At 41.3% G+C, this 104,594-nt stretch overlaps 2 protein-coding genes across 4 annotated transcripts; one reads left to right on the plus strand and one right to left on the minus strand.

The window, feature by feature from the left end:
• Window positions 1–837: 837 nt before the first annotated feature.
• On the plus strand, window positions 838–29,484 carry SLC5A9 (solute carrier family 5 member 9). Of its 2 annotated transcripts, XM_069863061.1 has the most exons (16): window positions 838–966; window positions 1,798–2,182; window positions 4,824–5,015; window positions 6,398–6,469; window positions 8,999–9,103; window positions 10,971–11,135; window positions 14,094–14,199; window positions 14,718–14,798; window positions 15,556–15,761; window positions 16,566–16,701; window positions 17,640–17,747; window positions 17,933–18,083; window positions 19,235–19,403; window positions 19,947–20,162; window positions 26,415–26,562; window positions 29,017–29,484. In XM_069863061.1, exons 3-16 carry the CDS (start codon window positions 4,893–4,895, stop codon window positions 29,223–29,225), a joined length of 1,995 nt encoding a protein of 664 aa, XP_069719162.1. In that variant the 5' UTR covers window positions 838–966; window positions 1,798–2,182; window positions 4,824–4,892; the 3' UTR covers window positions 29,226–29,484. The 2 variants fall into 2 exon arrangements, with proteins under 2 accessions (XP_069719162.1, XP_069719163.1); XM_069863062.1 differs by lacking the exons at window positions 838–966; window positions 1,798–2,182 and adding an exon at window positions 2,540–2,641.
• Window positions 29,485–39,636: 10,152 nt separating this feature from the next.
• On the minus strand, window positions 39,637–79,726 carry SPATA6 (spermatogenesis associated 6). Of its 2 annotated transcripts, XM_069863067.1 has the most exons (13): window positions 79,624–79,726; window positions 73,979–74,116; window positions 72,384–72,432; window positions 71,609–71,650; window positions 70,133–70,257; window positions 65,537–65,617; window positions 64,043–64,321; window positions 62,325–62,412; window positions 60,580–60,620; window positions 58,653–58,828; window positions 50,299–50,398; window positions 46,715–46,803; window positions 39,637–43,076 (listed from the first exon to the last, which is right to left on the minus strand). In XM_069863067.1, exons 1-13 carry the CDS (start codon window positions 79,669–79,671, stop codon window positions 42,911–42,913), a joined length of 1,422 nt encoding a protein of 473 aa, XP_069719168.1. In that variant the 5' UTR covers window positions 79,672–79,726; the 3' UTR covers window positions 39,637–42,910. The 2 variants fall into 2 exon arrangements, with proteins under 2 accessions (XP_069719168.1, XP_069719169.1); XM_069863068.1 differs by lacking the exon at window positions 71,609–71,650 and having other exon boundaries at window positions 79,624–79,725.
• Window positions 79,727–104,594: the final 24,868 nt, after the last annotated feature.

Raw genomic sequence — 104,594 nt, forward strand, 5'->3', positions numbered from 1 at the left:
GGTGTGATGAGAGCACAAAGGAGCCTGCTGAGGAACTGAGGTTCTCACAGAAAGCAGCACCTTCCCACGCTCGCCTACACAGTGTTTATACTACTGCCTCAGCACGGATATTCCTGACTCACCCTAGGGTAAAACAAAACAAACAAGCAAAAAAGGCAAGGAAGCTTGAAGTGATGAACTTGCTCCAGGTTTTTGGGACAGTCCAGGAGTGAAACTCAGAGTGTGGCCTGCAGAGGGAAGAAAAGAGCTGTGGTAGCACTGCTGCAGCTTCCCAGGGGTCTGCTCCTCTTCAGATCCCGAGCCTGCTTCCCAATGCGCTGTGCCTCTGGAGCAGGCTGAGCTGAATAGGTTGCCTTTAGACATTAAATACATTTAAAGCCCATTCATATCAAACCAAAATTAAACTGCTGGATTTCAGTCAAGAGACATTCCCCCTGAGAAAGGGCTGAGAAGAAAATGATGATTAGCTGAATGCCTCACCCAGCCAGCATGCAGAAAAAAAAAATCCCCCCCTAAGAGGTAAGGTGAGAAGTGAGGCTTGGCTATCGCCTTGTCTCATTGCATTGTTATCTGCATATAAGCTGATTTCTCAATCAATTTAGAAATTCAGTAATTATCATTGGAGTTATTTGCCGACAATTGTGAAGTAGCTTTGTAATGAAGAGAAAGTCCATTTATGGGTTAACAGTTGAGAAAATAATTGCCTGTCGCTTAACTGAACGTCCTTTGCCCCAGACACACTTCTCTTCAGCACGTTTCTTTTTTTTTTTTTGAGCTGCACGCTTTGAAATGCCACTTATAATTTTCAGTCCCTGAAGGGCTCATTCTCAGCTGCTGTGACATGCGTGAGTGAGGGAGCACACTCCACAAGAGGACACTAAATGTTCTGTCACTTTTGCTGCAAGGAGAGGAGAATGTATTAACGGTGCTGCAGGAGACCTCTGGCAGGCAGGTTGCAGCTCCAAGGTATGACTTAAATTGTGTGGGTTTATGGGGTTGCTGCTCCTCTGCAGCCTGCTCTGCACCTCTGCTGGTCTTCCCAATGGTGTTGGGAGAGGTCGTGGCTGCAGGGCCCCATGCTAATGGGCGCATCTCTAGCCAAGGATATGAGGTGCATGAGGTAGACCCAGCCCCGCTATCTGAGCTCCAGAGGCTGTTTTCTGCCCCTCGCTTGTTTGCCCTACTCTCAGCCCTCACAAAGACAACAAAAAGACTGTATAAAGCCAGGCATGCACCAGGGTGTAAGTCCTGGAGAGAGGAGGAAAAGCATTTTGGGAGGTGGAGGAGTGATGTCTCATGAGGGAAAAGAGGAGGGACATAAATCTGTATTTCTCGGGTTAGTTCAGCCCATTGTGCCCATTACACCATGCGATGAGTGACACTCCACAACAGCTTTATTCCCCGTGCTTACCAGTTCACCCCTCCCTAGCATGGCCAGCACTTGCTCTGACACCGCACTGCTCCCACCAACACAGATAACATAAACTAACCTGCCCCTTGGCTTTGGGGAGGAAAAAATTCAGCTTTGACCAAGAGGCTTTGAGGTGCTCTGCTTACTGAGGAAGATGGGTTTGCTGTAGCAGTTAACCAGAGTATCCATGGTGCCTTAATTGGTCCCCTGGAATAAGTGGGAGCAAATGAAAGTGCCTCCTTGAGAATCTATAGAGATCTGCCCTCTTGCAAGTCCTGGGCTTATGCTGTGTAATATCTTTTACTCCAATGACTGCTCATTTGTTTGCCAGCTGTGTTGAATTTTTATTGTTTCCTGGGCATGTGAATTCCTCCATCCGTTCCCAGGGCAAGGAGCGCCACATCTCCTACAGGTGGAGAGCTGCCAATGTTGACTTAAGAGCGTGTGGAGCAGGAGATAAGCACTGCCCTGCTGTTGGGGCTCAGTGGAGCCATGCACCTCACACCGTGCACCGTGTTTCTCACCTGAGGCTCCTGCCGCAGGGCTGGGAGCCAGGGCAAGCGTCACGCAACACTGGCATGCGTCATCCATCCCCTTGGCTGTGGGCAGGGGTGGCGGCCACGTCCCTGGGGGATGGCAGGAGGAGCAAACTTCTGCAGCCAGCCCTGAGGTGTGGGGAGCAGCTCAACTCCTGCCTAAACAGGATTGAGGGCAGGAGAGCCACAAGACCATGAAGCAGTGAAGAGGGAGACCGCTGCAGACACACTCGAGGTATTGTCCACGTTTCAGGTGCAGCTGCTACAATCCTACCCAATTGCGCCAGCAATGAGGTTGGCCACTGCCATTTGGGATGGTCAAGTTGGTGTAATAACACTTGACGGAGTCCTTCCACCATAGGCCAACATAGTTCTAGAGGGTCCAATGGTCTCGTGATAGCTCACGGCTGCAGTTAATGGCTTATTAGATGTATTTACTTTTCAGGGGTGCAAGCTTTCAAGTGTTTGCAAGTGCTAATTGCTACTGGTACAGTGCCTTGGGAAAATGGGGTGACGGGCTGGGTTGGGCAAGTACTTCGGGCTGGGCTCCCCCAGGGGAGCAGGATTCCTGGTTTGGGAAGACTAGAGATACAGGCTGTGCTTGCTTCCTGGGATGGAATCTGATGCATTTCAAGATTAGGCAGCTGTCTTTTTGCTTTTGGGTGCTGCAGTGTTGAAAGCAAGAAGTGTGTGGGTGAGTTTAAATCAGCTCTGCACAGGGAGAACTGCCTGTTTACATCAGAGTATTGGGGCTTACATATATTTAATTTCTGGTAACTGTACTTCAGCTTGTGGAAACATTTCAGTCTTGAAAGCCCTCTTGAGAGTAATGAGACTACGTGGAGGTGCTGCTCCCAGAGAGCCTCAGGCTGGGGAGCAGGGGTGGGCAGTGTCCTTGCTTTGGCAGTGCAATTAATGAGCAAGCAGGTAGCCAGAATTTGCAAGGAAACACTGAGGGAGAAGAGGATAAAACAAAATGAGAGAGGGATTTTATTGCCTCTCTTGAAACCAAGAACAAGCTAAGCTCACGTAAGTTTAAAATGTCCCACCTTTTAGGTCATGGGACAAGGGACTAAAGGTGGCTGAGGGAGGAGCTGGTTCTGCTTTGTGGACTGGGGGACTGCTTGGAGAGGGCTTGTGTCCTACAGCCGGCTCTGTAATGGCTCTGCACAATCTGTCCTAACAAAGGAGCAGAGGAGCAGTGTGACCTACACACCGTGCCCTCATTCAGAGGGCAGGTGGTGTCAAGGAGAGCTGGGATGGTGCTGGACAGTCCCTGCTTTGTCTCCGGACCAGTCTGGTGCCCTCAGCTGAGGTGTCCTGTCCCCATCAGCAGGAATGGGATAACTGCAGACAGAGGTAATGGGAGGACCTGCAGATACATTGGAGCTTGAATCTTGGTGGCTGGACTGCTCTATGTGTGTCCCAAGTGTTGTCCTTTTCTTTTAGCATCCAGATAGAGCTCTTCATAATTTCTTTTCTAATGAGCCCTGCTGAGCCTGCCCCAAACCAAACCTCTCCCAAGAACATTAGTCATAGCCCCTGCCTTCGCCTGCCAGCCTAGCCCACTACCCTGTCCTCCTACAGCAGCATCCCCATCTCCAGCTTGCTTGTGATTCCCTTGATGCTGCTGTGGGTGGGGAAAGTGAAGCAGGGAACTGACGCTGTCTTGGGAGGGCATGCACAGCACTGTGGGCATTCAGTGGAAAAGACAGAAGTAGCTCTTACATAACCAGTGAAGAGAGAGGAGAGATATCTCCAGAGGTACCAGGGTCAACCATAGTCTGGAGAATTTCATATTTATAAACTAAGGAGGAAATTAATGCCACAAGCCCCGTGGCTTTGAAGGTGGTGTCAGAAGCCCAAATCTGCAGGAGGTGAATGTCTTTTAGCATAATTAGGAACCATGCTACCTGTCTACCTGTCTCGGGTTCTTGGGTTTTGATCATCAACTAAAGCACCCACAGGGACCATCCTGCACTCCTCCTGGGACTTCTGAGCAGAGACCTGGTGCAGAGGTAGGTGGAGGAACAGGTCCTGCCCAGAAACAGTGTTAAGAGGTGGAGAAGAGTCAGACTTTCCATGCAGCTGGGAAATAACTTTGCTGCACCAGGCAGCTCCCAGGATGGGGAGGAGAATCTGCAGTTTGACGTTTGCTGCTGTGGTAGTGAACAAGCCCACTCCTACCTGCTCGTGCCCCAAGACAGATGCTGCTCCTGCTGAAACAGCAGCTTTCCTGACTCACACAGGTGACCTGGAGTTTGTTTTGCTTGTCACCCACGAAGTTAAACTCCTTCACTGCTGGTTGTGTGAATGCTAGAGAGCCTGGTGAGAAAACTCAACTGTCTTCTCCCTACACTTCCCCTATTGCTATCTGCTGAGCTGCAGCACTGGACTCAGATGGAGGAAGCACATAATGACTGGTTTAGAAAAGGAGCACCAGTGCCCTTGTCTGTGGCTGGTCCTGCTCCTTGGTCACGGGTGCAGGCACACACCCATCCTGCATGGATTGTTATCCTCACCACCTGCACCAGGAAGAAGGACAAGCTACCCTCTATGGCAACTACTCTTAGGAGGAACTTTCCCCTCCAGGATGCTGTGGAGAAAGTGATGTGAAAGAGGGAGGGAACAAGACAATTTGGTGCTTATCCATTTGCCATCCCAGTGGCTGTCACCAAGGTGTTAACAAGCAGGAGATGGAACTGCTGGTAAAAGGACAAAGGAGCAGTCAGGAGGAATGCTTACACCACAGAGCTATGGGGAGGTCCTCACTGATGAACCATGGAGCCACAGCTCCTGCTGGGAAATGTTAGCTATAGTCCTGACTGGCTCCTGCTTTCTACTCACACCTTCTCCAACCTGTTAATTATTACAAGGAAAGCGATGAAGGACAACGTGCACCAAAGTCCAGTGTGAAAGAGAAAATCAGCAGCTAGCTTGCAACCATGAGCCAGCCGACCTCAGCTGCCACGGAGCTGCCCATGCTGCAGGGGAACACCGCCTTTGGGGTGGCAGACATCATCGTTGTGGTTGCTTACTTCATCTTTGTCCTCGCCATTGGCATATGGGTGAGTCCCCAGGGTGGCTGGGTTTGCATTTGCCTGAGGCAGACAGCCTTTGGTCCCCCTTGGACCCCTCCTGAGTATGAAGGTGTTTCCCTCAAAGGACATCCATCCTCTGCACACGCTGGTTATCCCATGGCCTGTTCAGCAGGTTTGGGGAGTGACAGTGATCTTCCTGTGAGCCCTCCCCTCTACCCCCATGTGAGGACAACCAGGGGTCAGTCCCTGAAGGTTGTTCTGGGGCTGATATCTACCTCTCATACTGCGATGTAGTTTCACACTGGGATAAGGGCAGACAGGGAGTAAGGGCAAGCAAAAAATGGGGTTGAGGAGGAGAAGACTGAAACAGGACTTTAAAAAGCTTTGGACAGACTCTTACTAATTATTTGTTCATGTTGTTTGTGAAGGTCTCTTTCAGAGGACTACAGTCTTCTGGTTGGTTGATGTGGTTTTGTCTCAACCCCAATAGGTAAATTCAAGGAGAAGTCATTAAATGGATATAAACAGCTTCTTTCCAAACCAGAAACATGCACAAAGAGAGGCAGAAACAATGGCATACTTAACCGATACCTAAAGCATTTTTTAGAGCTAATGCTTAGACCAGGCATTCAGGCTTCTCCTGGCTTCGTGGCAGTGCTGCTCCCCAGTCTGGCTGCTGCCACGTGCACAGGCATCTTGCAGCAAACCATTTTATTATGGTTCCTGACTGCAAATTCCTTGTTACTGCAAACAGCAGGCACAGTCAGCCTCAGGGACATCAGAGGGATTGCTGTCCTACGAACAGCCTATTGCTCTTGAAATCATGCAGTTCCTAGGTAGAGCTTTGTGATGTGTCCGTACAAGTGTGGGGCTGCTGGAAATCCTGAATCCACAGCAGTGGGAAGAAGCTAGACAGCAAGTGCTGCAGCAGAGCATTGCTAGTCATCCTGGAACGCATATGCATGTCATGCTTAAATGTAGTCCTTAGTGGCATCCCATGGGATACAAGATTGTCCTCTGACTCTCACTCCTTATTTTGCTTTGAAGATATTTGCTAGGGATGCTGGACAATGAGGATGGAAATGCTCCCTCTTAATGCATATCACTGTCAAGAAGTAAGAGGTCTTTCTTGGGAGCTACAAACATGTACCTTCACATGGCTGAGAGCAGCTAGACTCCTAGATTTCTCAAAACTACATGCCTTTCTCGTGGTCTCTGCTTCAGCCTGTGTCAGAACCATATGCTACCTGTCTGTGCTGCCCTCAGTAGGGCAAGCCAGTTAGCTGTAGGGACGCCCAAGGGAGTAAGACTAGAGTGGTGTAAGAGGCTGCTAATAGGATGTTTCAAGGCTTGAGGACTTGAGGGTGGGTAAATGGAGGAAAATGTTTTTCTTTTTCCTGTGCTTCCAGTCCTCGATACGAGCAAGCCGGGGAACCATTGGAGGCTATTTCCTAGCTGGACGATCCATGACCTGGTGGCCTGTGAGTGAAATGCATCTCTCTATTTCTCATGAATCGAAAGCAATTCCAGGTGTAAGGAGGGCAGTACTAGTGAGGTGACACAGTCCAAACGTGTTTTGACTGTAGAGCTGAGATGAAGACGATCCACCAGGAATCATCCCATGCAGCTTTGCTAATGGTCTAAATCATGGAGCTGCCAAGATAAAAAGGATAGTTCAGCATCTTCAATTTTTTTTTCAACCCTCATTTCCTGTGTTTAAGTCAGCAATAATAACGTTCACATTGGTGTAAGTGAGGGAGTGCTGCCTGCTTAGTTGGGTTCAAAACTCTTTGGCCCCAGCTCACCAAAGATACTGTCGTCCCCAAGCCAAGGGAACATTATATAGTCTAGGAATGTGTTATCCAGTAAAAAAAGCATTTAGAGACTGAAGAAAAGATAACTGCAAAGCCCAGGACTTTCTAAGTCCTTGCTATTTAGAGTAAAGTTGAGATTATTGACTAACGATGTAAAGGATATAAACTTCAAACCACCGAAGTATAAATCTTCACTATGAAGAAAAAAATCCATTGAAAGTGCCTTTTCTTGGGAGTGAAAGGTACATATAAAGATAATTTAAAGTTTTAAGGGAATAAAACCACCACAGGAATAAAGGTCTTTCTCAGCCAATGCCAGACTCTAGCACCATATATCTCTCCAGTGAGTCGTGGATAACAGAATGCACTTCTCAACCAAAACATGGCATTGTTTTCTTTTTTTCCTTTGAATGTACATTGCCCGTAATTCACCAAGTTAGACTTTCAACCTCTGCCATCAGAGACACATACACTCCTCTAAAATCTGTTTTTTCTTAAATGTTCTTTATACTTCTGTCTTGGCTAAGTGACTTATAATGGAAAAGCTTAGCTCGCTGGCTTTCATTAATTAAGAGGGGGAAAATTAAAAGATACTAAAATGGATACTCAATATTCCCCCAGCATCATTCTTTTTGGCTTTGGGATTTTTTTTCTTTTTTTTCTTTTGTTTTTTTTTTTTTTTTAAGCAAATAAATGAAGCATTCTCATTGGTTTTGGCTTCAACCACAGGTGGCCACAGTCCTTTGTGTACGCGTTGGCTCATGGCTCTTCTCACTTGACTTTCTGGGTTCAAAGCAACCTCTAATGCTGTTCACTTTTTAGTTTTGTTTGCCAGAGAGCTGATTCCACCTCTGCAGCACTCCTTCAAGCTCATCTCTTTGTGGCCTTCACCTTGAGTACCTAACTGGCTTACATGTGTTTTATTTTTTTTTTTCTCAGAGGTGACAGATTTCTGCTGTGTGTTAGGCAGTCTCAGCTAAACCCTGATATTACATCATTGATCCTGTGCAATATATCATTTGTATTTCTGGCTGATATAGATATCAGGAAAACTGTTTCTATCTCTTGAGAGCACTAGTCCCCATCTCAGTTTCAAATTCATGTTGCTGCAGCCACCTAATCAGGACTTTTCGTTGACAGGCAGGAAGGCTGTTGGCAAGAATCATTGTGGGTGTTGATGCCATATTAATGTTTTACCTTGCTCAACAGTGAGAAGCAGATCAAATTCCATGATTCCTTATTTCATGTTTAGCACTACTAAGGAGAGAAAAGCTCTTTGTGAGTGGTGTGGCTGAAAGCAAACTTTCTCTGGAGACAAAACGGCTAGCCATGTCCTTTGAGTAACTTCTTATTTGACCTTGAGTGAGATTTAGTGTTGGCATACAGAAAGGAGGTGAGGCTTTATGCCAGCCAAAAGTAGTAATTAAGTCAGACAGTCTTTGCCCTATTTAAAGCACCTTGGAGATTGTATTCTTCCAATTAGAGTGTCAATGAGCCATGGTAGGGACAGCCTACCATGCCTACAGTTAAAGTGAACCTGAGACTTCAGCATTTTCCAGCCTGCTGTAGAGCTGAATATCTTTGAACGTGTGTGTAGACATTAAATTCAAAAGGCCTGCATGTTTCTAACATCATCCCTGCTATGGTTCAGGAATCTCCTCCTTTAGAAGGGGCTCCAAGAGATCAGTCCTGTCACCCTGGCTGCATAAACCACTACATACAAGCTCAGTGTAAGACTTAGAATAGGCTGGGCTGTCAGCAAGACATAGAGAGTTAGAGCAAGGATCAATACGTTGGAAAAAACATAGTGCTGGCTGAGTAAAAAGGGAATGAGGAAATCCAACATGTTTTATGGACACTGAGGTATCTGTGGCTGCCACTAGACTTCCCTCACCCCTCTCTAGTCCCTATAACAGGTGTGTATCTCAGGAGAACCATTAACAAAATGAACCCTTATTCTGAGATTAAGCTTTGCATTGGAGTCAGGGTGGTGGAAAGGAGTGCATACACCCACTTTAAGATATAATGATGTAGTTTTATTTAAAAGCAAACCCCTACTCCTCATTAGCACCCAGCTAACTACCTGCAAGGAAATGAGATCCCAGGGAAAGGAAATGCTGGGGGGAAGTGCTTGAGCTGATACAGAAGTTCATCAAGGTGATTTTCTGGGTTTTGTGCCTGTGCCATGTGTTTCAGATTGGAGCATCCCTGATGTCAAGCAATGTGGGAAGTGGCTTATTCATCGGCCTGGCAGGCACTGGAGCAGCTGGGGGCCTTGCTGTTGGGGGCTTCGAGTGGAACGTAAGAGCTAGTTGTATTGTCAACTAAGATGTTGCTGCTTACAAAGGGGCTTCGGGGTTTGTTTCCAAAATCAGATGCGAACAGTACTGGCAGGTCCAAGTTCTCAGGCCTCAGGAGAGAAGCCTCCAGACATTGCTACAGCCTTAAAAAACATGATAGCTTTATTTTAGTTTAAGTGGAATCTGCTAAAATTATTATCACTTTGACCTTCCCTGGAGCACATGGCCATATTTTTAAGCTTTAGTCTGCACTCATCATGATTAAAATAAAGACAATGAATGCTGAAAAGGTTTTGGATAATCACAGGACTCTGGGTACAGGGAGTTTGAAAACAAAAAAAGCAGCATGTGCTCCTAAATTCAGTGTAAAGCCATAAGAATTTGCAACACGGTATTCACCTGTCAGCTGCCGAACTGTGTTGTCTCTGGGGTGAACATCTGGGTGCAAAGACAGGCCTCATCCTGCCCCGTTGAACTGGCCTGGAAAATTGCCACTGACAAAACACAGAGTATGCACACCAGACCCTTTGTGTGTGATGCTAAAGAAATTTCTCAGCTGCAGTGATGAGGAATGAGATTAATGCCAGACTCACAATAAACATCACTCACCTAACCCTAAATCTCTTGTCTATATCAGCAGAGATCGCTAATAGTGTCAGATACTTGCCAAGTACAGGCAAAGCCCACCAAAAGCTCTTTCCTGGGATACTGCATTGTTGTTTTTTTGGTTTTTTTTTCCTAAACCGCTAAGATCTCCTCTAAGTCCTTTGAGAAGAAAGCAGCGCCTATGTTCAGCCTGGTGCATGTAGGACATACCAATATCGCTATAATTTAGGTAAATCTATTCAAGTAATTTTAGAAGCCCATGGAGATAAGATTGTATGTCAAGGCAAATCTTACTTCATGAGTTCAGATTAATTTCTTTCAGAGTGGAAAGGGACCTTAGATATGCCATTATTTTCTTCCTTTGGCATGGGTCATCACTCAGCTGCAGGGACCATATAAGCATCTTTCACTGAGCCAATCTTTGCCACTGCAGGAGCCGTGGCCATTCTCCTCGATCATTCACAATCTCTGCTCCCAGGGCTCAGTTTCATTTCTGATAACTTAAATAACCAATCAGAGTAAAATCTGGACTAATGTAAGGTACTTGGATGAAAGGTAATGGCCTGAGGCAGCCAGGAAGAGGCTTGATAATCCAGTGGCTTTTATTTATGTTCAGGATCTCCTGTTTGGGCTTTTGTTGAGTTTCAGAGGAGAAATACGTAATGGGAGGTGCCTTTCCACCTTCTAAAAGACCCTTCAACTGTGGCAAAGTAACTGAACTGCCCCTTTATCTACCAGCAACAGAAGCACATATGCGTCAGCCTGCAAGAAGAACATCCCAGCAGAGTCTTGCTGTTGCTTATTTTTATGCTCTGCAGGGATAGACTGCTGCCTCAGCCTCATCACTTGCTAATCGAGCAACAAACAGATGCTGCCATCCTTCTCTGAATCACTTAACTCTTCCCTGCCACAGCATCACTGATTTTAAAGGCCATCAAATACAACACCATCTTTCAGATACCCAGAGCAACAGAATATACCAGCTTGCCCCAAAGACCATGAGATGGAAAAGAATGTGCCACACATGACAGAAAGACACAGAACTTCAGAGGAAAATTTCAGAAGCTTTTAATCATATAGTAATAATTCTTCTATTTGTCACCTCACCTTCTAAGCAGGAAGAAAAGCTTAGACTGCTTCCCAAACATATTGCATGACACTGTACCCTTCTACTTCCTAGGATGCCCACTAGAAGAGAAGCAGGAGAAGGATATTCCCATGTGTTGAGTAATGTGCCTTTATTTTCTCTGTCTCCTTAACAGGCTACCTGGGCACTTCTGGCTCTCGGCTGGATCTTTGTGCCTGTCTACATCGCAGCAGGAGTAGTCACCATGCCTGAGTACCTGCAGAAGAGATTTGGAGGGCAGAGGATACAAATCTACATGTCCGTACTGTCCCTCATTCTATATATATTCACCAAGATATCCGTATGTATCCAATTGAACGCAACTCTTGTGTCTAGAGCAGTGGCAGGTTGTCCTGGTAGACTGCAGGGCTTCTCAGAGATAACTTGGATGTCCTTGAAAGGACCAGCTCAGCTACCAGAAACAGTAGCAGCTTGTTAGTGTGCTGTGCTGATTTGCTCAGGTAAATACCTGCCTCTCTATTCGTCATGGAGACCTACCCTAAGAGAAAGAGCCTCCGTTAAATAGCAATGAACAGTGAGAACATTATAGGAATATGGCAGCTAATTACTAAACAGTAAAAGTGCCATAAGCTGTCTGCCTGTTTTTCCTCTTCTACTGTATCAAACTTTAGGCAATATGGACAGTGGAACTGCAGCATTACCCCATCTAAGGATCTGGATGACTGCATCTTCTGGATGGGAAATTCTCTCAAATTATCATACATCTGTATTGTCCTAGTGATTATTTTGTTGATGGTCTTGTAGCTTAATTTTTAGCATTAGGTATGTTATGTTTTTTTTCTCTTTCTGTCTCTTGTCTTATTTAACAAGGATATGGTGAAAGGGAGGTGGGTTCTGGCTTAAGACAAAACTCAACTTCATTCTTGGATTGCTTGTAACATTGTACTCTGCAGGTAGCCAAAATAACAGTACATGTTTTTGGGCATTTCCCTTAATTTAAATGCCATTAATAGAGGCAGAACTTGTGCTCAGAGATTTGCTAAGATCTACCTGTGCCCTTGGAGAGAGGGAGCTTGTATTTGAGAGTCCATTACAGGAACTGAAAATGTCAGTCCTTTGTCTCCAGCTTATTGCCTCCTGGCCAGTGCAAGACAATATTTTCTAGACTCTATTGAACTATTCAGATGTCAAATTGCCTTGGAAGGCATCGACAGGAGATGAAGTACCCATGAGCCTTTTGCAGCTGGTTTCAGGGTCTTTTTCCCAGCCTTATTATGACTCAGGTCCTGGAAGATGCAGTTCTAGGCTTGGGAGGGTGGGATAGATTTCCTCCTCTAAGGTCCAGCTCTTGCTCATATCACCTGCTGCTGTCACCACTGTCTCCAGGAGCTGTGCTCTGTAGGATTGCCCAGGGTGAGGACCTGCAAAGAGGTGTTTGGAGCAGAATTGGGCACATGATATGCAATTGAAACATCTCTCCTGCAACATCACTGCAATATGCACAGCTACACAGCCAGTTTCCTCATTGCTCTCTACAACTACCTGAAAGGAGGTTGTAGAGAGGAGGGTGCTGGCCTCTTCTTCCAAGTGACAGGGGACAGGACAAGAGGGAATGGCCTCAAGCTCCGCCGGGGAGGTTTAGGCTAGATGTTAGGAAAAAATTCTTTACAGAAAGGGTCATTGGGCACCGGAACAGGCTGCCCAGGGAGGTGGTTGAGTCACCTTCCCTGGAGGAGTTTAAGGCACGGGTGGATGAGGTGCTGAGGGATATGGTTTAGTGTTTGATAGGAACGGTTGGACTCGATGATCCGGTGGGTCTCTTCCAACCTGGTTATTCTGTGATTCTGTGATTCAGTGTATGTGGTGAAAACAGACCAGACTTTCAAAACAACCTTCAGCAGAGCAGTATTTGCTAATGCCTTTCAGAGCAGGACCCTGGCCTTAGTCATTGCTGTTTCACCTCAGTGGTTTCTCCTCTGTGCAGCTAATTCACCTGTGCTTGATGGATGTGGCTGGTGGAGTTTATGGGCATGACAGGTGCTTTCTATTAAGCAGTGCTATTGTTTGTAGAGAGCTCATTTAGCGGCTGGCTGGACAGCAGGCAGTTGGTTACAAGAAGGATTTTTCTCCCTGTGCTTTTTGCCCAAAACACAGGTTGGCAACTAGGGCATTGCAGAGTCTTCCCTGCTCACAAAGAAAAGCAGAGATCTCAATAAACAGTGTTGTCAAAGAACTAATCCTGCATGGCTAGGATTAGGTGTTTTTATTTCCTTCTGGGAAGTAGATAACCAAAAGGCACAATGGTTCCTGTGATGTGATGACTGCTGTTGTCCTGTCTCAGAGTTGCAGAGGTCAGGAGCTGCACTGGGTTCTTGCTTTTAAGGTGCTTATTTCAGGCACAGCAAACAAATCTTGCCCCACACATTCTGTCTCCCTTGGCAAATGTCTTCATCTGTATCTCACCCCATAGTACATTTGTAGGTATCCTTCAAATTGATTTCCCAGCATATACATCTCCTGCATCACTTTCTGTATTTGGATGATGTTATCTTTATAATTCTAGGTTTCATCCAGTTTCTGGTTTCATTCCCTCTGCCAGTAGGTCCAAACGAATGAAGCCAAGGGGGGTTTCTATTTTTCTAGTGAGGTCCTCAGCAGGTAAAACCTGTTTTTCTGGAGTCCTTCTAGTATGCTGACGTGCATGAATTGGAAAGCAAGCTATTGACCTTTTCAGACAAATAAATCATGGCTCAAGACAATAGTAATTCTTAAGAGGTCTTCTTAGCAGGAGTGTCTCCTGGCGACTAGGCCACCAAGATGTAGTCTTGCAAAGAACATGGTCTCTGCCCTCTGCCACCCTTTCCTTCCTGTGTCTGCCTGTGGATACATTGGCTCTTGCTCCCTATGAATGTCTTCACAGGCAGCAAAAGGAGTGACAGTTTCCACCAATACCAATCTGTGCCAGTGAGGATTACATGCCACAGACACTGCATGTAAGAAAGTCTTTGTTTTAATGACTTTTTATTCTCTTATTGTAGTACCTTGATTTTCACCCTCCTGCTGCCCCAGCTCCCAGATGCTGACAGCTCTGACCGGGAGGGAAGATTTTTCCTTACGTAGAGAACAAGAAGATTCACAGCCAACAGCCCTGTGCTCTGTCCTCCTCTTCCATTTCACCTTCATGGTGTCCTCCTTCATCAATACTTTCAGCTGCAGAGGGCTGCAGGCTGTTTTATTAGATATCCCTCGCACGAAGCGCTACTAACGCCAGACTGCCCTTGTGTTTTTTTTGTTCCAGACAGACATTTTTTCCGGAGCATTGTTCATTCAAATCTCTTTGGGCTGGAACCTCTACTTGTCCACTACAGTCTTGCTAGCAGTGACTGCTGTCTACACCATAGCTGGTAAATAGCTCATTTTAAAAGAGATGTTATAAACTGGAGCATAGGATATAAGTTTCCTCTTTCCTGCATAGGGGAAAAGTATTCGGGTCCTGGTCTGAGGGGGAGATTCCTTCAGCAGCTGGTTGTTCCTGCCCTGTTACTCCCTGCTTTTGAAGACCTTTGGCTACTCCCTTCTCGCCTCTGGGCCTAAGGGAATCCAATATAGGGGGAACATCACTGTTTCTAGAGAATATTCCAATACTAAAAAAAGACTTTGTTTTGTAACATTAGCCTCTAGATATTAAGATGTTGAGCTGCCTCCAAGTCCTCTCATAAGCATGGACAAGCCCTCTAGGCCAACCCTCATGGGAGGGCTTGTGACAGCAATAGGGTCCTGGGGACCAGCTCACTGCCAACTTCTCCCAGAGGGTCAATCTATCCTGAAATCACAGGACTGGGTCCAAGGGAACCTTTTTTCCTGGTGAGGTACCCATCTGATGGTGATGCAATCTGCCTGTTATCTCTGGCTCTCCTGACAGGTGGATTAACAGCTGTGATATACACAGACGCACTACAGACCCTGATTATGGTGCTGGGAGCTTTGGTCCTCATGTTCATAGGTAAGGGGAACCTGCGGTGACATCCTACACGAGTTTAATGGTCCTGAGGGCATTAAACCTTAATGTGCTACTTCACCCTTTCATGTACAGAGCAGAAATAAGTTCTAACCGCTCACAGAAGTGATACCAGCACAACTCTCTTTCACTAAGTCATGAGACTTGCTTCCTTCTTTGCATTACCTGTACGGAGGTGAAGTTCTGGATAACTTCACCTCACCAGTTTGGATTTACTAGGAGTTGCCAAAGAGCTTGCAACACTGCACCTGCAGAGTCAAATTCACTGTGCTTATGTAATTTCTGCTGGCTGTCCCTGTTGACTTTGGGAATCACTGTAGATTCACCAGGGTGTAACTGAGGGTTATTAAAAAACAAAAAAACTACAAGGGACTGACCATCATCAGTCATTGCTTTAAGCCTTCTTGGCAAACAGAAATTTAGACGTATCTTGGTTCTTGCCATGCTTCCTGCTGCAGCTCTTGCAGAGTGTATGAGCAAAGACTGGATGCTGAAAACATTGTGGGGGTTGAGATCATGGAGATTTTCCTGCACTGATCCTCTTACAGTATGCACTGGTAAAATCACAAAGGCTCTGGGCAAAATCCAACTGAATCCTGTGGAAACTGTGACTGCCAAAAGAGAGGGTGGTATGAAAAGAAAGGAGATGAAGAAGATAGAGAAAAAAAAAAAAAGTAATTGTGAGACTCGGATAACTTTGCAGGATGCACCAGACCTTGAATCACTGGCATTTTCATTTCAGGATTTCAAAAAGTTGGGTGGTATGAAGGACTTCAGGAGAAATACAGCACAGCAATACCGAAGATCATAGTCCCAAACACGACCTGTCACCTCCCACGTGCGGATGCCTTTCATTTGTTCAGGGATCCAGTCACAGGAGACATTCCTTGGCCTGGCCTTGTATTTGGCCTCTCTGTGTTGGCTCTTTGGTGCTGGTGCACTGATCAGGTAAATGAAGCCTTTCGTTCTCCAGGCAAACCACCACACTGTGATCTTCAGCCCACTCCTCAGTTTGTGGACCTGTGTGCTGAAATGTGACTATGCTTTACTGTACAGGATTTATTACCATTTTACTGGTTTAGACCGGAATATCCCACTCCTTCCACCTTCTCAGTAAGCTGCTAATTTTGTGTACTTCTCAGTTCAGAAAGAGCAGGTTGTTTTCTTTCGTCTTTGTTTTACTGTGGGCTGGTGAGTGTCAGGGTCTTCATGCAATTAGTATGACAAGGATATGAAAATGTGGATCTGGAGCTTGCTCTGCAGTGAAATTGTGTATGTCTCCAGACAAGCCATTGATATTCCTGAGAAGTCTCATGTTTCTTATTCCTTTCCAAGCTAGAAAAAAGGAAAACTATTTGTTTCTCAAGACATACTGCTTTTGTGCATTAATTATGAAAACCCACCACTGATCTTTTACCAAAACACCTATGGAGTGCTTCATCCCTTGTCTCCCGCTGCTTTACAGTTGCTGTCTCCTGTCCCCAAGGTGGCTGCATCTCAGTCAAGGGCGAAATTACTCTTGTAAAGGAAATTTCCATGCTGCCCTCTGCTGTAGCCTGTGCACTGAGCTTTGAGCAGTGGTAGCAGGCTGCAGTCAACCAAGATGGGAAAGCTGCCATTGGCATGCAAAACACCCTGGGATCCTGCCAGATCAAAGTCATCCGTGAGAACAAGAGACAGAAAGAGCACGGATTGTGCTCTCTCCATAGTGCTTCTGTTTTACTCTCTGCTCTCTTTCTGCACTGATTGTAGGTAATAGTCCAGAGGTCTCTCTCTGCCAAGAATCTCTCCCATGCCAAAGGCGGATCTGTGCTGGGAGGATATCTGAAAATCTTCCCTATGTTTTTTATTGTCATGCCAGGAATGATCAGCAGAGCTCTTTACCCAGGTAAGCCTTCCCATCTTCTTTGCCGTAAGGCTTTATACCTGTCATAACCACTAATCCCACACAGGTCTGACAGCACTTTTACACTTCAGAAATGGCTGTCCTGCAGGCACACTCATATAGATTCCTGTTGTACAATGGTGTTCCCATGACCTTTCTCCACTGCTAGTGCTCCCACAGTGGCAGAAGTTGCTGAGAGTATCAGTCTGGGACATATTTTACTCTTGGGGCCATACAGCTCCATACAGTGGACATTGCATATATCTGTCTGTCTGGAGTAAATCAAGGAAATTAAATACATGAAACACTGATGTTGCCCTTCAGGACCTATGGATTATTTTAATTAGGTATTTTTATTATTTTCATTAAGTATTTTTATTTATTTTTATTAGGATTTTTAGCAATCATCTACCATACAGATTCATGCAATTCCTGGTAGATTATGAAAAACAGCTCTCCTTTGTGAAAGAGCAAGTGTTCTGCTCTTGTTGTCTCCCAAGGAGTTCTCATTGCTGTTTTCTCCAAAGCATGCCAGTTCCCAGGAAGAATACCCCAGTTAGGAGGACTATTCCCGGAGGAAAATTTTGTCTCAAGTGCCTCTCTCCCAGATTTCCTCAAACAGGAGCCAGCTAACATCTCTGGTAACCCAGCTGACAGGGCCATGGCAACAGTCTAGTTCCCACAAATGACAAGTCATCAAGGATTACAATTATGTAAGGGAGAATTTTATCTGTACCCTGAACAGAATTACAAAATGTCATCTCGAAGCTTCACCTTTATTTTATGATGTAATATGCTTTTCAGCTTCATTCTAGCTGTATTCCAGCTGCGTCTCTAACTTATATAAAGCCACACAGGGCATTGAGATTTGCTCCCTTGAGTTAAACAACCTGTGGCTCAATGGGTTTTACACTGACTTGTCATTTTCCTGTTTTCTACAGATGAAGTGGGCTGCGTGGACCCAGATATCTGTAAAAGGGTCTGTGGAGCTGCAGTGGGTTGTTCCAACATTGCCTACCCCAAACTCGTGATAGAACTCATGCCTGATGGTGAGGAACCTTTACATTTGTGGAGCTGGGCTTGATCCATGCTCTGCATGGTGGGATCAGACTGCCCTTATCCACCCTAAAGGATGAGGAAATCTTACTGCAGTTACCAGACATCAGGTTGAAAAAACAGCACTGAGAGGCCAAACATCTAGTCCTGATTTTCCGTCCTCTTTTTACTCCCCCAGGGCTCCGGGGTTTGATGATTGCTGTGATGATGGCAGCCTTGATGAGTTCCCTCACCTCCATTTTCAACAGCAGCAGCACTCTCTTTGTTATAGACATCTGGCAGCGGATCCGCAGAAAGGCTTCGGAGCAGGAGCTGATGATTGTGGGCAGGTCCGTACGTTTCTTTATGTCTTGTTGCTCTCATCATCTGGTTTGAGTGGAGCATTTACATTCTTCAACCTGGACTCACCAAGAAAAATCTGGTGTCTAAAATACAGAACAGGAATGCAGCCTGAAAAAGAGCGTTATGTTTGCCAGCTTCATCTCAGACAGACCTGGTCAAAGAGAACCACTGTGTAGTACTAAACTAGGTAGATCATTGCCTCTCTAATCTCTAAACTTAAGAGAAATACAGCCTTAAATATAGCTTTTAGAAAAGATAAAGGTGCTTTGGAGTCATTGTCACCAGAGGTCTTTAAGAACATGTTATTTTTGCATCAGACAGAAGCAATACATTGCAATTACTCCTTCTTTCAGGAAAAATGTGCAGAGAGCCGGGCCTTTTAGCTCTCTGTCTCTCTGATAAGGCATAGTGCCCTTTGTGAGCAAGCTTTGGTACTGCATTATATCAGAAGCATATAAAGTTATCCTCCTGATAGCAGAATTTAAGCTGCATTCCACCTGTTTATGATGCTTTTCCTCTCTTGTCATGAGTATTGAGTCTCTAAACTTTGTTGTAGGTTGGGTGAAGGCTGCAGGTAATCTCATACTCCACCACTGTAAAGAAATGAGAGCAAAAGAGGAAGAAGGGTTATGATATGCACCCGAGACCCCAGAATAAGTTTTAATAAGCAGCAAATTAATTGGAATTTGGCAAAGGCACGAGGCTGAACATGTTATCTGCTTGGAAAGGTGGCAGAAAGATTGTTTCCACAAGCTTCCAGCTCCCTCTCTTTGTCACATCCAAAAGCTAGTCCTTCAAAGAACAAAGGACAAATTAGGTTGAAGGGCTTGTGCTGATCTAGCTCACGGTCAGAGCCACCATGCCCTTGTGGATCTCTCATGCGTGTTGACTGACAAGTTCTAGCTCACCACACTCTCAATTCTGCGAAGTTAACTCTGCAAATTGGTTGGATTGACTTTCTAGAAGAGAAAAATTTTATCTTCTGTGTAGGGAAAGATTCTTCTTGAGAGTGATCAATGGTTTTTTTTTTTTCTTAAGAAATGCTGAGAGGAACTGGAAGTGTATTTTCCTGAAAAACTTCCTTTTCAGGTGGACTCCACCACCTGCAGAGGTAATATGTCTTTATCTCATCTTTCAGAGTCTTCATCCTCATCCTTGTAGTCATCAGTATTCTCTGGATCCCGATCATTCAATCGGCAAACAGCGGCAAGCTCTTTGACTACATTCAGTCCATAACCAGCTATCTTGCCCCACCAATCACAGCTCTCTTCATCTTGGCAATCTTCTGCAAGAGGATTAATGAGCCTGTAAGTAGAGTGTCAACAACCAATTGATATACATATTTAATTTGATAAAGTAAATAAGTTTCCCTTCACTACCTAGCCTTTGAGACTCTATAAACTCAAAGCAAGTCCAGCTACAGTGTGAAAATGAGACAGCCTTTCCCTGGAATATATTAGAGGATCTTAATCCAGTCTCTAGTGTATGTGTATTTGCTTCCAAGAAGCCAATGCAAGTGGTACTTCTTCGCAGTTTCATTTGAAAGCACAAAAGGCAAAATGATTCTGCACTTTAGGGATGAAGTGTCAAAGTCTTGTTGGAGGCACGTTGCTAGGAAGAAAGTCTTGCATTGTCTGTGTTTTAGCTGTTCCATGTTCAAGGACAGAAAGATGAAATAAGGATTTTTAACTGAAAACATCCTCCTTTGATGCACGTCAGTGTGGGTTTTCATCAAGCATAAAAGGTCTTGGTATAAGAAAGAGAAAGAAATGAAGAAGGGGAAGGAAAGGGAGGGGAGGGAGAAAGGTAGCATGCAGTGACCCTTTTTTTTTATGCTTGCTTTTTCTCAGGGTGCTTTCTGGGGCCTCATGGTTGGGCTAGCTGTTGGTCTCGTTCGGATGATCATTGAGTTTATTTATAGCACACCGTCTTGTGGCGAGGAGGACAGAAGACCAGCTGTGCTAAAGGACTTACACTATCTCTACTTTGCCCTCATCCTCTGTGTCCTCACTGCAATTGTCATTGTCATTATTAGTGTCTCCACCCCACCAATCCCTGAAGAAAAGGTAGGTGACTCGCAGTGGCATCCTTTTCCCGAAGATCCTGTTTGGTTTCAAAAAAATCTCTGAAAACTGTCCTTTTCCCTCCCGTGGTTAAAAAAAGTTGTGTAAGGCATATGCTGCAAAGGAGCCGTTGCTCCTCAGCTTTCTATTCCCCAGGTCATATAGTGTTAATGCTTCTTGAGGCACCGAGTGCTTCAAATTGAGTGTGAGTTCCCATGCTGTGCCTAGAGCTGAGCAGACACCACAAGCCATCATAACTGGAATAGAAAGAAGAGGGTGAAGAAGATGAAATCGTATTACAGACCACTGCCGAGGAGAAATTAAATGTATCTAATTGTAGTTTCTTCCCTGTTTCAGCAGAGCCAGCATCAATCTTGCAGGTAAAGAAGATTAATGTCTTTTGCAACATGGGCATTTAGGAGAATAACATTTTGTCCCAATGTGATTTCAATTACATTAAATAACTTCGAGTCAGGTAGAGGTTTCTTTTACTTAACACATTAAAATGGTGCAGAATTGGGAGGTGTTATATAATAAAACCTTAAAGCAACTCTTCCCAGTCCCAAGTTTTAAAGCAGCTGTCAATATAAAAAACTTGCCATCTACCTCCAAACAAAGGTTACTGGATAGATTTAAAAGACTTCTTTTTTTTTCCTGTCTAACTGCATGAGGAAACGAGGGTGATGCTATCATAGCATTTTTTATCTCTTACTTCCTCATAACTTGTAAAGCATTAACTAGTTCCATCAATGTTTGATTGAATGTCAATGGTGTCAAAGATACCCAGCTCCTAAAGATTACATGAAAGCAGGTGCTCGGATGGAGGTGACGTGGGGAGCTAGAGACTGTCTTTGTGTCTGCTTTGAGATAAAGTCTCAGCTTTTATTAGCTATCAGAGGATCCACATGGGAGAGAGAAATACTGGCAAGGAGGCACCATTAGTTCTGCTGCTTACGTTGTTCACTACTGCTCAGGGGTGGCCAGATGGTTGCCAGCAATTAATTACTGTAGTTTAATGAGTTCCCACTCATCATCTGACCTGTGATAACATGTGCAGTGGTCCCTGCCCACAGCAATAGCAAGATAAGATGCGCTATGCAAATAATGAACATCATACCTGTAGTTCAGGAAATGAATAAACTGGCCACAGCACCTATAGGCTTTTTAATCTGACCTCAGAGGGACAAAACATTTAAAACACATTTTAAGAGAGGGTTTCAGGATGAAGGCCTACTATAATAGCATCAGGGAAAGTGAGGTTGTGGTTATAAGAAATTCCTTAGAGTAGATTTTCAGTAGAAAGACTTAAGTGATCTTATTTGACACATTCTTCAAAGGGCCAATACTCAGAAAAGGTTGATTCAGACTGGACAGGGTCCAGGGAAGAAAGCCAGTGAGATGGTCAGAGAAGATCAGATTTCATCTGCAACAACTTTGTGCATTTATCCCAGAGGAAATGATGAAGGGTGGTGGCTGACCCCCCAGGTACATCTGGTGAGCCAGGGAGAGAGCAGAGCTTTCTTAAGGGCAGGGATGGCCATGAACAAGCATAGGCTGGGCTTTTTCAGGGAAGTTTTCTAAAGAAGGATGTTCAGGATAACCTTTTGGGAGGCCAAGGACCCCACATAGTACTGAGCTCAGTGCTTGACCTTTGTATAAGAGATTCTGTTGAAGAAAATTGATAAGAATTAATGATATTGCTGGCAGTGAAATATAATAATAATAATGGCAGTGAGAGGCTGAACACAGAGACTCAGATCGATCATCTGATGATGGTGATGACCATCCATGTCCCATGTGCCCCATGTCCCATGTACACTCCTGCCCTCAGTATCATCCCACCAGAAGTAAAATGAGATGGGCTGCCAGGTCATTTGTGCCAGTAAGTAGTAGCTACTTCTCTCTTCTCATAGCTTATTAAGACTGGGAGAGCCAGCCTCTCTTTAATTTTATTATGATTTCCATTTGATTTCTACTCTTTATCCCCAATTTCAACAGGGAACGTGTGTTCCTCAGAGAGCAGCCAAAGTGAAGGCACGATTTTTAAGCTGAGGTGGGTGCTAGTATTGCTTGGTCGCTGCCTATCTAGCATGAATCTGAATGAACTACATTAAAACCAAAGTTTTTCATCTCCCGTTAGTCAGACTCACCCCAACTTTTGCCCTGGACATGAATGCAGGCATAGGTTTGGACCATCCCTTCTGGTGTCATGGTTTCTCAAGGTGTCCTGCAAGCAAGGCTTGTCTCCTCAGCCCAAATTAATCTGTGGCTGTGCTGAGATGGCTCAAGGACAAAAGGGTTTTGGAAAGGAACGGCAGGAGATAGAAATCAAGATAGACATATCAGGCTCTAACCCTCTGGGTAGAAACTAGCACCTGAACTTTGGTTTGGCCATTAGTGACCTTGGGTTGCTGGGTTGTGGCATACAACTGAGCAAACCTGTGGTGAAGAGGGCTGTATGTCCCCATGATAGTGGCTGAGAGGGGGAGGCTGGTAGTAGGTGTCCTAGCTGAGATTATCTGAAGCTCTGGCGCTTCCCAGTCCCATGAGTTGGTCGGTTCAATTTATGAGCCACAGATACTTTCCCCATAAAAATCGGATGGGGCTAATTCTGCTAGCCCTTATCTGTGCAGCTCTTTGAGATATAATGATGAAAGATGCCATATAAGAGCTAAGAATTACACCATTTATTTTGTCAAGCCAAAGGAAAAGAAAAACAAGCCACTGAAGAAAAAAACAAGGAAATACAGTGATAGATCATACTTCAACAGATGTAAATCAGCATAGCTCCATTGCCTTCAAAGACCAGGAGCAGCTGTTGAGCTTAGTCATCCCACTTTATACCAGCTGAGGATTTACACTGGACAACTTTAAATATTGAATTTCTGTGCTTTTCAGATAGTAAATAGGCAAAAGGAGAAAAGAGATTTGTATCTGATGTTAGAGTGGTACAGCTAATGTGCCTGACTTTAAATGAATTACAATCCAAGAACTGCAAGCTGTAGCATTTTCTCCTGCTGTTTTGGACACACTCCCATCCCTGTGGTGATTGATGCTGTGCTGGAAAACAAGTATGCAAGGAATTTGCTTGGTATGCTCCAGAGTTCATATGTCTTCATTGTAGGTAGTCCATATTGTGTCACGCTGTCCTTGAAAACCCTGCAAAAGAGCTTACAATTAAATTTGAGACTGTGAAGCTGAAACACAACTGTCAGGTGCCAGATGGCATTTTGGAACAGAAGGATTTATTCTAGTTTACAAACAACAAAAGAAAAACTTTGCTGAGTTCTTGATAACTCCCTTCATCAAGGAGAACGTGAGGGTGAAAAGGAAGAGGTGCAGCCCGTAAAGCACAAGTGCTACAGGAGGTTACTCCCCCAGGGGTCAGGGCTCATCCAGACAGACTGATGGCAGTTCCACCTGATCTATTCTGGTGTCAGGAATGTTTTCCCTGAGTCTTGAGGTCTGGCTTCACTGGCTCCTTCAGGAGCATAGCCTTGGAGGAGCACCAAGCCCACTCTGGCTGGTGTGAATTCACACTGTGCCCTCTGAGAAGCTCCAGCTGAAGCTCCCATAGCATCATTTAGTGCCACTGAGAGCAAATCATGCTCAGCTCCTGTGGGAAACAGGCACTCCTAGAGCAGGAAACTAAGGGGGACACAGGGCTCTCCAACTAGTGCCCATGCATGGCTCTGCAGTGAGGGGGAAGTGGTTACCTCCTGCTCCCTTGGCCTTGACCGTGGCAGCCTCAGGCAGCATTTCCAAGGTCCAAGCTAATTATGCTACTGCAGCTTCCCTATCAGCAGTTCTCCTTGCTTATGTATTTGCCTGCTTCCTCCAGGAATGCAAAAAACCCAAACCATCCTCTGCCTCCCTCATTCCTTTATGAGTCTGTGCCAGGGAAGCAGAGCCAACCCTGTGGTGGCCTCCACGGCCTCACGATGCTGCTGGTCTGCTGCACCGCTTGTCCTTCTGGTGATGGCAAAGATAAAATAGGGAAACCTCAAGGAATTCATCCAGCCAAAACCCACCACAGGGGAACTTGCTGCTGGAACACGGGTGTGACGCTTCACCAAGAAGCCCTTTATTGTGTTGGTTTGATTTATTTGGCCATGGTCAAAGCGCCATCTCCTGGGTGGGTTGATGGGATGATACGTGATCAGGTTGCCTTTGTGTCTATGCTGCTTTCAACTGGGAATCAATTCCATCTGGCAGAGCCTGATCCCCAGGTAAACTCCAGCCCTCGCAGATTTTTCTGCAATATGAAGAGACAGTCATTCAGTGACACAATGAAAGAGGAGAGAAAAGAAAAAAAAAAAGTTTTTGGAAATCCTTTAGTACCCTAAAACTTCGCAATGTTCCAGTGACATTTCCTAAGTGATTAAAAAAAAAAAAAAAAGAATCCTTGAGAAAGATGAGGATCATCAAATCAAAGCAATTTAGCACATCGTGACAAGAAAGATTAGCCCTGCCCAATGCTCATCTTGGTTGAAAATAATTTAAATAAAGCTATAAATCTTCTGGAAATTATGCAACATTTTGTGTCAGCTGGAAAATCCTGCCTAGATCTGTGTGTGTAAAATTCAAAAATTAAACTCACGTTACTTTGTAAGTGACCCATTTGAGACGTTCATTTCCATATGGGCAGAGCAGGGAGGCGTCCACTTGTCAGCCAAGCTTGTGACTTTGCTTGACCTGTTGTCACCACTGCAGCATCACTCTCCTGGTCCCCTCCTGTGGCTCCTCTGCAGGGCAGCTGACAGGCTGGAGCAGGAGGGCAGCCCATGGACCTGGACCGTTGCATCTCAGTTGAATCCGTGGTCCTTGCTGCCTGGCTCAGCCAAAGCACAAAGAAGTTAGGAAGCACAAAGAAGTTAGGAAGCACAAAGAAGTTAGGAAGTGCTGATTCTACCAAGCTGCGTGGCGTGCCGTGGTCAGCCAAAGCAGCAGCAGAGTGGTTTAAATTCAAAGACCTGAGCCCCTGGGATGGTTAACCCCAATCCACAGATGCAAAAGGACCCACTCTGAGGTTTGCAAGATTAATGCCTCCTGTGCACCCCTTGTGTCCCAGGGAGGAGAAGGCTTTCACACTTGCCCTAGGGTAAGAGTTTCAGACCTCCTGCTTTTGTAAAGCAGAGCAGATTGCAGCCATAGCAGCCTGTCCAGGATTGATTCGTTCATGGCTTTCAATGGTTCTTTCACTGAAAGACTGCAGAGAGAGGTAACGTCTTGTATTGGCACAGCTGGGAAAACTGGAATTGAAAAACAAAGTAAAAACAAAGGCAAACACTAAAAGAGAAAGGAGTTTGTACAGGCAAGTCTTACAGTGTGTGCTCAGGGCTCTTTTTTTTTTTTTTACTTGTAACTGGTAGACCACCTGTTGGTCTAACGTCTGGTGTAATCCTCCCTGTGAATTGTGATTTCATATTCACCGTCATGGCTCTATCTGCCCACATAATTGCACTTCTTGTGCAGTCACAGAGCAAAGAGAGAATACTGCTGCTTCTTCCACTCAGAGCCCTGAGATGAGCTCCTTTTGGAGTGTAGGTTGCTGTTTTGATGTGAGCTTGTCCCAGATGTTGGGTTCAGTGTTCACATTGTGTTTTGTTTTACTATAAAACAACAACTGAGATGAGACAGAAGATCCTCCAGTCCCTTCCTATGTCCCAAAGAAGGAGCTGCTCAAATACCAGTCTTCCCATGGCCATATATCTGTATGCCTCTACCCAATTGATCTTTCTCATCTGAGGGTATGATTGGTGTTTGTGATTGGCTTTATCCAGAGTGGGTTATCTTGTATTCTTTTTGTTGTTGTTCTCAATTGACTTTATTAACCTTCCTTGTTGGAGGGCTGCCATTCTGGATTACTTCATGTCATTACGTCATCATTACTTCATGTCAATCAATTGAGCCTTACAAATAGAAAGCTGCTTCTTCAATGTCCACTAAAAGGTTACTTGTGGTAGAGACAGGGGTGGAACAGGTTAATTAAAAAAAATAAATAGAAGGAAAGAAACTAGATTAATTAATACTTTTTCTCAGCTTTTCAGCTCCAAATGGATGGTTCCAGCCTTCTTCTCCAGGTTGTGGGCACCTGTCTAGGAAAGGGAGATGAGAGAAAGTGGAGGAACAACTGTTGTCCCCAAACAGGTCTCTCAGCACCATCTTGGATCTGTCTTCTTCAAAGAGGGAGATGACTGGCATGTCAGTTTGGGACTGACAGGCAACATGTTTGTTCTGTGTATCACTTTGCAGCTTGCTTGCCTGACGTGGTGGACAAGACACAGAAAAGCACCTACTATTGACCTGAAAAATAACCAAAGTGAAGTAGCACAGATCAATCCAGCCAACGGAGAGAGTGACTTGGTGGAAAGTGCAGATTCAGGTGGTAAGGAGGAAGCAGGTAGGTGGCTGTCTGTGAACAAGCATTCTCACGTGCATGTGAGTGCACACCCAAGATCTCATGCAAGTCCTTCAAAAGCTCATGAGAGGCCATCTGTTGCATTCACTGTAGCTGGCGCTTGTATTTATGGGTATACCAGTTATAAGGATGTGGCAAATGAAAGTGTTGTAGATTTTGGTCCTCCCTACATATCTTCTATCATTTACTTTCATGTCACAATCCTCGGAATGGTTCAGAAATGCTTCCATTCCTGAAAAACACAGAAACCCCACAACTCAGTAAAATGTTTTCTATCCTTCTCCCTAGAACAAGTTATCTACCCTGTTGAGCTACCACAATTCAGCTCTTCCCAAGCCGTGATGTTATTTTAGCACTTTTGGTCTCGACTCGTAATGGTGTGTGGGGCTCCTTAGATGGAAGTCAAACATCCCTTGGAAGGGTAGAGATCTGTGCTGCTGGGACACTGCTCCTCACCCCATTGACACTGGGACTTTGTGTCATGACATGGCATCTATGTGTCTGTTTCACCAAGATGCTTGAGAAGCTCCATAGCACAACCAAAGCAGCAGCTACCACTAATGCTGTAAATGTCACTGCAGGCTCTGAATTTTCAACTTTCAGCATATAAAACTGGCATCCCTTCCCATCCTCATCATTGCTAGGAGGTAAAACCCTTGCATATGTGTTAGAGAGGACTCCTCCTTACTCCTGCATGGGTTTTGCTGGCCAAACTCACTCAGTGATGCTGTAACTAACTTACTATACACATCACATTCCAAAGACATTGGGATAAGACACGGGGAGCAGATGTGTGCACTTTGTGGATGTCGTAGGATAAATCTACAAACCTCAGTTTTCTCATTTACATTATGCCAACAGTATCTTTCACTTTCCCATAAGATATAAGCCATGGTTAAAACTCAGACCCAAGTTGCTTAAATAGTTCTGTATCCTACCAAGGATATGGAACTGTTGGAATGGGTCCAGAGGAGGTCTACAAAGATGATATAAGGGCTGGAGCACCTTCCCTAGGTGAACAGGCTGAAAGAGTTGGGCTTGTTCAGCCTGGAGAAGAGAAGGCTTCAAGGAGATCTTATAGTGACCTCCCAGTACCTGAAAGGAGCCTAAAAGTAAGCTGGAGAGGGACAGTTCATAAAGGCTTGTGGTGACAGGACAAGGAGGAATGGGTATAAACTGGAGAGGGGCAGATATAGACTAGACATTAGGAAGAATTTCTTCACCATGAGAGTGGTGAGACAGTGGAACAGGTTGCCAAGCAAAGTTGTGGCTGCCCCATCCCTGGAGGTTTTTAAGGCTGGGTTGGATGGGGCCTTGGGCAGCCTGGTCTGGTAGGAGGTGTCCCTGCCTATGGCAGGGGGGTTGGAACTGGATGATCTTTAAGGTCCCTTCCAACCCTAACTATTCTATGATTTAATAAAAAGGAAGGTGAAGAGTTAAATGGACTTAAAAAGCTACCAGGAGACAGAACAGTAGTGGGAGATGCTGCATAGGCAAGTTCTTTTCAGAGTGGACAGAGGTAAATCCATTAAAAAAACAAGCTTTCCAATTTTGATCTTAACCTCCCAAGGTTACAAAGCAGAAAAAATTAGAGGAAAGGCTCATACACAAGATTCCTTCACTTCTTCCTTTTGCCAGTCGCTGGTACCAATTCCAGCCAAGCTAAACAGAAGTGAACAACTAAAGAAATCTGGTTTGGTTTTTTTAATAGAGTAAGTTTCATTTTAAGTTGAATGTAGCCATGGAGCATTATTTGTTATTTATTATCAATTCCTAGTTCACTTGACTGGCTCAGATTTTTATAAACAAATGTCTTGCTATTTCAGTAATTAGTAATGATGGGAAAGGAAATGTGAAACATAGCAGTTGACAGTTTAATGAGGTTTTTTCTGGGTAACACCTCTTCAAGCCTTTATGACATTCTGTATTTAAAAATATGCATATATATTTAGAAAGAACATCCAGTGAAATACACATGGCACAGGGCTGCCAATTAAAACGCATGCTAGATCCAGCATGTCACGTGTAATAAATAAGCCAGGAGATCTCTGAATGGACCATCGTGCTGTCAGAAATGTGTGAAATTGGATGGAAGCTGGGTTGAGGAGGACGGGGAAAAGGTCTGTTAATTAACTAATGAACGATTGGTGTTGCAATCAGCCCACTTTAATCAGGCTGTGCTGTACATGGCCAAGGCAAAGCCATTCCTTCCCTTTCCCCTTCCCATCCCTTCTCCCTTCTCCCCTCCCTTTTGTCCTTCCCCCCCCTTCCTTTTCCCCTCTGGCCCCCTACCCTTCCCTGTCATCATCTTGCATCTTCCATGCATGGTGCATCTGAAACCCAGTCCAGGTTTGTCAATGCACCTCCAAGGTAGTGGAAGGAGAGAGGGAAGATTCTCAGCTAGACACTCATTGTTTTTTGGTTTGTCTCTTGCAGCAGCCAAGATTCCCTGCTGGAAAATGCTGTACCTGTGGTTCTGCGGTCTGTCCACCGGCCCCACACCCACCCTGTCCCAGGAGGAGAGAGCTGCCCTGGAGCTGAGACTCACCAGCATTGAGGAAAAGCCGCTGTGGAAGATTGTTTGCAATGTTAATGCTATTCTCCTGCTGACCCTTAATGTCTTTCTCTGGGCGTATTTTGGCTGAGGTGGGATCAGGCAACATTTGGTTTTGGTTTCTCTCAGGGATCCTCATCTTCATGTCTAAGTCAGAGACGTTGGGTGACAGAGACCCTGGTGATGGTCTCCAGAGGTGCCATCATGCCTTGGCACGGCCCTTCCCTGAAGGCACCGCTTGCTGGAAATGACTGCAGGGTTCAGTTTCTCCATAACATAAGGTGTGACCAAGACTCAAAACTGGTCACATTCAGGATGCAGGGGAAGTGGGGGACAGAATGTGGGTGAAGTCAGGAGAACTGGGGTCAGTTTTAAAGGGGCAGAGCTAAGCCCAGCAAGTAGCAAAGGCTTTGAGAAGTCCAGTTGTGCCATGGCTGGGTCCTCATTCCCCTCATGCACTGGTTCAGGGCTGACTTTGCGCCGCTGCTTCTGGTTTACACGGATGTGGGGGAGGAGAGTTAACACTACCTACAGTTTTTATATACAGCCAAAGTTCAGATGGGGTTAGGGTAGGACCACGAGGTTAGCTCAGCAGTGTCAACCTTGAGATCAGCAGCGGGGACAGGGGCTCCCCAACCCTGACCACCCTGCCCTGTGCCAGTGGGTCTTTCAACAGCCTGAGCCTGTTTTTCCATTGGGCCAATCCTGCCCCTTAACAGCATTACCAGCAATAAAGGTGCCTTAGTAAGAAAGCCAATTCTGACTTTGGATTATTGTGGTTGTATATCCTGCATTGACGCACACTGTCTCCCTGGGACCACAGTGATCTGGCTGCGGTAGGGAAAAAGAAATATCTCTCCTTAGGCCAGGTCAAAAGCTGGACCTTGCCCTCCTTGGACAACTCCAAGCCCCTCTCAGCCACCTTGTATCATCATGATATGTGGTGTGGCCATAACCTTTTAAACCGCCTCCAGAGGAAGAGGTGGTGGTACCCACTGTTAAAATCTTTGCCTGGTGGTTAGGATGCTCACCTGGAGAAACCCACAGAGATGTGATCCCTCCACTCCACCATCCAAGGAGCACATCCAAGCCACCAGGCATCTGCTGTGTAGGAAGGTGAGGGCATGTGGCGAAGCACAGCACCATAAAGATGAAGAAAATTATTCATGATCCAGCAAGGAGAGGAGAAACAAGGTTCAGCACCCAATTGGAACAGCCAGCTCAGGTCGTGGTGCCACTCAGTTTGGCATGGAGGAGACTGAATCAGCTGTGCAGGATGGGGTCTGTGCTGTGCTCATGCAGGTCAATACAAGCATTTGCTTTTTCTAAGAGGAAAAAGCACGTTTCCTTTGAATAAGGGAGATAGCCACATCACTTGCCCACCCATCCCCATGGGAACAGGCACAGGACGCAGTGCTTCCCTTGCCTTTCCAGTATTCAATTTTGAGCTTGTGGTGCTCAAATCAGAGGGTTCCTCAAAACACTTATAGGAAATCAAGTTACCAGCTGTGATTAACAGCTAGTAGATGTCTAATAATACCAGACATGTATTTAATGTGTTTAGAAATACCCGTGCTCTTGCCTACAGCAGTGAGGTGCTGAGTGTTCCTGAGCCACAGAGCCCCCCAGATGCACAAAGCTCAGTGGTGTTATCGGCCTTTTTGGATCACAAATCCACTGAAGTAAGTAATGCAGAACAGAATGAGGAATAATGGGGCAGTTTTTTAAACATTTGATATTATTCTTTTCCCCTAAGAAAATTTCATTTTTGCAGCGACTAGAAGTGAAATTAAGTAAGCCTGGTTTTATTTTTAAATGGCAAAAATAGTTTTGATTTTCGGATTTGCAATGCTGACCCTTCTACATCTCACCACATGGACTCGGGAAGATGATGTTTCCTTTACAATGATGTCTGTGTCCGTTAAACAAAGTAATGTGCTTCGAGAGACGTGACTGTATCTCTGAGCTTGGCCCACAGAAGGGATGGTGACATTCACACTGCCAGATGCAGGCAGCTGTGCTCTCCACAGGAGAAACACATTTCAATGGTAAATTTATTTGACTTACCACTCAACTTTGAGCCACTGAGGCAAAACAAAAGAAAAAAAAAGAATCACTAGGAAGAGGGAGCCTGAAATGTTTTGCTGAAATAAAACAAAGTTGTCTCAAAATATCTTGAACTTCCCTTGTGTTCTCTAGGGAAACAGCATATTTAGCTGAAAAAAATTAAAACCAAACCAAAAAGAGATTATATTTTCCTCTGGCTGAAGATTGGGAGTGGAGGGAGTTTCATTTTGACGTCTTTCTGCTCCTTTCTTCTTGCCTCTTACACTCATGCCCTCTGCCTGCATCCCAGCAGCAGCCCATAAGCCTCAGCCCTGCGTGCCAAGAAGCCACAGGGATAGGGATAAGTGCAAGGATATGGATAGGTGCAAGGGTGGAGAGAGGATGGGATGAATGGGTGGGGTGTTCTCAGCTCTTGGCTGCTCTGGGTGTGATGCTGCGGCAGAGCTCTGCTGTGATGGTGCAGCTTTTTGCATTCTCAGGTGAACTCTGGGGATTTTTAAGAGGAGAAACCCCAGCAGAGGTTCTGCAGGTGGAGTGCTTGCAAGCCCAAAATAAACAGCTCTTTTACTAACAGGGATGATCAAGGGCAAAAGAAATAAGGCCTGTGAGAGCCTCATGTTACACCTGCGAAGACACATTGTGCACCCTTTGAAGTAGAGGTACTTTCTACAGCTGTGTCAGTAGAAGACATACAAGTGCTTAAATGCCTGTGGCAGGCTCTGAGGAAACCTTTACAGAGACACGTGAGGTGGGACGAACGCAGACCCTGAGTGAAAGAGTATGTCAAACAGCAGGTGCTGCAGCCCAAGCTGCTCTGTGCCAGGAGCTGCTTCTCCATCAACGCTGCTCAACCCACACCATGAAGGCTGAGCTCCTGAGGGAACAAGGATTATCTGCAAATCCAGCCAGCCACATGCCCAGAAGCAAGGAATGAGTAAATTCATTGTGTCTGGAAGAGTTTTTAACAGTGACATGGGGAAATACACATGGGAAGTCAGAGCCCAGTAGGAGCAAGGCTGTGGTGACGACAGGCTCAGCTGACGGCGGATGCGTCAGGCTGCAGTGCGGCTTCGGCATTTGGCTCCTTGGGAGCCTTTCCTGGGGAGAAGCTTGTCATCACCCCAGGAGCGCTATACAGCCTCGCTCCACACAACGCATGATGAATTGCAGTATCCTAACAAGAACACATCGCTTTCAGAGCTGCAACCAATATACAAGTCCATTGGCAGCAGATGTTATTAATGATGCCAATACATATTTTCTTATTAATCTTCCATACTAGGCTTGTGTCTATCTGCAAATGATTATCATTCATTTTCCTGACAAATCTATCAAGATCATTTATTACTGTTCGGCAAAGGATCTTCTTTTAAACAAAGATTAATAACATTGCATTTTATCCGGCTGGCTGAGCCAAAGGAAATGAAATTAACAATGAACCCTACAAACATGTCATCACTTTAATTTACCAGAAAATATTTTAAAATGTTACTTAAAAGAATATACGCTGTGGTGGGCACAGTTTATTACAAAGGGTAGAAATGCAACTGCATGCATGCAGGGTGGTAAGTTAGCAAACGTTTTCCCTGGTTCCTTGCACTTGTTTTCTGAGACAAGGAAGGAGCAGCACCCGCAGCCTTCTTGGTGTGCACACATAGGCACCTGCAGGTGAATCGTACCTGGAAGTCACTGTTTCTAGGTTAAAATGGATCCTACCCAGGATCGCAAGCTCTCATCCCCGCAGGAAACATTGCCCTCCCTGTATTGCTATAGAAGGAATCTCCACCTGGGTAAAGTTCATGGAGACTCGAAGGACAAGAGGGCACGCGTGGGCTGACAGAGTCCCAGCAACCTTCTGCCCTTAGTTTCTTTTCTTCTGCACTGCCTTCTTACTTTCTCTTCCCTTCATTTCAGGAAAATAAAAATAAATGATAAATATACAGCAAAGAACATATCAAAACTTGCCTCCTCCTTTTACTGTGAATAGTAACGCAAGAACTTAATATCAGCTTTGGTTTTGTATCGCTTTGTTCCCATGAACTTACATTTTGAGCCCCATTTTTGTGTGGGTACCTACCGCTGTGACTCTGCAAGACTTTCCCCATGTTCCTGGCTCTGCATTGTGACATCTCTGGCAATGGGAATCCCACCACTTCCCCTCCACAGCCTTGTTGTGCTTGGGAGGTGCTTCTCCTGACTCCCCAGTACTGCAGCTCATTTATTTGTTTCTCAGTGCCCGCTGTCTCCAACACCAGCAAATTACTCCTCTTCCTTGCTGGGGGTGAGAGGAGAAGGTTGCTTAAAACAGTTACGAATTATGTAGTCAAGAAGTGTATCTCCTGCAGATAAGAAAGTCAACTTCTTACCTTCAGTGGATTCATCTTATCTTACTCAGGTACCAGGTTGTGAGCAATGTTTTAAACCCCAGACAAAAGAAAATAACCCCGCCAACCTCAAGCTGTAGCAGTTTCGAAATGCTGACATATCAGCAAGAGGCTTTCTGAGCAGGCATTTGTGTATCTCTGTGGAGCAGCAAAAGCACACTCTCTAAACTGGCTGGTATTTAACCATATATTTTATTGCTACATAACAAAGTCTTCTGGATTTTTTTTTTTTTAATTAAAAAGAAAAGTCATCAATGCAGCACAGGTCTTTAAAAATTTATAATGAATAAGAAAAGCCTGATTATACCCCAAAGCAGGGTTTGGCTTGTTTGCAGATTAAAATGTAATGAGTTAATAAGAGAAACAATCTGGCCGTCTGAAACTGTATCTCCAGTTACTTTGGGGACACTGTAGATTTAAACGGCAAGAGCTCAGACTGCACATATCCCTGCCATACATACTGCAGTAGGACCACACTCCAAGCTTCTAAAAGATCTCATCTTCTCCTTTGTGCTAGCATTTACTGGTAGAATTTGTGATCTTTGGCTGAGCAACAACGACAATGCATATGCAGAACATCCCTGCCTATTTCCATCTTATCTATGTTTCTTTCAGCATAATTGTCAATCCTAGCTTAAAGACTGCATGCTAAGAAGAAACCAGTTTCTGGCTAAGGTGCTTTAAAAGCTAAATACTCATTATATTAAGAAAAGATAAAGGAGCTGTGCCTTATTTCTAGTGTGACTGCATCAAGCTTCAGCTTTCAACTGCTGGAGTTCACCAAGCCTCTTCTATTATATTAAGCAGTTGTCTGTTATGAACTTACACCACATAAATAAAAATAATAGACAGTGCATGCAGAGAAACAAGGCTTTATAATCATGGAAAGGCAAAAAGGAGGATAAAGCCAAAAGGAAGCAGCAAAGGACAAAATGCAGCAGATGCAAAAACCAAATTCAAGCCTTTCATCTCACAGTCCTATATAGACATTTAATGGGCTATGTTTGTTTTCCTCAGTTTGGACTAATATCAGTGTAATGTGGAAGATATTAAACCTTGGTGATTACCCAAAGCCAGGTATGAGCAGTTTTTAGTGTTTTCCCAACTTTCTGTGACCCAGTGAGTCTCGAAACTCCTATAGGAGAGACAGAGAATGTTGCTGCCCCAGAATAGCCCCTCATCACAAGTACTGGGCATTCTTCAGAGTCTGTTACAGGTTTAAAGTCCTTCAAGAGAGCAGGGAACTCTGTGGATGCCCAATGGCTCTTTAATTCCTGACCTAAGATTCTGTATAATACGTGAAGCCATCTTCATACCTTCCCTCCTCATCTCAAATACAATTTCCAAAACTTCTGTGTATCCATGGCCATCACAGCACACGAGGCCATGTCATTTTAGCATGTGCCATCTGTTCAAAGGCTGGCGTCAAGGTATTGGTGTTCCATTCAAGCACAGCCCAAGATTTAATAAGCAGAAACTGAAATATCATGCAGTGCAATACTACGGATAAGCTGTCCAAGCAAGACCAGATGGCACCACCATGCCAAGGACAACAAACAGATATTAAGTTGTCAGAGTGTGAACCAAAGTGAGCTGGAGCTGCTGAGCTCATGCTGTTTCTGTGAACGATTCCCAGGAACGAGAAACAAGTCCCAAAAGACACCGCAGAAAAGCTCCTGGACAAGGCACTTCAACAGCACTCTGTGAGCCACAGGGTGTCTCCTGAAGAGTCCCAGTGCCAGACAAGAGAGAGTGTGCCTAAGAGTGCATAACGTTACACACGTGCATGCAAAACATAAGAGCCTCTGCACTTGCAACACTCAGTTAGTGCTCCGTGGTGTGGTTTCTCACCTAGACTACTATGGGGTTGGGCTGAGAGCCCTCCAGATTCAGTACTGGGATGGAGATGACCGAGGACAATTCCTCTGCCCACTTTCTGGTTTAGGCTAACAGAGTGGGTTGTATTTCTGAGAGTGTCTGTTGTGGAGGCGGAATCTGGGGTGGGGGAAGGACCAGGGTAAACATTTTAAGAAATCCATGATTTTTGCTGCATTTGTTTAAAACAGGAATGTTGTTCAAAACATTCAGCTGTGACTCACTCCTGTAGCTTCCTCAGAAGAAGCATCCAATTTAATATGTGAGGCTCATAACCAACTCATGCAGTGCAAGAGTTCACATCAGTTTGGAGAAAAAAATTCTGCTGGAAGCGCAGGCAAGTAGCAGTGTCAATTTTTCATTAACCTACAGCCACTGTCTCTGTAGACTTACAGCTATAAGTAAGATTACTGTTATAATTTCTTCTGGTCCCTAAGGGGAGGGAAACAAACTTCTCAAAACTTTTAAGGTCATTAAAAAAAGTCCTACCTTTAAATTGCAGGTAGTTTCAGTTTACTTTCATATTTCAAAATCAAATCTTAACTTCAGCCTCCCATCAAAGCAGAAATGTCAGTTGCTTTGTTTCTACATCTTCCATGGAAGAAGTTCCAGCTTATACATGAGCTGACTGCCAAGTAAATAGATTTTCCTGGGGAACAAAAGCAGGGTTTTTTTTTTGTTTGTTTTAAACATATGTAAATAGAGTCCCAGGAGATGAGCTGCCTGTCACTTCAAGCAGGTTACCCTCATGTCACTCCAGCTGGTTATTTCTGACTGACCTTAGGTCACAACTGCAGAAGTTTCTCTCCCCACTCTTCTATGTGCTCCTATCAAGCAGCCACTCAAGCCCCTTCCCTCCAGCCTCATCCCTCAGCAGAGGCAGCACAGTTTGAAGTGCATTCTGGTTTTGCTCATTTCTTATTTTCCTTTTTTTTGTTTGTTTTGTTTTTATGGTTCTCTGTCACAATCACGCTGACAAGCTTTCAGCAGATCAGATCACTATCTGCCAGCCTACGATGTCTATCAATAAACAGCCAGGGCTGTGTCCCTACATACCAGCAACATGCAAAGACTGATGGTACCTAGTAGTTCATGGTCAAGATTATGGAGGGCAGGGAAGAACCAGGAATAGGTATGTAGGAAAAAATTACCTTTTTTTTCCAAACAGGAGGGCACTTTCAGTCTATTCTCTTTGCAGTGCCAGGCATTTGAACAGCAGTTATTTTCCACAAAGCCAGAAGACAACAAAAAGAAGTACAACCCCTTCACATGCCCATCTTCTATCACTTTTTTTTTTTTTTAAATTTAAAAGAGCAGATTTGATGAAAAATTAAAAGCACTTTATGCTTGTCATTTCCAAATGGCTTGGGTTATATCTCAATCTTCAGCGCTTGCTTTGGGTCTAATACCAGGTAGCAGCCTGGGATGCATCACTTCATCGGCTACACATAAGCCGCAATTAAGGAAAATCCTCAAGTACTCGAGAAACCTCAATTTTTATTGGCCAAGTTACCATAACGTATTGATAATTCAAATCACTCAAGCATTATTCAGTGTTTTCTTCTCTCTGCTTTTTTCATCTCTTGACAAGTTTACAAAGAAAAGAATGGAGCAGAGCTTAGCTGCATTACATCCAATATGCTGCCTACACAAACGCCAGAGAAGCTAAATGAACCCCAGAACATATGGCACTCTGCTGACAGAGCTCAGAAACCGGTTCTGCATGAGCAACAAGGAACATCTTGAAACGCACAAGACATATGTGTTTTAGGAAGAAGATTGAAGTGTTTCATAATAAAACAGGACAAAGTGAAATACAAGCGCTGTATAAAATTTTAATTAAAAACTGGTTTTACCCCTCAACGTGAATATACAATATGTTTCCCAGATGGATTTCATATTTAAGCATTATCCAAACCAAAAACGTAAATGAGACAAATAAAGCCTTCAAAAATGGCACAGAGGCTAAAATGTATGTAAACACTAGATGACTGTGGTGAAAACAAGGCAGGCAGGGAAAGCAACCTCTTAGCAAACGTTTTTACTACTGGAGTGCTGAATGAAACAGTTCATACAACTACAGTCTCAGTAACAATTAGCTAAACATTCAAAAATTCCATTCAGTCTAACAATACAAATATAAGCATTAGACTTCACCACCATTCAGCAACATAAGTGATGCTTTTAATACTTACAATTTTCACACCACTCTCAAAGTCTATCCCTGCTTTCAGCCTCCAACCCCACTTCATGTGAAGCTCTCTTCATTCAATGACATCAGCTCTACAGGGTTACATAAATGTCTGATCATAGAACAAAATTTTTGTGCTGTAACCTCAGGATCAGTAAATTCTTATGAACCAAGAGGGATGATGTTTTGCAACAGCAAACTCCTTTCCCTGAGGAGGTGAAAAGGAGGCTCAGATCACTGCTTCTCAGTCTGCAGAGAGTTCTCTGCTAGGTCAGAAGTGATCACCCAGAACTGAATGGAAATACACATGAAGAAAAAGCACAGTCTCCACACTGATCAAGCAAAGAGAAAGATTACAATTGCTTCATATTGCCATCCAAACAAATTAACACTGCACTTCAGAGAATTTCTCACTGAAGACAAACAGGGAACAAACTGCAAGCCAACATTGTTAACAGAAGGATCTACAGCCTCATATTTTAAGGGGTTTGGTTGATGATGCTTTTAAATCCATGGACAAAGCAGTAGAAACCAATGCAGTTAATGTGGTTTGAGCTTAATAGATCACTATGTAATAAAAATGGGAATATTAGGTGTTCTCAAGCACTTCTCACAACACTGGTTTACATCTTAAAACTCAAAGGAACTGGGCAAAGACCAGTCCTTCACTGCTACCAGAGACCATCCGCTAAACCAGAGATCACTTCTGTCAGTGAGGTAGCTCATTAAGACCATCCACAGAAGTGCTGTTCTCTCTTAGCTTCAGTTATTGTCACTGGAATCAAGAAACTAAGCTTCGTTGATTTGAGTTTTCCCAAATCCCTTGACTACAAAATGAATCTTTTGAGATCCTCACAGCACCCTAATCACAGTGATCACTCCATGACCACTCAAGCAATTAACATTTGGGTAGGCTTCCCTATGACCTAGAGATTTCACGTTACAAGATTTAAACAGTTAAGTGACCACTGCTAAAAGGCTAAGAATTTTGTTGCATACTTCAGTGTTTCAGAAAACACTTTCATTCTTAAAAATGAAGAAGAGCAGAATTATCTAAAAAGCTATTCCCTGTACACGGACTGAAAAGGCTGAGATTCCTTCCAGCTTACTCTCTCTGACAAACCCATGGCACTCCACAAAAACTTTTCCACTGTCAAGTTGCACACAGCATTGTACCTGGAGAGAGGATGAGAACAAGTGAAGTGATAGATGTTAACAGTGTTGATTAGTACACAGAACAGACAGCACTAAGACATCAGAAAGAGAAAGAAAATACTTTGTATTAAAAAAAACCCAAACCAACAACCCCAATACCATAAGATCAATTAGTATGAGTGTGATGAACCCAGATCATGCAGGAGACAGAAGCTGAGTAGGATACCAACTGTAAAAATTACCTACTAAAAGCATGCGTAGTAAAGCAGTTCATTATCTTTTTCAGCTGTCTATTAGATTTAATAGGTTCCTACCTTGATAAGATTAAGACCTGCTTAATAATTTTCTGATTAAAACATAATAAACCTAGGAAAATTAAAATAAAGCCTTTTTAGTAACCTGATGATACGATGGAACATTTCATCCAGGCTTCTACAAAACAATTTCTATAACATTCCCCTCAGGATCCCAAAGCACTTCACAGTCGTTTAATTAAGCTTCAACAGAGCACAAACTCCCCATTTCACAACTGAGGTAACAATGAGAGGGAGTTTGGATCAGATTATTTAATACTAAGTAGAGATAAGTATTCTGTTATTTTACCCCTAAAATAGATTCCCAACACCTATAGGTAGATTTCTATCTCCTTTCGCTGTTTTGGCAGAATTTGAAGTAACAGTAAAATTCAAGCATGTGATGCATAATCTAATGAACAGCTCTCATCATCTTCCAGGCTGCTCGGATTTGGTGATTAAGCACTGTTGACCATCTATCTTACAAAGCTGCTCCTACCTGTTTCCATTACTCTAGCCATCCTTATGTCTCCCGTCCCCAGCAGGCCAATTTAATCTTTCCTTCTTTCAGTTGAAAACTTAGATAAGGGAAATCATTAAAGAGTTTGACATTTTTGCCTTTAATCCACAACAGGTCAATGACTGAGTGATTTCCAAAGCAACTACTGCTCAGTGAAAGATCTGCATTTCTACTGAACAAAGGCAGGTAGTTTGCCTAAAGCCACCCCAAGACTCTAAACTACACCAAGCTGTTTGTAGGAAAGAGGGAAGGGAGAAAGTAGGAAGCAGACTGTGACTTACTAAAATGAAAGTGTTTAAAATATTGCACTGATTGCATACTGCAAGCAACACCGGCTGCTGAATAGCATTTGGTGAGAATACTTACGGGTTATAATAACTTGAAGAGGCAAGAGAAAGAGACCGACTCTACAGAAAAACACTAATTCGCTCTTAATCTAGCCCATTATTTCTAGATTTGAGTAGGCAGCTTTCCTTTAGGAGGTAAAATGATGGGGGTGGAATTACGCCATCCCACTGCCACTAACAGGCCACTTTGTGGATGGCAAAAGATAAGGAATGAGCATAGAAAAACGCTATTTAAAGCTCCACTCAGGAACCTAGAAATTTGCATTTGATAGAAGGGATTTAAACTGTATTAGAAGACAAGGTGCACTAAACAATTACAGTTTATTACTATGTTGGTTCACTGCCTGAACCTGTACTTATCACACACTGCAGCAGCAAAGGAGCAGCAGTGCTCAGTGCACATAAGTTGTATGCATATTAAAAGGAGGGTTAGCTGAGAAAACAGGGAAGGGGCCAAATCCTCCTGAACACAAAGTGGCTTGCAGATTCTACAGACAGATTGGAGTAATTTCAGTCTTAAGTCACCTTTCATAGAAAAATTTTCTATTAACCAAACTGGTTTCCAGCACAGTGCTTGGAAGAGAACACTCCTTGCTGTATCACAGCATACAAGCTGTGGAATGACTCTGACCCAAGACAGAAACACATATCCTGCAGCAGTCAATTCAGAAAAAACATTATACACACCATCTCCCCTCACAGCTGGAGCAGGACCAAAGACACACATAGTCTATCTCCTTCATTTGTTGTTATGCTGCATATAGAGGCTATGGTAGGAATACTTATACTGGTCAAAATTTAACACGTGACACTTTTTTCCCCCTTCCCATGCAGTTTTCATCTTTGATAATTTTTTTTCATCTTTGATGAAAAGCTGAAGGTTACCATACTACCACATGCTGCCTTCCTTCAGCTATGGGAATTGAACAGATATATACCCCAGCTTTTTCTCCAGATCCCTCAAATACATTACCCTATTTTTACACAGTGACTCTAACTTGAACTCATATGGCTTGTGTCTTGAACTCACGGCAACTTGTTTCCTTGCTCATCCATACGAAAAACCCAAAGCCTCAATATTCAGGCCTTCTTACACACTGAACAAACAAGGACTAAAATCTGCAATGCCAGATTGCTGGGGAGGAAAAAATCAAACCATACTTCTATGTCACAGAACCAAATTAGGCAAAAGGGGAGCAGTCAACCTTCAGAAGACTGTAGCTTTTACTAAGATGTGACAGCGTGGAGAGAAAACACAGAGAATATTGAATGAATACTGTGGGATACCAAGAGAAGAACACTAAATCTTTTGGTTCAAACGCATACAGGAACCTGCAGCAACCTTCAGATTAATTTTAACCCAAAAGCTTCGGAAAGCATCTCTCAGAATGTGCCCTATTTAGGTGCCATTTGCATATACCTCCTTTCTTGAGCAGCAACGAGAAAGAAACTATGCCTTTACAGACCAATACAGAGTCAGAGGGACAGTTTAATGACAGAATACCAGATGCCAGTAGCACAAGCACTCCATGCAACCGCTTATGTTTCAGGAAAGGGGACTTGAACTGGTTTAACACTTAAGAACTTCCCTTTCCTGAAACAGAAGCACACAACAGCCTTACTATGTGCTTTCCCACTAGCATAATGGCTCACCAAGTGCTTTCTCAAATCAATTATGTTGTCTCAGCATTAAAGGATGGAAGGCAGAGTAGACCAACTTTTTGTTTATCTAGGCTTGCTGGCAGGTTACAGTCACATGTTCTGCCATCTGTACTGTTAGCTTTATCCTTTACCCAATCACAACAGGTAAAATGGCACTGGTGTAACTGTATCTGTTCGCTCAGTCAGGGGAGTGAGAACAGGCATTTGTGTTTTCCCCCATTCTGAAAGGAAGCAGGAGATGGACACTCTTGCCCTTTTAAAACATTCTGCTTTTCAATAGATGGGCAATTTGCCCTGGTCTGCTAATGTGGGATCTGTTCAATGCAAGGCTGAAAAGGTTCCATCCCTGGGGAAAGCATCGAACTGCTGATGAACATTTGGTGGCCTTTAGCAAAAACGATGCAATTTCTGCCAACAGGATCCCAGCAGACTGGGAAGGACCAGCTCCAAATTAGGTGGGATTGTGATGCAGGAACTTCAGAAGGCCTGTACGGGGTGTATGAAGAGCTTGTGGACACGCTCCAATCTTTCCCTCTCCACACTCCCTTCTATTTTGTATTTTTTAAAATACAGCAAATGTCATGGCTGCATTTAAGAGAACCTGGAAACATCCAGATGCAGAGGGTGTGCGAAGATAACCTTTCTTCTGATACAAAGGCTGCTGGGCTGGGTGGGTTTCTTTTAAAATTTGACAGTATGAGAAAATCTGTGACTGAAGGTACTTGAAGCCACTTTGAAAGCAAGCCTATAGGTCAGTATCAGTTTCTGCATGTTTGAAAACCAAACAATCCAAAAGCAATTTTCAAGGAAGCAATTTGCTTTAGTCCTAGGTGGGATGCTTTTAAATCAGCACTCACATTCACCTTCCTTTTTAGAGACCCTCTCTAAACACTAAGACATATTGCTTCTTAACCAATTCTGTTTATGTTCCTAAATAGCTCTAATTATTTAGTAAGAATTAACTGCAGCTGAAACCTGAGGTGATGTCAGACTGGAATTTCCAGCAGACATATTAGTCTTCAGATGACGATCTTTTCATATTCTCAAAGGAGCAACACCATCTTGATAACTATGGAGAGACTTATTTGCTGCTGGGATTGGGCAAGAGGGCAGAGGGATGTTAATAGTTTCCTTTTGACAACCCAGGCCAAAACACTGCCCAAGCATAATTACATATTAAAACCACAGTACAAATATTTTTTATATAAAAATAGGTTTCATTACAAATATGAACACTGTATACTGTGCGTTTCCAGGTGAATTGCTATTAGGAGTGTGTTTTTTAGTCTGAAACAGTTCCAGAAGCTTTTAGGTACATATTTCTGTATATTTTTTCAAGACTGCCTTCAAAGATTGCTCTGTGAGGCTTCCCTTTGTATACTGCTGCACGAGTAGACCAATAGTCACCATTATCCAAGTGAACCATAGTGTTCTTCCACTCTGGTGAACTGTCAATGGAAAGAACATAAGAAATAACAATCAAATTGAGACGAGGAAGAGGAATCATAAGCCCCAAAACAGCAGAAATCCAAATGCAGAATTTACTAATCACAGATTACTGTTCATAAATTGATTAAAAAAAACCCCGCATTGCAGCTATTTTTAAGAAATGGGAGCCCCACGTTATTCATTCACACAAATTCTCCCCCATTTATCTGAATGCACTTGATAATATCTCCCAAATAGAAAGAGAATTAATTTTCAAAGAGCATGCAGTAATTTTGCTGTATTTTGATAGGCAGTGTGGCTAGGCAATAAGCCTATGCAAGAGCAGCACAGGAGGGTTTTTGTGTCCTTTGAAGGTCAAAATGTAACCACAAGCAGCTATTTCAATATGAAGACAATCTATCAGAGGTATATTAAATTACTGTGGTTGCAGCTGTAAAGTGCTCTATCGGAAGCATCTTGGATTAAGTATTCTACCAAATACATTATGATATAGTGGCAATCAAGTGTTCCTTTCCCCACCCCATCTTCTGTGTCACTGTTTTAATATTAAACACAAATACAGTCTCATATTTCAGTTTCTTTGAGAAATTATCTCTTAGATCTATGAAGTGAAATTTATTCTCTGAAAATCATTACAAAACACTGACAGCTCTGAAGTATGTATATCTAAACTTCCCAACTATTTACCCTTACTTGAAACTTTCAAAACAAAAGCTTGTGTCATACAATGAAATCAGCCATTTTCCTGCAATAAAACACGAAACAAGTGGTTCAAAAATAATAAGTAAAAAATTACCACTGAGGTGACATTTTTCACCTCTGCTCAGAGATTTAGGCACTTGAGACACTTAAAAATTAGGACTGAGTTATCTGCAGCCTTTCATGAATGTTTACACTGGAAATAAAGCTTACTGTGTCCATCTTCACATAGGAAATTGATTACACTACACAGGGAAACTTTAAATATTCTTAGATATATCTATCATTTACTAATCTACTATGGTCAAGGCAGTACTTAAAATCTTGTTCTCAGGTTATTATCTGTAAAAACCTGTGACAAAATTGAAGAAACTATGTCAAAGAACTCACGAATATGTTTATAGCTAGCTGCATTAAAACACAAACTTTTCATTTTAAGAAAGGAAAATGTTGAGGAGAGAAGAGGAAGATGTGGGATCTGTTTTCTAAATTCACATTTCTAAGCTTCCATTGTCACACTGAAAAGAAGGAATAGTTTTTTTTTTTTTTAATTTCTTATGTTCCAATATTATGGTGCTGCAAATCTACACCACATAAAACAACAACAACAACAAGATCTTTAATGTGGCTTCAGTATTAAAAGGAAGGAAGACCACTCTCACACCTTTTCAAAAAAGTTTCAACATTTAAAATTAGTCAACAGCGTGAAGAAAATGTAAACCTGTTTATCATCCTGCAGTGTGAGAACTATGCTTGACAGTTTGGACACAAAGAGACCAACCTACCAAACAGTAAAATCAATAGAAAAGTTACACAGGCCTTTGTTAAATGTAGACAAGTCAATGCCCTGGGGACCCTTCAACAACTGAAGTTTTACCTCCTCCTTTCTGCAGTTCGTGTTACCGTACTTCTGATGGAGAGGTTTCAGGCCAACAAATAAACACAGCACTAGGAGCAGCACTTGTAACTAAAACTAACAGCTCTGATGCTCTTTTCCTCAGAATCCACTTTCTGCAGTCAGCCTTGCCTTTCCTTCTACTAAAAGCTAAATTTACATAAAGACACTCAAAATCCAACCACTAACTTCATTAAAGGAAAGACTCAAAAAACAACAGCAACTTTAGCAATTTCCTTATTCTGCTACTGACAAAGACTTTTTTAAAAATGGCACAAACTTGGTTTTCCCTTTTGATTCTTTTTTTTCTGGGGTGGGGGGGGGGTAAGGAGGCAGGGGGGACAAGGGTAGGCTGGAATGTGTGTGTTTACATATTTCCAGTAGCCAGTCTTTGCACATGAGATACTTAGCACTGGTGAGGACAATGATGCAGCTATGCTAGGGCAGAGTTCCTCCCCAGTCTCAGCTGGAAACCAGCTGGCAACCTGAGCTAAGCAATCTGGGAATTACACTCACAAATCATATTAACAGCAGGATTTCAGCACGCAACTCCCTGCTCTGAAATACCTGTCATATGCTTTTGTTCCCTCATACATCTCCTTTAAGAGTCCCAGAAGTTCTTTTCTGAGTGAATCATATACTAAATATTTCACAAAACATGGACCTTTTCCTCACTCCCAGTGGTTTTCAATCATCTATTTTACTGCCAATATTTGGTGGACAGTACCAAGTCCTTCTATGAACTCTGTCTCTGTCCTCGTATTCTGTTTATGAGCACTGTGGCAAACACACAGCAATCAGACTGTCCTTCAGTCCGTTTATGTTTCGCCCTTCAGTGAATGGGACTAGTGATGCTGGCCTCTAAATCCAAGGAGCAGTCCTTTCCCAACTTGAGTGCCACATTTCATAACCCATCACTTTTTGATTCTGTAGTATTAGCATTTGTTTCTTCTTTTTTCATAGTCTGCAGTTTCAGCATCAACCTCAAAGTCCCAAAGCTGCCTCAAAACAGAAACTTGCACTTTCTCTTTCACAAACACATCCTACACAATTTAATTGCAGCAGCTGTCAGGACAAAGGATAACGGAGCAAAAAGGCTGCATGCAGAATACAGGAGAGAGTGCAGGTACTGAAATACTAACAACCTGAGTAGCAACCTCACATATATGTGAAAATCTAAGACTAACTAGATCACTTGAGTTGACTACAAATTATGGGCATTTTTCAAAAAAAGCAGATGTCAAGAACTCTCAAATTTAGCACCATAGTTCTGGACTTCTCTGTTTATATAAAGAAAAACAGAAAAGCCATAGAACCCCCAAAGTATTTTACATTACTTCATGTCCTTCCTCCAAAAAGTACCCCAAATGTTCTACAAAATACTGTCTTCATAGTTAAAGAAGATCAATATTGATGACTTCTACTAAAGAAGTTATCAAAATCAATTCAATTGATGTCTATTATGTAAAATATTTGAATGAAACCCTAATTACATACATGAGGAGCACAGAGAATGATTTCAAGATCTCAGGTTTTCAAGATGTTTTCTGAAACATGGCATCCTGAATCACTAAACCATACTATAAATAATTTGCTGTGTTTCTTAAGATGCTTCTGTTTTTTTTCCAAATATATGTTTTGAAAAAAGAAAAACAAACAACAAAATAGCCCCAAACCATATTGTTGAACAACCTTCAATTTATTTTTGCACTCATAGTTTTAAAAATAACCAGTTGTTATTTTTTCTTAAAGTGAAATTTGCTCTCTGGTTGATGAAATCTAAAAGCTACTGCCCAACGAGCATTTTTTATGACTACATCCAGTTCCAAAATCAGTGCTCTGTGAAAACTATAGTGTCAAACTGCTTGAAAGGCATAATGTTAGTCAACTATATTTTGCTTTTAGGAGAAAAACCTTGGTAGGACTAAATCCCACAGAAGCCTTTTTCCAGTGCTCAAAATAGGAAGATAAATTTTTAGCTAAATTTAAAGGGCAATGTTATGAGTATGACTATTCTGTCTTGGTCAGAGAAAAACTCCCTACCTGCTCTGCAGTTCACTCCTGGATGAAGGCGGTTTATGTGAAGACTCTCTTGTCTTAGTCAAGTCTCCTTTAAATGTGTTACTGTCATCCTAAAAAAAAATCAAAACAGAAATAAAATTCTCATTATGTTGGTTTCTGATTACAACGATCTAATTTCAAAAATACTTTCTTTTCATTTAGTAGAAGACTATTAAAGTGCTTACTTTTCTTGGGGAAGAAAGGGACAAAGTGCAATGAGCCAAATGTCATTTATGGACACATTTAATTATGTTCAGTACAACTCAGCCAATAATTTTCAGGTAATAAACTGGAGAGAATTTCTAGGCAATGTAGATCTAAAGAACTATGCAGACGGTACAAACTTCAATAATCTCCAACACACACGTTGGTCAAATGCTACAAAACCTACTGCTTACTGCCTTACCTTTGTTTCTTGCAGGAGAAGAGAGAAAGAACCTGAACCCTATTATTTATTAGCTTTTACAATGAGTTATCATTATCCACTTGATGCGTTTTACCAGACACAAGCATTCTACACGTCTGAATGCTTTGATTCCACATACAGGGCTGAAAACATGTTTACTCATCTTCTAAAAATATCTGATACACCTAATGACCTTCAGTGGTATTCTTAGGAGTTGCTAGAAAGCAGTCTTACCTTCCAAATGCTACCTAGATGTTAATTAAACTGTATTTGCTGTCTTAGATAACTAAGAAACAAAACACCTCATGTGAAGGCAGCCAGTTGCTCTCCTGAGACAATATGGTAGAAATTCCACCACGCACAACCACGTTCACTCTACTCTGAAGAGCAAAGACATTATTTAAGAGGTGATATTGAGTGACGCTTTTAGCAGAAGCCAATTGCTGTAAGGATTGGTAAACAAAATCATCTTTCATGCTATAGAAGTAACTGGGAAAAAAGACTGTGCAGTAAAAATCATGCTTGCTGGTAACACAAAACTGGTAGAAATGACAATAAATTTAGTGGTAGAAGGCAATAAGGTGCAGAGCAAGCTGAATGGCAGGCATATGGATGAGGAAAAACATAACACAATTTATTGTGGTGAAATACAAGGTAATAAGAGTGTTTGTAAACAGGAAAACTCTTCCTTCAGCAGTCACAGACTACTAAGCACTGAAGAGGAAATGGGGTACAGTGGTAAATAAAACTCTGCAGCATTTGCCAAAGGCAAATTATGTTCTGGAAAGCAAAAAAAGATGGAAACATGATACTGTCAGATTGTCACAGCAGAAAGCTACAACGGACACCCTGAGGAATCTGCAGCAGAGCTCCAGTCACACTATTTTTATAGAACGCTGTTATAGACCATTGTATAAACAAAACTTTGGAAAACAGAGTTGAATACTTCTGGGAATGGTTGTTAGCATTAGGCTCTTCAGAATGAAACAGAGAAAGAGACACTTTTTAAGCTTCCAAAGTTTGGAAGAAGATCTAGATTGGAGCCAAAATCTGCTCTCCACATGACAAGTGCACTTGTTTTGCTATTCTCTCACTTTCAAGATGACCTGTTCGCCTCATCCATCCACTGCAAAACAATGCAGTCTAGATTTTGGGTCATCTGGGGAAGCACAACCAACCCTGGTGTAACTTTACAGCACTCACTGCAAGTAGACATGAATTTTCTTTTTAAGCAGGTCAGCTTAAATAGCTGCTTTTAGCACAGCTTTCACAAGTTACCTGTACACAATTATCAAACACTGCAAGGCTTCTCTGTAACATGTGAAGATTGAACAGAAATGAGAATATAATCAGATTAAGAGAACATACAGGCAACACAAGGAGCTGCCCAGGTTGGCTAAATTTGAGGAAACAAACGGATCGAGCAGCAGTGGATTGAGGCAACCACCTTCACTTCACTTAATCTTACCTACTCTCAACCTTACATTGTTTTACCTTACCATTCCTCTTGTCTGTGGAAGAAAATGGAGTGAGAAAACTGGACCTTTTCCAGCATTGCTCTGACCAGGTTGGTAATTAATGACTCAAAAAGATCTTACCCAAAATCCTGATACCTGGATTTTTTAGAGCAGAAGAGGTAACTGGAAAGCACATCTCTGATTACTAATCCCTGTGAGTATTCAGCAAGCGTTTGATACTGGAAGTGACAAGGTATAGTAACAGAAAGCCAACAGAAAGCACAATGCTTCAAGAATCTAACACTATGCTTGCAAATTCGTGTGCATTTGTGCAAAACTGAAGTAACAAGCGAATTCTAGCACATATGCAAGTTATTCTAGAGTAGAATGTTTTAAATTATAAAAGTAAAGTAAGTAAATAGGAAGAAAATGATCAAATTCTCCTTTACACGTTATTATATTTAATAGTCTTTATGACTACATGGAGAGACCACGTAACCAGCCATCCAGCTCTCCTAACAAATCAGTAATTCTTTTATAATAAAGTCATGGTCTACTGTTCAAGAAAAGCAGAAAAGGACCACTAGAGACAGTTCAGACTGTGTAAACTTTCATTACTTGTAGGTGCTGGACCATCATGAAATCCAATTTGTTATCTTAAGTTCATTGAAACATAAGAGAAGCATTTGACACGAATTGTATCTATTCTGGAGGGGCTAAAACACATAAAAATTGGACATCTTCTATTTGAGAGGCAGCAGCTTGCAAGACCTTAATATTCGTATATAAACTCAGGGAGGTAAAGAATGAACACTCTTAGAATCATTGAGAAAAGGTTTTTCTGAGTTTAAAACAAAAAGCACAATAACTAAGCTAAAAGTGAAGATTGAACAGAAATGAGAATATAATCAGATTAAGAGAACATACAGGCAACACAAGGAGCTGCCCAGGTTGGCTAAATTTGAGGAAACAAATGGATCGAGCAGCAGTGGATTGAGGCAACAACCTTCACTTCACTTATCTCAATCTTACCTACTCTCAAACTTACATTGTTTTACCTTACCTTCCTTTCACCTCACCGCATACTTAAGACCCTAAATTCTTTGCAGATGGACAAGCTTGTTGTTCAGTTTGCACAACGCTTTGGCCAGTGAGATCCTGTGCCACAACCAAGTTTCTCAAAATTGCTGAAGCAAAAATTATTTTCTGACTAAAACCACAATTCAAAATTCCATCATACTCAATGATAAAATATTCTGATTCCAGGCATAATTCTGTTCACAGAAGGCAAGATAATGAAGGGAAAAAGGCATATATCTGAAGAAAAATATTAGCTCTACAAATGGCTGGACATAAGAAGCTGCTGATGTGCAGCTGCACAACATGTTAAGCCTTGATGTTCTACACATCTGTAACACATTCTTTGCTTAAATTGAAAGCAGGAAACCAGATATAAAGAAAAAAAATGTATTTGTCCTCAATACCTTGAGAGAGGACTACCTATACCAGCTGTCCATAAAGGCTACACATAAGGAGGCTACTAAAATATGTGTGACACAGTTCAGCTTGTTTACTGAATCCATGTTTTGACAATCAAGGCTGCTTCAAAGGACAACATTATAATAAATCCATGATCGTAGGCACAGTTCACTTATTCACCCATCTTGGAGAAAAGAAAGGATTTAATTTGCAGTCATACTTACAAATACGAGGCGCTGTCTAGCACTGTGTGTCCTCAAAATATTTTTCACTCTTTTATGGATCTCATCTCCATTTGCTGGTGAAGGCCACCCAGAGCTAAATCTGCAAGACAAAGAAGAAAAACAAACAGAGGAAATATTTCCTTGTTGAAAAGCTCAAACATGCTTTTGACACAGATTTGTTTGGTTGTTTTTTTTCTAATTATGAAACATGCATTATTTCTTCTATTTGGAACACACATAATGTTTACATTTGATTCTTTTTCTCCTCTAGGGTACAAGTGAAGAAAAATTTCAAAGCAGAGCAGAAATGGTATGCATCCACAACACCAACAGAAGATGCAAAACACAGAAAATGTCGATGATTTTGTAATTTGAGTAATATTTCCAGAATGCTTCTATTTTCCCTACAGAATAGAAAAGCTATAGAGTTATTCTATTCCCAGTGATCAGGTTTCATTTTTTGCTTTTTAAAGGAAACTCTTTTCACTGGAATAAGTCAACAGGAAGATAACCCCAGTCCCTGCAAATTGGAAAGCCCATGGAGTCAAAACCCCTGCAAATTCACAATCTCCATTTCACAAGCTGGAACTGTATTTTAAGTTGCTTTATCTACATTAAAAACAAAGTAGCTTGCTTGATATGGGTGGCTTTAAAACCAACAGCTACTTCTGGCTTTTACCCTTTTATGTTTCGCAGCACAGCTTTTTTTTCCAGTTTACCAAAATAAAAAAAAATCCCTCATCCTTCTCAGCAAGGCCAGAAGCTGCTAGAAATTTGATATCAATAGTTATTCTCAGACTGTTAATGGAGGCAACTAAGATTTTAAGAATTTAAACACCAACCTCCATGCGTTACTACACTCAAAGATGTATTATTTATATAAAAAAAAAAAGGGAGATCAACATAAGGAAAGAATTATTGGGGAAAGGTATGAAATGTTTACTTACAAAATCTCATCACAATGGATAGAAACAAGGCACCAAATCAAGACTGGACATCTTCATTTCACTGTTTCCTAACCTCTAAGAACTTGACTTTACAACAAGGAAATAAATCCGATGATGTGGTAATCATGGTAATATGAATATGGGTCACCAGACAAGCTGTGAACTGGTGACCCATCCTGCTGCAGTTTGAGCTACAGCCAACAGCAGTACTGGGCTGCCGTTTTCTGGGAGGACTAGGAGCACAAGACACGCTTTGATAGTTGCCTTCACAGATTTGATGCAGCATAACTCTGAACCCTGAGATTCTAAGCTAGAATCTGGATGGATCTGTGGGACTGGAACTGGAAGCCTTTCTACCCTCTTCAATTTATCACATTCTCTGTCTTATCCAGCCTCTTTCTCCGAAAACCCAAATCTCATCATGCCTGGCTTAGTTTACCTTCATCAAACTTGGAAGAAATTTCAATACAGCTAAACAATGGTACAGCTCCTTCCAAAAGGACAAACTAAGTTCATGTAGAAAGCTTCAGTCCAAAACAAGTAACTTGGTGATGTTATAATTAATGGAAGCAGGATTCTGAAAATGGGAAGTACCAGGCTGCCCTGAAGGATACAGGCAGGGCAGGGCACTTCTTGCAATCATTCCTTCTGTTACCAGAGAGAGACAAAAATATAAACAGAAAGTGATCAGTTCTCTGCTATTGAGTAACTTTCTTCTATTTTCTTCTATCTAATCAACTTGTTTTGACTCACTTATTATTGCTTAACTTACAGAAATCTCTCTCCGTTCTAAACAGCCCCAATCTTTTCAGCCTTTTTATGAGAATCTTTAAATCAAATTGTCTATTTCTGAATGCTTCTGGTTTTCTTCAAGAAGGAGTGCCAAGAAATAACACAATATTGGAAGAATGAATCATATGATCTATATGGGGATACATTTTCCAAATTTCTAATGACATTTAGCATTGTTTATGTTTGGATCACTACAGGCAAGGATTTTCACAAAGCTGGCTATAACATTTGCATTAGCTTCCAGAACATTTACAATTAATTTCAAACCAAACAGCATGTATGGCAAACCCATATTGTGTGATTCCTTTGCATACTGGAATCTAATGATCCATTGCACTAAAACATCTCACATATCTTTTTCTAAAAGAAAGCCAAATGGTTTGTGAACTTTGTTAGGGGAGGAAAGCATTGCCTTTAAAGAAATATGAGTCTAAGTCCCTTAAGCAGGCATGAACTACTCATATCCCTAACGTGTTCAAGCCCAGTTTGATGCACTGCATTACAATGCATGCGCTCTATCACTAGCAGTGTTTTGAGAAAACCCATTTGTTTATTTAAGAAGAGAAGCAAAAGAAAGGGGCTGGAGTGGTACTATCATCTTCCATGATGCTGATCTTCCAGCTTCCCATTAGCACTTACAAATTCCTACTAATATTAAAGAACCTCTTAAGTGCATGTTTAAAAATCTGCATCCTTGACGCAGTGTGAGCGAGTGATCTCCCATCTGACAAATAAAAGATAGATCCATGAAATCATGGCATTTTCTCTTACTTATACAGCAGCTGCTGTTCTTCCAACATCCAGGTTGCTGGCCCTAAGAAGAGAGGTTGGAATACATTGCCTTTGGGAAATATATTTTATGATATCCCTATGTAAGATTTCAGATCACTGTTATTAATTTTAAATTCACAAATATCCTTGGAGGTAAATGTATCTACTTTTGGAAAAAAAGAAAACCCAGCTCGATGTTGTATTCATTTAGAAACTACATGGCTACGTCTGCAAGAAGAGGAAGAAGATTTAAGTACTTAATTCAAGAATTACTAGATTCCTTTCTTCAGGTGATTTTATTGATCAGTCCACTAGTGTGCGCTGTGGTATAAGAAATGTTAGCCACTCACACACACCCCAACTTAATTCTCAGCAATAAAAAAAGAACAAAAAAGAAAAAAAAAAATCAAAACCTTAAGTGTGATTAAAACCAATATCAGCTTCTCTTTAATTATTTTTCTAGTACTGCTATTGCCTAATTTTAGGAACAACTATAGAGTCTAATCCACATTTTAAATCATAACGTTAATATCACATCAACGAAAACTCAACTAAAATAAAATCATGTCTGAAATGTAACAACCATAATCTGAAGTGAAACCTTTTTTATGATATCCTAACTCTCTTGTTGGAAATATTTTATAAATCTGGCTTTAGAGCACAGCTTCTTAAAGTATAAATAAAGGGATTCTATTTGCCCAAAATCACCAATAATGAGTTTTTAAAATGACTAGCCACTTATTTATGTGATTAAGGTGTCACTATCATATTGCAATGTTGAAAGGAAAGTAATTTCATTTCAATGACTGTTTGTCCTGATAAATGAAATAAACTTCTACAGCTGTATTCTTTGTCATACTTTCAATTTTCCCTGGGACTTGCAAACATTCTGCAGTTACATCAGTTTAAATTGTTTATTGATTCCAATAGATTGTATAAACACTTTGAAAATATAGCTCAGTGACCTAGAAAAAGCCAGATCAATCAGAGAACTTCTCAAGATTAATTTCAAAGATGTTGTGTCGAGTACGATCAAGGAAACAGAACCATTTTCCCTTGTAATGTGACTAAAGGCATTTATTTTCTTTTATGAGATAAGGATTTTTTTTTAAGGTCATACAGACAACATCTACCTTGATGAAAAAATAAAGAGGCTAAGCAGACAGTCTTGATCTTGTGCTAAAGATTAAAGTTATTTTCATGTATAATTTTATCCGTTAGGATGAAATACACCATTAGGAATACAAACAGAATACATCCACCCATGTACTCTAGTCAAATAGCAGCTTGCAAACTTGAGAGCTGCAATAAATACAAAGTTTCAAATGTCAGACAATCTAATCATTCACTTGCACACAGCAAAAACTGTTAATATCACATTTCAGCAGGAGATACTAATACATTTCATATAAGTAGTATTAATGTGAAAGCCTAGTGCAGAATATTTGCAATGCCTATTCTGACCCCTTCCCCCAACCACCACACCTCCTGGCCCTGGGAACAACTTCGTGCATGTGGCCCCCATGCAGAATTCATCAGCTTCAAAGACACAGACTTCATGCTGAGCAAAACCACAAACAAAGACAAACTATCAGAGGACAGAAATCAATAAAGTACTGTAGTTCCATATTCACAATTGGAAAGAATGCTTCTGTAACTAAGGAGGAGAGAGGAAAGAACTCTTAAAGCTATGTATAACCCGAAAAAACTCAGTCTGCAAGAACTTATACATGGAACAAGAAATATTCTCAATAAAACCAAATATATTTAATTCTGAAATCGAACAAAACCTCAAAGATTTTGTATCCAAGTAGGCATTTATGCAGCATTCACCGTAACTGAAGTTGGTTTTTTCTCATTTAAGAGGACATAAATTGGTAATTCAGGACGATGAACCTGATTCTCAGTGTATATTGGTCTGTACAATAGAAAGGCTGGGCTACACTCCAGAGTTTTACTGGTCTACTTAGTAAAGGACGCAATTTTGTTTTGCTTTTTCTCAAAATGACTGACAGGTACGAGCCTTAGTGTAGACGCAGCTATACCCCTGCAAAAGTGTTTTAGATACTATGTTGGCACATACCACTTCCTGAATTGTAATAAAAACACACCAACCTACAAACACTGTAAGAATTGAAGGACTTTAAGTGTAAGAAATACACTGCTTTCACAATGCCAGGATACTGCCATGAAACAGAAACAATTATACACAGACAAAGCCTTAAATCAAAACACTGCACCCTCTATATTTGGAAGCAGAAGCTGACAGCTTACCTGTGTACCCATTTGTTCTCCCTCTTCAGTAAGATTCTTTTTAAAAAGTAAAGATTTCTCATCCTTTGTAAACAGTTTCTCTTACTTCCAAATGCCCTGCTTACAGTTAGGCCTTAAAGTACTAGAGCTACATTCAGTGCTGAGTTTTTAAATTAGTAGATGCTTTCTTTTCCCTACCAAGCTTCATACCCAGTCTTTAAAACTGGGGCAAGATACATACTCATGAAAACAGTGAAGCCCAAGGGACAGGCGGCTGCCGAAATTTCAAGGAAGGTCCAATAACTTAACTATAACTGAGCAGCTGCCCCAGAAAGCTTCAAGTCATTCTGGTACTAAAGCATTAGTATATCATAAATGGGCTGCTCCTCGTTATCCCCTTTGGAAGCTTTTCCATTACCTTCTATCTTCTCTGAATTTATTCATTTATATGCAAAACAGCTTTGACAGCAATCAATTTCAAATTTACCTACCACTGCTGCAAAATCAACCAATGAAGATGACAAATGGTACAGATGTTGGTCAAAAATATAAAACAAGGCTTAGGTACTGCTCAGCTTTGCAGAATATAGTATGAAATAACTAATCTTTAAGTGCTGATTTTCAGAGGTTAACTTAAAGAATGCAAAATAAGGACATTTCCCCAAGAGATAAGATTGATAAACCCAAAAGATTCAAGAAAAATCTTACTACCAAACTAAATTCAAAATAATCTGAAAGAATAACTTTTAAATCACTAAAAACAGACAGGAAACCTAGTTGCAGCCTCTAGTACCGAAGTATCTGGGTTGACATTTCAACATCACTGAAGCCAAAGGTTCTGATAACTGGAATTTGCAAGGACTTCATGTACGATCTAAGTCTTTCACTAGTATCTAACTATTATTATAATTACAGCTATCATTAGTAAGAGCTAACTTCATGCTGGCATTTCCCTAGTACTTGGAAAAAGATAACATAAAAAGATGGTAGTAAAACAATAGAGGAATATTACAGAAGAGCATCTGATCCATACACCAATAAATGCTTTCCTTAGGTGACCTAAATAATGAAAAATGTAAAAATAAAGTATGAAAAATAAATACACAGAAGATTGCTGTTTCGTTCAGCAGTAAGTCTATTTACAGTTCTGCTTCTGCCTCAGACCCAGTGGAAAAAGGGAGAGGATTGATTTGTGGTCTCTCTAGTAGGCTCACAAAAAGGGACTGGAAATTGCTAGAATGGATACAAAAGGGCTCAGAGGACCTTATGCAAGACCCCAATTTCTGTAACACTGAAAAGTATTGCAGTGGCGTAACAACTATTCAACAGTGCTCTGGGAAGCACTCCCAGGAAGGCAGACATTCACTTCACATAACTTTTTACTTTTTTTAAAAAAAAAAAAAAAAGGAACTAAAGGTCAAGGTGGGGAGTCAAGTTCCATATTGACTGTGAGTTGACTAGCATTAAAAAAAAAACCACAGCCTGGATAAGCTAAGCTCTTCGTCTTTGTAATTCAAAATAAAATTGAAGAAATAAACACCAAATACTGTGAGATAAGACTCTATTCTTGCAAATACACTAGCACTGGTATACTTTCAGTAGTACTGATTTTCTCTCCATTTCTGTGATCTGAACAACAGTGTTGCATGCATTTCCAAACACTGACCTCTGATCCATGTCTGTCATTCCAGCTCTCAGTACACAGTTAGCTAAAGCCACTGGTATCCCAGCAGCACGAAATAGAGATCTCATTTTTTAGAATATGTCCTTTACCCTCCCTTTTAATTTTTTCTGATGACAGAAATAAATGCCTACATCTGTAACAGAAAGAGATGTTACATCTCTACAAAGCAGAGAACATTTGTTCTAATAGAAAGAAAAAAACTAATTTCACAAGATCATAAACCTCATAAAGAGAAAACACAAGAACGTTTAGACATTTTCAAGATTAACTGGCAGATGACTAAGTTACTATGCACGTAACAGCAGCTCAAAACACACAAGACTTTCCTGCTATCAATTTAAAGGGCTCTGTCAGCTTTTAAAATAATGCATTTTAAAATTTACAGCCTCACCCCCAAAGAGGTCCACATGAAAAAAAAGGATAAAAAAAGTCACCATATCTTTTCTCCAGACATGGGTAACTAATGTCACACTATTGTAACACAAATGATGTCAGGAGAGAGCAGGGAGGCAGACAAGATGACAAAGAAACCTACAAACCCCAGATACATCCTAATCTGTGGGTAACAGTTCTGAAGAAGTACTATTACACAGAACAACAAACAAGCAGGTTTTCAAGCAGAGAAAGCTGTTAAAACACCAACGTGATCTTTGTAAGTATTAAAAATTCAATCCCTACCTGTCATCTGTCATTTTCCTTTCAAAGATAAAAAAAAACTGGGACAACTTCTCCATCTTGAAAAAAAGCATTGGGCTGTGTATAGGCTATGAAAGGCACCTGCAAACACTAACAGAGGTACCAATGATAACAACGATGAAAACCTGAAATGAGTGTGAACTAGCCACCTAAGTACAACTCCTGGCAGGGTCTCAGTAAACACCTCAGCATTCAGGACAGGCCATCAGTTGAATCCTCAGCTTCTCACAAGTATTTCATGAATTAGCTTATTCCAGTCCAGCTTTGTATATAGGTTTTCTGCTCCTAGAAAGCCATCTAGTAACTTACTAAACTCAATGTATAGTAGAAGCATCGCACACCACATGCATGTTCTACTTAGCATGAGGTAAGGAATTGAATGACTGGAGGACTTCAACATGTAAAAAAGTCTATTGCTTTTTGACATTTCTTTCATCTCGCCCTCATGAGACACTGAAGCTGTGAGGCTTGCCCAAAATATTAACCCAAGGACTAAAATCTGTTGACCTAAGGAATATTATAAACTGTCTCCACTCCAAGCCCACTGGAGTCAGGGGAGACTTCTAAGAAAACTAATTTAAACTTAGCAATTAATATACACACAATTGCTGCAGAGGCCCACACTTCAACTCAAACAGAAAAAGAATCTGAAGATGTCTATAAAGCAGAAAGATTAGAAAATACACGGACTAAATCAGAGCTAGCCCAAGCAAGTTATGTACACTAGTCACACATCTGACTACAGCATAGCCACAAGTATGTGCTTACAAACACTAGACTGAAAAAGTCAGAAGGAAAAAAAGGTTTTCAAGTACCTCCCATAGATACTACTTAACGTGTATCTATATTTACATTCCAAGGATTCCAATCTACCCTGAAACAGTGACATTTTATTTATTTCAGTATACTTCTTTGTAGAGGGACATGACAGCATGAAATCTGGGGCTTCGTTGTTTCAGAGAAGGTTGGCAACAGCTATTTCAAAGATTCTTTCCACTGTCACATTATTAGGATTGTATTTATTAAGCAGAGAGGTGATGGCAAACACAGCATCTGAGGGAAAGCCAAACAACAACATAGTTTCTGGGGAGCACTTTTCAATCTCCTCAGCTTGCACACCTCCAAACATGCAAACTATAGTCGTGCAACTACTGTTATCTCTTGCTGATGTTAATGATTCCAGAATTTCACAAACAAAATCAAGTCATTACCTTTCCCTGAGAGAAGATCGATTAAGCACAGAACTTGGAGAACGCTTTGGAAATGCTGGAGGTGTTAAATGCTCTAATGGATCATCAGAATGCGACTGTCTGTTGGGTGGGTCTGAGATCATATCTTCATGGCAAACATCAGAACTATCAAAGTCTTTTCCTGGAGTAGATTTTGCCTGTAAAAGAATTGACCAAATCTTCCTAAAACATATTATAAATATGAATAATATAAAATAATATAAAAAATATAAATATAAAACACAGTTTTCAGGTTTTAATTTTTCAAACCAGAAGGTTAAAGCTTGCACAATATATGCAGGAATATGCCTACTTGGAAAAAAACAAGGACCCTCATTTCATAGAAAGTGCCCTGATTTAAATTTTAAATCAATGAGGGTCAGAGGACTCCATTGGTATCCAACACTCCATCTCATGGCAAAACCTAGCATAACCCACCTTTTATCAGATTTTCTGACTGCACACTTTAAAGACCTATCCCTCCCAGGAATCTCACAGATTGAGAATGATGCTTGAGAGTCTAAACATCACAACCCTCGGATCTCTCCTCAGTCTAGGACCCCTTGTTCTTTGACCTTATATTTTTCATGACTTGCTGTTCCTCAGGAGAAAACTCAGGCCCATCTATGCATCTTCTACTTGCTTCTGACTATACTAGTCACTCCTGCATAGCTCCTCTTAAGCTGAAACATACCACTGAAATGTCTCCATGGGTCAATGCTGTTTTACCTGGAATAGGGATTTTTATGGCAGCTGTTTCCTACAGCTGAACTAAAAAAAAACCCACAACAAACCCAGGCCAACAATAATCAGATTATTCATTAGCTCTTTCCAAGATGCAGGGTTTTTTCCTCAGCTTTGGAAAACAGTTCCTCTTAAACAAAGCTATTTTGTATTTCTGGCAAGAAAAAGATACATTCTCTTCAGCTCTGACTGTGTAAGAATCACAAGTAATTAGAGGCACCAAGAAAATGATGAATTGACCTGTAGCTCAGCTATCTGCATTCTCCAAACAACTGCTTCTAAAATCTACTTTCTCACTGGGGAGGATCACATGACCTTAAAATAGCCATCATTAAAAAAAAAAACCAAAACCAAACCAACCCCAGTGACATATTTAGTAGAAATTCTCTATTTTCTTTCAAGTTTCTCATTTACAGCCATGGAACAATCCAGAAGTGGCACAATATATTAGACTCACATGGTATACAAAACTGCAATTCTTGGTAATAAAAGTTGAGAATCAGTCAAAAGTGCGCTTAATGTGTATCAAGATTTACCCTTTTAATTCCTCTCTCTTCCTCCTCCCTGTCATCATGAGTTTTCCTTGCCATTAGGAAACCTAAGATGGCATATATAATTAAATACCTAAACCCACAATTTCTACAGTACTTCAGCAGCACAGGCAACAACAACTAAATTGGGGCAGAAAGAATAAAAAAACCACCAAAACCCAAAGGAATCCTGACATTAATCCTCAGATCCACTTAGTATACAAAGCAGCTAAAATCTGAAAAGGCAAGGATGTGAAGTAACAGACCAGTGGCTTGCTAGATGTACCAGTGCCACCCCTGCACACAATTCCAGAATGAAGTGTGCCCTCAGAATGACCATGAGGGCAAATGCAGGCTGCCTTTAAAGGCTCTTCTACAGCCTCATCACAAGCCTTAATGCCAAGGAGAAGCAAGTTCTGTACCTACAGGCATGAATATCTTATAGAATGCTAAGTTTCACATTTGTATTTGTAAATAATCTGTCATCAGGCCTAAACCATTAGACAAGATTTAAATTGTTCCTTTTCTTGCTTTTCATACTACAGGAGATAGTCTCAGAAATACTGAAACAGGACAATCCTCATTCAGAGCTTCCTAAAAAACCATCTGTAATGATAGCACTTCAAAGTACTCACTTTGGCTTTCTTGGGTCTGTAGCTGCCAAGAAGAGAAGGATCTGGAGAAAGAAAAAAGGTGTATCCCTGAAGAAATTCAAAGGAAAATTGGAATATCCTAAATTTTATGAAATCTTTAACAAAACAGCTTATCTCTCATCCCAAGCAGTACTAAAGCATTATATATTATTAAATTCTAAGCAGTCTCCTCAGAATATTTCAGAAAATCACCTTCTTTAGCTGAAAACTTTTAATGGAATACTATGTTTATAATAATGAATCAGTGTATGCATCTCTTCTGCATAGATAGAAATCGCATATTTGTTAAGCTATTCCTTTTCTAAATCGATATAAAATCAAGCTCTACCGTTTCCCAAAATTCTCATGTACATTACACTACCTGACTAGTCCTCTCCAAACAAGCTTCCCAATGACCACCCCTTCCTTCTTCTCTCACTTCTTCATTGCTTCCCCCACCACTGACCCACAAACATGAGTATGTAGCCTATGGAAACATATGTGGGGAAACTATATTAGGTCCATACTGGTAGGATGTTTCACCGATGTCAATACACACCTCATCTCTGAGGGACCGACATTAAATTATATCTGGCTTCCTGATCGGTTGTATCAGTCTGTACTGAACGACCCTCACACAGTGACCCAGGCCCAAGGAGGTGCCTCTATGCTGTACAGCAACATAAAGACACCCCTCTATCGGCTAACTTCATGAAAGCAAAAAAAAAAAAAAAAGGACTAAACTGTACTGTCAGCATTAAGATTTCTAATCCAAGGAACCAATTTTTTTCAGAAGTTACTGTTAAGGTTCAAGACACTGGCAGGTAACCAGTATATCCTCTGGATATTAACAGCGAGGTAGATTTAAATCTCCTAACCACTGGCCAGAAACCATCATATTTCCTAAGTATGCCATGGTATCAGATGATAATAGGTCTGTTACATTATCCTGCTGCTACAGATTGGTATGACCTCAAAGGAAATGTGAAACCTTTAAAATCCTGCACCCAGTGCCACTACAAAGAACAAATGTAAAATAACAGATTCATAATGATTTGCTATGTAACAATTTATAATTAGTGAGGAGGCGCAATGAGGCAGAGTACACAAAACAAACAAATACTGATGAGACTCATTAAAATCCTCATGTTGCCAGACACATGCAAGTAAAGCAAGTTTTAGGGTATTTCCTTAAATTTCTGGTCCCACAACTGTTAACAATCCTCACTGATACTGATGAATGCCAAAGTAGATATTGGAGCACATCCTGGATGCTCATTAATAACGGTAAGTCACTGATCCACTACTCACAAATACTGCTAAAATAAACATTACTCATTTTTGAAGCAACAGAGCCCTTGAACTTCAAAATGATCAATACTCCAAGCCTCATCAACACACCCACAGAATGTGGTGCAGATTTGATCCACTATCCAACTCATCAGAACAAGTGGACTGAAACAGAGCACCTGCCTGGGCTTCAGTATTTTTCACTCCTACCTTCATATCATGTAGAACTCTGTTCCAAGTTTCACAAGGTAAAGAACTAATCAAAACTGCCTTTTACTGTAGCAGCTTATATGGTATTCTTCCTATTCCCAGGAAGAAAGAACAGATTTTTTCCCCATTATAGGCTGACTTTTTTAAAAAATAAAAACCCAAACCAAACCCCACAAAACAAAATAACCTCACTAACTACTGCAGAAAAGAAAAGCACTGATGAAATATAAGTAGTAGAAAATACTGACCACTGTCTACCTTGGTCCAGGCTTCTGCTGTACTTTCCTGCGTGGGACACCAGGTTTGGAGTTTGATAATAGGACTTGGTTGTTCAACCTGAAGCAAAAATACTGTTAAATTTCTCAATGCCAGATGTACCAATTTATATTTCTTTCAGACATCTAGTAATTTCTGAAATAGCTTTTTCTTATTTTGATAATATTTAAAGCTATTTTCACAACACTGTGTTCATATTATATGCATTATTAGCATAACTGTGCACAAATAAAAATAGTGCTGGAAGGCTCTAGAAAACTCTGAAAAACATACTTTTCAAAGAAAAAAATGCAGATAGTTTCTCCTTCATCTATAACGTCTGCAGTATTTTTAAATGGTATCTCATATTTATTCCAAACAGTTCAGATCTCACCAAGAGAGATCTGAATCTCTTCCTAATTAAAAAAATTACATTTAACATAATCTAATTTTAATCTTCATGCAAGACAAAATCTCCAGGCCAAAAGAGTCCTCAGAAGTAAAGGTGCTCTGAAAGAAGCATTCTCAATCTAGAAAGGCCACAACAGTCAGGATATGGTACATTAAGAGATAAGCTTTTTTCTTTTTTGTACAAACATAACCAAGCAATCAAAATCAATAACCAGTGTTTAAAGATGCTATAATTAAACTGTGAACTTCACCTATAGACCAAAACACAGAATAATTGATTAAAAGGAGTTAAAAGAAAAATATCTGAGAGAGAGAGAGGAATAAACAGTAGGTTGATGAATGATTAATGGCTTATTAAGGCTAATCTGAATTTCTAAAAGGTACCTATACATAGAATAAAAGTTGGAAAAGAACTCTAAAATTTGACAGGATATTATTAATTACTTTGTACATAAACTAGAAAAAAATACATAAAGCAAGAAGCAAATTAATTAAACAGTAAATTATCTTGATAGCTGTGAAAAGTGTTCAGAACTGTAGACAAATCATAATGTCACAGCACAGAATCAGAACAATCCCAGTTCTGCCCATACATATCCAAAGCGATATTCTAAAAATAAAGAATTGTTGCAATCATAACAAAAATTAAGAGGTGGGAGGAGAGGGCAAAGAATATAATCCTGCAAGAGGCTGGGAAAATCTGGTCCCTTTGTATTAAAGCGCTTAAATAAAAGTTTCTTTGAACAAGTACCTAATTTTAGAACAATTTTTCACATACAGTTAGCAAAAAGTCCTTACGCAGGTGCTAAACTCAGGCTGGTTATGAACTGTAAGTCAAAGTGTTAGAGATGTAGTTCTGTGCAAAGGAAATATTTCAAAGATCATAGAATGTCAACATAAAAAAAAAGTTGAAAGAGAGTAAGCATAAGTGTTCATAATGTGACTAGACACTCTTTCTTTAAAGTCTTATTCGGGAATTTTTAACACTAATATCAATTACTTCCAAGCTGAATTTATCCACCTATTATCCTGTCTAGTGCGCTGGAAGAAAAGAAATGGGGCCTCAGAGAGTTTAACCAAGATATTCATGAAAGAATTTGATCTTTGTCTGTTACTACTGCAGATAAAAGAAATTTTATTTTAGGTAATTTTACATTTAAATCATTATGTGACAGATAGTTAAGGAGAGAGAAATTATTCATCTAAACTAAGATCTGAATGAAATTTTGGAGCAGTATTTAGTGAAAGAACAATATTTGATCTCAGCTTAAACTGGAAGCACTTGTGAGAGAATACAAACCCGTCTAACTACAAATGGAGGTTTATCAGTTTCTCTTCTGAATTCATAAGGACCAAGGTTTAAATGGGCCAGTCGTTGCCTGGCTTCTTCTGATAGCTCACACATTCGTCTTTTTGTGTATGGAGACGGAGAACGTGATTTAGAAGCTATTGTAGGCTGCTCATAGTTCTTTGTTGCTAAGCTGTGTCTGCTTTTCTCAGGTGAGTGAGTATTTTGCTTTGGTAACTTTGTTTGCAATTTTCCATTAGGGTTTGAGTGATGTACCCAATTCAAATCACCCTAGAGTGAAAAAGAGAAATTATCTCGTTTGACAGCATGCAGAACAAAGATCAATGAAAATAACGCAAACAGGGAACTAATAATTGTAAGAGAAGTGCCATGTCAGCTGAAGTTCCCTCACAAAACTATAATGAAACAGCAATATAAAAAATAACACCACATTGACCATTTTCTCTGAAACCAAGAGGAGGTTAAAACACACGTTACTACGTCTTACGTGTTAATTGTCTCATACTTACCCAAACAGCTTTTTCACAGTTAATGTAGAGACTGTTAAAAATTAAACTGAATTTTGTCACAACTTAATGTAACACAAAGTTTACCTGGATTGGACATACACAGATTTGAAGTATTTATTCATCTGTGTAAACTTTTTTTAATAATTTAAAATTCTTATCTTTTTAAAAAAAACCCGTAAATTAAAATGGAAGCCTGTTTAATAGTTTAAATCACATTCATTTAGAAGCTGCCCAAAGCCTCACAAGAAGTGCAAATATTTTATCTGATATTTATATTTTCTTGCATCACGGTGAATTTACTGTTTCTTTAAAGAGTTATAATCAAGAAGCTATATTTAATTAAAAAAAAAAAAGTCACTCCTTCCCCTCCAAAAAAATGCTCCAAATACTTTAAAGATCATCTTCCAAAGATGCTCTCAAATCACATGAATAGTTCTGCAAAAGAGGAGGCAAAGCAGCTCTTTATTTATAAAATTGGCACTTGACATCTGAAATACAGATTTGGTAGCTAAAATTCATAAAAGGCTGCCCAGGGAAGTAGAATCATCACCCCCAGAGATATTTAGAAGTGTAGATGTGGCACTTAAGGACATGGTTTAGCAGTGGGCTGGGCGTACTAGGTTTCAGTTGGACTCAATGATCTTAAGGCCATTTTCCAACCAAAACAATTCCATGATTGTGTGATTCCCACCTACAAATATATCAGGGTATGACACTTCAGTTGATCATAGAATGTAGCAGCTTATAGTTGTCTCAGATTCAAGGAACTCTCAGCATTTACTGTCATGCAGTAAACCCTCTCTTTACTCATACTTTATTAAATTTTTAATCAAGTTGTAAAGCACCCATGACAACTGCTTTAACCACAACAAAAGAATGAGAAAAGTTTGAAGCGAGCAGCTTATAGAAAAATTGGAAGCAAGGCTATCGATATTAAATCTAGAAATTAAATTGCAAACAATTAAATTATGCTAACCTGTATGTGACTCCTTCCTGAGCTTAACAGGCTTTCTGCAATAAGGGAGCTTGTAGAAAATCTCAATTTTGGTGCAATTCCCTAGAAGAGAGACAATAATTGAACATCAAGCTCCAACTCAAGATAAAGGGTATCAAAGAAGTAAATGTCACCTAATGTAACAAACCATTCCTAATTTTCAGCCATTTCCTTTGTTAATTTCAGCCTTTAATAAAGATAATTAGAAAAGACAGAACAGCAATGGTAAATGTCAAGATGCTAACATTTGCATTTCTGACAATTCAATTACAGATGATTATATTGCTTTTGTACAACAATTAAGGTCTGACTTTTATTTCAATACATATTTTTGTCAAAAGCACTTTTAAAGATTTTTCATGCCACGCTATGTAGCATCAATAAAAATTCCATTCATGCTCAAGAAGTTTCATTAGTGCTAACTTTAGAAACTCAGTTATAAAGTCTCAATTGTGCAACCTTTTTTTTGTAAAAATATTTTGAAAATTGGTCAATTACAGTGCCAGTAACTATTCATTTGTAACAGAATGATTTAGAATCCCCTTTATTCTGTAAGCACTAGAGCCACGTCTGATTTCTGTGGATTGCCTCCCATGTTCTACAACCATGTTCTGATTCCTCTCAATCCCCTCTTACACACGTGGTTGGCAAGAGGCAGCCCTAGTCTGAGCAGTTCGGAGTCAGTGGTGTTCTCCTGGTCAACCAGCACACGTGCACTAATGGCCAGCAGGTCCTTCAATTTTTACATGGCTATCAGTTCCCGTTCAACTCATATTCCTTCACTTCAGCCATGTCTAGAAACATACTGCTTTCAAGACCCCTACTTCCTATACTTCAGATAGAAATAGCCAACATATACAAAATTTACGGTGTAAATGGCACAGACCATGACGCACAAGCTTTATTTCCCAAAACAGCAACATCAAAAAAGGCATGAGAGCTAAAGCCTGCATATTCTATAACAGGAATCATCTATGTGCATCTTGCACAGCTTTGTAGAAGCACAGAGAGAATCAAGTGTCCTTTTAACTTTCCAGTTAAATCAAGTGTCCTTTTAACTTCCTTCACATGAAGTTTGCTGCACATCCAGAGGCATCTGTGTGCATGGGCTTTAGTGCACATGAACACACTAAATCACTGAGAAATGAAAAGAAGCTGGTCTGTTTGTGCCTCTGCCCCATATTCTTAAGAATTAGCAGGAACTTCATGAGTGAAGTCTACTGCTGAACCAAACTATTCTCTATCAGCTGCCTAAACAAACTGATTTCCCATAAGGGAATATGATCTGTCCCCAGGCAAGATTATGGAAATGAAATGACAAAAATGCCAAGGAAGCTCAGTCATAGCAATTAACAGAGTCCAGGATTCAATTTATGGCATATAAAAGAGATTTTAAAGCTGACCATCCTTCATCAATTCATTTTTATTACTAATGGATTGTCAAGTGCTATCAACAATTTAAAAAAAGATGCATCAGGATTAGTAAGCCTTCTATGAAAAGCAACAGCAGTTCACCTACTGCTTTTACAGCGACTGAGAATGATTACAGAACTGTTAAATGCTTATAGCTAAAAAATAAATCACATAAATCCATATTTTTTTTAGATAAATGGTTTGTAGAGAGGGAATATGGGATGGCACTCACATCCATAGGCATGGATATGTCAAAATTAACTTACAGAATAAAAGCAATTGGAGGAGTTTTTCTACTGTCTGCAGTTCCCAAACTAGGGGTTGCTGAAGGATATTCAATTTACTATTGTGTAAAGACTGCTGTACAGACCCAAACACACCTGCAAATGAAAATCCAGCCAGAAAGCTTTTGAGATCTATTCCTCTGCTTCCACCTTAGAAGTGTCTGTCTGCAGCCCTGAACAGGCTTCTCAGTCTTTCTGTACCAGTCTTTAAAACAGACGTGATATGGACATATTATTAATTTCATCACAGAAAAAATGTAAAGGTGGCTCATATTTGTAAGAACCTGAGTTAGAAAACAAATCTGATACGTGCTTTTTTACTGTAAGGAGCGTGAGGATAAGTCTGTAGCTTAAAAAATTATACATGAATATAATAGGAGGTCTTGTATTGGTATGCTAATGTAAAAGAGTATAACTAAAAAGAAACTCTTTTAAGTAACGTAGCAAATACTGCATGAGGGTGGGGAATGGACATAAGAACATCTGTAATAAGTCACCACAAGTCAGGGCTTAAACATAGTCTGAAAAGCAAGAGTTGCAGAGAAATACAGAAGAGCCAGAAAGGCTCAGCTGGGCAACACTGGACCAGGAGAGATAACTGGAGGCACGTCTTGTATGCGTATTGTGTTTGTAAGCCTCATAAGACATTTAGCCAGAGACATTATCAGCCACGTGCCAGATTTCTGGAGGAGTTCTGATCCTCTCAACGTGGGATTCCCTCCAACTGGCAGATTAACAGTGTTAATCAGGCACTGCTTGTCATTGCCTATCTGAACTCCACAACCATAACATTGCTGTTGCTACCTTTATTTTTCTAATAAAGGACAAATTTATTGGGAATCAAAGTGCCACCGAAGCACAGCTGTCAGTTAAAAATACTCAACATCTCAGCTAGCTACAAATAACTTCTCATGTTGGAAGAACATGGCTTGACTAGCACAGAAATAATGTGAGGGTTCTCATGACCTTCTTCAACGCTTTCCCTTTTGCTTAGCATACACGTTCAGTACTTGGTGCTGACAGAGCTTGGAGACACTTGCCAGTAAAGCTCAGGGAACACCAGAAGATGGAGGCATTTGAGACTTCATTTCTGCTGGAGGTAAAAATCCTCACAGCCATCCCCTTTGTCACTCAAGGAGAGGAACCACAAGTTCTCTCGGGGAGCATTCCTTCAATTCCACAAAGCACAACTTTTTTATTATTCCTCATTATGCCAAAACCCTTCCATAAACTGTTCTTTTGACAACGGAGATAGAATGGAGTAACAGATGCTTCTGCAGTCCCTGTTCCAGGGCAAAGAAAAAATTTCATTTATACTGTTCCCAAGGACATGGAAGTTTATTTCTGTCTTACATCAGTCAATTCTTTAAAACTTCTACAGTGTCATCATTCAGCTACATAATAAACTGACTTTGATCACATCTTCTCAAAGCTCACAAATTACGACACCTTCTCTTTATTGGAAAATACGTGATTTTTGTATTAAAGAACTCAGTCCCACAAAAAAACACACTCAAATCTCTCTACTGGATCTGGTTCTAAAAGGATTCATTATATTGCAATTACAAAAAAATCTGAAACCATTTTGCTAATAACATCTCATTTATTAGTCTCACGCTATCTACTGTTTGTCAATACTGGAAATGTACCTATTCTGTAAGTACCATGAAGGCAATACAGTCCCACCCCCTCTCTTGAGCCACCACAAACATGCATAGGATAAGCCATATCAAAGAGATGCTATGGCCAAAATAAAGGATGGCAATTTTTGCAGGGATAGTTTAATCTGTTGCAGAGCCATGCATTACGTATCGCAACATAGCAGCTTTAATTCATTCAAATGTAACACAGAATTAGACACCAAATTAGTACTTCTAATTGCAAGCAACTGGGCAATGTTCAGGTTGCCCTTGCAGGGGAAAGATTATACCAGTTAAAAGATACCAATGACCTTTAATCCAGTTTTCCCTCCTGCCATGTGTTTTGAATCCAATCACAACGGACAGGGCAACTGAGTCCCTGTCTTCCCAATGCAAATGTCCTGCTACTCCACTAGCAAAATTTAACCAAAACAAGACAAACAAAACCAACCTCACATCATCAGCGTAATTTTTGAAGTGCCTTCCCCAAGTTATTCCACTGACAACTAAGATTCAACAGTCAAACTCTATGAAAAGGCACTGTGAGATAAATTCATTTTCATTTACTAAGTACTTGAGCCCTTATCTCCAGAAAATTAACATTAATCCATTGCACTTTTGCTGCCAATTAGCTGCCATTTATCATGCTTTTTTAAAACTGTAGAAAAGGCAAGTTACTAAATAAGTGTGAATGGCCTTAAGGAACAGGCACTAGAACTGAAAAACAATCACACAGCGCTAAGCTAAATTTCAGTTCTTGCTATTTTAGTGGTGATCTTGCATCTCAGCGAGGCCCACAGGTCAGATGGTACAGCACTATAAATTTGTACGGACTGTCATTGTCCTAAACAGCACTAAGGTCTGAAGTGAATGCTACAAAGAGTCTGAGGAGGGTGGGGCTACAAGGTTTATCTGTTGAGAACCGTGAAGTTGATATGACATCTCCTTCTTCTCCTGCATCCTTTCAACTATCAGCCGCACCACAGATTAAACTGAATGGAAAACATCATGATGCCACATTGCAAACCTAACTGAAACTAACTTTTTCACATTAAATAATTTCTTGAAGCATTTTGAAGAAAAGAGTATACCTTCACCAAAGTTCAACTGCGGATTTGTACATTCAACACCTGAAATGGTAAAATCTGTCAGAAGTAATCGTGTTTCATTTGAAGTAGTTCAAGGGGTTTCTTCAGTGAAACACACTGTATTATAAATACAATCCACAGATATTCACTCACTGTAAAAGAAGAGGACCTCTTCATTAAAACCTCACGATCTAAACCATGGTGCCCACGGGTAAGCTTAGGGTCAGGGAACAGGAAATCTCTTGTATTTTCTTCATATGTAGCTAGAATTTTTCCTACTAAAAGAGAAAATAGATACTTTAACTGCAAAATAGACAAACCCATGCAGTACATACACCACACACAAGACCAAATTGAAACTAAGATAAACTTTGTTCTTTACAAATTAACAGCGTGGCTCTAAAACATGCATCACGCTACAAAATAACCTCATGAAGTTAAATCAGCAGCAGAAATGCGCAGTATCTACTCTGTAAGTATTTTTTGTTGTTATTATAAAAAACCTATACAACAGCTAACAGAATCTTCTGGAAGAGACATATAAGAAGTTTTCTCCAGACAATTCTTGGCTAGTTTTCCTCTTTCTTTCCGTGCCACAGAACAAAACAGTATTTATTTAATGACAGTAAATCCCTTATGAAAAATTGTATCATGCCATATAACAGAATAGTATTAGTAGTAGTAATACTAGGCACAATAATAAGAAAGAAATGCAAGCAACATTAAAATTATTATCTCAAGTTTTTGTCACTATCTTCATTTCCTACTTTAAAAAAAAATATTTTCTTTAGGACAAAACCCTGAATGTATATTATAATAAAAACTTAAATTGTGCTATTGCAGTCATCTTGTCAGGTTATGTTGAGCTCTGTTGCTGACCCCTGAAATCAAACGCCTTATCCAAGATATTTTACCCTCTCACAACAAAAATCCACTTTCAGTACATTTCTTCAAGTAAACAGTCTGGTGGGTCACCCAAGAGAAGCAATAGTTTCCTTGAAAGTACTAAGGACAAGTGACAGAGAGTGCTTTTAATACCACAGTTTCCAAACGAGTCCTCTTTAAAACTTGACTTTATTTCCAATAAAATGCAGATTTACATTATTCATGGGAATACTTGAATTTCATTAAAATAGATTTTATAATCACACAAACCAATAACAGAAGTATGACAAATCGCTATTTATTATCTTCACATATCTCAAGAGACCTGTAATACTTATAGTGAGAATAAGAGTTTTCCCAATGGTGACCATTAAAATGGAAAGGAAAAAAAGCGTCAGTCTGAGAACAAGATTATCCACTCTGAAATTTCACAGACAGCCTCTTTGCAAGTGAATTTTGATGCAGTTAATAAGCACGCCCTGGATGATTTCAGTTTATTTTCCATTTTTAAAATATTATCACTTTCCTAAGCCTGAGTATGGTACATTTCAATATTCAGTTGTTATTCTCTTTCAAGAATGATATCCTCTTGATCTATTAACATTTTATTTTCAGAGGACTATTTGTTGAAGAGCTTTCTATGTTGTTTGTGTGTTGGAAGAATTGATTGTGCTGTAACAGGCAATGTCCTTATGGAAATTCACCTTTTAAACTGCATAATTTATGAAGAGACTGATACAATACCTGGAGGAACGAGCTGTACTAGTTCAAGTACTGCTGTGTCAACTAGAAAGGAAAAAAAAGTTTTCTCGTGAGTTAAAATAGACTAAAGTGGAAACTAATTCTCATCGTCAAAACCCATCTGATTTAGAACTTGCAAAGTTCTATCTGCGGCCAAGTTTGTCCTTCTTTTAAAGGAGACAATGCAAGCATCATAATTTTTTTCAGATAACTCCTAGTACGAGGGACTGTATTCCTGGAGCTTGAGTTAAGGGTCAGCGTTGTCGCACTACTATTCGTTAAGCTCCATGTGTGGCAAGACATATAATTTTCTTAAAAAATGAAAAGAATAATTTTACAAAAATCAAAGGTTTATGCTTATATTATTTGAAAATTAATCAAATAAATGATCAGGTAAAAGAATCCATCACCTAGCAGGATAACCACGTGGATTTTCCATTCATTATGACTTTTCACTCTTTTCCTATTCTAAAACGTGCAGTGACATTTCTAGATGCATTTTGTTAGATAACAGTATTTTGGTAAGTTACTAGTAACTAAAGACAGTAAAAATCTATCTGCACTGATAAGGAATCTTCTGTTCTGAAACCCCCCTAGGGCCAGGGTCCTACTATACTTAGTATATGAATTACTACAATGGTTACCAATCATGTTGTCAGAGAACAGACTCCTGACAGAAAATTTTTCACATACTTTAAGCCTCCAAAAAAGTCTTTAGAGCCCGTACATGCATGACGTTAACAAAAACAACAGAATATACATACAAAGCAGAACCTACATTCCAGTAATTTCACAACGTCTCCAGGATCAACTGTATCAGTAAATGCCTGTAAAAGAAATTAATACATAATAATACATAACAATAATGTCACAGTCAAAGTCATTAGATGGACCTCTGGGAGAAAAGAAGGCGGGGGGGGGGATGGAACAAATATTTTTCCTTGCTTCAGATGGTTGCCCAGAGTCCCGTCCCCACAGCAAAAAGAAAAGAAACTCAAAATTATCATTTGGCACACAATCAAATTCATTGAAATCCAGCAGTTCTTGTCACACACTTTCTAGTTATTCCAGGTTACCGCTCCATATTAAAATTAGGAGGTATTGTGAAAAGTTGAACGCAGAGAGATAAGAATTGTCTAAGAAAATTTCAAGAGAGAAAGATAAACTGCTGAATGTACTAGAATTCTGATAGATGAAGAATGCTCTTCAGCATATTAGTAATGCTTTAAGCTCCATTTTCATGGAAGTGACTATTCATGTAGAGTACCATTCAGGGTTTTTTCTAACCTGAACCCCACGTGAATATATGACACGCAATAAGGTAGGATGTTGCACTGGATTTTCAGTAGGTAACAGTCTTCCCCCCATTCAGTACTAAAGTCTCAGCAGACTGGTGTAGATCACTTTGCTGTTCAAGGTACCAAACACTAAAAAAACCCCAAGTACTGGTGCTCCACAAGTATCTAGACCTATTCAACAGTTATTTTAGGAAGACAGGTATTATTCTCAGCTTTCTTGTTCACCTTTTTTGTAAACACAAACATCCTGGTGTCTTGGAGTTCCCCTAAATTACAATGAAAACAACATTCAATACATTTCCCTTAAGTAGTCTGTGGTATATTTGCCTTTAAAGAACTATGGTCTTATTTACTCTTCCATATCTGGTGAAGTTATCACTATCTGTATCTTACCACACCACTAGAGCATCATTGGTGTTTACTCGGTCTAGTTTTCAAAGTGCTGAGGGATGCTTAAAGGAAAAGAAGTAGAAAGGGCAAAGTATTATTATTCATAGGTAGTCGAGAAGCCAGATCATATCTGTAAGATACTGTGTTTCATTATCCCTGTGGTACTAATAATGACGCTAGTAGGGACTCAGAATATGTGATAAACAACTATAAATTACAATGCCAGAGTACCAACCCGGGAATTCTGGTGACAAACCATGAAAAAAGGATCTCAAGGGGAGAAAGACGTCACCAAAAAGGCTTGAGCTGCTATGCTATCTTTCTACTAAATTAAGTCGACTCTCCTATATTGTACAGTCTTTGTCCTTCACCTTGCCATAATTTTTAGAACGAAAACATTCAGTTCCTTCCAAGTCAGGAAAATAGACACTGAAAAAGGACAGTGTGCAAACGAATGAATAAACACCTAAGAAGTTCCATCATACTTTATAATCTACAGTGCACATAGTTCTTGAGTTTTCCTGTGGATAATATAGGCACACACCTCCTCTGTGTCAGAAAGCAGAAATTATAACATGATGCCATCCTCAATGCTATTACTTGGCCTGAGAGGCTTTGTACAAAGTTTTTGTGGAGTTTGGGATAGGTTTTATTTGGCTTGTAATAGTTCTTGACATTATCTTACCTTTTCAAATACTAGTTTTTCTTGAAAAAAGACTGGAAACACTGCAGGGATGCATTGAGTTGTTTTGGACTGCCCGAGTACAGAGACACTGAGATAGAGCTCCTCTTTGTCTTTCAGCAGCACTCCAGGGCAAGTTATCTGTAAGAGTAACACATTCATTGAACAAACTGAACTTAGTTATAGAAGTAACAGCTGTTTTCAAGATAAAAATTAAATGATCAGGGCTGAAATGGTTGATTTCTAAAAGTCAGATTATAACAGACTAGAGTGAAAAAATTTATTTTCTAAAGCAATTCTGTTTGTACAAACCGACCAGGAAAAATAGTCATCATTTTAAAATAACCAGGACCAAATTCTTCTTACTGTAAAGTAAACAGACACCATTGTCTTCAAACAAAACTGAAATCTACTATCCCAGTTCCAAGTTAATACAGTTAAAGACATACATTGACTTTACATAAGAGTTAATTATCAACGGTCACATCAGGTTCTACGTGAAGAGTCACGTAGAATGAAGTCTACGTGATGCCAAGACACAAACACCCATCCAAATTTTAGCCTAGCTTAAAGAAAGAATGAAGCTGGTAAATATGCACTCTTAGATCATCCTACTCTGTCCAGCCACCAAAAAAGGCAAGTTTATATGCAAGTAATTTAATTTTGCCTTCTAATATGTAAATGAGAAAAAGCACTTGTTGCTCCACTGAAATCAAACAGCACACAATTTCTTGTCTGAGAAGTTTGGTCCCCTTAGAAGGCCACCTTTGGGACAGGGAAGGCTCCTCACTAGGCTGCCAGATACTGCCACTAATCTCTCCACTTTCTCTGGCCAATTATTATTCTTCAGGTAAGACGATGTTGGTATGTTTTTAAAGCTCCGATGAACATTAGGCTCATGTTTTTAACTCATGTTTTCACTGCAAGAATGTACACAATTCATTGCAAAAACATTTGCTGTTTTCTCCAAGCCATGCAGTTTTATTCTATTACCCTGCCAGAGAATTGTCACCTTTCACTTCAGTTCTACTCCTCACTTTTTATCGCAGTATAATAAATATGAGGTTGTCTCTTCCAACATAAGGTTGCTGGAGAAAGTGTTCAGACTTTCAATTGCCAGGTAGAAAGACAAAGGAGAGTGACAGGAATTAAAATAAGCGCTTTAGTTACAGTCTCCTACTCCCAAATGAATGTTTTACTTGAGAAGTTCTAACTGGATTTAAAAGAAAACTATATAAACAGCAGAAAAACAGCCTCAGGTGAAAGAAATAACAGAAACCAATATGTGATAGATCATTATAGATGCAGTATAAACTAAAAAAAGTGCTTCCACTCATAAATATCCAAGGAGGAAAAAAAAAAAGGGTGCCCTCTCCATGGAAATGAGAGCTTCAAATCTGCAAGAAAAGTGCCAGAAGAATAGATATCCCAATTGAAACAGACTGCCAAGCATTAAACAGCTTGTATGACACTCGTGCAGTTGCAAGTGTAAATAGGAGTAAGTGAGAGAGACAGATTTCATTCATACAAGGCAAGATGCCTGAAACCACATACTACAAGACAGACTAGCTTAATTCTCACTTTTCACATTGTCATTTTTGTAGAATTTACAACCATTTTTAGCTGGGGTTTCATGCCTTTCACCTTAGAGAAGGCAACCAATATTTGTCTATTTATTGAGATGAAAAGTTGAGAAGTTTGAAGACACAGGTCAGGGCAAAACTGTGAACAACAAGTGCCACTTACTCTTCCTATCCTGTAAAAGAAAATAAACTCATACAAATCAGCATGTGGGGCAAGGTAACAGTTATGGAAACTTGTAATTCTACTGCCCTTGAGATAAACTGCACAATGCAGCACCTGGTCAGGAAGATCATATTCACTAAAATGAACTATAAGTTCACTAACTTTAAACCAGCTCCAAAAGTGAATGACACATGTATCTGTAGTTCATTTAATATATTTTGTAATATGTGATGCATGGAGCTGCATAACACGTAGGAAACAAACTGAGGCTCTTATCTGACTGTTCAGGCAGGATGAGGGACCATTTAAACAGCACATTAGTATTATCTATGGATCTGCTAAGGAGAAGGGATATCAATGCTGCAATTAACTGGTCTTCCAACAAACTAAGAGAATTATGATAAATGCCTAGGACAGTGGATTTCTCTACTGCAGTTCTCAGAAGGATGGAAAACTTGTACCAGCCCAGTGTCGGGATATCACAAATAGCCATAAAGAAATCATTGAATTAATCTCACGGAAAGGAACAGAATTCACCATCTCCTATGAAATTTGTTTGTTACACTCAGTCCCAAAACAGTACCTGCAAATGTAACCAGTGGAAGAGGCAGGCCTTGAAAAACATCCCTTTGATTGTCTATTACCATCAAAACAAGAAGAGTTCCCTAAGAAAGGCAATGAACAGTATTAACCTGCTGAGTACAAGCTTCCAGACAGAATAGTATTTTGGACTTAGAGTTGTAAAATTCAGTTTTCTCAATGTGAAGACATGCCATTTTAGTCTCCTTACCTGGCTGCAATCCACAATACCATTAATTCATCTTGGTGCCTAAAGCTTTACCTACCTCTACTGCCGCATTTGTGAATTCTCCACGAACAATGACATGAAGAATAATGTGAATTTCATTGTGTTGCTATACGAGCAATCTAAATGCCAGCAACAGAGGTAGGTACCAAAATTAGTTTCAAAAAGCCCAAATAATGATGAAATCTCAGTCTGAGCAACCATGAAGTTGCCAAGGTTTTCCATTTTAGAAGAGCAGCCTTTCAGAAATGAAGAAAACTAGCAGCGAGATAAACTAAAGGGCTGGTGGACTCTGGAAAAGACTCTGGAATTTCATTAAGTAAAAAAAGAGCAAAATCCATCTGTATCCTGAAGCAAGGGAAAACCAAAGAGGACAGGATTTCTGACATGAGTGGATAGGTTTCAAAGAGGGTTGAGAAATATGCGGAGCACTGTAAAACAACATGAAAAGGAATTAGAAATCTGGACAAGGCTTTAGTCACAAATAAAGTAAAGAAGGAGAAAGCAAGTGGATGCAGCATAAATCAATCAAAATGTGAAAACTAGGAAATCTATGTCCCAAACACAACTGAATATTTTGCCTTAGTTTCAGTGACACTTAATACAGGAGCAAAATAAAAAACAACTTAAGAGAGTGAAATGATGGAAACATTAGTTACCCAAAATGCCCTACATTGGGACCAAGGAGCCACAGGGAGGCTGAATCACATTCAGCCCAGGTTCTGAAAGAATGTAGTTTTCCTTGCAGGATATGTACGTGTGTTACGAAAACAAGGATAGTACCATCTACTGAAAAATAACAAACTGAAGGCTTGTGTGAGGCATAAAAAGAGATCTAGAAAATTATAACCCCATCAATCAGAATATTTAAATATGCAAAAGTAAAGAATAAAGATGCAAAGGAAAACATGACTAGAATAAAATCCCAGTAGTGCATGTTTCTTAAAAACAGATCAATCAAGCAAAACCTGACACACATATGGTGCCACAAAAATTTATTATTTATGATGCAGAAGATGGGAGTTAGTATGCAGTCCTAAGGTGGCACAGAACTGGCCAAAGGACAGAATCAATAATATGCAAAACCGGAAGACATCAAGCTGAGGGTTACTATTAAAAACATTCCTGTACATACTCTGGCATCTGTGCCTTTTAATATTTTTAATGATTTTTAATTTCCAATTAAAATCCAGAAATTGTCAGAAGTCAACAAAAAGATACAAAAAAAATCTGTTTGCAGGACCACAGTAACAGAGGCAAGATGCAGCTACTGTGTATTAACAACAGGTTTTGCTTTCGCTAGGGAAGCTAACCTTCAAAGCTGTCCGAGGAGGAAGATGATGACTGTGTTAATAAATGACAGCGTAAGTGCAGTGCAGCTGTGAAGAGACTACTATTAAGACATAAAGGATGAATGCTTTTCACTGGCACCACCTAAGGCAACAGCAAGACCCCTTCTGGAATGCTGAATTCAATTCCAACCTTGATCAATGCAAATTCAAAGCAGAAGAATAGTGCCCATCCCTAAGATGAGCAGAATACCGGTGAGTCTATCACACAAAATAAACCGAAAGAATCGTGTGTCTTTAGCTGACAAACATGAATTGTGAAATGACAGAACTGCTGCCAAAAAATACATCAGGAGAGCAAACACCGAGGAAGGAAAAACCCACATTTAAGTGAAAGGCCAGTGTTGACACTGGGGTAAAAGCAGGGCATCAGCTAGCCAGAAGGAATTTAGACTGCAGTTTTCAAACCATCACAAGAGTCAAACGCCAAAGTAGGCTCTGGGAGTGGGGGGGAAGTCAAAACAAGTGGAAAAAAGGCAAACCCAAGACTAAATACGCTTATTAAAAGGTATATGTGAGAGAAATTATCCTCCATTGCAGGGGTATAACTGAATGACTCAAGTATGCTGAAAGGGGCATTCAAATCTGTGTTGAAGATTTCCTGTTCTGTCCCTTTCCATTGTTATTTGTAGCCTGGAGCAGGGTGAATTACAAATGAACACAACTGGAGTACTCCGACTCCAGGGAATCACATTCCCTGTACCCTCTTCTGGCACAGGAACAGCTCATAGCACCACAAATGGAAAAGGAAAGCACATCTACTCCTTTCAAGAAACTACATGGGCCTTTCAGTGATTGATAGGAATGGTTGCACTCGATGACCTGGTGGGTCTTTTCCAACCTGGTGATTCTATGATTAGGAAGACACCAGCTGTTGGGGGAGCAGTGCAACATCATTAGGGCAAAACCTTGATCATGTATGTGCACAAAGTCACACCTCTCTCAGAGCATGCAAAAGTTTGGGAACAAAAGTAGTTAAATAACCTGGAATACCGTATCCATTTCCCAGCATGTGCTTTCTGGATTTGCACTGGAATGTTTTGGATGGCACCTCGGGTTTTCCTTTCAGCAAAAAGTATCCAGGCAGCACTTGCCCCATGGGGAGGCCAAACCTCTGGACTACAGCAACCAGGGCCTATGAAGCCAATAACTCCAAATTGACAGAGAACTGCCTACCACTCCTTCTTAAAAGTTAATGGAAGAATGACACAGACTCTGACTCCCAACTTGCATATCAGCAGAAAAGTTTGCAAGAGCACAAGGAACTGTCTTAACATGATGAACATTACATCTTCCCACTTTCAGACCTCCTGACCTCAGCCTCCCATGAAACACCGGGTCCTTTGGAGCTGCCCAGGGCCACCCCCTGCCCCTCACAGAAACTCCACCGCTCACGGGGGTGTGTATCCCACGCACAAGCTGCTCTTTCCCAGGATGTCTTTTGCTTTGTTTTTAGAAGAGTGCTTTTCTCACACCATACAGCTTCCCAAGGATCACTGTCTCTTAAAAAAAAGGCTTTTTCCACCGGGTAAGAGGGAGCTGTGAAGGAGCAAGGGTGACACCGATACAGACGCAGAGGGAGCGGCTGCCGCAGGAAGGACACACGGGAGCCGGAGCTCCGAGGGCTGCTCCTCGCTGGGAAACAGGGCCCGGAACAGCCTCTCCCTGGGCTGGGAGAGCTGGCTGAGAGGGGGAAGCGGCGCCGGAAGGGACAAACGGCGGCTTCTCTTTCAGCGGCGGGCACTCACCGAGCGGAGGTCCAGCTGCAGGACGCAGCGCAGCGCTCTCCGCGGCATAGGGCGGCCGAGCGGGCAGGGAACCCCCCGGATCCCGGCCCGCCCCGGCTCCGCCGCGCCGCGGGGCCGACGCCGTTGCCACGGCAACCAGGCTACTTCCGGTCTTCGCCGCGCATGCGCATATCCCGTCCTTAGGCCTGCCGCGCTGCTTCCGGCCCCGCCCCTTCCGCAATGCGCATGTGCGCACTCCCCCCCGATGGGGTGGGGCCGCGGCTCAGCTTCCGGAGCTGCGCATGCGCGCTCCCTCTCCCGCGAGTCCGGGCCGGCGTCGCCTCGTTGGGGATGCGCCGCTTCCGGCTCCGCCGCACTGCGCATGCGCCCCGCTCCCCCCTCCCCATCTCGCTGGGCCGCTACCGCCTCCCTGCGCCCGGTGACCGGCGCTGTCCCGGCCCCGCTTCGCCAGCACCGAGCCCCCCGCTCCTCCCTCCGCGACCTGCGGGGTTCGGCCACCCCGTCCTGGTGGAACCAGAGAATAGTTTGGGTTGGAAGGAAGATCCTTCCACCCATCCTGCGAAGGGCAGGGGCACCTCCCGTTAGGTCAGGCCGCCCAAGGCCCCGTCCAGCCGGCCCTTGAAGTAGTTGGTCTTACAGGAAGTGGAATATTTTGGTTTAAACCAAAGCCTAGTAAACTAGAGTTCTTGAAAGTTAGACAGAATGTCCATCGGATAGCATTTTTTTAATAGCATGTTTTTTAAATAGTGTTTTTCCAGACATTGTTAAGTCTTCTATGAAGCATGATCTGTGCCGAGTAGATGTGTCATCTGTCATCATGAATCACCAGGTTGAAAAAGATCTTAGATCATTGAGTCCAACCGTTCCTATCTGCCATGTCCCTGAGCAGCTCATCCACCCATCTTTTAAACACCTCCAGGGATGGCAACTTAACCACCTCCCTTGGCAGCTGTTCCAGTGCCTGATGACCCTTTCTGTGAAAAATTTTCTCCTGATACCCGGTCTGAACCTCTCCTGGTGCAGCTTGAGGCCATTCCCGCTTGTCCTATCAGCTGTGTTTGTAGCCTCTCCTCTCAATGCAAGGTCAGGCAGAGTTGGCTCCAAAGCTCCAAATTAGTGAGAGATTTGACATTGTGGCATTCATAATAACATAAAAATTAGTCCTCGGAAAATAATAGAATATGCATAACATTTCTGGGAAAATTTATACATGTGCCTGTAAAATGGAAATACATTGTGTAACGAAATCTCGTCTCATTGCACACGATTGATGGAGATTGCTCCCTTGTGTTGCCCAGGGCTGATAAAGGATGTTTGTTTTCTAAAACTCCAAAACTAGGCTTGGAGAGTTGATTTCCTGGCATTTTTGGTATCATGCCCACAGTACCCTGTGCCAGTGGCTGCACCCTTCCCTGTACCCTGCAGTGTGGGGCTCTGATACCTGGCCCCTTCCCACCTGCCTGTCCCCTGCCTCAGCCCAAGCTCCTGCTCAACACCAAAATGCACGCAGCTGTCCCCTTCTTGCTCCCCAAGCCTGGCCAATGTGGGACCTTCTTGAAGCAAGGAGCTGTGGGGCTGTATTGCCACTGCATCAGGAGTTAGACTCAATGGTCCTTGTGGGTCCCTTCTGTCTCAGGATGATATATGATTCTGTGAAGTAGAGTAATTTCCAGCCCCACTGAATGACACTCAGTGGCAGTGCTGGGGCTCTGCTGTGCAATGGATTTCTGGTGCTAGGACATCCAGCCTTGGGTAGGGAGCCAGCCCTGCTGCAGGAGTGCAGGGCACTGCTGTGGGGCATCCAAAAAGAAGTGCGGAACCTGGGATATATTTGCGTCCCCCTCTTTCTTGAGTGTCCTGGAGACTGTAGCTCAGAGAGCCCTCCCTTCAGAAAAGGGGGACACCAGCCAAGTTCTGCATAGCACCAGGGCTCAGCAGCTAAAAGGCAGTGAATTTCATGCTTGCTGTCCTTTTTTTCTCTCTCTTTTTTTATTTTATTTTTTTTTTATTCTGATGGATACTTGGATTTTGCCTACATCCTATTTTGGGCATTGAGGCCATTTCAGCTCTGAGGATCCTGTTTTAGTGTCCTCTGTGTGTGAGACACAGAGTGGACAGAGTATATTTGGGCTGGCTCCATCTTCAGAGACTCATCTGCACACTCATTTCTGCTACTGTCTTTTCAGACCTGCCTTTCTGCTGTCACTACTGGGCAAGTTCAAATTTATGCCACTGATCTTCACCATTTCTATGATCGTATCAAGGGTATTCCCCAACATTGCTGCTAAGTTGTTCTCAGAGAATTTACAGTCACATGTATTACCAAAATAGTCTGAACTTCTGTTTTGGCAACAACAATTCATTTCAGCTTCAGACTGTGAGGGGCATTAAGTCATCAAATGTGCTTTCCAAATTCACAAGTATAGCTGTAGAGAGGGGAGGAAACTCAGTGGACAATTTAATTGCCTCCAGAAGACAGCAGTGGCTCAAATGCATCACATGGCTTTATTTTAATATCAGAATTCCAAAGAAAAATCATGCTGAGTGATCTAGAAAGCTTTGTTAAGTGCTTTGGAAAGAAACAGCATTCTCAAAATGTTTTGATTGTCAATGTTGTTTTTTTAAAAGAAACTATACGAAAAATAACATGCCAGTGCAGGCAAAAGTGAAATCTATAGATGGATCAAATATCATTGCTAGTGCTTGATACCAATCTTTTAAAATAAGTAGGTGACTGGAAATGAAGGCCTTATTTTCATGAATGTTACTTCTGTAAAAGCTCTAAGGCTTTCTTTTTTTTTTTTTTTTTTTTTTTTTTTTTTGTCTAAGCAGAGGACAGGATCCTGTATTTAAATCCTGGAAAGGACTTATTTTTGTATTGCAGGCCTATCATACATATATTGAGGAGGATTTGACACTTGGATAAAATCATTTTCTATGCATTATCATTCTCAAGGTTATGAATAGCATTCCAGAGTTAATGAAAATAAAATTCTCAAAGATCCATAACCTCAAACAGTGACAGTATTAAAATGTTTTATTGCTTATTTTCAGGTACTTCTCATATACATGCTTTTTGGAGGGATAAATAATGTGTTAAAGATTGTGAAGTATGAGATATTATGGTAAGTGTGGCCATATAAGAACAGAAGATAGATAAATGCTGAAATCAAAAATGGCATCATGCTTGTGATGAAAATTTAATATCCATGTGCAGTGCCCTGGAACAGAAAGACTTTATAACTCTAGAGAAAGGAGCACAAGACGGGACAGAAAGCTTCTCTGAAGTGATAAGGCAGTGATGAATTTCAGTATTTTTCCTTGGCAAACCAGGGAAAATCTGGGGTAGACTGAGGGTTATGCTCTCTCTACAGAGATGCTTCTCCATCCCTCTGGTCTGTGGAGTTTCTGCCACTTTGTCCTGCTGGGCCTTGGAAAGAAAGGCTGCTGCTGCAGTGTTTTTCCTGTCCAGCCCTTTCTGCAGCAGTGTGAGATCCATCTGGTCCTTCTTGTTATGGTGAAATGGATGATTTAGTCTTACATTTGTACTGCAGGAACAATGATGCAGGAATTTGGGGGACAAAAAGGGGAAACCTTGACTTTTTGCACAAATCCTTTTGCTAAGAAGCAAAGCCACGAGGAGTGTCTGCTGCTTTAATAGACCTGAGGTTTTAACTGCTATGAAGTTTCCCTGCTGTGAAAGCGCATTAATTCCTTTGCTTTTACAAAAGTAAATCTTCTTGTAATGCTACTTATACTTAGTGCCATGTAATAAAAGAGCCTATATGACAGCTCTGCTTTATGTTGAGGTTTTTGCAACCTCCTCCATTTAAAATCTTCCTGGTTTTCTGTCCTCCAGCTGCTCTGACATGCCTGCTATACAAGAACCCTGGTGTCATCAAAATATTCAATTCTGCTCATGTTTCTACCATTGCAAACCAGGAGTAACTGTCAAAAGAGTGAGGTTGCACTGGTTTAAGGTAATTGTCACAAGATTTATATTATAGTGTTGCAGTGCTTGTGGTGGTAAGGCTTCAGGAGTTTCAGTATATTGAAATATGCTACAAAATAAGTAAAGTGGAAAAAAAGGGAAGAGTCAGGTTTGCTAGCAGTGGATGTTCTAAAGTTCAGAAACTAAATAATACTACAGTTAAGACCAGAGATGAGAGATGTCAAGAAGAATGAAGGAAACAAAGGAGCTTTCCATTTTTCCATCCTTTACTGCGAGTCTTATGAGTGTTGCCAGAGTGCCGTTTCTTTCTACTTTGAGGCCTTCATATTGATGGAGCAGCCAGAAGAGACCTCTGTCTTCCTGCACATCAAGCCCTTTGTTTAGATATCATTGCTCAGTATGATTGTCTTGTCATTAGTAACTGTAGAGAATTGCAGGAAGACATCTGCTCAAATAACAGCAAGAAATTATGATATATGGAAAGATTTCCATATTGGAAGATAAACAAACAATACATTATGATTGTTTTACTTTCGAGAGGAGAAAAATAAGATGTAATTAAAAAAAATACATACGAGACTGAATAATATGTAGAAATGGGTTCTTCTATTTACCCATGCCTATTTATCCTTTCAAAGGACACATGCAGTGAAATTAAAAGAGAGCACAATCAAAACTGATAGAAGAAAGTATAGTGGAACTATAGTGGAATTATCACAAGATACATTCAACAGTGTTTAAAGCAGAATTGGAGCTCTTTAAAGACCACATAGGGCAATCCCCACACGTGTTATTTTGATCCTTTCACTTATTGCTAGGTTAAAAGTGCAATTCACAAAAGTCAGTTCCTGTGGAAAGAATTCATAGTCGAGGAAAACAGCAAGCAGAAGTTAAGACTAAACAATCCCAGTATGCTATAGAGCAGAGCTGGAAGAATTTTGTAATGTGAGAGTTTTTAATAGGATCTAAGGGGACCAAAGTAAATTGCGTTACTGCAGACAGTAATGTAACGTGGAAGGTAGAGTGTTAGATTATTGATGAGGACAGAGGATGGAGATTACCTGAGGGTGTCAGCACACTCTTCACAAAATACATTTTCATCTAATCTTTCTACTTTAAACCAGGAAAAAAGTTGCCCAGAAGTTAGCATTCATTAATATCTATTGCTTTAGAAAAAGGCCACAATGATTTTTTCGATCCTGTCGTATTGAGCGTCTTGCTCTTTTCTAACTTGCAAGGACACAACTGAGCAGAGCTCTCAGGCTTCCTTGATGAATCTTACAAGTTGCTACAGACAAAAGGCCACCTGGTCATGTTGTTCTGTAGGCAAAGCAGCAACCTTTCCTCCCTGTGCCCTCCCAGTCTCAGTAGTGCCTGTTGAAGAGCATTTTTCACTGCACATCTGGAGAAACTCAAATGACTCTCTCAAAATTTCACCATGGCTCAGCTGTGACAGAGCAATTACTCTGTATTGCTGCTAAGCCAATACTCACTTTGGTGGATGCGACCAGTGAGTTCACTGATTCTCAGTGTATCATGTCTGCAACAAAGAAAAAGGCACGCTACCTAAAGCCACTGAAGTTTTCTTAACGTGTAAGCTATTTTTCAGGTCTGCTAAACTCTTTCTTGACTGACTGCAGCTAGGAAAGGAATCAAATATGATTTGATTACAGCCACTAGAGGAATATTCCAGATCTTGACTTCTGTTGTAGTAATTGAAAACTTGCATTTTAAAGCAATGGTCTAAATTCATCTAAGAGATAACTCCTATGAATACAGTTATATGAATTCAGAAATGTTACAGATAGAATCAGCCAAAAGAACATTAGCTTTGTACTTCTATAAAGTTACTGGTCTCTCCCTTAGTTCAAAAGAGGTAACACTTCCCTTTGTGTTTTACATTTAAAAAAAATCGTCTTAGATGGAGCTCCAGTGAAGTTTTTGCATGAAACAAAATTCTTCTAACCAAGTTATAAACCCCTGAAAATGGGGGTTTATAATGGAACTGCTGATAGACCCTTAACAATAGCGTTGTGAATGGCGCTGCTATAATTAATGATACTTCAGAAAGATTTATGGTCCTTAGACAGAGATAAAACAGGAATATCATTGCTTCTTTGCCTCCCATCATTTTATCCTCTATGAAATTTTATGTGAAATAAGTCAAATGAAAAATGTAAGCTCTTAATCTTTTCCCAGAGTCCTGTCTCTCACTTGATGAACACTTTTGCAGAATAAATTAGAGCTTTTTATTCCTTATATATGTACAGCTTTGTATTTAAAAAGCAAAGACAAGAACATTGTCGGGTTGGCAAAGCAATTGAAGACGATGGTCATGGAGGAAGCACAAATTACCTACTGACTATTCCTGTCCATTCTTCTACCATTCCAGAGTCAATGCCTGTGGTCCTGCAGGAATTTGAGCAACTGGCTTGGAAGTGTACAAAAGGTGTCTGTATTCTGTATTAAAGAACTGCTGCTCATGGCTTTAGCTGCAGCAGCGATATCACAGTGGCCTGAAAAGAGGGCTAAAATGATTACAGTGGGTAGTACCCTGTTGAAAAATGCAGGATACTGTATGGTTCTTTAATATAACTGGGAAAGGCACACCAAGAGGCAGTTGCTAGAAGCAGAAGCCAGAAAAATTTGAATTGGATGTTGGGCTTTATATGGTAGCAGAGAAAGTGAGTAACCTCTAATACAAGCTGTCGGAGGGAAAGTGACTTCTCCATTTTTCTGACAAAACCAAAGGAAAATGAGCTGACTAAAGAAATACTTTTGTCAAAATAAAACATATTTTAGCCAGATGAAGAGAAGGGTGCTAACAGTATTTAATGGGCCGTGATGTACAGGAGACTATCTCGACAGCCTAACAGTATGTTCTGTCTGGAAACACTGTGGCTTTCTAAAGCAAGTTAAGAAAGTGAATGGGAAAGTACTGCTTACTGAGCAGAGACCTGAGGAGAAGGCTTTGAACAATTTGTTTTGGAGCTCCTGCATTGCAGCACCTGGCATTGCCAAAGGAGATGCTGTGAGGGCAGGAGGGAGTGTTGGCTCCTGAGGCCCTTAGGGCAAAGGCACAGCAAGGCTCCAAGCTTGTCAGAATTGTCTTAACTGAGCTGCCAGGAAGCCAGCGTCAGACACCAGTCTTCATGGGGAAGAGCTTCACCTCTGGGCAGCCAGGCTGAGGCAGCAGCTGAACAGGGGGCTGAGAAATCACAGTTTTGGCACCAACCACCTGAAAATGGCAGTTAGAGCTCAAAATCCATCACATCCCATTATAGTCCTAGGCTCTGCCTTCTGTTAGCCTCATCCAGCTCAGATGGCATCTAGCTGCTTGTTTTTCAAAAGCCTCTCTGCAGTGTGGCAGGAGTTTTGTCCTTCTGCCCATTAAAGTAGCAGTGTTGGAGCATCTTCCGTGTTAATTTGATTGACAACAGTGAAGTCACTAGAGAACCTCAAGGACTTTCTGGCTGGCTTGTTTTCCTGTTATAAATTGTAGCTTGTTATTGTATTAGAGAAGAAAACTGAAATGCTTTCTTTAAGTAATAGCTGAAGTTACCTGTCTAAAAGGGAGCTCAGAGATCTGTGCTCAAATTCCACATAAATTATTATAACATTACTCCTTTAAAATTTCTACAATCCATCAGGAACAGAGAGGGATTTATTTTTTTAACAAGAACTTTTGAGTTTCAATGGAATTCACTCTGGAGGGCAGAAGATTTTTTTTTTTTTCTTTTCATTGTAAGGAAGATTTGTAAAGGGGCAGGATTGTGGCTATTATTAGAGTCCTTCCTAAAGAAAATCATCAAATCCTTTACAGTACTAGGCAGATCTGGGCTAGAAGGTATAACAGGATGGCATAGAGCAGCCCAGGTAGGAACAGAGAGAAAATGGAGCAGGAAGAATGAAAAAAATGGGAACCCAAAAGGAAGAGCAGATGCCAATTAGAATTCTTGCAGGCTGCAGCAAGAGATGCCTGTAAAAGCTGTAGGAAAAGAAAGGGTAGAGTGGGTTAGTGTTAATCACAGACACAGGAAAGCAGGAAAGGTTTTAAATGAGCTTTAAAAGGCAAAAATAGAGTTAGCAGCTCGGAAGAGAATTCCAGATCCATCAAGTGTAGGAGCAAAAATAAAATACAGAATACCAGGAGATACATCTGAGTCCTAAGCAATTAACTTGAGAAAGTAATAAGACATTTTTTTTTCGGAAGCAGAGGCTTCCCCCTTTCTCTCTTTCTCTATAAAAGCAGCACTGTTTTCCTTATCCCAGTGAAAAGGTACATTTAGTACTAGAAGAAAGTGGCTCACACCTGACTTTATTTTCATTTTCCAATTGGTATATACTTACAGCATCCCCTTACAGAAAAATTAAGCACTGAGGAACTATAACTTACCCAGTCTCTGGCAATATGTTTGCCCAGGCACTAGTCCAGATGAATTGTCTCTGGAGTTGGGTGAGTTACACCAGGTCAGAGTCTGGCACAACACGAGGCAGTGTTTGCATCACAGTCCTGTGTTGTCTGAAGTCCTTGGGCTTGAAGACGAGTTCCAAAATCCAGTAAAGCCATTGTTAACTTCAGTAGACATTAGAGTAGAGTGGCTGGACCGTGAGGGTAGGGGTTCTCCTTACACCTCTGAGATATGAAACTTCATTTAACATTTCTGTGCTGCTGTAAATCACCTGTAAAATGAGGATGGTCACAGTCACTAAAAAAGACAAAAAAGGGAGAATGTAAAAAGAGAAAAGAAAGTCAAAAAAAGGCCACTGATTATCTCTTCTTAGAAGCTACACAATTCTATCATTAAAAATACTATTTTTAGCTGTGGCTTTATCTGCAATATAAGAAAGAATAGCATTGTGTTTGAATTTGGGTTTCTTTTACAGATGAATCATCATTAAAGGTTAATGAGGAAGCAAACACTATATGAAATGGTTGTTTTCTCATTAGTTAAACACTTTCTTTTTAAAGCTCTATATAATCCTAGAATATAACAAATTAATCATTTGCTAAACAAAATCTTAATCATCCCCTTTTTGTTTCCTTACACACCATCATTTTAAGTAAATGCAATCGATGCCTTAGTTCCAGTCATCATCAGTTCTGGACCTCTGCACCACTGGATCTTCAGCAGAACAAACGCTATCCAAAGAAAGTGCAGACGTACATCAAATCCACCAGAGCTCCTGACAGAGTCTGTGCCAGCTTCATGCTTTAGCATTGGCTTCGTACTGGCTGCTGAAGAACAGACAATGCCGGATGCAGTGTGATGTTAGACTAGAACAGGGAGTCAATGCCTAATGTAGCATAAAACCCACCAGCACCTTGTCAAACCATTTTTTAAATAAATTTGAACCAGCAGAGTTAGCGTATATGAGATCAGTGTTTTACACCACATTGCCACAGTGGTTTGGATCCAACATCGAGAGCCTTAAAGTCACAGTCTGGTCACACCTAAGCCTGCAGTCTTTTTTTGCTCTCTGGTTACAAAGAAAGAGCATTGCGATAAAACATCATTGAATTCAAACAAATCCTAAAAGACGCGTCCATTTTCCATGCAGTGGGCTGTAGTAAGTCGATGAAAGCAGCCCTTCTGGCATCATTGAAGAAGATGGATCCTACATCACTGACAGCATGTGTGTGGTGCATGTGAAAAAAGACGAGCTCTCAGGGAACAGAAAAGCAAAAGTTTGCTCAGGCTTCTTGCTCTGTGCCAGGGCTGCACATGCCAGCTTTTCCAGTTGGACATGACTCTCTCTTAATGACCAAAGTTACATCCCATTCCTTGCCTCTGAAAACAGGGCTTTGCGACAGAAACACCTACACAGCTGTAACAGCCACTTCTCAAATGTGCTGCTGCTTATGAACCACAAGAATAATATGGCGAAATGTGCCGACTTTTGCAGTTTCCCCCTCTTTTGTTGAAACTAATGAGTCACGATTAGAGTAATGCTTTTCTGTGACTCCGAAACCATTTTGCTTAATGAGGTACTAAGTCTTTATAATTAGGCCCAGAAGGGAACTGGGACGTGGCCCCTTAAGAGCAATAATTATTTAGGTTATTTATGGTAATAAAAAATTGAAAATAGGAATTCTTCCTCAGAATGTGACTATTTATTCTTTTACATATTGCCTAACAGGCAATTACCCTATTAAGGCAACGTTTTGTTGCTAAAGACATTAATTGAAATGTAAATTAAATGTAAATCAGCTAATTAAATTGATATGTAATGAACTTGTCATGCAGGCCTTTGAGATCAGATGCATTTTGCTAATAAACAAGTGTTATAGTGGTGCCATTGCTCACTGGAGTTAAGGTTGTTTAACGTGTTATGCCGATAACTTCCTCTCTTCCCAAATTCAAAGGTTTGGATTGTGTCATTAGAGCCCAAGATGGAGCTGGCACTGGGAGTGCCACATTTATTCTCTTCAATTACTTTCTGATCAACTTAATTGCAAGGCAAGGTGTTCCTCTAATGGCGAGTGCTGCACATCCCACCAGAGTGCGTTCCAAGCTCTGTCTATTCCTTCTGCTCCCCAGAAATGACAAAGCACTTTGTAAAACCCCTTGCCAAGACTGACGCTGCGGTATCAGGCGGCTTCTGGAGGGGTTAGTGTTACTTCTGTCTATGTGCTCTGGCCAGTTTCACAGGGATAGTGAACCCTCACAGCAGTGGAAAGGTAGATCTAGACATTCCCGATTTACAAAGAAATAAAATGATAAATGAAGCAATCAGAATTTTCTTGGCAATTATGTTGACAATGTACAAGGTAAACATCAAAGCCAACATCATCAAGTCAATACAGCAACAGGAGGATGAGCCAGAATAATCTTCTGTGCTGTCCATAACACAGGTAAACTTAATCATTGAAGTGTGAGTCAAACCATAAGTTAAAGGGAAGGAATATGAAGCTATCAGGTCTCCTATGAAACAGTCAATTTTCTGCAGCTATGTTTTGAGAAAGATCTACTAAAATTTCTGACATAGGACCTGTATTGAAAATATCTTGGAGGATAGAAGTCCCTCTCCTGCCAGATACATAAACAAACCTCACTGCCTACAATTATGCATCTCTAAGGCAAACATCACAGATTTTGCTTTTGAAAAAGCTCAGGTCTGTGACTTATAAAATCCACTGCTCACTTCCATTCGAATCATTTTGTGTGTGCAGTCTTAAAGCTCAATGAGTTGTGCCAAAAAGAGCTGTGCAAGCAAAAGTATAGAAACATGGCTTGGAATTGTGGTAACCCTTTTGCTGAAAGTTTTCCTGGATCCGTCATGCCACTGTTGCACCCGAGCATGCATGCATAATCGTTCTGTCTTGAATAAATCTGATGCTGCATTTGTGACTTCTTCTACCCAGAGAAACCTCCACCCTGCAGTCCTGTGAGGCCTGGGGGTATTTAATAAACATGTCAACTACCACTCTTTTTTGGCTTGAATGCAGCATCTTGTTTTTTCGTACTGAAGAACGCTCCAGTTTGAAGTTTACAGAGCAATTAAAGACCCTCATGGGGCCCCTGATATGTAGAGATTGTCAGCGTATGTAGATTAGTAATTGTCAAGTTTCTCCCTAAGGCCAAAGAGCTCTTAGTCAAATTCCAGAGATCATCAAGTATTCAGATTTCAGTGGGCTTTGTGCCGTACGCAACATTGTGGCATAATTAAACTACAGTGCTTCTTTTCTAATAAACTTTTGGATCTGACTACGTTTCTATTAATTTCTTTTAATTAGCTATGATCACAAAATAAAAATGAACATCCATCTAAAGCTGCAACTTTGCTGCTTCCAAAAAGATGCCCTGGGAATAGCTTTGTCTTCTAAGCTGTTGGGGTTTGGGGACTGCATTTACTGGCATGACTTGCAAAGGCCTGAGGGAGGACTAAAAACCAGCAGATTGACGGCACAGTCCTCTGACTCCTTTTCAGCTGACAAATGGACACAGGTGACTGAATGATACTGATGTCTTGAACTGTGTCTTCATTGGACTGTTGGCTTGGGCTGTAGCTCAAATTTTAGTCTATTCTTCATCAGTTTTTGTGTCTTTGGATGTTGATCTGAATAAAAACTGAAAAAAACAAAGATTTACTTTAGAGGTCGGAGAATGAAATTAGTATAAGCATCCTCACAACCCATCTGATGCTGTGATGACTGTCTCCAACATCCCCCATTGTTGAGCTCTCTGCCCTCCATGCTGGGCAATTTAAATATGCACCTGAATTTAAAATTCATTTGCTTGAGTGTTGAAGAGGAATTGTTGTGGCTTGCTTTGCATCTTGTATGGTCCAGCCCTTGAAGATCAAATTAATGATCCAATATGATATTCCCTGGAAGCCACAGGATAGCAAGAGCAACTGGATGAAGCATTCATGCAGTGAGACTGGTCCGTGTGTTTCTGCCAGCTGGATCTTCTGCTGTAGTTCCCACATACATTGTATTGTGGTCCCAGGGCTTGGAAGGTACAAAATGTTGGTCATCCATCCTTTGAATCCCACACCATTGATCTCTGTCTGCAGACAAAACCAATGGCAAGGAATAAGTTGTTACAAATCTCTGTGGTGTTTCTGACCTACAAGCTGAGATTTTCAAAGCCACATGTGGGATCTGGAAGTTTAATTCCTAATAAAATAAAAAAATAATTGGACTTGGAAATTGAGAAGGCAGCTTTAGTAGCCTTCATTGCAGTGTGTTACATAAAAGAGGTAAATTATTACTCATAGTGAGTAGATGTTTGTTTCCACGCTGTTCATACTTTCTAGGTATAGCAGAGGACAATCTGTCTGTGCTTGGGAATTGACAGCAATCTTTATTTAGCATCAGACTTCCCATGCACCTATATGTGTGCTCTTTCATGAACACTCAGAAATACATGCACGAAAAACTGGGCTAGCAAGTAAGACCCTGCAAAACCCCAAATGCATTTGTGCATCCAGGAGAAACCTCTTTATTATCTCCATCACTGTACTTGCACAGCACTTCTTCCTCTGTAACTCCCATATTATTTGTCACAATTTACACAGTGCTGGAGTACTGGCAGCTCTGAAAACTGAGATCTTTCACTAGCCCTAGAAAAGCCAGCCCTTTCCCAACAGAAAGAATAATCTGAAGCCAATGGATAATTTCACAGTGGTTTTCTGCAGTCTCAGGACAACTTCTGAGGTAGGTTCTACTATTTTACCTCCTAATTGCTGAATAGTCTCTATGTCACCGAGCCCCTTTGTGGGCTAAATCCTCATTTCACAAAAATAACTTAAATTCTTGCCATCATTAAGCAACACCCATCGGTTAAATGGCTCTTCTCTGCTTGGCCCAGTGGGCATGGCAGAATGTAATGCTGCTTTCTATTTAGAGATCTGTTCATGCTATGATAGGAAAACTGGATCCAAGTAGCATGAACAAAGTTGGGCTTTACGTAGTAGTCCAGGAGAAGAATCTCAAGAGTCCCAATAAAATGAAGAAAAAAAAAAAATCCTCATATTCTTCTTGTGATGATACATCTCAAAATTATTAATTTTGCTTGTCCTCTATCATATCTTAGAGCAAGCTGCTTTTCCCGACTGAATTGCAACGTGGTGTTTGCTTCAGTGGGTTTAACTGAAGCATGGCTATCTGGAAAAAGCAGTGTTATCTGTAATAAAGTAACACCTTCAAATTTCCTTTCTTGATCTTGTACTTTGGTTGGGCTGCCAGAGTCTTAATGCCTGGAAAAGTATCTGTCACCCAGGGGCCCTCATTTTAAAGGACCGTAAGTTTTTAGGGGCTGGATGGCGTCATCTCCCTGCATCGATTTTGTCAATGTATTCCTGTGAGCAAGCCAGCCTGAGCTGCGTGCTAATTTCCCATCTCCTCTTTGGCTGACGACAGTCCCTGGCTCAGGGAGATTTCAGTTTTTCTCACTGGACTCTTCTGTCCCTGCCCTCCCTAAGCTATATTTTCTAAGTACCAATTTCACTCCAAAATTAAAGATGAAATTTAAAGATTAGGGACTGCAGGGTTTTTTTCCAAAGGCATTTCGATGTCTCATGCTCATTGATTGAGTTAGGTATCTAAATCATCCAGAGCAATCTGGCCCCGTCCCAAATTATGTGATGTAAAAGGCCAATTTGACTTTTAAAATGCTTTCCATTTTAATCCCCTGCTGTGCGATTAGTGCCACACGTAATAAACACATTGTGTGCGGCATGCATGGGGCAGGTGTGGGGTGATGTAATGGATCCCGCTGACTACCTTGAATATAAATGCCAGAAATATCAAATACCACGTGCACCAGTCTTAGTCCCAGTCAATTCTAATTACTTCAGTGGTCTGATTCCAAATTCAGATGTACCATGGTGTAACTGAGGTCAGGATACAGTACGCGTTTCTTATCTTAGTACCACTTTTGTACTGTAAAGGTCAAACTGAGCATCATCCATCCAAGGAGAAGAGGTGAGGGCTCTGTTAATTAGTCTTCTCTCTGGTCCTTGAACAAAGAGATGAAGATTGCAGCTCTGCTGAAGAGCATTCTGATGTACTGTGTATTTAAGTTAAAAAAAAACCGAGGAAGAACAAAGGAACCATACCTGCAGTAAGGCTTAAATGACACTTACTAAGCTTTACCTGAAATTTTACAGCATTCGCTCTGCCAATCTCTCAAGCTATGACTGTACTAACCCCTTGCCTGCTGTCACGGCCAGAGAGGGCAGTGTTACCCCCAAGGCAGAGGTAGCTCACAGTCCTGGCCATTAAAAAAAGCCAGCTTTGTCTGCCAGATAACAAGTTCAGAAAACATTAAGCCCCCATGTTCATTCGTAGATCATAGAATCATAGAATCATAGAATAACCAGGTTGGAAGAGACCCACTGGATCATCGAGTCCAACCATTCCTATCAAAAGATGTTCCTGCTGTCAGAGGATTCACTGACTCGCTGAGCCCAGGGTTTGAAGACGCTCCTTTCCACTTGTTTACAATTCTCCCTCTTGAAAAACTGTAAAGCACCACTGAATATGAATGTTCCCTGTACATCAGTGTGTCATGGCTTAACCCCAGCTGGCAGCTAAGCCCTGCGCAGCTGCTTGCTCATTTCCCCCACCATGGGATGGAGGGGAGAATCAGAAGGGTAAAAGTGAGAAGATTCGTGGGATGAGATAAAGTCCATTTAATGGGTAAAGCCAAAGCCGTGCACGCAGGCAAAGCAAAACCAGAAGTTTGACCCCTGCTTCGCACTGTCAGGCAGGTGTTCAACCATTTCCAGGAAAGTAGAGCTTCATCATGCGTGACGATTATTTGAGAAGACAAATTCCGTCACTCTGAATGGCACCCGCCTTCCTTCTTCTTCCCCCAGCAACTATGTGCTGAGTGTAATGTCATATGGTATGGAATATCCGTTTGGTCATTTGGGGTCAGTTGTCCTGGCTGTGACCCCTCCCAGCTTCTTGTGCACCCTCAGCCTGCTTGCTGGTGGGCAAGTGGGAGAAGCAGAAAAGGCTTTGATTCTCTATAAGCACTGCTCAGCAATAAAAATTATATATATATATATTGCTGTTTTGTCAACACTATTTTCAGCACAAACCTAAAACATAGCCACATTACCAGCTACATTACTATGGAAAAAATTAACTCTATCCCTAAAACCAGCACACAGTGATAGCATTTTGTTCCCCGTTTTGCATTAGTTTTAATAACTCTACTGAGTAGAGACTGTGAAAATCTGAGTTCAGAGCTAGTTTTAGTTGAACTCACTGTTCTACTCTGTTCTACTGACTGTTGAGATGTTGTTATTAACTACACCTGTTTTATAGAAACATTATGGTTGGAGAAGTGCTCTGAGATAATCCAGTCCAACCATTAGTCCAACTCAATCATGGCTAAGAAACCATAAAGTCCCACGTTTACACACTTTTTAAACACCTCCAGGGATGGAGACTCCACCACTTCCCTGGGCAGCCTGTTCCACTGCTTGATCACTTGTTAGGTAAATACTTTTTTTCCTAATATTTAGTCTAAACCTCTGCTGATGCGTTTTGAGTCCATTTTCTCTTGTCCTATTGCTTGTTTAATTGGGAGAAGAGGCCAACACACACCTCACTACAATCTCCTTTCCAGGTAGTTGTAGAGGGTAATAAGGTCACCCCTCAGCCTCCTCTTCTCCAGGCTAAACAATCCAAGTTCCCTCAGCTGCTCCTCATAACGCTGGTGCTCTAGACCCTTCACCAGACTTGTTACCCTCCTTTGGACACACTTCAGTAACTCAATGTCCTTCTTCTACTGAGAAGCTCAAAACTGAACACAGGATTCAGCTCCAAGTACAGGGACACAATCACTTCCCTTCTCCTGCTGGCCTCACCATTTCTGATACAATCCAGGATGCCATTGGCCTTCTTAAACACCTGGGCAATCTATTGCCTCACGTTCAGCCACCTGTCAGCCAGCACCTCCAGGTCCTTTTCTGCCAGGCAGCTTTCCAGCCGCGCTTCCCCAAGCCTGTGGCGTTGCACGGGGTTGTTGTGACCAAGGAGCAGGACTGGGCACTTGGCCTTGTTGAACCTCATACAACTGGCCACAGCCCATTGATCCAGCCTGTCCAGGTCCCTCCTGCCCTTGAGCAGATCCACACTCCTGCCCAATTTAGTGTCATCCGCAAACTTACTGAGGGAGCACTCAATCCCCTCATCCAGATCATTGATAAAGATATTAAACAAGACTGGCTCCAACACCACTTCTGACTGGCTGCTAGCTGGATTTATCTCCATTCACCACAACTCTCTGGGCTCAGCCATTCAGCCAGTTTTTAGTATACCTGTCTAAGCCATGGGCGGTAACATTTCCAGTTGACTTTCTCAGAAGCCCACACTCACAAGACATGATTTTATTCCTTCTCTGAAGGCAGTGAGAAAGTCTTTGCTAAAACCAGACAGCAACCTCAATCTATGGCTATCTCACTTGTTTTGTTTTCTGGTATCTCTAAAGTGTTAACTGCTGAAAGCAGAAACATGAAACCCCACCACAGTGAGAGCTGTTTAAAATTCAGCCCACTGTGCCACACATAAATAGGAAATAAAGAATACATGGCTGTGATTAATCGTCCATAAATGGCCATTGCCTGCTTCCTCTATCCCATACAAACACAATCCATGTATTTATTCAGCTCACCAAAAGAGTAACAAGCAGATCATTCCTATTTGTCAGGATCTGGGATTTAAACGTGTACTTAAAGTTGGAGCTCTGTTCTTGTGTGTCTGTAGACATGCACACACATCTGCTCTTCTGCCTGATTTTCAGTACTCATGAAAAAGATCAGAACATTATCTTTTTAATAAAGATGTGTTTGTCAATTGATCAGAATACATTGAGGTGCAAAATCACAGCAATGTAAGCTTTAGTTAAGGAATTTTTAGGGCATTAGAAACATCAGTGTCTTAAGAATTGATAATAGTAATGCTACTAATAAAGAATGTTTTTGTTGCTCTATATTGCAACTTGGACAAATCTGAAACGTGCAGTAAAAGAACTGGGAGAAAAAAAATGAATCATGTGATATACAGAAACTAGACCTGCAGTTTGAAGCACTGGTGAGTAGAGACTGTTTATACCAGTTGTGAATACGCTTCCATTAAAGCACCAGCTTGCTTGTTTGTAGTTCAGCTGAGCTCACCGGAGCAGAGCTGCCTGTGCCATTGTCTCCCTGGCAAAGCACAGAACCATTTCTCTTTTGCTGTGATTTACAGTCCAAGGGCTGCATCCATGGGTAAAGTGCTGCATCCAGGACCTTCAGCCTCTGCTGTCACTCAGCGCTACATACACTAGGCATCTCTCTCAAAATACTGCTGGCACCAGCATTGCAGTTGCAGTGATGGTCCACAAATGGGAGGTGACACTTCAGAAATTTGGTTCTTCTGCCCCCATCCTCCTGAATGCCTTTAAGAAAATCACTTGTTTTCTGACTGCCTCAGTTCTCCTACCTGTTAAAAAGGGATGGTGAACTATAAGCCTCATTAAAGGCATTGCAGGTCAGTGAAAAATGCTGCAAAAGAGCTAAATATTGATGTTATTATGCTGCTTGCTGCAAAATGACAGTGAAATTGTCAGAAATTAGTATAAGAAACAGGAAACAGAATCACATAATGGATAGGAAAGCAAAGGATTTTGAGGTCATCTCATCCATCCCCTCTCCTCAAGTCTCAGTTAGAACAGGTTGCCCAGGGCTATGTCCAGCTGGGTTTTGAATACCTGCTGGGATAGAAACTCCACAGCCTTTCTGGGCACCCGGTTCTAGTATTTAACCACCCTCACTGTTAAAAAGTGCTTTCTTGTGTTCAGATGGGTTTTCATTTATTTGTTTTAATTTGTACCCATTGTCATTTGTGTAATGTGTGGTCTCCATACACTTCTGAGTGACCAGCAAACCCCAGATGGGGACTGCACATAACCAGATTTGATTTACATTTTGTCTGGTCACCTTTGAAATCCTAGTATATATTCCCTTTTTCCCTGTTGATCTCTGTCAATGTGAGATTTGGCAATTTTTCTATGGAGACCAGGATCAGCTTGTTGAACCAGTGAATTACCAGCCTCACATCTCCTGGATATTCTCTGGCACTATCCTAAAGCCCAGTATTCCCAGAAGTCAGCAGAAACTGTCTAGCCTTCCCTGGGCCAGCCTGTCAAATTGTAAAACATGGGGATTAACACCACCACCACCATGAGACTGCTCTTTCAGTAAAAAGTTCATGCCTAAAGATGCTATCATACATAATTCAGGGAAGAAATCCATACTGCATTTAAAAGATTACATCTTATCATCCAGGGTACTTATTAGCTTGATGATTTAAAAGTACATGGAGATAGAGTCTTTCTTGCTATTCTGCACTGGCATTAGTGCAGTTGTGCTGATGACTGATTAGCCTTGTGGCTTGATTTGGGACTGAACTGCTTTTCTGATGCCAGTACTGGCCCAGACGGGATTGGGATGTACCCGATGCCTTGTGAGCAGCCGCATCTCTGGCTGGGTGTGTGGTCCCTGTGCGTTACGCCAGACTGCCATCCATAATTACACCAGGGACCGCTCTCTTCTTTCTGTTATGTTTGGTTAAATTTGTGGCAAGCATTAACAAGGGGTTAGTAGTGTTTAGCTCCACTGATTAATCACCTCTCCAGAAACACACAGCACTCCTGTCTTCCCAACAGCACTAGAAAATGCTTTGGGGCAGCCAAGGGCTGAGTGTGTTGGATATGCTTCTCTTTCTCAAGTGCAGAAACACAAAGCTAGCCTGTACCACTGCTGATCTATGTGCTTGTGATCATTATTATTGTTCGTATCAATTCAACTATAGCTGTTCACCCAGAGGACTCAGTAACAGAGGATTTTGGCCTACAGGCATGTAGGAGTGAGGGATTGCAAAAATATCTGTGGGTTGTTACTACCCCCAGGCAGCCCCTCCATATCATGGAAACATGCAGACAGGTAACTGACCACAAATGTGCCAGTAAACTCATGTCAAAGAAGCAGCAATATGCATCTCTCTCTGTCCCTCTCAGTTGTGCCTTTGGTCGAGTCAAGTGTTTGAACCTAGAGTGTCTGCCCGGAGTATGAACATGTGTTGGTACAAACTGCAGACGTCTGGATACGGTAAGAGTGATGATGCTGAAAAAAAATTCAGGCAAATTTACCTTGGCCATCACTAGTTGCTCTGATGGCCCTTGATGATTTCCAAATACAGGATTCCCTTCTCAGAATGTGCCCTCCTTTTGCCCTGGGATGTCCCACGCTGCATGGCACCCTAGCTAAAAACAGGGCTTGGGTTTTCACCTCTGCCCCTGGACTGTGCCATTTTTCTAAAACAGTGAGAATCAGAGATTATTTTTTTTCCAACCCATACACAGGCTGCTCTAAATCCAGTTACAGATTTGACATTTACAGTTTGAATTGTTTAAAAATGGCATTGGCACCAGGAACAGTTTTATTCAAATACCACATGCCTTGAGGCTGAAGAAAGAACTTGGCTGTGACCATCTTTTTTGCACCATTGTGCTGTCTCTATTATGTCTTGCACCTCCACTGTAACAGAAGGCAGGATGGTTGACATTCATGCCAGAACTACTCCAGCTAACCATCTCTGTACCCATCTGCAAAGTCTAAATGAAGAACATGAATTGAACCTTTTTGTTTATGGGTTATATGCATATAATAAGTGTGAAACAGTGGTGAAGTTGAGCAGGGAAGCTTAGGAAATCTCAGTTTGTCATCAAAGTCTGGAGGTTGTCCTAGGCAAAGAAGATTAACCCCAAAAGGTAGCACCTGCACTCATTGCAGCAAGTGGCAGGGTGGGGTCCTGGAGTTCTTTGTGTGCCTTTCCACACCAACTCTGTCATCTCGCAGATCCCTTGATTGTATCATGGACACGGGACCAACTAATAACTGTGGGGACTGTGATTTCAGTCAGAAATCCCCAGATGAATGGTTTGGAAAGTCTCAGTTTGGCTGAGCAACAATTTGGTTAAGGAAGAGAGTGTATCAAACCTGTAGTGTGAGTGACAGAATTTTGAAAAAATCCTTCCTGTTTTTTCAGTACTGAAAGATTTGAAATGTCTGCATTTAACAGCCATTATTAATTACTGTTTACTGTCTGCCAGCACTGTCTTGGGAGCATCTGTGATGATTTAGCCAAGCACCCACTGCCATCACTCAGCTGGCTGCCCTGGCTCAGCGTAGAGTCCCATTCACTTCCCTCACTGGCTGTGACCCACTTCTGTCCTGCTTCAACTCACTCCAGCTGCCTGAGCCTTGGGCCACCCTGTGAAAAAATGGATGTCTCCTCACATGGGAAAAAGGTTTGTATTAGTATGAGATAGAATTAATGTGGATTTTTGGATGGTAGAGATGAATCACTGAAAGAAATCTTCCTCACCTAATCCTACATCTTAATACTTTAGATTCATAGAATCAGCAGGTTGGAAAAGACCCACCGGATCACTGAGTCCAACCATAGAATCATAGAATCACCAGGTTCATGGAAGAGCTGAGAGTTGCATTCAAGATTTCCAGAGTGAAGTCCTGGCTTTATTTAGAAGAACAGCAAAACTCTTTTTCACCTAAAAAGACCGAAGGTGCTGAACCACAAGCCCCGCCATAGCCACCCTGATGCTAAAGAACACCCCTATATGGTTTAACCAGCTTCCTGAGCTGAAGTTAAATTGTGCTTCTCCATCTTTTTTTCTCCTCTCTTCCTCTTACTTCTTCTTCAAGCCTCCACAGACATGCTATGCATTTTCCACTTGGTGACTCAGGATCAGCTGCTCAAACTCTTTGGGAGTGTGACAAGGCTGTGACCAACTGAGAGGGAAAAGGGATCTGCCTTAGGGAAGAAAGAAATGAAAGTGCTAAGTACAACACAAATTTGCGAGAGAACAACTTCCCCACCAAGAGCAGACTGTCTCCCTGCAGGACTGCGCTCTGCATTTGGCACTGCAAACACCAGCAAGTGTTGGCATCTTGCAACTGAGTCACGCAACACGGGTAACACTTCGGGCCTAAAAACATTACACCTCTAGAAATTTCTTCATCCAGCCTTAAAATGGGTTGTAAATGCTACAGGAGAATCTTAGTGGTACACACAGGAAGGAAAACCAAAAGAAATCCTTCACCCTCACTTAGCACTGAGGGGAAATGTGTATAAATCCTCAGCTTTTATTTATGCTGCTTTGGCTGAAAGTACCAGGGGTAACAGCCCTAAATGTGCAAAATGAACAGGGGACTCTTTATACTCAATATAATTTTGTGTATGTAACGGGGGATCACAGTAGGTTATTTGCTCCCTTTATGCCTGTGAGAAAAAAATCATCCCCAATGGCAAAACTTGCTCCAGTACTTTATTTTTTCTTCTGAACACTAGCTAATAAGAAAATATTCTTTCATATACCCAAACTGTTGATACTGCAGCTTAAGTTCGAGTTGATGGTTCCTTTTCCCACTGCTTCCAGACAGTAAATTTCAAGCCTTACTGGAAATCTAGCATTTTTATATTTGGTAAATTTAGATTTTTTTAACATTTTCAATTAAAATTTCTTTAATAAATGGCTTCATGGGAAAAAAATAGAGGAGGCTGATTCTAAAGTTCTTTCACATACCCTGGCCATCGGAGTACTAAAGCCCTCAGTCTCCCCTATGTTACTTCCACAGAAGGATTCAAACCCCTCCAGACTTGCTCTCACAAAAGTCTATCTTCCTTCTGTGTGGGCTAGTCTGCCATGGAGAACTGTGTGAAATGGGAAATACATCGCACCTCCCTGTATTAACCAATTGTGACAACCCCTGAGTGCCACGCTGCTGCAATGAAGTTCATGTCAGGTGCCCTTGTATCTCTGCTCAGAGCTACCAGATAGGGAAGAACATGAGTAATGAGAGCTGCTCCTCCATGTCCAGGCAGAACCATGGCAGGACGTACAGTATCTGATCTGATACCCCCTCTCATGCACCATGAAAGTCCAGTCCATAGCGCACTTACCTCCAGAAAACAGATGAGATGATGGTTCATCAGCTCTGCTGTGTCTGGAGCATGTGGCCTCCAGGCTCTTCCATCCCTGGAGGTGACCCAGTTGCATTACAGGGAGATGCTGAGGCAGTTGGCTGGCTGTGGGCTATTCCTCCTCCTCTGAATGGTGCTTGCAAGGTGCATTCACTTACACTGACAGGCTGCACCTGGCTGTGGCTGCAACAGCTACATCGTCCATTTAGCCTTGGGCTTGCAGAGATACAGTGAAGTTGCTCTCTGTTAAAATGGGGCTGTGGACCACTGAATAGTAATACTAAAGCATGGGGAAAACCTTAATCAACTTCTGCAAAGTGGTTTGAAATGTTTTTCTGCACAAGGACAGAGAGACATTAAGGGGAGAGAAAGCAGCTCCTTTGCAAGCCATGTCAAATGTTTTTAGCAACCTCCACTACAAAAGGAAAGGCAGTGAGCTCTGTTTGTGAATCGTTACCATCCAGCACCATGCTTCCAGATGCTGAGGAAACTGGTTTAACTTGTTTTATGAAAAGAGATAGACAGACATAAACACACAGACATGTATATATAAAGCAGACACACACACACACGTAATCTAGGAGGCAAAGAGACAATCTGTAGCTGCATTTGTGATATCTTCCTGCACCAGGTAAGGAAAACATCTTTTTCCTTTTAACCGGGTGCTGTACATATATTGTTTCCTTGCAGTCTATCTTTACGTTATAGCAGTTCACAAGTTTTTTTTTCTGCAGATGTGTTATTCAATTACTTCAGGGCTTTTCCATTTGTAATATTATGAAGCAATGATAGCCAGCAGACTTCACCTGTCTTTTAGAGATAGCCAGCTTGGTAATTTTAACTCTACCCATTTTATCCACACCAGTAAATCTCATAACATGGTTATAGAGAGATTCCAATTTTTGTAGAACCTTCTCCTGGGAATTCCTGTATACAATATTGCCATAGTCTGTAATGGACATAACCTGTGATTGGATTAATGTTTCCCTAGTGAAGAAGTCAAAGCATTTCATGTTCCTATAACTGGTTTGCAGCTCTGCAGTAAAGGTCTTTGGTGTGGCAGAGAAAATAATTGCAAATGCAGCCCCAATCAGAATATATAATCCCCTCACAGTGAGGGTCTGATTCAGCTCAGTTAGACTGCCTGCACAGGGGTTTGTAGCAAGATTTTTTGTCAGGAGTGCAGAATACACAGGAAATAAGGTAATTTTGTCATTTTAATATTTATCACCCAGTCCTGTACAAAGGGAGGTAAATACATTGCTACTGCTCCAAGGGAGGACCCTCCAGATTCCCAAAGCAGGGTGGAAACAGGTGGGGCAATTCAACAGGGCTCTGGTATTCTCACAAGAGCTCTCCATTTGTGCCCGGATAAACACATGTTTTTGTATTTAGGAGTAGATGTCCAGTTTTGGATCATATTGGATTTGGAACATTTCAAAATCCCTGCTGTTACCTTACCTTAAATCTGACACAAGTGACTGGTAAAGAATTACTTCAGTGTCCAACATGCATTACTTATATCAGAGAGACAGATAATCTTCTCCAGGAAGAAGAGGCTCATGGAAGACCAGAAGTAGGCTCTGAAACAGCATCTATCTCCTCAGATGGAGGAAAAGGATCTCAGTGTTCTTGTGGGAGGAAAGTGAACTAGAGACTGGGGAAAAAAGGTCTCGTTTTCAGCTCCCACGATACTCTCTCCAGACATTTGTGAAATGGTTTGTGCACATCACACATACTCTTGCCACACCAAAGTGTGAGCTCATCATGCAAGCTACAAAAGAGCTTACAATGCAAGGCTACGGCTCCTGTCCGCAGATGGTCAGGGAGAGCTTTCAAGAAATGAAGTTTATTGGTGAACCCCAAAAGCAGAGGTGGGTCTCTGGAGAAAGCACTGAAGAGTCAACTCTGCCTATAGAGGTCAGAGGAGATGTGATAGGGATCTCTGAGTGGAAAAAATGGGTAAGGGAAGCTGTGGGTACACCAGGAGGTGCCAGAGACAGATGTGAAATGGGAGGCAAGAGGAAGGAGTTTGAACATGATGTGCTGGAACAAGGATGGGGAGGGTGGACTCCAGAATGGGCGTGCTGCCCAACTGAGGAGTAAGGCAGATGCTCTTGGCAGATAACCTTATTTTTGGATGTTATGGTGTTGCTAGGCAGGTGGAGAGGATGGGAAGAAGGTTACCAGCTTGGGGCTTGACAAATGGGATGTCATCATTTCCCATATGGGTAAGTGTCTCCAGTCTGTCCTTTCTATCCACCTGAAAGCTTAGGATATCTCCACAGAAAGGAAGCATTCCTGGCAGAGATGAGCATTCTACATTAGGTCTATACTGAGATCTGGAAATTGCAGACTGTGGGACAGATCTGGGTGGCAGAAGGCGAGTAAGAAGTGGTAACACTAATTTCCAGAAAGACCTAGTAATTAAATCTAAACTTAAAAGACTGACTTTTACAAGTCAGATAGCAGAAGCCTCTTGCAGCTGATAGCAGGGCAGCACAAGAGCTT

This window comes from Phaenicophaeus curvirostris, chromosome 8 (genome assembly GCF_032191515.1).
Source record: "Phaenicophaeus curvirostris isolate KB17595 chromosome 8, BPBGC_Pcur_1.0, whole genome shotgun sequence".
In the NCBI taxonomy this organism is placed as follows: Eukaryota; Metazoa; Chordata; class Aves; order Cuculiformes; family Cuculidae; genus Phaenicophaeus; species Phaenicophaeus curvirostris.

Bases quoted from the DNA above. Each gene is read 5' to 3' on its own strand.
- SLC5A9 (XM_069863061.1), top strand. From the start codon at position 4,893: ATGAGCCAGCCGACCTCAGCTGCCACGGAGCTGCCCATGCTGCAGGGG. The intron at 15,762-16,565 runs GTAAATGAAGCC...CACTGATTGTAG, and splicing joins GGTGCTGGTGCACTGATCAG to GTAATAGTCCAGAGGTCTCT. The intron at 17,748-17,932 runs GTGAGGAACCTT...TTACTCCCCCAG, and splicing joins GATAGAACTCATGCCTGATG to GGCTCCGGGGTTTGATGATT.
- SPATA6 (XM_069863067.1), bottom strand. From the start codon at position 79,671: ATGCCGCGGAGAGCGCTGCGCTGCGTCCTGCAGCTGGACCTCCGCTCG. The intron at 70,258-71,608 runs GTATTGTATCAG...TTTCTCTTTTAG, and splicing joins AGTACAGCTCGTTCCTCCAG to TAGGAAAAATTCTAGCTACA. The intron at 43,077-46,714 runs GTAGGGAGTTTT...TTCCATTGACAG, and splicing joins AGGAGTGAACTGCAGAGCAG to TTCACCAGAGTGGAAGAACA.